This window comes from Asterias rubens, chromosome 8 (genome assembly GCF_902459465.1).
Source record: "Asterias rubens chromosome 8, eAstRub1.3, whole genome shotgun sequence".
NCBI lineage: Eukaryota > Metazoa > Echinodermata > Asteroidea > Forcipulatida > Asteriidae > Asterias > Asterias rubens.
The window spans coordinates 13944628-14067935 of NC_047069.1; the positions used below are offsets into that span (position 1 = coordinate 13944628).

The 123308-nt window shown below is 38.6% G+C and overlaps 1 protein-coding gene and 1 long non-coding RNA gene across 2 annotated transcripts; both read left to right on the forward strand.

The window, feature by feature from the left end:
- Positions 1 to 9578: 9578 nt before the first annotated feature.
- LOC117293293 (gamma-aminobutyric acid type B receptor subunit 2-like) lies at positions 9579 to 96099 on the forward strand. Its single transcript, XM_033775537.1, has 16 exons — positions 9579 to 10512; positions 30244 to 30396; positions 40139 to 40303; positions 45648 to 45749; positions 46005 to 46070; positions 46543 to 46731; positions 51154 to 51384; positions 52508 to 52571; positions 56226 to 56303; positions 65872 to 66037; positions 79842 to 79974; positions 84607 to 84714; positions 85663 to 85785; positions 87313 to 87458; positions 88324 to 88516; positions 91318 to 96099. The coding sequence occupies exons 1-16, from the start codon at positions 10243 to 10245 to the stop codon at positions 91501 to 91503; spliced, it is 2373 nt and encodes a 790-aa protein (XP_033631428.1). The 5' UTR covers positions 9579 to 10242; the 3' UTR covers positions 91504 to 96099.
- On the forward strand, positions 33518 to 35199 carry LOC117293294. The gene is made up of 3 exons (XR_004519417.1): positions 33518 to 33556; positions 34088 to 34287; positions 34894 to 35199. It is a non-coding gene; the product is annotated as an uncharacterized LOC117293294 (long non-coding RNA).
- Positions 96100 to 123308: the final 27209 nt, after the last annotated feature.

The window sequence follows — 123308 nt, forward strand, 5'->3', positions numbered from 1 at the left end:
CTGGTTGATCAAATTCCTAACTACTTTACATTGGTTGCGATATTCTTGTCGTTGTGTTGTCAATTTGCCATTTTTCCGCCACTTCCGCTCCAGTTGACGACAGATCTTTCTCGCTGTATTGAGGCCGACCACGAAGAGATGGAGAAATCTATCACATTTACCAACCAATCGGTTGAAGATCTGCACGCAGAAAACAAATTACTGGCTGATGGGGCATCCCAGATGGCGAAGCAGTTAAACGAGGCCACGACGAACATCCGTAAGCTTCAGGAAACCAGTCTCCAGCAAGAACGCTATTCCCGAAGCTTTAACATCAGAATAGGCGGCATACCAGAAGCTCTCAACGAGAACCATATAGTCCCTTTTGAAAAGGCTATGCAGACCTTCGCAACAAAATTTAGCATGCCCGACGTGACTATCGAGAACGCCCACCGGACCGGCCGCTCACCGAAATACGCCTCAGACCTGACAGATAAACCTCGCCATATCCTGGTCAAATTCCTGTATCGGCCGGAACGACAGAAGATCCTGAAGCATGCCAAGCGAGCCCTTGCAAACTCCCCCGTGTTCATTTTGGAGGATCTCCCTGCCGCCGACATTGCAAAGAAGAGAGAGAGCTTCGCGACATAATGAAGAAAGCGTATCAGTCCGGCGGTCGACCCGTCTTCCGCAACGGTGAACTATACATAAACGGCTCCAAATACATCAAGACCGACCCGTCTTCTTCTTCTTCTCCTTGAACTTCAGGGCTTCCTGGTATCAAGTTTGTTTTCTTAATGGTTACATTTAACTTTACTATGATTCCCATGGAGCAAGTACTGCTCAATGTTTAATTCATATTTATCCATGTTTTGTGTCTATTCATGTACTTGTTTTCCGTTTGAGTTTACTATTAGTCTCGTATGTTATTACACGGCTACTACCAAAAGCTTACATATAATAATATAACGGCTGAGGAATGTTGCTTTATCTGTGTTGGGGCAATTGTATATAGTATAATGCTATACTACGCTTTTCAATGACTACTTATTGTGAGTTATGCAATAGTCAACTTACATGCCATCAGCACGCTAGGCCCTTTAATCACCTAGAAGATGACATTGATTTCCATGTAGCTCTTGTAGAGCTCCGAACCAATCAAAGATTTAACACTGATAGGCTTTCAAATCTCATACTTAATCCTTTAATATTTAACAATCAGTTTCCTGGGGATGTCGATCCTGATAGTAACTTTTATTTTAAAACACATCAAAACTCTGATTATTTATTCTGTGATCAATTTCAAGAAAGATTCAAGCACAAACCTGTCAAAGATACCTTCTCTACCTTTTGTTTAAATGCAAGAAGTTTTCATAAAAATTTTGACAGTATTTGCGACTATCTTGATCTTTTGAATTTTCAGTTCTCTATCCTTGGTTTTACCGAAACCTGGCTCCATGAAAATAGCCCTCCATTTAAAATTGATGGGTACAATTTAATTTCTAATAATAGAAAAGACAAGGCTGGTGGTTGCGTTGCTTTGTACATACATGTTTCTCTTATATTTAATTTGAGAAACGATATATTCCCAAACAATAACATATGTGAATCACTGTTTATTGAAATCCCTCGCTCGGGACAAAATAACATTATTGTTGGTGTATAATATAAGCCACCCAAGGTTAATCCTGCTACTTTTGTTGACTCATTTGATCTTGTTCTCCAACAAATTAACAAAGAAAACAAAAAGAATTTTATTATGGGCGACTTCAACGTAGATCTCTTGCAATGTGATTCCCATCGACCTACCAAGAATCTTGTTAATTGTCTTTTTAGTAATTATCATCGGCCGTTAATAAATAGACCAACCCGTATTACTGACACTACTGCCACCATCATTGACAACATCATTTCCAACAATCTCGATGATGACATGTCTTGTGGTATTCTATTTACTGAAATTACAGATCATTTTCCGATCTTCCAAGTCTCATCATTAAAGGACACTCACCAGTCCCAACATTGTGCTAATCAATCTAGAAGGATAATCAATGCCGGTGGAATTGCCAGATTTTCATATGATCTTGTTGAAACTGACTGGAGTGACGTTTTGTCTAATGAGGATCCTAACCAAGCTTTCAATTTGTTTCACTCTAAGTATACCTCAATGTATGATGCTAATTTTCCTGTTCAACAAGTCAAATCCAAAACGACTCGTAAACTTAAAAGCTGGATGACCACTGGTTTGATTAAATCTATCAAGTATAAACATAGACTGTATAAAAAATATATTAACAAACCAACTGAGCAGAATAAGCATAAGTATACAACTTACCGTAATAAACTAACCACCCTGTTAAAAGAAGCTAAGTCTAAATACTATAAAGATAAATTTGACCATGCAAAACATGATGTAAAGAAGACATGGAAGAAAAGCTCATTCTGAATAATAATACCGGTAGTCGTAAGTCAGACACAAAGCTTAATCACGAGGGTAGACAAGTTAATGATCCCCATGAGGTCGCTGATATATTCAATAATTACTTCACTAAAACATTGGCCCATCACTGAATAGTAAAATTCCACAAACAGATGTGTCATTTAGAGATTTTTAAAAATGTAATCACCCTGAATCAATGTTTTTCTACCCTACCGATCAGAAGGAGGTTTGTGATATTGCCAAATCATTTAAGAACGGTAAAAGTGCTGGGTACGATGACCTGAGCCCTGATGTTTTTAAGTCCGTTATTTCCAAAATTAGTCTGCCATTATGCCATGTTTGTAATTTGTCCATTTCTAAGGGTGTTTTTTTTCCGATAAACTGAAAACGGCCAAAGTGACGCCCATATTCAAAGCTGGAGACCAGTGTGAAACCGTTAACTACCGACCAATATCTGTGTTATCATATTTTTCTAAATTTCTCGAAAAAATAGTCTACATGAGAACTTCTTCTTTTTTATCTAAATTTAATATTTTGTACAATGGTCAATACGGGTTTAGAAGTCATCATTCTACTGACATGGCTGTAATAGACCTGGTCCATAAAATTACTAAAGGTTTTGAGAATAACTGCATATCGCTCGGTGTCTTTCTAGACTTGTCTAAGGCCTTCGACACCATCAATCACAATATTCTGCTTCAGAAGCTTAATTATTATGGCATAAGAGGTACTACTCTGAATTGGTTTTGTAGTTATCTTACGAACAGAAATCAATATACTAAAATTGGCTGCTGCTCCTCTTCATTGAATAATATTACTTGTGGAGTACCACAAGGTTCCCTTCTTGTGCCATTGTTATTTTCTTTGTACATAAACGATATTTGTCATGCCTCAACGGTCCTCTCTTTTATCCTTTTCGCAGACGATACTAATATTATCTACTCAAGTGATATCAGACATGTAGAAACTATTATCAACGTACTTAATGTTGAATTAGACAAAGTATCAATTTGGCTCCAGGCAAACAGACTGTCACTCAACTTGAAGAAATGTACATTTATGGCTTTTTCAAAAAGTAAAAAGAAATTGAATTTACGTAATTGTCAAGTTAAAATTAATAATGAGCCCATACAGCGAGTGACTAATACAAAATTTCTTGGGGTTTATATTGACGAATGTCTTTCATGGAACACCCATATCAAAGAATTAGAAAACAAAATATCAACAAATATTGGTATCATGAGTAGATTGAAGTATACACTCCCATCGAGCATTCTGCGTACTTTATATTGTTCACTTATTCTTTCATACCTCTCTTATTGTAACATTATCTGGGCCAATACATACAAGTAAAATCTGGATCAGTTGATTAAACTTTAGAAAAAGGCTATTCACATTGTATGCAAGGCCCCCTTTCTCGAGCACACCACTCCCTTGTTTAAGAAACATAAGCTATTGTCTCTTATGAATATAAATGTATTTCAGCAAGATGTTTTCATGTATAAGTTTGTAAACAACCAACTTCCTAAATCATTACTCAATCTTTTTGTTGTTAACAGCACTGTACATGATTACAATACTAGGTCGTCAGCTAAATTTCATGTTCCCCTATTTAGATCAACTCTTTCCCAACACACAATTTCTTTCACTGGACCAAAAAAACTGGAATAATCTTCTACAACCAATTACTAATTGCCCCTCAATTAGCTCGTTGAAATACCGACTAAAAACGTTTTTTACTAAATTCCCAACATAATTGATCGATTTGCTTTTTTATACTGGTAGTTGGCTTAGCCGTTACTTACTTACCTAACTACTTACTCGTCTATGTTTTCTAATTTGTATTGTTTGTTTAATTGCTGTCCCTTTGTTTACTTCACTTCATGTTCTGCTTCATAGTTATATTTACATTGTTTAACCATGGTTAAACCTTTGTGTAGTTATCTACCGTAGTGGTATGTATTTATTTATTCGTCTATTTAGTGCTGTATTCCTGTTTTGTTCTGTAATCTTGTAACGGGCACATCCGCCACAAGCCTCGGCTTTTAGGATGATGCCTCCATTTGATGTGAATGTGGAAATAAATGTTTTATTGATTGATTGATTGATTGATATCAACTTGATTGTAGCCTTATTTGTATCGTACCTATATAAACATACTTATCTTTACCCCCATACACGTACCTAAATAAAGACCGGGCAGAAAGGAAGCCTCAAAATCTTGCACCTTTTAAAATATTTTAAAAGATATCAGATATAAATGTAGCCTACGTCATGTACCTAAATGACGTTCGTATAATGTAAACATCCGTATCTAAACGTAGCAAGTTATTTTTTGAACATATTTACCACTTTTTTTCTGCTTTTTTTTTTGCATAATGTTAACGACGTCGTTACAATGATTGTAAGGCTTTCGTCTGTGCTGTTACATTTACCATGGATGCAATTAACTGAAAATCAACGTCTGTTCCTCCATTACTCGGCCAATTATTTTTATTTTGGTACGAGCCAATTATTAACCCTGGCTTTTCTAAGATGAGAGGACGCACAATGACAGTAATTTTTGGTGGTGTACTCTGAGATGTAATAGAACTTATGCATTGACGTCACCCAGCGGCCATCTTAGTGGGAAAACGGTGACGAAACAATCGAAACGCACAGATTTATACGCGCGGCGCACAGGATTGGCCAATGAACAACCTCCTTTTGACCTCTAGGTGAGGGCGCCCTACTGAAATGACGTCATGGGCATAAGGTCTATTAGAGTCGAGGGCTCGAGTGGACATATAGAACTTATAGGTTCATCTAAGAATGGGTTGGCAATACTGATGTTTATTTGTGTACATTGATACACATGGGTATCGGTTAACCTAGAGAGCGAACGAGCTTTTAGGAGAATTTATTTCAGGCATCTGGAATAGCAGCTATACAGCGCGAGAAGAACTTTCATTCAATGGGTGCGTTCGTTTAGCTCCCCTGGGTCGACCCCGGTGCGTGTCAGTTTTTGGTTTTACCAGGACGAACGTGGGTAATTATCTGCACACACTCGTCCTGTGAAAAAAAAACCGCCACACACCGGGGTCGACCCAGGGAAGCTAAATGAACACACCCACTATGAACATGCAATCAAGAGGCAGTGGTCGTGGTCCATGGCGCCCATGCATGCGTACATGTACGGTACCCTATCTGTCTGCAAATCGGACGTTGTTGTCCCTGCGACTCCATGCGACGTCACGTACATGCGACACAAGGTTTTTAAACCTTGTAAAGTTTCGCGGTAAGTAACGAAGCACTTTTAACGAAGCACTTTTAAAACGGTTGAATATTTTACCAAACGTCAGTTAGTTTAGTGCACTCGTGGTTGTTTCCGTAACAATGTCACTGTAAACTTGCAGGGTGTTTAAGGTCCAGCACTATGCAATTAAAAAGTGAGTTTCAATTCAATAATTGTTAATTAAAACTATGACTGGCAGTTAAAAAACTGAATTGCACTATGTGAACAGGAATAAATCAGTGCTTAAAAGTAATTAAAAAAATATATAAAAACAAAAGTGTGTAGTTATAAATGTAATCGTTCCAGGGACGGAGCTCGAGAAGTAACGATTCTACACAAATTACACCCAGTCCACGTACATCTCCCATAGATGATGGCTCCGAGGTAAACAGAAGGTCAATGGTGACCTTGTCATTGCGAGACTTAAGCCCGGTTCATACTTCCTGCGAATGCGAATCGAATCTTGACGTCACAAATTCTCAACGAACAATTCGCAGCAGTTGAACTCTGCTCTACTCCCTATGCGAATAATCGCTGCGAAAGGAGGGTGTGACGTCAAATTCACGTCAAATTCTCTTCGCATTCGCGTTCGCATGAAGTATGAACCGGGCTTTGTACAGTCAATTGTGACACCACACGTTGCTTAGTAATTCAGAGTGGCATCACCTTAAGATCAGCCGAGCTCCTCATCCAGAATTCAAGTCTCATCTTATTCCATCACGTGACTGTGATTATCAACCACCTGACTCTCTTCAATAATTAATATAAAGCAAGGCGCGTAATCTTCACGCTATATACACGCGGTTCCATATCAACATTTGATTGTCAGTGGTGGAATAAAATAGGTGTCAGGCGTTCCCACGCAAGGTATGCCAATTTTATGCGAAAGACGACCTCTGTCCAAGCACAGTGTCTTGTTTTATTTTTGCATGTCAGCTGTGGTTTATAGAAAGAAAGGATGATTTGATACGATGGTGGTGAAAACTGGTTTTTCAAATTAAAATATTAATGTGCTTCTACATTATTGGGTAAAAAGAATGGATGAATCTGTTTTTGCATTATTGAGTGAAAAGTGTCTTGTTTTATTTTTGCATGTATACGATGGTGGTGAAAACTGGTTTTTCAAATTAAAATATTAATGTGCTTCTACATTATTGGGTAAAAAGAATGGATGAATCTGTTTTTGCATTATTGAGTGAAAAGTGTCTTGTTTTATTTTTGCATGTCAGCTGTGGTTTATAGAAAGAAAGGATGATTTGATACGATGGTGGTGAAAACTGGTTTTTCAAATTAAAATATTAATGTGCTTCTACATTATTGGGTAAAAAGAATGGATGAATCTGTTTTTGCATTATTGAGTGAAAAGAACATGAACATTCATTGCAACAACAACAACAAGATTTCAAAAGAGAGACATCAGGGTGGTTGTGAAATAATGTAAGGTTTTCTAATATTTTTATTTTATTGTTTTGACAATATCTCTACTGTGTAACCTTTCTCTTCCTATCATAATGGTTTATATTGGTAATGCAACGAGCTCATCGTGTCTTGTTTTTATATTATTTATAGAGCATCGAGTTACACTTTTAATAAAAGAGGCAAGAAATAAAACGTCTGTTGGTCTGTAGAAGTGGAATAAATAGATGTGTCTAAATAAATGTATCAAATATTAGATATAGAATTTGTTATCGAACTGGATTTTGTTTTTAACGCGCTGTGTTTGGTCGGTGGTGTGTGCGTCTTATGATTATTCATAACGATGGTACCGTTGCTACAAACACAACCCTAAACACTACTTATTAATTATGCATAGCTCTGTCTTGGGATGGCTCTGTGCTTCCAAATCTCATTTTTATCCCAATATGAATGAATGTAACAAATGCATCTTTTCACCGATAGGTATAAAGATGATGACATAACCAGAGAGTTTTTTATTATCATAAAACCTTTCTTGATTACGAGTAATGGGCATAGGTTGATAGTATAAAACATTGTGAGAAACAGCTTCCTCTGAAGTGACGTAGTTTTCGAGAAAGAAGTAATTTTCAATGAATTTGATTTCGAGACCTCAGATTATGAATTTGAGGTCTCGAAATCAAGCATCTGAAAGCACACAACTTCGTGTGACCATGGTGCGCCAAGGGTGTTTTTTTTTCTTTCATTAATATCTCGCAACTTCGACCGATTGAGCTCAAATTTTTACTGGTTTGTTATTTTATGCATATGTTGAGATGCACCAACTATGAAGACTAGTCTTTGACAATTACCAATAGTGTACAGTGTCTTTAAATATGATGAAGGGGGTATCCTGCACAAGTTTGCAATAATGTATCAAAGGATTTATAGACCATGTAAACTTTGTTTTCAAAAACTTGAGTGACGTTGTACATTCCAGTGTCCTTTTCGGCAGGCAACATACTACGCTGGTCAGTGAATTTTTTTACATTTTGCGTAATATAGAACACATAAATTCAAGAGCTTTGAAAGTAACAGCTGAACAACTTTGCGATGTGCCCTTTGCTTCAAGTCAAAAGTTTATAAAAAATCAGATGGGGCCATCACATTAAATTAGAATCGGACAACGGAGAAGTGGTCCTCTCAAGATCTTTAGTGAAATCTTCAATGATCATGCTAGTCTTACATTATGATTTCTCCTTTCCGGTTTGGAAGAGCTTTCTTTTTTCGAAAAATAAAAATGGCCGAGGGCAAATATTTTCATTTCCGTCAACACAAGGGCACAGTAGTGATTTATGAGGACACGGCTTGACAGCTCTACTTCAGGCCTAAAGCCCGGACTGTCAACTGACTAACGGACTCCATAACGAGATTTAGATTGCGTAAAAGAAAATGCAACATCATCATCACCGGTGATTATCAGGTACCATCAGAAGGGTTGAACGAGAACTGTACAACAAGGTCAAACTCCTCTGCACTTTCGTTGGCCATTTTAAGCCACAGTCACGCTCGTTTAAATTATTCAAATAAACTCAAGGTAAATCGTTACGTGCCAGTCTTCCTGTCGCGTCGTTAAAAAAAAATATTACCGCCGATAAAAAAATTCAATTATATTGTTCTTGTTTTTAATATCGTTGCTGGTCTGATGGTTTTCACGCCCGGGTTCGTGTCGTGGTATATTTTTTGAACTTTGGATGGTCCGGGTAGTATACCATTAGTGACTTCAATTTACTCTGTACACACCTAAGCTTCTTGCATTGTTAGCCACAGATAAACTACAAAGAAAATGTACACCATGTTGTCACAATAGATACACACACAAAATAAAAAATATATCAATGTTTACAACATTGGGTGTTACTAACCAACGTGATTGTGTAAATTTTCACTCCCCCCCCGGCATCTATATGACAACAAAACACATGATGGCAATTTTAACACCCGAGATTTTGCAGTCTTAATTGAAAAACTGTAACGTTTAAATCGAGTTCATCCCCACAACAAATTCAGCTCACAAATATGTTGTTAATTATAAAAACAGTCCAGTAGTTTTCAGGAGTTTCACTGCTCAGGTTTTTTTTCCCTGAAAAATATACACATCTTTTCCTGTAACTATACGTCTCCAACGTGTAGTATTTTATTTGATACAGACAGATGTATTTTTTGGCAAAGTGCATGTCTGCCTCCGCATCAAAATATTGTTTAGCTGTGGGGAAGAAATTGCCCTTATACGAAAGAGAAATCTTTTCCCAATTGTCACGAGAATTACGCTGCCTGCAAATAGGCAGAGAGCAACACCAACACGCAGGTCGTGAACATAATCACACGAGTGGCCAACCAATAACCGATGCCTTAGTGGGTGGGCGTGCCTTATACTTCGACAGCGTCACTGATGCAAAGCTAACTCCGTTTCTCATACGGTGTTTTCTCTTTCAGATACACAAGAGCTAGTGCTCGGGGACCACAGTTACTACGCAGGCAGTCAGAGTGAACACACTGCGAACTGCGAGCTGCCGACGTTGAGCCAGATTCAACGCTTCATGGGATTTTCTTTTTACGAAGAGTGGATTTTGTTTCATCGGGAGACGTTTCTTATACGGTGTTTTCTCTTTCAGATACACAAGAGCTAGTGCTCGGGGACCACAGTTACTACGCAGGCAGTCAGAGTGAACACACTGCGAACTGCGAGCTGCCGACGTTGAGCCAGATTCAACGCTTCATGGGATTTTCTTTTTACGAAGAGTGGATTTTGTTTCATCGGGAGACGTTCGGAGATTTCGCCTTTTCGGGTTGGCGTTTGACATTATTATCCAACTCAGTTGTCGGTAGGAATTAAGGATATTATAGACTTTCTGCAGGACCTGATGTATTTTTAGTACATTGGAGATCTCGCTGGAGTGTTGTGCGTGCAGAGCAGAGACAAATCGCCGAGAATTTTCGCTCAATGCACCCGTCAGATATCGGGGAGAGATTTAAACAACTCGGTGGGAGAGGACACACCACCTGTATTTTGTAGGACCTGAATTGATCAATTCGGCACCGCCAATTTCCTTCGGGTTCACAGCCTCCGAGGAGGAGGATTCGGAAAGGAACCATGATTTCCTTCGCGAGGGGTAGCTGGTTGAATTTGGAAATGTTGGTGAGGCTCCTGCTGGCCCTGGTGGTCTTCCAGGAAGGTGTGGCATCCAGGAAGGATAAAGAGCCGCTGTATCTCTTGGGAATGTTTCCGACGTATTTGAATCAGTCGATGCACGTTATCGGGAAGGACTGCCTTTTATCGGCAAGGCTCGCCCTGAAACATGTCAACGAGAATCCGGACATTCTGCGTGACTTTAGTCTGGAGATGGTCGAAATCGACACAGTGGTAAGTCATTATCATTAAAACTAAAACATGTTTTCACTTAAAGGTACTCGACACGTCTGATTACATTGTCAAAAACAATTTCACTTGGTGTAAAATTTGAACTCAATTGGTTATCGAAGTTGACACAAACTTGTGTGCTTTCATGCCGGAAGTCTTTGATTACAAAAGTATTTGAGTGAGAAATAAATAACCCAGTCTTTCTCAAAACTACGTTACATCAGAGGGAGCCGTTTCTCACAATAGTGATTCTACCAACAGCTCTCCATTGCTCGTAATCAAGGAAGTTTTATGCTAACAGTTATTTTGGCTAAGTTCAAGTCGTGTCCAGTGCCTTTAAACAGAGTTACTGCTTGCTTCAAATAGCAGGTGATGGCCAAACTGGGTATCACTGCCTTACGTCTTCGTTTGCCTGCGTTAACTTGAGTGGGGACATTTCTGTCCAAATCGTATAGGGCACAATGCCGTGGATTGGCTTACGGCAGAAATAATATGCGCTTACGACCAAATGACGTGTTCTACGGTGTGCTGTAAGCGATAAGTCCGCGGTAAGCAGAGCCCCTGTAAACGGACCTTGGTCTTTTTGACACACAAGTGATTTCATATTTACTCAATGTGGTTGTATGTTTCACTTAAAGGCAGTGGACACTATTGGTAATTAGTCAAAACAATTATTAGCATAAAACCTTACTTGGTAACGAGTAATGGGGAGAGGTTGAGCGTATAAAATATTGTAAGAAATAGCTCCCTCTGAAGTGCCAGTGTGTTGGATAAAGAAGTAACTTTCCACGAATTTGATTTCGAGACCTCAAGTTTAGAACTTGAGGTCTCGAAATCAACCATCTAAACACACACAACTTCGTGTGACAAGGGTGTTTTTTCTTTCATTATTATCTCGCAACTTCGACGACCGATTGAGCTCAAATTTTCACAGGTTTGTTATTTTATTCATATGTTGATTTACGCCAAGTGAGAAGACTGGTCTTTGACAATTACCAATAGTGTCCAGTGTCTTTAATAGCCGCGGCAATGTCTTCTTAAGTTACAAAATTGCAAACTCCAAGTCAAGCACCGTCGACGCGTTGCTGACACGAAGAGGACATTAAAGCCCATTACTGTTCTTGAAATCATTAGACTCTGATGGTTTACCAACCGCAAAAGTGGAATTTTAAAGCATGCCCATTATGAGTAATTAACGGTTTATCGCCTTTGCCTCTTCGTGAAAAACTATGCGGACGAGATGTGCACAGCGCGTCGTGTACAAACCAACGTGTAAACAAAATTGCTTGTTTTCAAACTAAAAATTTTCTATGAAATTTGGTTATCTATAACGCAGACAATACACCGTAATCTCTTCTTTAAATCTTGTTGATTGTTTTTTTTTCGTGTTATATAATATTAACGGTCCGATCAAACAGTTTACATTTCCTATTCTTTTAGTTGGTTAAAATTTGAGATTATTTCAAAAAATTGTTTGCTCTCAAACTCATACTAATTTTATATATGACATTTGGTCCAGATGGAAACATATAAATAGCAAAGATAGTTATAACGCAGAGAATACTAATATTTATTCTTTTTTTAAGGGTAATTTCTTTTTATTTATTTATATATTTTATATAAATATTAACGGTCAGATCAAACAATTTCAGTTTCTTATTCCGGGCCGCATTCTGGTAGTTTATTAAATTTGATATATTTAATATCTAGAGCATGCCGTGTATGATAACCGCGCCTTGCTATTCATAAAACCCCATTCCCACACGAAAACAAAAGTGCATTGACTACCTGTAATTACCACAGACCAGCCAGATGGAGCCTTTACAGACAAATAATGTGCGCTCTGATTATTGCTGTTCGATTTCTCAGGGGATTCCCCTGATCTTACGTTTATGAAACGATCGCAAATTGAATTCCCGGGGACCATAGCCCGGAACAATAGCTTTGGCAACATTCTGCTGCTGAGGGCGCTGGGGACATTTTTTAGGGGAAAGTGATCAAGTAGTCGTTTATAAGGACTGTGTTTGTCATGGTGATTGTAAAAAACAACATTGCTAGACCCTTAAAGGTAGTGGACACTATTGGTAGTTACTCCAAATAATTATTAGCATAAAACAAGTAATGGTGAGCTGTTATATAAAACAATGCGAGAAACTGCTCCCTATGTAGTTTTCGAGAAAGAAGTAGATTTTTACGAATTTGATTTCGAAACCTCAGATTCAGAATTTGAGGTCTCGAAATCATGCATCTGAAAGCACACAACCTCGTGTGACAAGGCCGTTTTTTCTTTCATTATTATATCGCAACTTGGACCACCAATTGAGCTCAAACTTTCAATTTTACAATTACCAATAGTGTCCAGTGTCTTTAAAGAGTAAGAGATACGTTGGTAATCACTCTTAAAATTAATGGCAAAACAAACTTTTGGTTACAAGCAACTTTCGAAAGTATAAAGCATTTTCAAAAACACAATGTACTTCGAAGTTATTGACAGTTGGACTTTATTTGTAGGTTTTGGTGAACAATGTTATATATAAAAACCATTGCTGGACACTTTAAGGAAAGGTTAACGTTTGGCAATCAGTCTAAAAATTATTGACAAAACCTTTGGTAGAAGCTACAACAGTTTTCGGTATAGGACAAGGCAATTTGAAGAAAAAAACTCACTTTGAAGTAATGTACAAACATTATCAGTAATTGTATGCCCACAAACTTGAAACTTGAACCTGAGATGCGTTACCGCTGCAACGGTTTTCAGATTATATATTATATTCAGGAACATTTTTTCCTGCATGAACATATTGTTCCGGATTATCTCAAAAACGCGAGCAGGGAAATTTAAATGAATTATCACATTAATAACCTTTACTTTGTATATATTCATTTTTATTGTGTAAAACTGTCGAACGGTTTCAAAAAACAAAATGTATCTTTGCCTTTTAAGCTGCACTATTGTGGGGTTACCGATCCGCTCATCTGATCTTGACTGTTTTCTACTTTGCGTTTTATTTGCCTGCGAATGTGGCTTGCTGGCTTGCCATGCATGATGATCAGTGTTCTTCCCCTGTCGTTGAAGTCTGTAGATATTTCTTGGTTCACTAATAAAAGTAACCACACCCACTCTTTACGTCATCAAAGACATGGCCCATCGTGATAACGCCTTGACCATGACACTCACAATCAGTTAACAGTTTCTTCACTTTTGCCTGATGAGTTCTGCCCTCAACTTTTACCTTTGATTCCTCGTGAAGGAAAAGCTCAGATAAGAACACAAAGATAACGATAACTTATAGCCTGAACATCTGACGTCACACTATGAGTCTCCTGAATAAAATGGCCTCTAGCTCGCTTAGGTCATTCCCCGTCCATTTGCACCTTTCACCTAGATTCGTATGCAGACGACCGCAAGTGCAGCTGCCAAACGTCACCATGGACCAATCAAAACACAGATAGGCATACAGAAAGCTTACGTCACTGCACGTTTATCCAATGAAATGATTGTATAAAATTAAATCGCTGGTTCTGTTAAGCAAGTACCTGTCTTTATCCTAGGGGACCAGTCTACCGATAACCCTCCTCCTCAAATATCGAAGCCCTCATCTGTGCACCATGTGGCAGAGTAATGCAAACAGAATGTACACTCTTTCAATTCTGTCACGGTCATTGGACCATATTTCTCTAGACTAAACTGCATCCCGATGTCATCACTAAAGATCACAATGTTCTGCACCAAAGAATCGATCTCCGCCTCATTCTCTGCAAACAACCTCAAATCATCCATAAAAAGCAGATGGCATGATCTATCAACATTCACTCCCCCTTGTTTAGAATAATTGACATGCATCAATAGCAGAACAAGGAACAGTTGAGGCAGATAGTCAACTTTGGAAAATACCTCTTCTAAACATGCATAGCCTTCACTGCAGAAACTTGGGTGTCACAATTGACACCGTATACCGAAGAGAGAATCACAAGTAACGTCATGGGGTTCTGAAACAACATAAACGTAATTTTTTTTTTTGGGGGGGGGGGGGGGTGGGGGTATTTTTATATGACGCCACCCAAGGTACCAATTCAAGACGCCAGTTTTTGCACTTTACCTTAGCTGTTAAAGTGTTCACCATACAGGCCTCACTGACACTTCACGGAGGCAACGAAGGCCATTGCCTCCACGCCCCCTGGTCATTGCCTTCTTGCCCTTAAAATGCTCTATAGGGTGCCGTTTACCAAGGAGAAAATGCTCTGGTGCCCTTGCCCTTTTTCAACAACGAAGCAAACATGTCTGACCATGTCACCAAGCTCTCACCTGATCTACCATACGCCTTTATATCGACTCACACAAATGTGAAGTAATTTGTTGCTCCTGCAGTCTTTCAGCCCTATCGATGATAAGTTTATAGTTCATACCTGTGGACAGCCTCTTGCAGCCTTGTTGCTAGGCGTTCATGGTGATAGAGGTACTCTGCAACCAAACTGTTCAATAGTTCACACATCGCAATGTAAACACGGGATTTGTCTATAATACAAATTACCAATGCTACCTTTCTTGACATCTTTCATGTACATCAGAACCGTTCTTGTCTCAGTCAGCCAAGGAGAGAAACCTTTATCCTGCTTAATGGTTGGTGCCAACACCTCAGAAAGATCTCGTCTTTGCTGGCCTCGGGTCTGCTTACGTCCAATCCCTTAAACAGCTCACGTCTCTTGGTGTGACACGGCCTGTTCTGGTGCCTCACTGACCATGTCATCATACCTCTTTGCTTTTGCAGCCTTGGTCTTCGCCCTTTGCTTGATCGCCTTTATGAAAAAACTCACCCCTTACCTTGTACTTTGTCACGAATGACCTCATCTCTTTTACATTTTACCTTATATTCCTGGAGATCTCTTTGTAATTCTTTAAAGACACTGGACGCTATTGCTAATTGTCAAAGACCAGTCTTCTCACTTGGTGTATCTCAACATATGCATAAAATAACAAACCTGTGAACATTAATTGAGCTTAATTGGTCGTCAAAGTTGCGAGATAACTATGGAAAAAAAACGAAAAAAACACCCTTGTCACACGAAGTTGCGTGCTTTCGGATGCTTGATTTCGAGACCTCGAATTCTAATCTTGAGGTCTCGAAATCAAATTCGTGGAAAATTACTTCTTTCTCGAAAACTACGTCACTTCAGAGGGAGCAGTTTCTCACAATGTTTTATACCACCAACCTCTCCCCATTAATTGTTAACAAGTGAGGTTTTATGCTGATAATTATTTTGAGTAATTACCAATATAGTGTACACTGACTTTAATTTGATCTTTCCGGCATTTCCACCACGGTGTGCACCGTGAACACTGAGGTGTAATGACATTGACTGCGGTGTAAATTTCGAGGCTACTAATGGTGTAAATTTCAACACTTCATAGTTTTTGCAGCGTATAATTTTCCAGTACTGATTGTGACGCCTTCACACCTAAACGTCTCCCTAACAGCTGCCTAACAGCCCCTGCATAAGATTCTACTTGTCGATAGATCAGTTGTACTTCATCACAACGGCTGACAATTTTATCACCTCTTCAGGCCTTGTCTTAATTCGTACCTCAGCAGCCGTTAACACCCTCCCTCTGCGTCCGTGCTCCCGTCCGTGCTTTCATCATCCCGAGTTATCTTGCAATCTTACTGATCAACATCCTGTGAGCTAGCTGCCAGTAACTTCCTCCGATACATGGTGGTGAACAAGCTCCGTTCTATCACTTTCAGCTTCGCTTGTACTATCCTCTACTCAATTCCCATGTTTGTTAACCACTGGTCCCGTTTATAAGATACTTATCTTATTTGCTGCAAGATGTTGCTCACTTCAATCTCAAACATCCCTTTTATCTTGCCACAAGCTGATTAATCTTCCTCTATATCCATCCTCCTTTGTGTACGGCTCACTCTATTTTGGCAAGTCTCCTGGTCGCAACACGAATTCTGATGTGAGCAGTTTGGATACCCTCTCTGGCGGTACCTGTTCCAACCAGATTGATTGAAGACTTCCCCTCTGGGGGGTTGGTTCTCTCTCACTGTTGCTTTACAGTACTCATTGACAATAGTGTTGTTTTAGGGGAAAGTGCGTTCAACCTATTGATACCGCTCAGCACTTGGCCCAATTTCATAAAGCCTGTAAGCACAAAAAATTTGCTTAGCATGAAATTTCTTCTATACTTATAACAGGATTACCAACCAGATTTCCACGTCACTTTCAGGATTTAGCAAACAACAGCTGAATACCAGTATCAATCAATATGCAACAAATGAAAATTTGGTTGGTAATCCTGTTTTTTACCTAGGAAGAAATGTCATGCTAAGCAAATTGTCGTGCTAACAGGCTTTATAAAATTGGGCCCTGCAATGGAGATGTTCCATTGGACGCGGCTGCCGCCTGCGTTCGTTCACTATTGCGGTATCCAGTGTGCTGTCTACTTTAAAAAAGATTCTAATTGGAAAAGTCTTCCATCGAGAATAGCAACAACGTCTTTAAAACATTTTATTTTGAAACTTAATCTGCGTTGTTGACAACGAGGAGTTGACTTTTGACGTAAAATAAGCAATAGTATATTCAAAAGAACGGGTTGCTATATTATGTTATGTCGACGATATACTTTTAAATACTATAATATAGCAGTAATATTGTACTACTATTTTGAGAACAGGCTGTGATTAAGGAGGAAACACTTTATGTAAATTATCAAGACATTTGTAAATTTGCCTCTGAAATTGAGATTGTCGTTGACGTATGTTAAAGTTTGCATTCTGGATTGGTCCATTTGGTTAAAATATTATCAGCCGTCATGCCTTTTCTTTAATCTTCCTGTCCCTGTGAATGTTATTATAATTCTAAATGTTTTTTGTCTGTTTTCTGTTGATTGCTGCAGTCTTTTATATTATATTGACAAAGTGACGCAGCAACGTGTTTATTTTGTACAGGAAGCTGCACCATCGAAGAATATTTTCAAAGCTGCATTTATAATTCTGAGAAATTGTGGCACCGGTCCCAGTGCTTGATGAGATTACAACCTTGCGAAAATATAGCCTGTTTATACCCTGGTTGCCTGGCTTTTCATCCCGGCCGCAAATTCATAATAACCCTGTGATTGCATTTACCATCACCCCATTGTATGCCCTGAAATAACTTAATTATACCCACTTATAGAAATCGTGTTGCCTGGCGTGCAGATTAAAAAACAAGAAGGCGCTGAAATTTATTCGGATCCCAGAATTTTCCAGAAGTGCGAAGAAAATAATTTCATACAGAAAACACGTCTAGGTGTGATTTGATATATACTTCTGCGATCGATGTATTGTTACATCGGGTGGAGGGTGATGAAATCTAGAGCAATCGATTCTAAAGCGGTATGTATTTCTTGCGACCTTGATTTCTTGACATGAAAGTGATATATATGTCAGGATTGAAACATTAGCCGGTTTTCATTTTGATGTGTGGAATTGTTTATCTTTGGAAATATCTAGAACATGGAGCAATCGAGATCTGTCGTTGGGTTTAATGTCAGGGGCACGTCACACCAGGCAATTTACAGGCAATTGTTCCCGGCAACCTCAAAGGAGAATGTTCCCATATTTGTCTTGGGGATCCTTTGACACTCTTTAAAAATAACTTATGTGCTACCAAAGTTGTCCTGTGGTTGCCGTTTAGACGGGGAAAAAACAATCTCTTTGAGGTTTTGAGCGGGCTGTCAAATCAAAGGTTGACCTGTCTTGTTTGTATAACAAATATTTAAAACTTACTGTTATTGCAGTAATGTTTGTAGAGCTATTTGGTGTAATTTATTGATTGCCATCAAATAAGCCATTGGAAACTTGGTCTCATGTTTGCCCGAGTCTTATGAAAATAATATAGGCCCCTTTGTATATCTGTGCATGTAGATGTGGTGTGTCGAGAGAGGACGAAGGGTCAGTTTGCGTGGAGCATGCCCGTTGGTGGGAGTAGACACATACCGGCTGTAATTTACTTCAAAATCATTTGTTTTCTTGATGTGAAGTTACAATGTATACTACTCCGCTTAATCACCAACTACATCAGCAACAACATACATCTATAAAACAAGCTCCAATAAATACTGCTATTTTATAACAGATACAATGAGCTACGGGAGGTATTACAAATAGATTAAATGTATAACATACATTCAAACAAAAACAAAAAAACATAAATATTTATATTATTTTAGCGTGGCATACGGTCTTCGAGAAAAACAATGGGTTGACATTGCTTCAGACAATAAAAGTTAATAAAAACAAACTATTAAAAACAATATTGATAAATAACAAATCATAACAAAAGAATGTGGTGACGGCCTTTAGTGGAGAAGGCAATTAGTAATTCATCCTTTCATCATCATTAATGGTGAAGCACATTGCATTATTTCTAGTGTAAATAGTTTCGAAAGAGTCTAGGCTTAACTGGTCTTTTCCATACGAAGAAAGTATTTCAATGATCTTTTTTTACTTCCAAAACAACTTTAGTATACATAGCAAAATGCAGAGAGACTATTTGAGCAGTATTATTAGTTTGCTCTCTTATCAAATTTATTCAATCTTCCGCTCCCTTTGGGACTCCTCTGGGAATACAGGGCATCTTACTCCAGCCGAGGTATAAATAGTTAGGCTTTACATTACACGGGATCGTAGTAGAACCAAAGGACGGTATAAGAACGAATCAATACTCACAATGTTATACAGAGCTCTGATCCCAACCCGGATGTAGCGACATACAGTCCTGGAGATCTTGTCTATATGATATTTTAAATGTTGCATTTGGGTCATTCCATGTCAGACCAACACACTTTTTTACCTCATGTCTTCCGATTTTGATAAAAATTGCACACCAATTTTTAGCCCGATCCGACTTACCATGTGGTCAGGGCAGAAACCACTAAAATCTGACATTTTTAGGGTAAAATACCACCTTTTTGGTAAAAATATGTCATAACCATGTCAATTTTTATCACATATATGCAAATTTGGTATCAAAATGATGAGAATTGCATGCTCGAATCAATTCTTTTGTTAAAAATAAATTTTCAGAAATGTAGGTTACTGTAATCTTTAATATGTTATCGTGACCTTTGACCCAGTTTTTGAAATAATGTATCATTCCAAAAATCAACGAAATAAAAATCACTTGATAGAGCATGTCTTCTTCTATCAGAATCCACTAAGAAACAGTTGGGCTCTTCAAAATTTACAACTTTATGACTATTTTTGTACGAGTCACTGTGATCTTTAATATGTTATCGTGACCTTTGACCCAATTTTTGAAATAACGCGTCATTCCCAAAATCAACGAAATGAAAATCGCGTTTCAGATAATGATATGGAACTTGGTATTCTTCATTTAAAATTTGATATTTGCAATATTTGACAAATGATATTTGAAGATTATTAGCAATAAATTATTTACATAAATTAGGTAGACAGCAATCGTACCGACGATATCCCAAAATGCTGTACCACATTTTTAAATTAAATGTCAAAGGCTAGTTTTTAGTTTGTACGCATATATCTTTACATCTTCGGGATTAAAGCGATCGAACGGTTCCTATAACCAAATGTTTGCCTTTAAAAAATAACACTTAAAGGGTTTGGTACTTTTTTTTTTACAAAATGTCCACATGTTTACATTGAACCTACATGAATTGAAGATGGTGGTAGAAAGCTTCCCTTTAATTGCTTATGTGCTGTAGTTGTTGAGAAATGAGTAAAAACAATGTAACGAAACTATTATTTTAGCATGTAAAACGTATTTACCAGTTCTAGTATTTCCATACCAATACAAACTATACCAAAATGCTTTCTCTGGGTTCTTCTGTTTGGTAGTTAATCGCACTTCTGGATTAGAGCACCCCACTTTGTTTAACCATTCAATAGTTTGCTAATTTATATATGCGAGCTGATATTACCTTTAGAGAGACCAAACCAGTCAAGGTTGGTCATATCACAAAGAATGGAATAAATTTACTTAATTGACCTCAATTAAGTAAAGACCAAATTACGCTGAACCCAGTTTCGCTACAATGGTCAATTCCCCCGTATTACTGAACAAAGGCAAATCGTGTTAAAGGAAGAATGGGTAAACCCTTCAAAGTACCATGTAGATTGCGTTGATTAAAACTGGTTCCCTGTAATTGTGCTACTGAGCAATTAAATTTGTTAAGCAGCATTGTGCTGCTTTTAAGAGAGTATGGAAATAAATGTATTCTTGAATCGAAAAATTGAATAGAAATATCTTTTAGGCAATATTTTCTGCCCAATGTCTTGCCGAAGTAGCGGCCCTGCTGGTGGCCAATGTGTTGTCGAAGTAGCGGCCCTGCTGGTGGCACAGTCTGCTGCACAATACACCAATTCATCTTTAGCTTGCGTACTTGAAATAAAGTTATAAAGGCACTGGGAACTATTGGTAATTACTCAAAATAATTATTAGCATTAAAAAGATTCATGGAAACGCGCTATGGAGAGCTGATGATACAACTTTGTGAGAAATGGCTCCCTATAATTTTGAGAAAGTACCTCAAATATTAGGTGTCTACAAAAATCTTCGGTGTCTACAAGTGGCAACTACCATGGTGTCAATTTTTAGCACGCGGTTTTTGCAGTGTGCGATTATTATGAGAGAGGTGCATAGTCATGCGTTCATATAGACAGAAGGCTCCATCAGTCAGTTTACTCCCATTTGAACAATCATGAAATAGATCACCACTAGGATACAGAGCGACATTGATCGTGAATGTTTAGCCCTCATCTACCCGAATCTCTTCCCTCGTCTTGCACGCTGTGGAGGCATTTGATACCACTCCGAGAGAATGAACAGTTGAATACACATACTAAGGCCCATATTGTTTGTTCCAGCTCTGGGCTGAGTACACTCGACAATCACTAGAAGAGAGAACTAAGTAAACCTCAGCCAGTTGCAGAAACCAGGCCTACCCTTACGGTTTAGAAACAAATTGTCTGCACCATCAAAATTGCCACTGTAGCAGTGCTTTTCAATGGGGAATTTGTTTTCAAAAATGGATTCAAAACAAAATGTTTAGCCTTTCTAAACTACAGAAACAAAAATTGCTTACGGTTGGACGCAAACCCGAAGTGGGCTTTCTCTATATCCCCCTGAAATTGGAACCTTTAACTCTCATACGGAATCTGAGGCATGGGACGGACGTAAAGCCGTTGGTCCCATCTGTTGTGTAATGCATATAAAAGAACCCAGTGCACTTATCGAAAACAAAAGGGGTTCGCCCCGGTGTTCCTGGCTGTGGCTGTTGTATGCGCTGTAGCACCTTGTGAACCCTTTGGTGCTAAATAATTGGGTCTCAGAATTCATCACTGCAATAACCTATCTTTTTGAAAGTTTGTATACACTCAGCGCCTTGAATACCTCGTTTGGTTTCTATATTGTTATTGCACGGTGTGAAGTATCAATATGCTTTTGGTTTGCCATAAAACCGTATCTACTTGCTTGGGAGATTATGTTCTTTTTAGAACTATAGTCTACCAATGTGTATTTGGTTTGGGCTAACACCATGTTTGTATCTACTTGCTGGGTATGGTTATGTTCTTTTGAGAACTATTCTTGCTTTTTATTCTACTACCGCGGAGTGGATTTTCAGAATTCAGGAGACTCTTGTTACAAAAGCCCCCTCCCCAACTGACCTGATTTCTGGCCCAGCATTAGGTCTAGTAATAGCATAATCGCATTTGCCGGAAATCAGGCGAGCTTGCCTGACCCGTGATGTGTGTGCTAAAGTGGCGCAGAGCGAGTCACAGGTCTTTCGCCATCGATAAAATAAAGATTGGAGGAAGAAAGATTTGCTCATCTTGTACCGTAGATAGGTCAGAATACACACTAAACAACAAGAACAGAATCGGCTACGGGATATATTGTCTCTTTCATCCTTTCTGTAAGAAGATTATAAAATGCAAGAGGGATTTTAGTGCTCAAATCGCTTTGAAATCAGTTGAATATTGTGCAGTCTGCTGCATCAGATGAAAGAAGAAAAAAAATTCTGTAAAAAGCTACCGCACACGTTTTACAATTTAGTTTAAAAAAAAATTAAGCACCTTCAAAAAAGGCTGAATATTTGTTTGTGTTTTGTAATTTTTATGGAAAGTTATAACACTGTCCATTATACGCCGATCAACAGCAATATCATTCAGTTTTCTATCACTTTTCTTTTTTACAGAATGGTAGTCCCGTCTAGTTCAACATGAGTGGGGTTTCAGCTTTACATTTGACTCACGATACGGCTGTGAAATAATGAAAGGGCGTCCTCGTTAGTAAAATGCAATCTATTCTAGAAAATAAAATAAAATAAAAACTGTTAAAACGCACCACCCGTGGTTGAAGCTCTTTTCATATTGGACGAATGTTTTTCAGAAATGACCATGGACGTAATTGTTTGAAAGATAAAGAACAATTTATTACAACTTTCAAGCATAGCACACAATCTAAATTGCGTATCGTCATGATAGTTATCTACCCCAAAACCATCTAATCGCGTTTGATCAAAACGTCAAATTCCATCTTCTCTGGCTCAACCCACTGTTAGATCTCCGGTTATACGTGCAACACATGAGACGTCCTCTTCGTCAACAACATCGCATAACCTTTCATATTTCATCGTGATTAATAACTCTGTAATCGAAGTGTTAGCCTGCAGGCTTTCCTGCGTGGTTGACGACAATCCAGGGGAAAATAGATTTGAATTGAAGTAATTAAATCATGTGGATTTTTGTTTTTCTTTTTTTTTCTGGAAAAAATATCAAATTAAGTTTGTGACACGATGTCAAGTAATAAAAGGACGCCCTTTTGATTCCGTATTTTAAAACTACAAAGTTCGAAGAAAAACATCAGTATTATCAAAAGGAGAATGACATAGAAAATAGTATGTCACAATTCTGTACGAGGTCCGTTAGCTTTCACAAACGCTAGTGAAGTTTGAAGCGTTGCATGGTGTGAAGGATAGGACTAAACTACAAATAATAGTAACAATGCGGGTACAACCATGTAGTAATTCTCGTTTGATAGAGTGTTGGCTCTGAAAAGAGCCGTTTTGTTCCCGAGACGTGGCGAGCAGTTTTCTCTGCACGTCTCCACCATTGACGTTTTGAGAGACAGTAAACAAAGTTGTTGTAACTTGACTGGGCATGTTACAGTGCATTCAGTGGTTTCTCTCCCTGCCTTTCGCCTCTGTGATCCCCGGTTCGATACCCGGACTGGAGCTATGCAATGTTGGGTTTTCAGACCATCGTTTCAAACTGAATTTCGTCATTGTCTTCTCTACAAAAAAAGTTGGTGGATATTTCCTGCTGGATGCTTTGCCGATATATCAATCAGTCTCAGACTGCAACAATGGTAGACTTTGGAACGCTGGGTGGCAGCAGACTTACCAGGTACATATACAAAATTTACGTCTATAGTCTGCTGCCACCAAGCGTCCCAAAAGTCTCCCATTGTCCACAATCCTCGGAGGGACTGGGTGTATATAGCTCCATTTCAAATCGCGTTTGTACTCTTCGTCCTCTTCTTTAGAGAAGCCAAACATTCATTGACTACGTCCTTTTGACCCCAGGCCATCCACGTTGCTGCAAAGTATCGGTCAGTTTGGGTGAAGTGCTTACAGAGTGATCTTGAACGATTGTGTGCCGTCCACTGCAGAAAGTTTCGACATTTACATGTTATACTCAAATAGGAATTCACGTTGGGTGTATTTGTTTAACTTTAAGAGGCACTTGTACTTTTCTTGGCCTCAATTTTCTAGGATACGATAGAAAACCATACGATAGAAAACCATACGATAAAAAACCATACGAAAGAAAACCATTTATAAAAACCTTAAGAGCAAGATACAATGTGTCTAGCCTACGCTTTTAATACATATCGTGCCGTAAATGGTTCAGGGATGGATTTCACAAAGAGTTAAGACTAGTCTTATCTCGTCCTAACTTTGGACCAGCCTTATGTTTTGTTGATAATCTTAAAGAGTTCTAGGACTAGTCAATAATGGACTAACTTTGTGAACTCGACCTCATGGTGGGGAAGAACTTTCTTTGAACCTCTGCCTAATGAGAGTTTTATACAGCTTTGCTATCTCAATCTGTTTCCGTCTGAGCATGAAGAAGGTCAATATAGCGATCACCTGCGAACGACTTTGGTCACCAGCCAAGTATATGATCCCCCTATGGACTATGGAGAGGCTGAAATGTCCGAGATCATTGAACCGCATCTCCGGCCGCATATGGCTGGAAAGTCCGGAGTTAATTTGGTAATTGTCTGAAACCATTATTCTCACTTGGCGTATCCCAACATATGCATTAAATTACAAACCTGTGAAAATTTTGGGTCAATTGGTCAACCAATTTGCAAGAGAATAAATAATGAAAGGAAACACACCCTTGTTGAATTACTTGGTGTGCTCTCAGATGCATCCCATCTGAAGTATTATTATATTATTTGAGTGAGAAAGTACCTCTTCTGTACTGATGAAACATGTATCAGTGCGTCTCGCTCACTAATTGCAGAACTTTATGTGCATTTTCTTTAGTTGACCGTTAATATATTTAGATAAGTGGATCTTGTAGGGCAAGAGGGTCAGTAGAGCAACAAATTAACCTGTCTGCTCGTCGAGGCTGAATGGGGAGCAAGTTCTGCCTCGATTAGCTTCTTCGAGTCAGTCTGTATATCAACCATGGCATCATCAATTCCAAGCATCATCTATCAACTAACAATATACATCATCCGGACACCTTTGGTAATTGCCAAGACCAGTGTTCTACTGTGGTGTATCCCAAAATATGTTGACTCAAAAAGTCATCGAAGTTGCAAGAGAATAATTAAGGAAACGACACCATTATTGCACAATTTGTTGTTTTCAGAGGCAAAGTTTTTTTTTCTGTTTTGTTGTTTGTTGTTGTTGGGTTATACAACTCATTTTATTCAAACTTCATCAAGTTCACCACAAAAACCCACAGTAAGTGGAACAATCAATCAATAAACAATGAGGTGGCACAAACATTAGCATAATTTAGACAAAGACTATGTATTTACAAATAATTGGCTGAAAAGTAAACGTATACAAGTGGAGCATGAACAGAGAATGCGAACAGTAATTGAATTCAATTTGGTTTTCTTGAATTATATTGCACAACAAAACGGAGCGTTGTTTCTAGAATGGACAGATACAAATTTTAATATTTGAGTGAGAAATTACTTTTTTTCTCTCAAAAGCTATGTTCCTTCAGAGGGAGCCGTATCTCACAATATGCTGTACCATCAACATGTATCCATTACTCGTTACCAAACAATGTTTGTGATGCTAACAATTATTTCTGGTAACTACCAATAGTTTCCATGGTGCCTTTATGCTATAGCATCATCTAATGAACTTGGACGCTCACTCGGAATGCCGGTGTCGCATGCAATTGTGTCCTCTTGCAATAATATTCGCCGAACGGTTTTGCATATGCAATCGTGTCCACCTGGACGCTGCTGCATAATGCAATTGTGTCTGCCCGGACATATTTGCATATGCAGTTGTGTCCGCCCCGTGCAAAACCGTCCTTGCAGTAAATTATACGCCATTGGTTGACGGAACATGTTCGCCATATTTTACAAGCTAAGTGCATTTGATGAATGACATGGAAAATGTTCGGCCGTTGGGCTGCAATCATTCCCTGCATCAGTGCATGCGTTGAGCACCTACGCGCGCACATACATGTACAGTCATGTACATGTCCATCGGACGGTTTACGCATAGCCCCGGACACTATTGCACATGCAAAAGTGTCCGGAGCGGACAGTATTGCATGGCGGACACAATTGCATCTGACACCGGCTACACATCGAGAAGAGCGTCGCATGTAGCAAGCAGGACTTTACCTTTTACTCGATCGTGCCTATATCCAAGCTTTATACACGTGGATTGAACTGTCACCCTGATATGCAGTAATTTGAGTTAGTACACAAGAGCAAAATTAATAGCGTTAACGCTTCGTCGGTTGCTACCAATTTGTTGATTTGATTGTGACTCTACCTTGACCTTAACGAAACGCAAAATTACGAGCCGTGAGTTTGATCAAACCTCGATTGTGACCAAATAAATGGAAAAGTCAAAATAAAAACATGTTTGTTTAGCATCCCCGTCCGCTTCCTTTTTAAGAGGCCGTCTCCTTCCCCTTTATTATTTAATTTTTAAACGATCTCAGCAAAATAATGTTTGTTTAGAAAAAAATAGCTGAGCCGTTTGTCTTAAAAAAAGGTGTCGGGTAGCCATTTTAGAAAAAAAAAAATATTTCCTTTTTTCAAAAAGGGTGTTCGATTTTTTTTTTCGTTGGCTTAAATAAGGCGGGATAACACCACACTCTACTTAGCAAAGCACTCTCGACTAGGCACACTTCATCAAGTCAAAAAGGAAGACGTGGGGTTGAAACAAGGGTGAAGAGAGTAATTTTGACTATTTTACCCTGTTATGAACTTGGTTTGTTTTTAGTGGAATGATTGGTGCCTTCAAAATATAGCGTGTTCTCGCTCAGAGCATGCATGTGTTAACAAAACAAACGAATTACCTATTAATATTTACTTGTCAAATTTGAAAAGCATTGGACAGATCTGTTAAATTATTGAAGAAAGATTCCCCATTGTAACAATCTTGCTTTGGTGGGAAAGGCAATCTATTAATATTTCATTCGTCAATTAACCTGATTATAACATTCGGCAGATCTTTAAAATTATTGACGAAGGAGTCCTCATTAGAAACAGATATTGCTTTTGTGGGAGGGCAATGCGTTGGGGTGTTAGAGGGATAGGGGTAGAAGGTTTGCGGAATGGATCAGGAGGTTGGGATATGGGAGCAGATGAAAGAGGGCCTATCGGTTGCTGTTGGTAGATAGGCTTGATTGTGAAAGATATTCACACTATTGGTAAAATATTACTTAAAATAACTGTTAGCATACAAACTTGCTTGTTAACGAGCAATGGAGAGCTGTTGATAGTATAAAACATTGTGAGAAACGACTCCCTCTGAACGTATAGTTTTTGAGAAAGAGGTAATTTCTCACTAAAATACTTCAGTCCTGAGGCCCTTTATTATAGGCATCTGAAAGCACATTAGTGTGCAAAGGCAAGCGTGTGTTTCGTTCATCCACTCTCATGCATCTTCGATGACCAATCGAGTCAAAATGTTTTGCGCGTTAGTTGGGATACACCAAGTGAGAATTCCAGTCTTTGACAATTACTAAAGGTGTCCAGTGCCCTTTTTTGCATGCTTCGTGTATAATTGATCTTGGTTGAGGCCCTTGCAAAAGTCCATTTTGACCACTCCAACCACTGCCTTGTGACACACCCTGATTAGCATCTGAATCAGATGAAAGGAAATTCAGGCATTAATCGTCCATCCATCAGTAAAAAAATATATATTAGTTTCTCAAATGAATTTTTGGGGTTGTACGGGATTTTGTTACTTGGTTATTAAGTCAATTTCATTTTCGTCATCAGTAACAAGTAAATCGACTTTCGTTGTTTCTCCCTTCTTGTTTTGTTTTCACCGTATTGGATTTCAGACGTTAAAAGTTAATAACCAAAATCGACAACTTCGTAGGCCATCGTGTGTTGAGCTAGCGTTTGGCTGTTGAACTAGTCATGGTTTGGCGCACATCGTGCTTGTAATTGCTTTTATCGTTAGAAATTGCTCATACAAACTGGAATGCCAGCCGTAGGTGATTCATTGCTATTTTATTTTGTAAGTAAGTCCTAGGCATTGGAAACATTTGGTTATTGTCAAAAACCACTTAAGACTCACTTGGTGTATCCAAACGAAATGCATAAAATAACAAACCTTGTACAAAATGGTAATACAATTAGTTGCACGAGAGTAGTGAAGTTAAAACACACTTGTTTCGTTACTTGATGTGCTTTCAGATGCAAAATAAAAGACTCCAGGTGAAGTGTCATATTTGAGTGAGACATTACCTCTTTCACAAAAACTATCTTTTCACACGGAGCCGTTTCTCACAATGTTTTATACTACCAAGCTCTCTATTGCTCGTTACCAACTAAATTTGTATGCGACCAGTTACTTTGAATAATTAACAATTAAGTGTCCAATACATTAGGTAAATTAGAGCGTCCGTAATCTTAAAGCCATTGAACACTTTCAGTAAACAGTATTGTCCAAGGCCACACTTCGTGTATCACAACTTATATATAAAATTTTTTAAAAAAAATGTGAAAATTTAGGGTCAATCGGTCATCGGAGTCGGGAGAAAATAACCGGAAAACCCACCCTTGTTTCCGCACGTTTCGCCAAGTCATAACATGTGTTTAAATCAAATTCGTAAATCTCGATATCGAGAATTGATATTATTTTAATATTTTCTAAACAAAGTAAAGCATTTCATGGAATAATATTTGAATAGAAGTCTTTCACCATTACCTTCTGTACACCGTGTAAATTATTTGTAAATCTGTGAACTTTAAATAATTTTCCTGTTCCGAAAGTGTCCAACGGCTTTAAATCGAGCTGTGACTGGAAACTACACCGGACAGTGGAAGAGAGTGTAAATTGAAGAGTAAACCATTCGAATAGCCGCGGTACTTAATTGAGCTTGCAGTGGAACCAACGCTGTCAATTTCAATTTACGGCTTGACACGCAAAATAAATTAAAGGCCAGATTGTCACTGTGTCCGTATGGGTTAAAAGCTTCTCTGGATTCAAGAAAAGAACAATCATAAACAGTGACCCATCAACAAGTCTAATTAATGTACTCGAAAGTCTGAGGAACAATGCGGTCGAAATATGTTTCTCGGATTGGGTATTTCAATTACGAATAAATTTTTATGTGTGGACTAATCCTGTCCAGGTTTTCGGCGATATATTACGAACAAATTTTCACGAACAAATTTTCATGTGTGGACTAACCCTGTCCAGGTTTTCGGCGATATATTAAAGATACTTGTTAAATTTATCTATTAGCATTAAAACAACCGAAAGGTTGCAAAAACCAAAAAAGACTTCGTTCCCTTTAAAGGCAGTGGACACTATTGGTAATTACTCAAAATAATTATTAGCATAAAACCTTGCTTGGTGACAAATAATGGGGAGAGGTTGGTGGTATAAAACATTGTGAGAAACAGCTCCCTCTGAAGTGCCATAGTTTTGGAGAAAGAAGTAATTTTCCACGAATTTGATTTCGAGACCTCAAGTTTAGAACTTGAGGTCTCGAAATCAACCATCTAAACGCACACAACTTCGTGTGACAAGGGTGTTTTCTTCTTTCATTATTATCTCGCAACTTTGATGACCGATTGAGCTCAAATTTTCACAGGTTTGTTATTTTATGCATATGTTGAGATACACCAACTGTGAAGGCTAGTCTTTGACAATTACCAATAGTGTCCACTGCCTTTAATTTAACGATTCCATAAAAGGTTTTTATGATCATTGATGGCATGATACATCAAACCCCCTTAGAGCTAAATAAATATATATTGCTGCTCAACGGTTTTGTGCCAAGCAGAACTGAGCAGGATACCAGTCGCAACTTGAACAAGTGGCAAGGTAGTTTGGCTGGTAAACCTTACTTTGGTAAGCAAGCACCTCCATGAAATTGGGGCGTGGCTCTTTAACCCCCCCCCCTACACCATCCTCCCAATATGCAATACATAGATGTTACAGTTTGAAATGTTTTTTCTCTACAGAATCAAGAGGGCTGGACCGTGAACGAGTTATTGCAGGAGTTGTTCATGAACTACTCCGAGAGGAAAAACAACGTGATCATGATGATCGGCCCACTTCGGAATGAAATCACCCAGATAGTGGCTCGTTCTACAAAGTATTGGAACCTATTGCAGGTGAGGATCGGGAACTGGTTTCATTGCTCTGCTTACCACAAACATTCTGCGCTTACGGTCATCATTGTCTTGGTTGGTTTGTACGTAAAGCGCTCGCCTCTCACCAAGGTGTTCCTGGTTCGATACCCGGCCAGGGCCATAATTGTTTTAGAGGGTGCCAAGAGGGTTTTCCCAGACCATCCGGTTTTCCTCCCTCAGGAAAAATCAAACGCTTTTGATATCTGGCTGTGCTCAGTGGTCATAATGGGTTGATGTGGCTGGCAGCCAGAGGCGCCCTTGCATGCCTGCTTCTCGTACACGTTGTAGCCGCATCCTTCGCAATTCAGCTCTTAAAGGCACCTGGAAAGTTTTTTTTTCCTTCAAACATTAGAGTATATGTTCATGAACAATAAAATAGTTTTTTGAGTAATTGTTTTTGACGATTTATATGTTTAACAAATTAAATAAAGTTGTGTGGGGGTTGACTCCGCCTACCCCTTTTGTGACGTCAATATCGAACACACGTACGTGCAAGTACATTCAAGTCCTGGACGTGAGTTTGTACGTGAGAAAACGTTTTTTTCTTGCATTTTTTTCCGGCAATGTCAACCAGGTGTATTGCTGCTGGATGCAGCAAAACAACTAAAGATGGTGTCAGTTTGCCAAGTTGTCCGGTCCGACGTCTTTTCCAGCGCTGTGCGGCAAACACTTCAAGCCGTCGTGCTTCGAGAATCCGGAATACACTACACATTTTGACATGAAGAGAAAGTTCTTTTCTAAAACATGACGCCATCCCAATAATTTGTCCAGCTAGTGGGGAAGTCGAAGAAGGTACCTGAAAGACGTAACGAACCTAAAGGAGCATTTGCCTAACGTGACAAAAATCAGGTATTGTTTCAACTTTGAGGGCATGTTTTTAGCTTGCGCCAAGCGTCACTATGCTGTGTTGCGCGGCATGCGATTCATCGCGCCTAGATTGACGTCACGAACAGCGCCCTCTCGGGTCGGGCTTTTTTTCCATTGTAAATAACATGGAAACTAATTTATGTAAACCTTAGTTAGTTGTTTATTCATATTCCACTCATCAAAACACATATTTTAGTGACAAAAGCTTTATTTTGACAAAATACCACTTCCAGGTGACTTTAACTGTGAGTAAGGATGATAAGCCTCCTAAATTGTTATAAAAAAAAATACTCTTCTTGTATATCAGGGCTAAATTGCATAGTCTGCTTATCACAGAACTCTGTGCTTCGGTTACCATTCTTTGCTTTCAGGGTATCTGATTTGTCCATTGTTGATAAACAGACCGTGCTGCATAGTTGGCATGATCGGCCGCATGTTATTTAAGCTTTCGATCGTGTTAACGTAAAGTTTTATCAAAATTCAACATTTTCTGCAAACTTTCAAACAAATCGAATGACTCGCAAGGTTGGTTGTTTTGTTTCCAACAAACTCAACACTAATTCTGAGTATGTGTTTGTTATTGTTACGAACTGTAGCTATCCTTGTCGTTTTTTTTTTTCTTGTTTTTTTTTCTTCAAACCTCGGTTAGCAAAAACCAAAGCTGTGACGTTGCAATAGAAGAGTTTATAGCTGCGCTAGTGTGCAAGCGAAGTATGAATTACAACGTTGAGTAGGATACGCACGCCGTGTACAAGCAAAGTTCCCTGCTATTACCTGAAAAATATGTTAGACATAATGCAGAGTTCCCTTCTCCAGTAAGCGTCTATTCTTTGCTAACGGTAAACAGAGCCATACATTTTGACCCTGCACTACACAACGATAATTGGTAGCAATCGATCACACTGTGCAGCATTATTATTGATAACCACGTGTTACATACATCACTTACAAAAACGCGCGATCCATTGCCCGTATCTCTTGGGAGCAAACGGCTCAAATACAAGATTCAAGAGCCAAGATTCATCTATTGACCAATTTACCAATGAATCAATCTTGATTGTCAAGGGAACCAGACACAACCAAATCCCGTCCCACGATGAGGGTTACTTAATGTATGATTTCCTGCTTATTTTTAAAGACACTGGAGACTTTTGGTTATTGTCAAAGACCAGTTTTCTCACTTGGTGCATCCCAACATATTATGCATAAAATAACAGGCCTGTGAAAATTTGAACGCCATTGGTCGTCGAAGTTGCAAGAGAATAATGTAAGAAAAAACACCCAATTGTCACACGATATTGTGTGCTTGATTTCGAGACCTCAAAATCAAATTCTGTGGTCTCGAAATCAAGTTCAAATATTTAAGTGGAACATTTACTTCTTTCTCGAAAACTACGTTACTTCAGAGGGAGCCAATCCTCACAAATGTTTTATACTATCAACAGCTCTCCAATGCTCGATACCAAGTAAGGTTTTGTATGCTAACAGTTATTACCAGTAGTGTACTGTGCATTTTAGAGAGTGCACTGATAGAGTACACCTAGAGTTGAATTAAAATGTCTCTAGGTGAGGTTTGCGGTATCACAATGTGAAACTCTCATTTGAGTAGTATTGGCTCTGTAAAAAAAAATCCGGAACAACAAAACAATAACAATAACAACAACAACAAACAAAAACGGGAAACTGGAACATGTTTTGCCTTAATCTTATTGCCAGTTCCCAAAAGGTTATTCGTTCAAAACGCATTAACTTTATTGTATTGTGTGAGCCTTTGTCATGTATCTGGTTACCAATTTCAACTGTAAGCTTATAGATTTTTGTTTTACTTAGTAACGAGTTAAAGGAACACGTTGCCTTCAGATTTCACGAAATTTCACGTTTGAGGGTGTTCCTTATACTTATTAAGAGTTGTTCTTGCAATAAAACACATTTAATGTGTTGTAATTAGTGAATGGTAATTAAACAAAAAAACACTGACCTCTGACCCTGAAACATGTCCCGCGAAATATATACGTTTTTCAAGCCGTCAAAAGGATCGTCCGTTTATGCGCGATGAACAGCAGTTAGGCTGGCGCCGTAGCCAATGGCCTGGTAAACCTACCAGAAGAACACGAGGTAACATACCGTTCTCTACCTCGCGACGTTGTGTGAAATGTAAACACACCATTTTGCTGTCAAAATGGATCGCCGAAAAACACAGATTCAGCTCATTGCTCTACGCAGAGATGATTGAAGACACGTCCAAAAAGAAGGAACGGACACCTCGCCAATCAGGGTAAGAATAATGTAGTGGGACATGGACTAGCCGACGAGAGAGAGAGAACGGACCGTGATTGCTTATACCCAAATGCAATGTTAGTTATTATTAATTGTGGCTAGACACGTAAATTCACAGCCATGACAGCCGCAGCACTGAGTTGTGAGAGTACGTACATCATGTACTTTGACTAGTGTACGTGTAATTTTGTAGATCTAGTCACTCGGTGCATAGATGGGGGTGGGGATTTGAATCGAGTTGGCATAATTTACCCTAATTTACTTTGATGCTACAATTAAAAGAGTCGTTTATCTGGCTGGGAAGGGGAGGGCTTTTGTTAAAATTGTAGAAGTACATTTTAAAAATAGTACAGATTTATTAAATGTTTTTTGTATGTTTTTAACAGTTTATCCAAAATATTGTACCCAAGTCAACTCGTACCCAAGTCAACCCGAATTCTTTCAAAGAAGTGTGACCTTTCAAACAATAAAAAATAAAATTGTCGAGAACTAATAAGTTATATCAATGGTTATCAATTTCTTGTTGAAGGTACTATGTGAGCAGATGCCAGGACTTGACGTAAACATCTTGGAGACCTCATCAAACCCGGCACCTCCGAGTCCACATCATCCACCTCCGCAAAGCACTTGCCAAGCTGGTGTGTTTGTACCAACTGTAGGGAGATGCCAACACAACAGAAGAGGTCATGCTGCAAACAAAGGCCGGATGAATGCTTCTCAAACTTGGCAGTAAGAGACTGATTATTTCATAATGTCAATGGCATGTGCATGTATAACAATTATACACATGTACTGTCAAAGCAGTCCAGTTTTGTTACATGATATTTTGATCTTCCCCCCCCCCCCAAAAAAAAAGGAAACAAAGTAAATGTGTTAACAAACATTTAATAAGGAAACACAAATTTAATCTTTCATTCATTGTAGTTACTTCCTTCTTCGCCAACGTTGCATTACCAAAAAACTTCACACTGAACAGCCACATCCCAAACTTTAATAACATCATGTCTTTGACCAGCAGCCGATTTCACAAAACTTTACGCAACTGCGTAATAATAATAATAATAATAAGACTTGTAATGCGCACATATCCACCCTGCTGGGTAAGTCCAGTTGTGCAACGTTTATGGAGCAACTTGCGCCATTAACATTGCGCAAGTGGACTCACGCAGTTCAAAAAGTTTCGTGAAATCGGCTGCAGGGAGGTAGTATTTGCAAAAATGTCACTTTAATGAATCAACATCAAGTGCATGGGTTTTATATTCCATATACATGTACAAATAACCAATTTGTATTTTGTTAATTGTTTCAAAAATGTTTGTGTTTATATTTGAAAAGATCTTGAGGCACCTTGTTGTGGACCACCACTAGAGTTGGCACGACATCATCGGAATGACATGTACACCAGGGGAGCATGATGTGCACAACAAATGACTTTGCCACCCAGCCAGCCTTCACAAACAACATGTGTTGTGTCAGAATGGTACTGGAAATAGAGTAACACTACCTGGTTACTGTGTTTGTTAAATCAGGGATATATTTCCAGATAGTTTCAACTTTCATGTACACATGATTTATGCAAAACAGGTTTAACAAATGGCAATATTTCCTGTTGTCAACAAGTAGATTCTTATTCCTAAATTAACACATTTTTTTTTTGCACATTACTTACGTCAACAAATCATTGAATGTGATGTGAGCAGAGTTTGTTTTCATCACAACGACATATGATTAAGTTTAATTTGAAGTACATGGCCAATTGTTTATACAAACATCATATTTATTGTATTATTTATTTGAGATTTCGATATTTTGTAACAAAAAACACACTAGAACAACAAAATGCAAAAACATAAACAATCTGTATTCAAATAAATTTATCTGAAATATCTTTATTCTATATTCATAAAGAGACATAGATCATAGATGCAACAAGTTTGATAAACACGGTGCCATTTAAATTTTTTAACCTTAACCCTTGCAAGTATATTTTGAATTTCAAACCACATGCCTGTTATGAAATGCATGGTCAGAATGATGTTTTAGAACTAGTCATATTGTTGACTAGCAGACCATGTTAGTTCGAATAAGTAAAAGTTTTAAAGGAAAACCACCCAATTTCAAGTCATACTTGTGTTGATCATTCTATTCTACTTTTAAAACATCCTTTCTAACCATATGCATTTTACAACCAAATCACTCGATCTAAGGCATTGGTCTCTCTAAAGGGACTTTATACCTTAGATATTGGTCATTACTAATTTGTGATCATAAAACTCACTTGATAAAGTCTACATGATGAGAGGCATGTCAAAGGACTTGTTTCTATACTGCAATGGTGTTTGTCTTTCACTGTTTCTTGCAGCTTTTATTGCCAAATTTAGCCCAAATTGTCACAGGTTTATTATTTTATGCATAAATATTGAGGAGATACACCAACTTATTACTAAGGATACTGCATGGGACTATAGTGTTCTTTGACAAAGGACAAATTTAATTAATGTTTGCAAATACATTGTGTACTGCTGTGAATTGTAAAAACATGTCTCAATAAATTGTCCATATTGTTTTATAAAGTTCCTATAAATTTGTGACAAAGATGCTCTTTGATTACATACAAACTCTAGAACTTGCCAATAATGCTAATAGTGCACTGACCTTATGTCTTATGCACACCTGTACAGACAATTTTGTAGCCAAAATGTGGAAAGTTACATGGAAATTAAATTTAAGAAGTGGAAAATCTGGATTTGTGTTTTGCTACAAGTTCTTCTGTTGGTAGTAGTGGTGGTGGTATTGGGGGGGGGGGGGGGATGGCGGCTGTGGGTAGAAGCCAACCTTGCACCATTAGTGGTAAGCCTGGGCGACTAGTGTCGGACTCCAACTATTGAATCCTTAGTCGAGTCGCGACTATTGTTTTCAACTATTTGGTTAAACGTGCTACAAAAATAGTCAAGACTATTTCAAAAATAGTTGTGTCTACCTGTTTGGTGAACCAATTTAGTCGCTCATGACTATTCATGACAACATAATTTACTTACAGAACACAGTCGGACATCAGTGACACAAATCTTCAATCTTTTCCGCTTGCGGCACACATTGCCACAGTGCATCTTGATAATTAAGAATTTGTCGCGACTAGTGTTGTAGTCGCAACTATTGGATGGAGGTGCGACTAGTCGATTAGTAATTTTCACTGGTCGCCCAGGCCTAATTGGCAGGTATTGGAGATTTCCTGTCCTGCGAAGAAGCTGGTTGTCATCTAAACGTGCTTGGCTAACTTCTTTGATGTACGTGTACTCTTTCTTGTCCATACCGGCTTCAATAATCACATCACCACCCAACTTTCACTGTGACCTGGGAATCAAGTGATACAAAAATGTTACAAAATAATAAAACTTTTCCCCGTTTCTGATTTTGTTTTGTAATTTTTGAAAAGAGTTCTTCTAGACTATGGCCCTTTTCGAAACCACGGCTTTGGCTTTGGATTCAGCTCGGGCTAGCTTGGCCCCGCAGATGTTTGGACAATACTGAGCGTGCTTTGCGTAGGGATTCAGACAAGAGGACGGAGTCTGAAGCCGAATCCAAAGCCGAAGCCGTGGTTTTGAAAAGGGCCTATGGAAGCTTCATTTTTGTGGACAAGAAGTATTACTTTATTTTAGCTTTCCTTGCCAACTACCATTTGCAGTATGTGCTCCCTGTTCAGATGTATCGCACAGTAAATGTGCTGTCAAATGATTCTGAGCAATGAAACAGGAGCTACCTCAAGTAGTACCGTCCAAGACCAAGGTCAAGGAATTACATCCCCATAATAGAAATAAACATTATTTTATAAAATAATGAATGTAATAGGCCTACCCCGAAAGGATCATGTTGGCAAATAAGACAAGTGACATCTAGACAAGTGACATCTATCCTATGGCAATGGACTAGTATTAGTAATAGACACCACTGTTCTGTTGCCCTGTGACTCTACGTGTACATGCAAACAGCATAGAGAAAGGACAGAGAAGTAAAAGTCCCTATAATTTAAAAACGAACTGTGGGGTATATATGACTCGCAATTGCATACTTACGGTAAACACGGTAAACGCCTCTGACATGTCTGAGCAGATGTTTTATTGAGAGGATGAATTCTCTAGCTGTAGTTTTGGTGTGGGAGGTCATGACACGTCCATTTTCAACTCCACTCGCTAGTTAGTATTAAATAATCTCGTCTTTTTGCTGCAAAGGCCCGAGGCAAAAAGAGACACACGACTACAGAATCACATGCACTATTAGTATTAGTAATACGGGTACCAGACATTCTTTCGTGTACAAAGTGTTTGCATTAATACTAGACTGGCCCCGCTAAAATCCTACATCGTACGAGCAAGAACGGGGAGTTCACTGCGTCTGGGGAGGTCTGGCCGCGGGGGATGATGGCCCGCTGGACGGCAGCCGCTCGGCCCCGGGACGTGGGCTGAACTTGCTGCTTAGATAGTTTAATAAAAAGTTAATTCAACGTAGGCCCTTTTATTTTTGTTCATGAACTGTTTTTTGTTGTTGGAGTAACCATGGAGGAAGAGATAGAAACAAATGGGGTTCGTTAAATTGTTAATAATTGCTCAGTCGTATAGTTCAACGGCTGCGACTGGAAATAAGACTAGTGAATTTGGCGGCCATCCAATATGGGAGTCAAAATCTTGACTCCCATAAATGGCGGAGCGTTTTGTTTCGAGAAAGTTAGCAAAAGCGAAGCATTTCTAAGGCATGTTTGTGTAGATCATTATATTCTACATTCTTGGAAAGGAACGTTTCTTCGGGCTCACCCCTCCAAAATTAAACTCAGGAAAAAGAGAGAAAACGGAATGAACAAAATGTATAACAAAACAGATAGGCCACGGGGCACCTTTTAAAATTTGAATGTCAATGAAACAAGACCTTGCCCCCCTAAGGAAGTATAAAACATAACATTTCATAAAGAAACTCGTACTAAACAGAAGGAGAAATAGACGCCAGTGTGACGTGTGGGATGATGTAAACCTGTTGATGTGAACGTTGCAAGATTTCATGAAATTGTATCCAAAATGACTGTTTTTCGCTGTCTTTCGTTTTCTCCCAAGTGTAAAACCCTGGGGAGTCAAAGTCCCTGATACCCTAGAATGGACCGTACCAAATATCTAAGAGGGGAGTCAGATCCCAGCGCTGTGTATTACTATTGTTTTCGAGCGGTTGAAACACATTTTCACTCGAGCCTTGTGCACAAAATGGTAAAGACATACAGCACATTGTACAGATTTACACAATAATTAAATGATGAACTGGAGCCATGTGCTCTTTTTCAGACTTCCAGGTGTTTTATCTAGCTAGCGAAATTTCGGTTGAGAATAAACAAAACTCTGTTAATTATCTGGTTTTTCCTCAGGCAAAACAGAAGTTTTTATAGATTGTTTTGGAAACGAATTGCAAAACTTCCACAGCTGTTCCAGTTTTAAAAATGATATATTACTGTAAATAAAACTTACTTCTCGGGCACTTGTTGCATTGTATTTGTTGAGGTCAAATAAATATTATAATAATAATACACAATCGCTTTATCGTGGTTTATGCAGCATCTGGCGCGAAAACATGGCCCAATGCCATGGCTCTGTCAACCAAAAGCAAAGAATCGGCGCTTACAGATGAAGTGAATTCATCGCTAATGACAAGCGACAATTTTCGCCAGACAACTGGGCCAAAATGTTATGCATGTCAGCTGTGTATTGTTCGTGACACATTCATGCGATATTCACATACATCGTTTTTATGGTTATTTGTTAATATAGGGCAAAACTGTTTCAAAGGCTTGGTGGTCTATAGTGGTAAGACGTTAGCTCTAGAATGTCAAGGGTTAGGGGTTCGTATCCAAGACGAGTAATATACATTTGTTTCTTTGAGACAATGCTTGCCACACATCAATTTGACTGACTGTTTATTCCAAATTCGTTAACGTACGCCAATAAACCCGAAGAAGCGTACATGTAACAACGGTGATGTATATTAAATTTTGTTAAACCTTAAATCATTTAAAATTAACACTTACAAGCCGACGTGTTTGCATGGTAGTCGCGTGGAAACATTGGCTAATAAGTACTCATTAACTTTTAAAAAATGTTTACTTACTTTCAGCTCATTGAACTATGATATTTTGAAAATAATTAAATGAATTATCTTAAGCAAAACAAAGAACTAAAGGGTTCTAGAGAAAAATCGTTTAGAATCTATACATTAATTCAGTAAGCATATGTTATTGATATGTACACAAAACTACACAAAAAATACAAACAACCTAAAACACATAAAGCAGTTTAAATAACAATTGTTTAGTAATTGCGGTGTCTCGTGGCTATTTGTCTTTTTCTCTCAATACTTAAACCCTGTTGAACAAGCGGAAGAGTCTACACATTGAAGTGTCGTTTAAAGCTATTATTAGTAATGTCTAACAATGAGTTGTTATAACGGTCAGTGTCTTCAGACTATAGAAATGTTGTTATATTAGTGGCTGCACACTATAACACTATATTAATGTTTATCTTCTCGCTTCATGTACCTGTCGCTACAGATTTCCTACGGTTCCCATTCCCCTGAGCTTGCTGATAGACAAACGTATCCATTACTCTACCGGACCATCATGTCATCCACGGGTTACAACGATCCAAGACTTCTCATGATACGCCAGTGGGGCTGGAAACGCGTGGCTACCCTTGGCCGAACCGATCTAACCATGGTGAGAGTTACCCTCATAGATTAAACATAATACAAAGTTATACGCTGCAAAAACTGAAGTTTCAAAATTGACATTGTCACATTTTTATAGATACCCGAGAGGGAATCAAAATTACATCGTGTTAAAATAACACGAATTCTGTTGGCAGAACATGTTGGTGTTATTTTAACACCTTTTTAGTAAATCGTGATTTTTACTGGTTTCGATATCTATTTTTTGTTTAGTGTGAAAACCGCCTGTGGTGTCAATTTTAACCCCAGTTTTTGCATTGTCTAAGATACATTTTGAGAGAAATGATGACGTCCCATTATCTGTCTATGGTGTCTGCATTTTCAATGCAGTGTTACGTTGGTACCAAGTGTGAGAGTGGTTGACAAATAATATGTGAACACGTGTATTCGCATCACGTAGAAAAATCAGGCAATTTGTGCATAATAAGGTACATTCGGGGTTCTTGCATATAACTATAGCATTAATGCTGTTGGGATGGAATAAAATAACTGATTATTTATTAATATATTTATTAAAACATTTGTATACAGCCTATAGAACTGCTTTTAAGTAGAAAACTGTGTTTAAGTTGTTTTTACCCGTTTATTTGTCTTTTACAAACCAAATTTCCATTTGTTGCATGTTACTGGTATTCAGCTGTTGTTTGCTTACTTGCATATCCTAAAAATCTCGTGGAAATGAGGTTGGTATTCCAGTTTTTATCAAGGCAAAAATGTCATGCTAAGCAAACTTTTGTGCTGAACAGCTCTACGATTGGGCCAAGGCAACCAAGAAGCCCAATCTGACACGGTATTTTAGCTGGTGACCATGAAGCACATCGTGTTTAATGCAGCAATGCCCATTGTTCCGATAGCATAAGCGTTCGAGGTTTTTTTTCTGATGCTGTTGGGACGGAATAAAATTACAGATTATTTATTTACATATTTATTAAAACATTTTTATATAGGATAATAGCTCAGAGGCTGTTTAACAGATGGTCCAGTTAGAAATAGATAATAAAAAACTGTTCAAACAATTACAGGCAAATAAAACAGCAAATTATACAGGGAATCGTTAGCCAGTTAACAAAAAAACTAAACAACAACTCGACAACAACAACAACAACAACAACAACAACAACAACAACAACAACAACAACAACAGTAACAACAACAACAACAACAACAACAACAACAACAACAACAACCAGTAATAGAGAGATTGGATTGATGAGAAAAACCTTCTTAAAATACACCTATAGTTTTTATTTAACACTTCTAAAAGCACAGACTTTGCTTAGTCTCTCTTTGAGACCTTGTATAGTTTTGCGTGGGTGTCTATGAGTCCAAACAAATTATTGAAACTAAAATTCAAGTGACTGCAATTGAAACAGAAGAGCCTGAATTCATCAGAGGTAATCCCAAAATCCTTACATGAATATTCTGTCCCAAACACAAAATGACCGTTTTCTGATGTACAACAAAAATAAAGAAAAGACATGAAAAAAATCATATTATTATCTACCTTTCTGCAAATATTACCGAGAAACGAAAGATCATCAATTATTCATGTAAATTATTGAAAACTAAAATTCACCCGACTGCATTTGAAACCAAAGAGCCTAAATTTGTCAGAGGTAATCCCAAAATCTCCACATGAATATTCTGTTCCAAACACAAAATAACCGTCTCCTGATGTACAAAAAAAATAAAGGAAAGACAAGTCATCATATTATTATACAAGAATCCGCAATCTGCCTTCTACAAATATTATCTAGAAACTGAAGGGTCATCAATTATTTATGTAATGCATAAATCCAATTTAATAACAGGAAAGACAAGTCATCATATTATTATACAAGAATCCGCAATCTGCCTTCTACAAATATTATCTAGAAACTGAAGGGTCATCAATTATTCATGTTATGCATAAATCCAATCAATAACACTAAGAATATTCGGAACAATTGATAAATTTGATTTTATGTTAAACCCTAACTGAATCAACGCGGCTTGCGGCTGTTAAGACGTTTGAACCCTTGAAAGTGAGGTTTTCACTTACATTTAGCGCCAAGAAAGACTTGAGATTGTTATGATTTCATAACTTGGAACTTTCCATATAGCTTTCCGCTCCACCTGTTCTAGTTTGAACAGTTTGATAAATCTGATTGTAAGTTGAGCCCTATAACTCAATCTACTTAAAGTCCGTGGTTGATACGACAAGATACACTTCAGATTGTTATTGTTGCATAAATTCGAACTTCCATCCCCACTGACAAGGTGCATTGCCAAACAGATTTCAAAGAGGCGGGAGTGGATATTTTGTTTTCCAAAAAGGATAAAGAAAAAAAACTCCCTGAAAGCTGAGAAGTTGCACCTCGACACAGCTTCTCCCCGCGCACACCTTCTCACTTCATTATATCTTACATACGGTAGGTTTGGTCAAATGAAGTCAAACGCGGCAGCCATATGGGGATAGACACCACGGGATTCACCCCGAAGACGCTACGCCATTTGCCACTCGGAAGGTTTTCGTAGTTTCTTTTTAGTCCTGCATGTTTTGCTACTTGGTGAAGTTAAGCGACAACTTTGACGGCATTAGTAGCCAACTGACACGGTGGTCGTGATCCACTTGTGAATTTAATCGCTGTTGGCTACACTTAGATGAACCCACGAGAACCGAGGAGAGGAATTTGATACAAAACATCTCTCTTCTAAAAAAGACATTCGCGAGGAGTTCGGAGATTCACCCGTAGAGAGATTTTTACTCTGTGAGAGAGTTAATCCGTTTATTGGTTTCCTGGGGTTAATGTGGTCTTTGGAATAGGGTTTGCGTCCAGCAATCCCCTGAAGAGAGAGCACATAATGGACCGTTCAATTCGATGTTTTCACCGGTTAGAGCAAAATCGTCAACATTCTCTGATAATGTTGTAAAAAGCGCATCCCTGTTAAAGGCAGTGGACACTATTGGTAATTGTCTAAGACTAGCCTTCACAGTTGGTGTATCTCAACATATGCATAAAATAACTAACCTGTGAAAATTTGAGCTCAATCGGTTATCGAACTTGCAAGATAATAATGAAAGAAAAAATACCCTTGTCACACGAAGTTGTGTGCGTTTAGATATTTGATTTCGAGACCTCAAGTTCTAAACTTGAGGTCTCGAAATCAAATTTGTGGAAAATTACTTCTTTCTCGGAAACTATGTCACTTCAGAGGGAGCTGTTTCGCACAATGTTTTATACTATCGACCTCTCCCAATTACTCGTAATCAAGAAAGGTTTTATAATAATAATTATTTTGAGTAATTACCAATAGTGTCCACTGCCTTTAAAAGTTGTTTGAAATTTTTTCACGCACAAGGAGCTCCTTGACGTTTGAATGAAGGATTGTATGTCACGCGGCGTTCATAAATCTAAAACCGCTCCGTTGGCTACGTCATACATCGTTCATCAGCACATTTTCTCGGTATGTGTTGTCCCATCTTCTCAAAAATATTAGTATACGCCTTTCTTAATATTTATGCATGAGGTACGTAACAATGCTAATCAAAAACGAGGCGAGGGGCACAGCCACTGCAAGTGATGGGGGACGTGCGCTCATAGCCTCATTTTTGGTAAGAATTATGACGTCATGCATAAATATTAAGAGAGGCGTATTTAGAAACTAATGCAAAGCGCCCTCTATATGGATGCCAGAGTATAATATTGTACATTGTTTATTCTTTTAGTTTATCCTGTAAACACAAAACACTTAATGCTAATCTTTGTTGTCAAACTCACTGAAAGTTTCCCACTAAATTACAAACAAAATAAAACAAAATGAAATACATGCTGCTTAAACCTGATCGGGTACCGCGACCGTGGGCATTTTCGAAACCTCGACTTACACTCCGGCTTCTATTCAGGCTCCGTCATCTATTTTGGAGTAGTGTACATTTTACACGGTGTCCCATCATGAAACGTAGCCCGTAGCCGAGGTTTTGGAAAATGCCCCTAATGCAAATAACCATTACGCCTTAGCGCCAATGAACCAGTCTGACATCCAGACGTATACTATTGAAGATTAACCAAGGAAACGCTGATCTCCCGTCTGTGTTGTCTCCGCGTTGTACTTAGGCCGTGTCCGAAACGGCGACTTCGGCTACAGCTACGGCTAGATCGCGCACGTCTGCCTATTCTTCAACACTGGTAGACGCGCTGATCTAGACGTAGCTGCAGCCGAAGTCGTCGTTTCGGACACGGCCTTACGCTTGATATCCTCACTGTTTGACAACCGTCCATAACTCTCGAGATCGCGTGCTTAGAACTCCAACACGGATGTACGCGGCTTCTTGATAAAGCAGCCAGGCATGAGGAAAGTGCAATACCCGAGAGGAAATCTGCATGTTTAAATAAAGACACGTGCTTTGCATGGTTGTTACACAGTCACAGTGCGTGCATGCACGGTTTGACTTCCTTTAAAGGAATAAAATGCTTCGTCAGTAGTGCACGCTAATTCCATAACCATTCTTATATAACAAGGCATTTATAATATGGCGTTATACCAAAAAAACAGTGCCTCACAATCAACAGAAATTCAAAACACACACACACACGAAAAATTGTATTAAAAGCATATTCTATCGGTTTGTTTTGGGCTTGGTGTCACTCGTTTAAAATCATAATCATCATCGTCTTTCATTTTAATCATAACCCGTAACCACAGGGTCTTTTTGGGGCCACCATTGATGAGTTCCAACCAATCTTTCTCCATATCTCTTGGTTTCTTTAATGCCCCTTTGTGAGTAGGTATACACATTCAAACCGGGGACTTATAACAAGGACAATATAGGGTCCACGGAGTAGGAAAAGGTATTCAATACATATGAGAGCTGTTGCCAAACAGTTTGAGTATAAACAAAAGAGCGACAGCGGTCCATGGTTGCAGCATATACAAGCTTGTGTGAGTTGGCAAACTCTACTCCCTTCCACTCTTTTCGTGTTGTCTCCACATATCTTCCTCTGTCTTTTCGCCTCCCTTTCACTGCGCTTTACAATGTGGGTACGAGCCCAAATGAGCCGGAACATAACCATATTTTACTACTTCAGTTTGTGCTCTTCGTGTATAATTGTGGTTTTTTTTTATGCAGTACGTGTGATTTTATATCCACTACCTTGTGGAGAAAATAGAAAAGGTTACACAAAGGGTCTCCATAGGGGAATTTTAATGACTGAGTGCCCCACAAGGAAACCTGTAACAATATGTACAAAGGAAATAACGAAAATGTACCCACAAGGGTACAAAGAATAGGTGTCCTAGCTGTGTTGTGAATGGTATCAAGCTAAGTGTTTGTCTACATTTGTCTTTACCAGGCTATGGAGGACATGCAAACAAAGCTCATCAATAACAGCATTGAGATAATCGCTAAGGAGACGTACGATGATGACTTGGTGCAGCCTTTCAAGTTTTTCAAGGTAAGCTTTAAAGACACTGGACACCTCCGGTAATGTCAAAGACCAGCCTTCATACTTGGTGTATCTCAAGATATGTATACAACAAAATGTGAACATTTGCTTTCGAAACTGCACGAAAAATGGGGAAGACCCCTGCCGCCCCTCTCTACTACGTGGACATTTTCAATTTTACTTGTCCCATATTTTTACTGTTTTTAATGGTTTCTTGGGGTTTTCCCCTTTGTATTTACCAAGGAATTTTTGATTTCTGTACAGGAAAAAGAAGTCAGAATCATCGTTGGGAACTTTTACGAAAATCACGCTAAGTTTGTGTTCTGTGAGGTGAGTTATTGAAGATCCCGTTTCTACCATCTTCCTCCACTTAGTCGCAAACCAGCCTGCTTAAATTAAAATGTTTGTCATGTTGTTTACTTCATTGCAGCGTGGGGAACCTAGTTCATTTTAAATCTATGCCACATATCTATCTTTTCTTGGACCCGTTAAAATGTCTTGGTACTTTTTAAAGGGAAACAAAACACAAGCAGGCAATATTTTTAAGGAAAGCCTTTTATAGCATCACTATCTTCAAACTGTGTATACTGTTAATCTGTGGACATTTTGTTGGTGTTAAAAAAAGTACATCAATCCTTTAAAGTTTGCCACCTTTTCAAGCAGCCTTGAGTTACCAATATGAGATTCCATTACTAAACATGATGCTCGCCTCATTAATGTGTATTAGCTCCAGTCGATCGACATTGGGCAAAGATAATGTACTGTATTCGGATAAAAAAATATTCTTTGATTTTTGCTGTAGGCATACCGTGCAGGATTATACGGCCCAAAATATGTGTGGATGATATTTGGACATTACCATGCCAATTGGTGGCTGTCCGGGGATCTAAACGGATGCACCCCCGAGGAGATGTCGGCTGCCGTGGAAGGCGCTGTCTCGGTCGGCTTCCAGACGCTCAGTAAGAAGAACGTCGAAACCGTCGGCAAAATTGTAAGTTATATATTTTCTTATTTGTTTCAAAAACCCCTTATTAAGACCAGAAGGGAACACCAGGGTGTGCCTGCTCGATGGTGAGAATTGGACCGGAGCCATCACATTGGGCAAAACGGTGATGAGGTCAATTGAAATGCGTAGGACCGTTTATATAGTAATTAGTCAATCATGTACACTGGGCCATTAACGATTACATTTGGTTGTGTGACGTCAGGCTTGTGCCAGAGCCCAAGATTGTGCAAGATTCCACATAAACTGGTGTATAATGCCTTCCGAAACTAACAACAAAGTTAATGCGAAGTCAGATAGAATACAAACACATGAAAAGTTTCCATAACGCACTTCATAACAGCTGAATAATGAGATATATCAGTGTTAAGTCTGGTAGACAAAAAAGGGAAGGTAGTGGTAGCACTTATAGACACTGGACACCTTTGGTAATTGTCTAAGACCAGTCTTCTCACATAGTGTATTTTAACAAATGCACAAAATAACAAACCTGTAAAAGTTTGAGCTCACTTGGTCGTCGAAGTTGCGAGATAAGAATGAAAGAAAAAACACCCTTGTCTCACGAGGTTGTGTGCTTTCAGATGCTTGATTTCGAGACCTCAAATTCTAAATCTGAGGTCTCGAAATCATAATAGTGGAAAATTACTTCTTTCTCGAAAACTACGAAAACTTGTTCTATACAATCAACAGCTCCTCATTGCTTGTTACCAAGTTAGTGTTTATGCTGATAATTATTTTGAGTAATTATCAAAAGTATCCACTGCCTTTCAGGACTAACTTACAATAGCACAAAAATGCATCAGTTTTCGTAGCAACACCTGTTTCATCAGTGCTACGACGGCTTATGTAGTTTTAATGGAATTAGTTAGTATTTGAGTGTTAATACAAACCTCCCTGTAACAGGTGAAGTAAAGTAAGATTTGCGACTCCAATCTTAGTGGTTGGCAAAGACACCAAGTACATCAATCTTTCTACATGAGTTTGTGACCATTCTAAAAATTAAACACGTGGTTTAACAACTCAATATGTGGATTAGTACGCTCTGACTGTCTCCAAGGAAAATGCGCAGTCGAGTCAAACACAAAATAACAGAACTCTTCTTAAAACAGCCTACTTATCGTGATTTCGAGAGTCCAATTTCCGAAGCGTGTTCATAAGAATTTCCAGCTGACTCATCTGTGCTTTTGCGAAACAACCAATAACCATTCCGTATTAACTTATCCCCCCATAAGGAAAGCATCTGATGGAACAAAGTCAACCTGATTTGCGACATGTGTTTACCCAGCAGTGTTTCTTTTAGGTCACCACCAAAGGTATCAAATGTAGTTACCTCATATGCACTAAAATGAACAAGGAGGTTAAAGAGTGTTGACAAACTATAATAGTTGTTGTACATGTGCGTTTTAACTAAAGTGTTTGTTTACAAGAATAGGTGAACCTTTTTTTTAGTGGTGTATACTATAGTTATGAACAACTGATTCAAAACCAATAATAAAATGATAATAAAATACAATATAAACCATCGGCTATAGCAAAGGAATATAACAAATATTTTTTGTGAAATGAATGATTTAGTGAATTATATCTCGCGTGACTTGGTGACTTTTACATCATTTACAAAACAACCTCTGTGAAATAAAAGAAACTTCACGACTCGACTCCTCGTCTTTTCCCTACCCACGTGAGGCAAATTCGATTTGGAATGTCTGCAAGAAGCGCTAATTGGCCTCGAAAACATGTTCTGGCTTGTGGACTCAGCGGCCTCTAAGAAAAGTCTCTATGCGCCGCAAGAGTTTGTCTTTTCTTTTTCGTTTGATTTAATAAACAAAATGACTTTTTAGTCCTAGGGGAAGTGGCAAATCTGCACAATGACTTTTAATCTTGAATGTATCTTCGTCTTTTTCTTACTCTTGTGCGGTCTGCACGTTAAGACCTTGGCCTATCCCACAAATCCAGAGCCAAACCGAATTAGCGAAAATATCCCTTGAATTGTTAATGTAATTGGTGTCTGCCGTGTTTAGTATGGATGAGGCAAATCGTAAAGTTAGTCTTTTGTAGAGCTTAAGTGAAGGTTTGATAACCTTGGTGGCTAAGGAAATCGAGCTCACTGCGGCTATATTATGTTGTTCGGATAAAATGATAGAGAGTGTGGTAAATATGCACTAGATACTTAACTTACTATACTTCACTGTTCTAATGATTCTGATTTTATCCACCACTCACAGGAACTTAACAAACACCTTGTTTCCAGGGGTCATAGCTCTCTAGCAGTCCATCGAGCTATCCAGAAAGTCAAGGCTCGTTCTAGGGAGTCAGTACTTTCCAAAGGACCCAAGAAACAACAGAGTCCTACGGGGAAAGTTCCCTTTGTCACTTTCCACCCCTCACTTCCTCCCATTCGTAAAATAACCAGTTTTATATAACACCCAAGCAGATCCTTGCCATTTGATTGGAAGATTGTCCGTCACGTGATAGCAAACAAAAGTACCATTGCACGCTGAGTCACTCGCCGTGCTTTTTCGTTCCATCCGAAAAGTACCATTGCACGCTGGCACGCTGCCAGCGTGCAATGGTACTTTTCGGATGGAACAAAAAAGCTGAGTAAAAACATCACTGCGTGCGCGTGTCTTTGGTAACGCAGCAGGTGTTACTGCAAGAAGGCATAGTAAAATTACTAGCATTCGGCTTCTACAGTTGAAATTGTTTGTTTTGAAAGTTGTTTCTTTCAATCAAAATGACAAAGTTCTACTTGGATGTTATATAAAACTTGGATGTTATATAAAACAAATATATAAAACAAATAATGATTCGTTGAAAGCTGGAATGTTCCATTCAACTCGGCTCCGCCTCGTTGAATAGAACATTCCATCTTTCAACTCATGAACATATTCGCACCATTGCACTCATAAACATTCATTATGTGTATACTAACCATCATATTCTTCACACATCCGATCGACTTAAACGTGCTGTGCAGGAAGAACCCATTTATAGTTGCCTACAGACGCCCACCAAGTCTCAGGGATCTCATTGTCAGAGCAGAAGTCCCTCCCATTAATGATGACGTTAATCCCCTTCTACCGCAGGGAACTTTTAGGTGTTCCAACATCTCCAAATGCATCGTCTGTAGACAACACGATCAGAGTTGTCCTAGATAAAGACTGACCAACCTAAATTGTTCGTAACAGCGAAATAAGCCCGCGAAACAGATATAATATGTCCCAGTTACTCCAGTGTCCGAGCTAAACACCGATCCGTCATAACTATTCATTTGGCAAATAAGGCCGCAAAACAGAGAGTTGTCCTGGCTACTTCATGTCCAAGTTACACCTATCCTGCCAAATTGTTACAAATGGGAAACGACCACGGCCGCAAAACAGAGAGTTGTCCCAGTTACTACAGTGTCTGAGCTAAACACCGATCCGTCATAACCGTTCATTAGGAAAATAAGGCCGCAAAACAGAGAGTTGTCAAAGCTATACCTATTCTGCCAAATAATTGTTACAAATGGGAAACGACCACGGCCGAAACAGAGTGATGTCCAAGTTACTCCAGTGTCCGAGTGACGCTGTTTTTCCTAAATTGAAATGTAATACTGGAAAAAAGACCGCGACACGGCGTTGTCATGTTCACTTTATCTGAACCATACACTGATACGTCCAAATTGTTACAAGTTGGAATCTAACACGACAAGGAGAGTGGTCCAAGGTACTCCAATGTCCAAGTTACACTTATCTACCTAAATTGCTCGAAACAGCCAAATAAGGCTGCAAAAAAGCAACAGCAAAACAACACCGACAAACATAGAGTTGTCCTGTTCTCCAATTTCGGAGCTAAACAATAATTTACCTAAATTGTTCGTAACAGCCAAATAAGACCTCGAGCCGAACATAGTTGTCAAAATCACCCAAATGTCCAAGCTTAACCGATCTACGTACCTATACTGATCGAACCTTACTTGGCCCAATATCATGGATCTGCTTACTGTAAGCACAGAATCAGCGCTTACGGAAGCGGTGAATGCTGTGCTTACGGCAAGCGTATTTCATGGGTTAGCGGCGAATTTTGGCTTCTGCGCGTGCGTATACTCCACGTTACTAAGCACTCTACGCTTTTACAAGGCTATCGCAGAAATTCGGCGCTTGCACGAAAGCGGGGAATCGTGATCGTAAGCGCAGAATTCGGCGGTAAGCAGAGCCATGAAATTGGGCCCTATTGTCATGTTTACTCCAATGTCGGAGCAAAAAATTATTAATAAATTGCTCGTAGCGGGAAAGTAAGACATCCAAATATAGTTGTCCAATAATAACCCCCAATGTCCAAGCTACACCGATCTATACTGATCGAACCTTACTGATCTGAACAGGATGGAAACTTACCATTGGTTCCAACATTTCACCCTTTGTACAGACACCATCTGATTACCGTGAGATTATGCTGAACATGACCGGCACGGACTACAACACAGAGATCAACCCAGCCCCCTTCTCGTATGACGCCATCTGGGCAGCAGCTATAGCTCTTAATTCCTCAATAGCACGAATCAAACCACAAACTCTGGATCAGTTTAACTACAATGACACAAACATGAGCATCGCATTTAAGACCAGCCTGGACGAACTGCAGTTTATGGGTGTGTCTGTAAGTACATTTTAATTCATTCATTCATTTGCTTTATATCGATTATTTTAGTGACTTGTTATTGAAAGTACTTAGTACAACTTTGTTGGCAGGGCCGATTTCACAAAGAGCTAAGAAGGATCGTAACTGTAAATCAATCGTAGTTGCCAAGTTAAATGTGATGTCACAATACAAATCACTGTGGTAATACTGACAATTTTGTCTTGCGATGGATTGTATTGCTTTGTGAAATCAGCTCGACTATTGTTAAGTTTACTCGACTCGATTTTTGTGACTTGCAACTTGACTTGACTACGACAAAAATTGTTCTTTCAACAGAACCGTGCACAGTAAATCGTTCAAATGACTTTTTGTGTGACCCAAAAATGGCTGACGAGCGTGGCTCTATTGCAACTGCCAGGCAGAATAAGCAACCTTGTTCCCATAAACATAACCGCGTTAATACGTCCCGTATTGCCCTAAAAAACTTCATGGATTAAGATGGCGGAACGTACGTTGTTTGATTTACGTCGAATGCACTGCTCAGTTCAAAGGCCCCCTTGCTGCTTCCCTCGTTGTAATTCTATCAAGTGATTCATACAGTTTGGGTGGGTTTTTTTTTCTCTAAACATTAATTTTGATAATATGCTTTCAATTTTCTTGTACAAAATTTGGATACCTTTTGCTGTATCCTCATATTCGTGTTTCCTTTTGTTTTGCCGAAAATTGGCACTTCACAAATAACCCATGGGGCTTTATGTTTTCCGAATAGTCACAGCCAATATTCAACGTGGATGATGACGTCATATGACTTGGTTCAATACGTTTGCACTATGTGAAAAGTGGGGCAATCTCTGCACCCTTTCTGCCGCGATTTAGCTCATATTGTTATCCCAATGACACGCGAACAAGATGGCACATCACTTTGGGAGACAAATCTACCCTAGGGCAGAGCAACACCATCCACCATTTAAACTCCCCGCTGACACCTCCCCCTTTAAACCCCCTTCTGATACCGCGTCGTGCCACGCAATTGATTCGTTTTGCGGATCATCCATCGCAACGGATCGACCTCCCCTCATTCCAAAAGGGCATCGGTGACACCCTGATTGGAAGTTAATCCTTCTTGCTGGTTATTTTCCAGGGTTTGGTTTCCTTCGACGCCGCCGGGGATAGGCGAGGGGAATGCCGTATCAAAAGAATTATCAGTAAGTATTTTTGAAGTCAGACGTTAAATTGTTTGGTCTCGCCCCGTCGTCCGTATTGCGGACAACGCAAATTGGACTTGTTGACATAGGCATAGATGGCCTTTGAGACAGTAATACGTGTGGGAGAAAGTCATTTCGCAGTCTCTAGCTTGACCTTCTTATTTGTCAAGCCACATCTTTTCTCTTGAGGATCTTGTTTTGTTTGAGATAAGGTACAGTGGCGTAACCAGACAATGGTCACCTATATGGGGAAATGGGGCAAAGACCAATCTTCTTACCTTATTTTTATTTATTTATTTATTGTTTTGTTCATTTAATTTATTATAGTTTTTCCTTTTTCGGGTATTTACTAATTAGTATGTGGTTATGTGTTTACGCTAGTTTTTGTTTGGTGTGTGCTCGTTTAAGGCGCCAGACAATTAATTCGTACCTTTTGAGGTGCACAAAAGAGAAGAGAACATCTAAACAAGAATTCAAACTTAAGTGCCAAATTTGTCCGGAAATTAAAATATAAATTACTATGTAATATTTGGCAATCAAGAACCATTATCACATAAGTCAAGTTGTTTTCCCCGTAACATCACTATAGATAGAGCCCATGACATTTGGTTCTGATCGTATTAACCCAAATTCAACCCAAGGTATCACTTTGACAACATGCCGAACCGTATACGGTCAGCGTTCAATGCCATAAACAGCGGTTTGGAGATTTGAGCCTATTAGTATTACCTCCACACAGCCATGCACGAATCAATCAGTCTCCCCCCCCCCCCCATCTAGTATTGTTGCTATACATTTCATCTCATTGTTAGATGAAAAATCATTGCCATTCATTATTAAGTTACGGCATCTCCGGATGTTATATGACAAAGACGGCCAGGTTCATAGCGAGACCTTTTAGAGCCGCGTCATACAAGCAGGCAGACTTCAAAATAGAAAATACTGATATGACACAAAACGTTTAACAACAAGACCTTGAGAATTTGTTGTTTTCTTTTGCTTACGTGTGATGCGTGTCAGTTTGCAAGTAGGTTGAAGACACAAACACACATCGGTGCGTGTGGTTGTGCAGAATCATGCCGAACAAATACTGTATTAAATATATTTTGACGAAAGAGGTTATTTATGTAGTTTTATGAAAAAATTAATACCAAACTCTGATTTCGACTTGAGCATGTCACCTACTTTTCTGCTAGAAGAATTTTTAGTCTAGCTTGTAAAAATTGTGTCCTCACGGCAACTCAATTTGTGGTTAAATACTTCAGGCATGCAACTTTTCGTCCGATCAGCTGATTTCCTCTGATTAAATCTCAGTTTTACCATTGAAATGGAAAAAAACTATACAAATCATTTAGATTTTGAAATTTCCACTTTGTTGGTGAGGTCACAGTTGCAGGCCCGATACCTTTATTTGGCGAACCAATTATTGTGGTGCCGGCTAATTTCAAAATTACGTCAAAGGCGGGGGGGGGGGGGCAGTACTCTCGTGGGCTCATTCATTTTCTTGAGAAAAAAAAACATTTTATACTGTGAGAAAAATTATAGGCATATTACTCAGGTGGAATTCGAACCCATGAACTTTCCAACTCTATAGCAGTGTCTTACCAACTAGACCACACGAGATTGTCCGGTAGCTGGAGTCAGTTCGAATCCTACATTTTTAGCAGCGGGTACCGCAACGATTTGATAGACGTTTAAAAATGTTTAACAACATCGCATAAGAAAATAGAAGTCTTGTATAGCGCACGTATCTACCAATAAGGTTATCAAGGTGCAATAGCATATTCATTTTTCCCGAACCCTAAAGATAGGTTATTGAAGTTATGAATTCTGAGACCCAATTATGTAGCACCTTATAGGGGTTTACAAAGTGCTACGGTGCATTTGGAAGCAAAAGCCGATCAACGGAAGAAGATGCAATCTCTATTGATCGTTCATGTATGACGTCACATACAAGCTATTATTCTTAACCTTCACAAAGCCTGATGAAAGAATTTCTTCACCAAATCGTTTAGAGGAATGTAAATAAATTTAAGGCTGTTTTCGTGACTCTTGAGGATCGCTCGTGGCTTCTCCCAATCCGTGTTGTTCCTGAGGTTGTTTCGTGCTGGGTGTAAAGAGCCGCTCATCTTGACTAAAAGCTATTAATAGAGACACGTGCCTTGTGCTGAAAAAGAGTTAACATCTTTGTCTTTAAGTTGTTGTTAAACTTTACGCACATTATGCAAGCATTTGGGCTTTTCCTTTTAATTTGTACATCAACGAACATTGGCCAATATGCAATGGATGTCAAAGTAACTATCAACGAACATTGGCCAATATGCAATGGATGTCAAAGAAACTATCAACGAACATTGGTCAATATGCAATGGATGTCAAAGTAACTATCAACGAACATTGGCCAATATGCAAAGGATGTCAAAGTAACTATCAATGAACATTGGCCAATATGCAATGGATGTCAAAGTAACTATCAACGAACATTGGTCAATATGCAATGGATGTCAAAGTAACTATCAACAAACATTGGCCAATATTCAATGGATGTCAAAGTAACTATCAACGAACATTGACCACTATGCAATGGATGTCAAAGTAACTATCAACGAACATTGGCCAATATGCAATGGATGTCAAAGTAACTATCAATGAACATTGGCCAATATGCAATGGATGTCAAAGTAACTATCAACGAACATTGGCCAATATGCAATGGATGTCAAAGAAACTATCAACGAACATTGGCCAATATGCAATGGATGTCAAAGTAACTATCAACGAACATTGGCCAATATGCAATGGATGTCAAAGTAACAACCAGCGAACATTGGTCAATATGCAATGGATGTCAAAGTAACTCTCAACGAACATTGGCGAATATGCAATGGATGTCAAAGTAACTATCAAAGAACATTGGCGAATATGCAATGGATGTCAAAGTAACTATCAAAGAACATTGGGCAATATGCAATGGATGTCAAAGTAGCTATCAACGAACATTTGCCAATGTACAATGGATGTCAAAGTAACTATCAATGAACATTGGCCAATATGCAATGGATGTCAAAGTAACTATCAACGAACATTGGCCAATATGCAATGGATGTCAAAGTAACTATCAACGAACATTTGCCAATGTACAATGGATGTCAAAGTCACCATGATACAATGCACCATTTTCTTTGGTGTGATTACTATAAATAACAAAAACAGAACCGTAGCCGTATCAATTGCCATTGCCGTAGCCTTGGCCACTTTCGTGGCCGTAGCCGAAACACGCGTCACTACCATCTCGACATATCCCTGAAACTCGATGTAAGTGTTGAGTTTGAATATACAATTTGCAGTGCTGTACTAACATTTAATGAGAAACAAAAAAAAAAACGAATCATCGGTTGATTTATAGCTCGCTGAAATGAGCACCCACGAGCATTGTATCCGTTGCATAACGGCACCGAAGAGTCTACTAACGAAGCTTGAAATCAACTCCATTAAAATGTGGGACTATAGAGCAATGTTTCATTTCACGGTGATTCTATATAGATTGATGTTTGACATGCCTACCCATTAACGTCATCCGGTTTAATGTCAAAGTCCCTGATGTTTCCTCGCTCTCGGATTCATGTTTTTTTTTAATTCTGTATTGAATTCCAGACGGGACTGATCATGATATTGGCTATTACCGTGGAACAGACAGCATCATATGGTACTACACGGTGGAAGAGATTTTCGGTAAGTTATACTTACTATTAATATACAATGATAGCTCATTCCTGAGTCAGAGCTGACCTGAATTCTGGGTCAAATGAGCCCTGAACTGCTTCCGGGTCAACCGATTCTAAAAATGGGTAACATTGGCGACTACAGCAAAGGCTAAGGCTGCGAGTGTTGCTAAGGGTGTTGCTAAGGACGCCCTGAATGCACGATGACGCAGAGATCATGCTGAGCCATAGTCGTAGCCGTCCATTTGGACACGGCTTATGTAAATCCTTCGCCATTTTGAATTTGTCTATCATTTATCTCTTAAAAAAATATCACGAACCACAGCCTTTTGTAGAAACAATCACATCACTCACAAACTCGAGCTCCACAAATCCCCCTAAATCGCATGCTAACACGAATGTATACAAATCAGTCCAACAATATTGTTCTTTTCGAACCCCTAACTAAACTAGATATGCACCATAATTAACAATGTAATTTTCGTTAATATACAGCATTATGATTCTTCAATATTATTGTGCACATCATTTGGAAAATAATACAAATATTTACTGCAAAACACTCTGGTGAATAAGCATTTGCGGTGTCTATTTCAAACGAGTTAATTACCGCAGGCACTTTGGTTGAATTGATTTCAACAGCAAAACTTTAATAAATTTGCCCTTTGTCAATAAAAACAGGTGTTTTAAAATCAAAACAGTGTCAAGTGCCAAAATGTTAACCAGTCTGTAGTATTATGCTAATTGATTTCAACAGGTCGTTGTAACTATAGCATCGTGTTTCGTCACTTACTGGAACGAATCAATGTTTCTAAAGTGTTGCTGAGCTCAAGTACTTTTCAAAATGAAGTGTTGTTGAACTAAATTGTAGATCTCCCCAACAGGAGAACTCGGCAAATTCCCACAAGGGGATATAAACACCAAGCTGGCAGCAGTCAATCTCTTTCATACAAACATTGGTTTAACGTCTATGATTATGAGTTGCACAAATCAAGAAGTTGTGATTCAGTAACTACATGATATTATTTATTCTAGTCATTGTGGTATCAGCGATCTTGGTAAAACTCGAACCCATAACCTTACAAAGAGTTAGGACTCGTCTTTTCTCGAGTTAGGACGAGTAACTCGTCCTAACTTAGGTTTAATCTTAAAGGCATGCGTGCTACAGTGCAGGGTTGGGACTCGTCCTAAAGTCCTAAGATTAGTCTTCAGCTAGGAAGAGTTTTGTGAAATCGTCGGCTGCAGTCCAACCAGATGACCACGGTGAATGATTATTTTTTATTTTGTGTCTACATTATTTATAGCACACTCAGCAATGAAAAAATAACTAGCAATAATTAAAACGTACATTCAGTAAATCAAAATTATGATAGAGAAAATATAAGTGTTTGTAAACTGTATAAAGATAAAAACATAGCATTAAAATCTACCTACAAAGTCATGAAGTATTGCCTTGATGAACGGCTTGGTATAAACTTAAAGCTGCTTTGTCAGATTTTGGGCCCCAAGCTTTAAAAAATTGACTTTTTTAGTGAATGGTATTTCAAAGAGTATCACCAGCTCTACCGAAAAAAGTTTAACTTTTACTTTTAATGGTCAGGAACCATGACAACAATTTAAAACGTTTCTTATAAAACACAACAGAATTGGTCACGTGATATATTGTCGGGATCCCGACCAAAACTAATTTTGAGCACTTTATTTCACTGCGACTAATAATTGGCGGACTTTTTCGAGCAATGGCTCAAATTAAAGCTTGTAACTTTCTCGACCCCCATCAAATACTACTGAATTTAAATCAAAATTTGTGGGTAAAAACGGCCAAAAATCTGACATAGCATCTTTAAGTTAAATACATTCTTATAATGTACTAAAATATTACAGTAGATTTACACTGCAACACCTTTTTAAGCAGAATAGTGTAAAGGTCATCCCAGTCAGGTTTGTAAAATATCAAAAAAAGTGTAATTTACCATCAATACAAAATCAAATTTACATCCAGTTAATATTTAAACATTGACTCTTAAACAAAATCATTATACAAACAATGCAGCGCCAATTTAATGAAGGCTGGTAAACTTTAACCACTTTTCATCACGTAACTACAATACAAACAATATTTTTGTTAATTAATAAGTACATTAAATCGACCGTCTGCGTTTCTCATATAGTACTCCAGACCAACCTAGATATTTCCTTTCAAATATTAGCGACCTCATTCCCGGCGTGGCTGTACTATTCCAAAGTAAATGATTAAAATGGGAATGAGAACGATTTCGTCAAGGCAAAACATGTCTTTCATGAGTACATTCTAAAACGGGTATAGGGTCAAGCGTAAGACAGCCAGAGGCTGGCCACGATCGGAGAAAATGGTTTATTGGAGCACTTGCATGATTGCAAGAACTCCAAGAAATCACAGGAGTACAACATTAGAAGATTGAGGGGCCATTTATAGTCTAGCTGGTAGCAACAAGAATGCGGGGACAGATAAGAAAAACTCGAGTTTTTAATGGTGTATCTTGGAAAGGTGATTTGGGATGCGACCATCATATCAAAAACGAGGGATGTTTGAGTCAACTTAACAAAAAACTTGTTTGGAACTTCGGCATCACCTTCTGCTCCAGTTTAAAATCAGTCAGTTAAAAGACATGCGCTATGGGTACGGGCTTCAAACAGTCGAGCAAAGCCTAAGCCGGAACCTAAGACGGGCCTAAGTCAGAGCTTAAGCCAGAGCCTAAGCGTGATGAGCTTAGTTGGGTTCGAAGCCTAAGTCGTGATTTTACAAAGGGCCTTTTTTTTTCAATTCAATTCAAATATGGTTTATTCAAACACATATCACAATTAAAACCTAATGTATATATTAAAGTCTTTGGCGACTTTAAACACTATCAAGAAGGCCAACCGGTTCATTTTGGCGGAAATAACACCATAAATATTCACAGCGCACCCTGTTCATGCGTTAGGCTTAAGACACATGATCCATCCCCATGAAAAGATGTTCAACTGTAATCAAATTACGCCTTTGGGAAAAAACTTCTACAGCGTATTAAGGCAACCAAGTATACATGAAATGCGATCTTCACCATATTTACATACGGTGAATGTAGTACATTATTACAGCTCTTGGGGCAATTTTAAATGAATAAAAATAACTGTACCTAATGTTCTCGCGTTTCCATCATGGGAACATTTTCATGTTTGTCTCGTGTGGTCTTATGAGCCATAATGGACCGAGCTTGAATGTAAGCGCGAGATCGATTAAACACCGTATTAAAACATTGGGGTGTTCAAGTTGAAGGGTGCTGTCACCCTTTAGATACCAAAGAGGGAAAATTCACACCTTATGGTGTTCAAATAACACCAATGCATATGTTTCTATTAATTGGTTTTACCTCTACACTAATGTGTGTAAGCACACCGATGTGTGTATTGGCCTTGCTCTCATGTTCGGTACATTATGGATATCCAAGGACAAGATAAAAGGGAAAACAAAAGGACTCCATAGGGAAGTGCTAAAGACCGGGGTGCTCCACATGGAATTGTGTGTGAAAATCTTAAGTACAGGGAAAATGAAAAGAAAAAAGATTGTCTCCACAACTCTTCTCATATTTGAGAATGCTTTTGCAGAAATCAGTGCATTTCAAACAATCTGTGGTGAAGATTTTGATTATTCTTTGGTATCTACCAAGCACAAGGTGTCAATTTAACACTCTCGTTTCATAATGACTGCAGTGTTTAAGGGCAAGCTCAAGACGAAGCTAAAAAGTAATTTCCGATAAGTAGTGATAAATAACTGAAGGCGCCAGTATGTGTTACCTTTAGTGTGTGTAAAACCGAAATAAGTGTTATGAATGTTTCCTCCGAGGATACTCAGTGTCGGAAATGGGAGACATTCAGGGTGCAAAGAAAATGCCGAAGATAAATCAACGTCAGCAGAGCTAGACTCTCCTCCGATCGAGAATGTTTCTTTATACATTTGACATTAAAGGCAGTGGACACTATTTATTGGTATAGTTGTCAAAGATCAGTCTTCTCACTTGCTGTATCTTAACATTTGCACAAAATAACCAACCTGTAAAAACTTGAGCTCAATCGGTTATAGAAATTGCGAGATAATAATGAAACAAAAAACAACCTTGTCACACGGACTTGTGTGCTTTAAGATGCTTGATTTCGAGACCTCAAATTCTAAATCTGAGGTCTCGAAATCAAATTCATGGCGAATAACCTCTTTCTCGATAACTATGTTACTTCAGAGGGAGTCTTTTTCACAATGTTTTATATTATCAATCTCTCCCAATTACTCGTTACCAAGTAAGGTTTTATGCTAACAATTATTTGGAGTAATTACCAATAGTGTCCAGTGTCTTTACAGTCACACGGGTGAATTTCACAAAAAGTTAAGACTAGTCTTATCTCGAGTGGGGACGAGTTAGTCGTCCCAACTTATGATTACGCCTTAAGTTTTTAATATCTCCTAGGATCAGGACTAGTCGTAAGTCTTTGTGAAGTATACCGATTTTGGTCGAAAGGAATTTGTGTTAAATTATGTTGTTCTTATTATTATTATTATTATTATTATTATTATTATTATTATTATTATTTTTCTCTGATGATGTTGTTTCAGAACGAAAAGCACACTTTTGGCATGTCACGGACACTGCACAATGTACATGCATTATGCAAAACGCAAAACATGATACATGGCTGACGGACTTAGGATAATGTGGGCAAAACAGTTATTGTTTTTATTTTTAATTAACCAACACTTATCATTTGCAGATTGTGTGTGCAATGTTTTTAATAAACATTGGTAACATTAAATCTAAAATGTGATCTAAACATCTAAACACCTTATCAAATCGGCGAAATTTGGACGTAGCATCTTTAGTAATGGTGGCACTCCATGATTGATTGGTATGCAATCACATATTTCTGTACCATTTTCAGCAAACATAGATTCCCATGGTTCACAAGGGAATATAATAATAAAATGTACGCCTCGGGCCTGCATGTGTAAACAGGGTTTCACCGGGGAAGACTAGACGCATCATTCACTCCTGTTATATTCTAAACACTGATGGTTTGCGTGGTAAAATGTTCTGCTATTTCCATATGGGATAGGGTAAAAGCGAACCTATAACTTTAACCAACAACATTATATCACTAACATCAACAACAACAACAACAACATTAGCAGCAGCAACAAAAAGAACAACAACAGCAGCAACAACAACAGCAACATCAATATCAACAACAACAGTAGCAACAACAACAACCACGATAATAGCAACAGCAACAACAACATTAACAACATCAACAACACTAACAGCAACATCAACAAAAAACAATAACAACATCAACAATAGCAGCAACAACAACAATAACAACATAAGCAGCAACAACACTAACATAAACATCTACAACAACAAGTGCAACAGCAACAACATAAACAACAATAAAATCAACAGGAACGATGACGACAACAGCAACAAGATGAACAACATAATACCAAACTTTAATGCTTTTAGACGATGATATTCGTTCATGTGCATCAGCTTCAAAAATGTACTCAATCATTTTGGCGCCGCTTTTAAAGCGAGGTGTTATTTTGGGGACAAGTATTAATTCCACTTCCCTAATTCAATTTTGTGATAGTCCTGATTTTCCCACTCCTTTCCTATTGATTGGGGAGGGGGGAGCTTGGGGACCATCAATTCATCTGACTTTCGGTCATTGTTAGTGTCATAAATCATTTATATCATTCGATCACGTTTCCAAGACGAGCATGAAAAGGTAATGAAACAGAGTTCTCGATAACCTGTTTAGTTCTTATTGATGGACTTATAAAAAAGACAAGTCCCTGTATCGGTTGCCCCAAGCATGATAGCCTCCCACAGCAAATCTGATTAATGTGCAAAATGTGGAAGGGGTTAGTTAAAAACGCAGTTCGGTTCGATATTGTTGAACTGCACATCTTGATCATCGTTGGGTTGTAAACAACTATTCTTGATCCCTGATTGAATTTAACTTTCATTTAAATGATCTTTCTATGGATATTTTGATTAGTGAATAGTTAATAATCCAATGCTCAAACGTTGATTGTTATGTACCGAAAGACATGGTTTGGGAACGGACCTGATACTGAAGTGGACAAATAGTCACATCATTTTGCTAAAGATGTTATTTGTAACCCACGTTCGCAGCAAGTCATTATTTCCAGCTGGTCATTCTGTAGTTTATTGTGAATTAACTCCTATAGAACTTGTTGATTGACGATTTTTAATACTCGTTAACGGTCGAGTACAGCGCATTAAAATTACCCTGTCTGTCTCACATGTCACTGAGAGACAATTACCAGAATTTAATCTGCGTTTAATCATCGCTCAAATGTCATTTACATCACAACATGTCAACGTTATTCTGAGAAGAAAAACCACTCGTGTATTAATGCTTGCAAAACATCCTAGGCGGTTTGTGACGTTCTGTACGGAAGGGTCATTTTAATATTGTTTAATCGTCGATCGGATAGTAGGGCGGGCTTGTAATTTCCGTTTCATGAAGAGGTCGTTGAGTGGCGAAGATAGCAAAGCGAACTAGATGAAAATTGTATGTGTGCTATTGTTGTATAGTGAAGAAACATTGGTTTGTAAAAGGAAATATTGGTTCGTATTTTAAAGGGAGGATACACGTTCAGTAATTTAAAAAGACCATTTTCTCACTTGGTGTATCCCATCATAACCAAAAAAGACTAGCCTGTGAAAATTTTGGCTCATTTGGTTATCGAAGTTGCGAGAAAATGATGAAAGAAAAAACACTCTTGTTGGACGAATTTGTGCGCTTTCAGATAAGAATAACAGACTTTATTATTTTAGTGAGAAATTACCTCTTTCTTAAAAACTACGTTACTTCAGAGGGAGTCGTTTCCCACAATGTTTTTAAACAGATGTTCGTAAAATATAAAAAACTCTACTGAAAAAAATCATTCAAATAATGTGCACGTTCACGTCCCGAAGCTAGATCCAACATTCATTTGTATTATTGAGTCATCAATGAGACTGCTAAACAAATCAACACATGTTACTAAATTGCCTGCAATCACGCTAGCTGCACATTACACGCTGGATAAAGTCATCAATCTAATTTACATCGACAGTGGTTTAAGTTATTATGTTTCCACTCGATGTATAGGTGAGTCGACCCATAGTGAAACTGTTTAAATATTGAAAATAAAATTAGTGGTGAATTCTCGAAACTGAATCCTTGTTCAAACATAACTGCAAACTGAAGCCTCACATGACATGTTGTTTTGTTTGTCATACAGCCGCAAACACCGAGTCCATACTTAAATAATGTTTTACTGTGGGGGGGGGGGGGGAGGGGGGCGGGTGGATGATACTTTCTTTTTCGTTAAATTCATTCAGTTTGGAGCAAAAAGTAAGGTTCACCCTGTGTCATGATCCCGAAAGTTCGTGACCCCTTTAAAAGCAATGGACACGTTTGGTGAAAAGACCGGTATTCTCATTCCAACATATTATGCATAAAATAAAATCTTTTTGAAAATTTTTACTCAATTATTGGTCATCGAAGTTGCAAGAGAACAATGAAAGAAAAGCACCGTTTTTGCACAACTGTGTTTTCGGATGCGTAATATTGTGTCCCAGGCCTTAAGTCTTTTAATATTTGCATGAGAAATTCGTGACTGGTATCCTTCCTCATTTCTGATTAGCAGACATTATTATTGTTAAGCAATGTTTTCTGCTTGAGCAGCTCGACGAAGTTGTGCCCTGGGCTCAGGCTCGAACTGCTGCTATTAAGTTGGCAACACAGTGCAAATAGAACACTGCATCTAATATGATGTTGGAACACAAGCCAGAGCCGAACACAAGCCGTAGCTGGGGCTCGAGGCATGGTGTTAAAATGACGTCATTTGCCTCACCCCTAACGCCAAAAATGTTGGTCATCCTTGAAACGCCATCAGGAAAGCTTAATCTCCTACTCTCTCTTTCCCCAATAAAAAAGGTTGTAAAACACGTAAAAAATTGACGGCTCTGCTTCTTGAAGACCCAAATGCTGTTATTTATTCCTACCTCGATTCATTGTTTGCATCTTGAGGCAATCTATTATAACCCTAAACCGGTAAAGATTATGCTTGAATCAGTAGGTCGCAAGAGATTCTAACCTATGTGGGGAGACACTCCGGGGTCGGAAGCACGGCGACCCGCCAAACACAGAGCCATTAAAACGGCGCGCGGTCTAGGGTCTGCTTCGAGCACCCCCGTAGCCTTGCAGATGCTCTTCGGTCTTCTTGAGTTTCTGTTTAGTTGACTCTTAAGCACTTAATGGGAGGTTCGTGGAGCAATCTCGGGCTTGATCCTTCAGCTTTTCAGCTGTAAATATTTAGTCGTATTGACAAAACGCTATTTTGTATAATGCTGGACTGCCGTGACCCTGTGTTAAATGTCAACCGCTAGAGACTTTATTGCACGAGAATCAAATCGAATGTTAAAAGAAGAAAATAAAATGAAAACTCAAAATATTCATGCTCTACAAGATTTAACTGAACATTTCAAAAATAAATAAAGTACCGGGTGTTATCAATTACTTATAAATGTTTGTATAAATAAAAGAGACAGTCACAATATACTTTTTAAAGCCACCGTATCCCCAAACTGTAACCTTTGCGCTACTCAGTTCGGTTAGCCCCCCACCCACTCCCCTTTAATGTGTTCGTTAGAATTAATGTGTCCGTGTGTTTTGCTTTAATGTAATCTTGTGATTACATAGTAGCACAGAAAAGTAAGCATGTGTCACTATTATGTGTCATCGGTATCAACTTTCTCTCTCAAGCGTCTCTGGTGGATTGTGCTCTATAAAATATAAAATAATACTCAATGTCCTGTATTTGTTTACTGGATTACGTTCACCGCTGGATTGTTTTTTAAACATTGCTCAAACTTGTTTTAGCAAAAGTCATACCACGCGTTTTTGGCACAGTGCCGGTCAAATGTTAATTTGATAAAGTGTTGAATCTCCACTAAGCAAATTAACAAATCAAACCAAACGTCGGTCCTACTCATTAAGGTAATTACGAAACTATTATATGTTAGATCCCTATAGCCTGCTAAAAAAATTACGGCAATGAGTAATAATAATATATGCGTTTTCTACAAACATCAATTTACACAATTTTGTGATGTTTGAATTATTCGATGGTTCGTGACAACCATGACGGATTATCTGTCAACCAGGGTCAATTATCTTTGCAGGTGAAATTAATGGGAGACTTTGGAATGCTAGGCAGAAGCAGACTTACGAATGAAATGTCCTTTGATTACGTTATTATGAGCATGCGCAAATTACCGAGAACAAAGAAATTGTCTGGTAAGTCTGCTGCCACCTAGCGTTCCAAAAGTTCCCAATCTACACACCATACAGCATTGAATAAAATCTTGCCGCCGTTGAGGCACAATGGAACACAAGGTTCACTTTTCATCGAGAACTGCTACTCAAGTCTCAAATTGTCTTCTTACTGATTTGATGTCTATTTCTACCCCTTACCACCCCACCCCCTTCAGCTTCCAGTGGTGGCAAGCCACCAGATGACCACGATATAACGGTGACGGACTACCAGAAGGACTCCGTGTCATACGAGCTTCTGGTCAGCATGACAGCCTTTGCGTCGGTCGGTATCGCCATGGCATGCGGCTTCCTAGCATTCAACATATTCTACAGGAATGAAAGGTAAGTCTTAAATCTCAAATTGTGGTTATTCTTTTGTGGAACTACTGTATAAAAAAAAATTGTATGTAGACCTTCTGGTCAGAGAGCCGGGGTATTTAAAGCAAATGTATTACAACGGCACCAGAGATCTAACTAATAATTAATTAAATAAACAATTAAGCTTTGTTGATACAATCACGTATTTAGTAAACAACTTTCAAATGACAACTTTTAAAAAGGCATTTATTTGGAATTATTTGTGTGTCCAAACGTATGCAAATGACATTCAAGCGACCCCAACTACGCCATTAGACAGAGGAGGATGGCACAGACATCGATATGCAACACAGCACACACAACCTTTTACACAGAGTGGGTTTTGGTTCTGCACCTGTGGGATCCATTGATCAATTGAGTAAAAGACATATACCCCACAAGGGCACTGACATAAGCTGTCACAATCGTGTTTGTTCGACATGGTATTAAACGAATCTCTGTGTCCTCTCTGTTGTGGAAACTTCATGGTGTAGATATATTTTGAACGTACAGGGCCCAATTTCATAGAGCTGCTAAGCACAACAATTTGCCAATGACATTTTTGCCTCGATAAAAACAGGATTACCAATCAAATTCCAATGTGATGGATAAGCAAACAACAGCTGAATACCAGTAACAAGCAATATGCAACAAATGGAAATTTGGTAGGTAATCCTGTTTTTATCAAGGAAATGATTTCATGCTAAGCAAATTGTTGTGCTAAACAGCTCTATGAAATTGGCCCCTGGTCAGAGAGCCGGGGTATTGAAAGCTTGGTTTTCGTATGACATCGGATGACAGGCTGACCTTGGAGCAATTTATTTGCGTTGGAGGTAACATTCTACCTCCATGGTGATATCTATCCAGTACTACTCATTGTCAATATACTCATCTGTCAATAATATGTGATTGATTGAAAATAAGGATGTGTATATTCATTCGACTTATGTGAGTTCTGAATGTGAATCGGCTTTCCTTTCTCCAGAGTCCATAACTTCGGATACGTTCCCAACATTGGGGAAGTTTTGAACAAAAATTCAGTTCAGCTGATGAATAATCTCACCTGAAAATAACTTAACTAATTTCATGTGGTTTAGGCTCAACTAAACACTTCTATGTATAGTATTCAGACCATTTTCCAATAGATAACTGATAATGAATTAACTGGAAAATCATTCCCTCTAGAACTGCAACATGTTTTTCATCGGTAGTCATTTATACTTTAAGAATCTTGTAGCCAAGCTTCTCATCATCAGCTCCCTGTGGTGCTTTCTTAAGACTGCCTCGTCAAGACATTGATTAAGTGATGAAGAGGAATAAGTTATTTTCAGGAATGTTAAATGTCAGAGGAAACCCCAATCATTGTTAATACGCTACATCGGGAAGTAAGATTGCTCCCGTGGGAAACCCCTGGCATAACGCCAGATACAGTGTTTTTGTTCGCGTCATGCCCACGCGCACACTGATTCTATTTTTTGACATCCCTGTGAAGATATCTTTTGTTTTATTTCCCTTTGTCTTGAAACATCCTCCAAGGTCCTTTGTGAAACGAGAAATCCCCGTTTTATCCTCGGTCTCTATGACGTAGCAAATCTCTAAACGGTCTTTCTCTTTCGCTGTTTCGCTAAATTGTCATCAAAACCTACCAATGTCCCAAATCCAAAAGTCAGAACAATATAGGCCGGTTGATTTGCCTTTAAAATTGTAGTATCAGATCGTATCGGACGTTATACCATCAGGAGAATGCCTGCACATGCATTGTTAGTTACTTCTTAGTGTGCAGTTAAGGAATATAAAATATAAATTCCTTTTTGTGGTAAATCGTAGGATTATGTAATCGCTGTGAAAACTGTAGCTAAACTATTTGATGTCCGCGGCAATTAAAGCCATTATACACTTTCGGTACAGAAAAAATAAGTTCACAGATTTACAAATAATTTACAGGGTTTACAGAAGGTAATGGTGAAATACTTCTCTTGAAATAATGTACCCTGAAATGCTTTACGTTTTGAGAAAACATTAAAACAATATCAATTCTCGATAGCGAGAATTACGGATTTATTCTAAACACATGTCATGACACGGCGAAATGCGCGGAAACAAGAGTGGGTTTTCCCGTAATTTTCTCCCGACTCTGATGACCGATTGAGCCTTAATTTTCACAGGTTTGTTATTTTATATGAGTTGTGATACACATATGAGTTGTGATACACGAAGTGTGGGACTTGGACAATACTGTTTACCGAATGTGTATAATGGCTTTAAGGCAAAACTGTCGGTGTCTGCTTGTGCCGAAAACGTTTTTGTTTTTACGAAAGACACATGTGATTTATGTACTTAGCTTGAGTTTGGACAACACCTTTGTTTCGGCTGAATTAGAGGACCTATCTATCAAAGAGTTGTCCTGACTTTGAAAGCCCACAGACAATCGAAGGCAACGTGGTGAGACTCGCAGTTCTTACTCAAGCAAGAACCATGCGAAAGCAGCAACCGCTACACATGTCGGGTCGATGAGTGCCCTTTTTCCAATGCAGTATCACTCCTTTCAAACTCACCGACACTATCACAAGAAGGGTTATTATTTCACATAAGATTGGCTCAGTCTTAAAGTAATCAATGGTAGATACACACACACGTCCATCTGATTGTTTAGAGGTAGGGATAGGAACCCAGCTTTCCAAAGCAAACGTTGAATGCAATTCATGCCCAATTGATTTGATTATATAACGGCATAGTATCACCGCACCAATCGGTGTAAATGAAATCGATTGGAGAGTCTGCATTTTGTTTCGATTTGAGACACAGTTCTTGTTCTACGTTTTGCTTCACTGTGTTTCACTGTGCTTCGCATGGCGTCGAAAATCCCAACCACATCATGCTGCTGTTCACCCTGTATCTTTGATCTTGCTCTCCAAGGTCAGTATTTCTATTTTTGAGATGCGGCGGAAAGAATGTCAATGTAAAAGGCAAGATCCACAGAATAAATATAATTTAAGTGAACACACATTCTCTGTTGAGCATTCTTTTGTCCCAACACATTCTCTCACAGATTTTGTGCAAAAAAAATTCCTTGTTGAACACTCCATTCTTTAGAATGTTTCTAATTTTATTTTATTTTATGCAAGTTCGCCCAAAACAAGGCTAAAAGCCACTCTTGGTAAAGGGCTACAAGGTAGCAAACATAGAAATGCAGAAACTCAGTGAAGCTGAAGGCCTATTCCTCTTGAAACACGGCAGATCTCAGGATGAAGGGAAACATGCACCAGGCAAGGAGTTCCAAAGAGAGGCAGCACGTAGGAAAAAGCAAGGAGTAGCTCTTTGTTTTACTTTGTTCTGGGAGATCTTATGATTTCCCTGTTTTGTGGTTTGTTTAAAGTTGTCCACGGTCGCCGAAAGGTAAAGCAAATGAGAGCACATTGTTTTTGCGTGGCTGTCCATACGTGATCTGAACCATAATTGACATGGTCTTTGCTTTCCTTCAGATTTCGTGCAGGGGGTTTTCGGAGACATGTATGTTTTACCATTTGTTACGTGACGTTAGAAAGTTCAAAATCGATGGCAACTCGAAATGTAATTGTAATTTTGGGCCGCTGCCTTACGAAACGCAATTTGTTGGTTCGCTGACTGGGTGGTGGTGTGTACAGGAATGTTGTAGGATGTCGGTGCGTCTGGTTGTTGACTGAGGACTGTGCCACGACTCCATCCACTTTGCTTTTACCCTAGTAAGATTGTTCATACCTCTAGCAGGAACCACTTAAAATTATTTTAAACCTCACGTTTTTTTTGTTTTTTTTTCTGCTATTGACTACAGCAGGAAACCAGTCAAAACACAGTGCGTATATTGCTTCAAGACATGCTTTACTCCATAGAAATAAAATATAAAAGTCCAATTATATTTTTTTGAAATCAACTATAAATAAAGAGTAAAATTGCAGCTACAATCATATATTAGATCTCTTTTAATTGAAAGTTGGCTTTTATTAAGGATGAAGAATTATTTAAAGGCACTGGGCATCTTTGGTAATTGTCAAAGACCAGTTTTATCACTTGATGTATCCCATTATTTGCATAAAATAACAAATCTGTGAAAATTTGGACTCAATTGGTCATTGAATTGCAAAAGAATAACTACAGAAAAACAACACCCTTTTTGGTGCACACATTTTTATGGCTAAAAAGGGCTTCATACCTGAGGTATTTTAATATGTTCTAGTGAGAAGTTACATCTTTCTCAAAAGTTACGTTACTTCAGAGGGAGCCGTTTCTCACTCTGTTTTATACTGTCAACAGCTCTTCGGTGCAATTCACCAAGTGTGCACTTTACCAAGTAAGTTTTCATGATAACACTTATTTCGAGTAATTACCAATAACGTCAAGAGCCTTTAAACCTTTGTTGCTTCATTGATATTAATCAAGACCACCCACGGTTTCTAGGTATCGCTGTCTCAATCCGAAAACAAACAAAACACCCATATAGTAATGGTTAATCGATAAACAACAGAGGCTCTGGGTAGCTTTGCCAATTCATCTGGGTATACAAGCACCAACTTTAAAATGTGAAGGTAGCTAAGCAACATGTCAGTAATAAAGAAAAACACTCGCCCATGCTCAGTCGAGCCGAAGCTCTGTCTCTCTCTGGGCCCCCTGGAACATTTCCTGGATCTGAATCTCGTCATGTCATCAAATAATCTTGCTTGGCTCTGAGAAGATTTACGGTGTCGTGTAGGATTTGAGGATCACCTGTTATGAAAATCCAAAATGATAACAATTATGGATCCATAGTGAAATCAAGTGAGAGCGAAAGAGACGGACAATAAAAAGGCAGTTTGCGACTAAAGATAATGTCCAGAGGGTGAAAAAGCAAACTTCCATATTCAAGTATGAAATTAACAAAAGTAGTTTTAAAAGTTTTTTCCCCGTTTTTTCGGGTACGTTGTTTATCTCTTCTGGAGAGAAGTCGGTGGTCTGAAAATGACGTTTGGACTGGATAAATGATTTTTCCTTCTTTTTCTTTTCTCCTTTTTTTTCGGGGGGGGGGGGCGTGGTCATCTGCACTTGGGACAGACGACTAAAGCACACTGTGGCGAATATAACACATAGAGCACCCTGTATGACGACTACAGCACAATTTACTATGAGTAGAATAGAGAACAGACATTAAATTAGTGATGTTAAGAAATTAAATTGTTCTAAATGTATTTCTGAGCCAGTGTTTTAAAACTTCTGTACTGATTGAAATGTCCTGCATTCTATCTGAACATCAAGCAGGGTGCTAAAAGTGGTACACACACTGCTATTCATAAATCTCCGCACAATCTTTAAGAAGCCATCCATTGGTGTATCTATATTGGAAAGGCTTCTAACCTATCAACATTCGAACAGCCTATAGCCAGAAGATAAAAAAGGGGTCACAGTTGCAACCGTAGGCAAGATGGGTTTCTATAGAATATACTCACTCCTTCCTATCTAGATAGATTTGTTGATCACAATCATATCCCGAGGGTGAAGACGGGACTTTTTCTCTAAAATCCCCCCAGTGGCTGCAAACATTACGATCGATATGATCATCGGTCGTGGTAACTAGTTCAGATAATGAACTGCAGCTGCCAATCGAAAAAAAGAAGAAGAAGAAGATATTCAGTTCTCTCGAGAGAAGATAACGCTCTTTGGCCGGTGACTTGCCCTGGGGTTGCCCGCCCAAATAACAAGCTAAACCTTCATTTTTTGTGTAGGACATTTTAAAAACACAACACTCTTTTTGCAATAACAGTGCCATGCTTTCAATTTTGGAACAATATAAAGCAATATTAAAACTTCATGAAACAAACATCTTCAAGGAGTATTAATTTCGGTTTTTACCTATACACCGATGTGTGTTAGCACTGTATACTCAGTACTTTCCCGAGTCCTGTAAAAAAATATCACAGGCATGTTACTCTGGTGGGATTCGAACCCACGACCCTTGCAATTCTAGAGCAGTGTCTTATGTTGCCCGGCAGCTAGAGGCAGTTCGAATCCTATGTTTTGGCAGCGGGTACCGCAACGATATAAGCGTATGGGTAAAAACCAAAATTAATATTCTTTATCCCCGATGCAAATTTCAAGGAAGTCAGTTCGTAAAAAAAATCAAGTGCTCTGCTGGGACTCTTAAGCTAGTGATATGCCTTGGTGTTGCCTTCAAGACAACAAGCTTAACCTTCAATATTGTAGGAATTTTCAGAACACAAAACTCCTTTTTTAACCACAATTATGCCACTCTTTCTGTATTTGTCCGATCTTTAGGAACGTTACTAGGTAATACTTTAACTTCATGTCACAAAATCCTCAAGTCAGTTCGAGAACAAATATTATCCAGTGCTCGCGAGACGCAAGACCTGTTTAGGCAGTGACTTGCCCTGGGGTTGCCCAAAAGACAACAAGTTTAACCTTATTATCATTTGTAGGACCTTTTAAAAACTAATAAAGTTTAATATTAAAATATATTACTTTATATCATAAAGTAATATTTTAACTTCATCAATCAAACATCTTCAAGTCAGTTCGAAAATGAAATACCCAGTGTTCGAGAGACACTGGGACTCTCTTTAGCCACTCACGTTGCCCGCAGACGAAAAGCTTAACCTTTATTTTGTTCAACTACATTCTGTTTATGTCTAAGTTCTAGCAGCGTTACAATTTTAACTTCATGGAACAAACATCGTTAAGTCAGTTAAGAAATAAATATCCAGTGCTCGCGTGAAGCAGGGACTCTTTACCCAGTGTTTTGCCTTTGGGTAGCCGCTAAACGTTCATTATTTGTTAGACTTTAAAAACCACAACACAACACTTTTTTCCAAAATGGGACTCTTTCAGTTTATGTCAACTACTAAGAATATGTCATTCTCAACTTCATGACAAACAAACATCTTCAAGTCAGTTCGTCCATGCGCCACATGGGCGCAAATGCATCAAAGGAATTGCTTTTCGTCTGCATCAAAGGAATTGTTCTTGATAGTTGTCTGTTGCGATAGTCCCTGCAACGCCTCTCAGGTACGGCGATTACGAACTCAGCCCATTCATTAGATTACTCCAGTTTGTCTGTCGTTGGCATCTCTCTTGCCTGCCTGCCCTTAATATATATCCACATGCCTTGTGGCACCTGACCGTGTGTCTTGATTTAATAGATGAAAAACCACCTGTGTATATAACCATGGAAAGGAAACTGAGAGTGCGTCAGAATGGGGAACCACGTTGAAAGTGTTATATGAAGCAAGACTGCGCGCTACCGGTTAGCCTTTTACAAACAAAAGGAATGACCCCTAACTTAATTATTGCCGCTGGTGATGTTATTTTATTTCTTAATTACCCCTTTTTCTTATTTTGAAAAGCCTTGTTTTTGTGTTCACTGCCTAGTTTTTCAAAAGGCAGACGCAAATGTACGAAGACAAGTCTGGACCAACCCATCTATGTTTACACCTTTTAATTAATTATATCAAAATGAGCGACTACGTTTTATACTTTATAAAATATGTAATTATTAGATTGTATTAAAGGCAGTGGACACTGCCGTAGTTACTCAAAAATATTATTAGCATAAAACCTTTCTTAGTGACGAGTAATGGGGAGAGGTTGTTGGTTTAAAACATTGTGAGAAACGGCTCCCTTTGAAGTGCCATAGTTTTCGAGAAAGAAGTCATTTTCTCAACGAATTTGATTTCGAGACCTCAGATTTAGAACTTGGGGTCTCGAAATCAACCATCTAAACGCACACAACTTCGTGCGACTAGGGTGTTTTTTTCTTTCATTATTATCTCGCAACTTTGATGACCGATTGAGCTCAAATTTTCACAGGTTGGTTATTTTATGCATATGTTGAGATACACCAACTATGAAAGCTAGTCTTTGACAATTACCAATAGTTTCCACTGCCTTTACACCACATTAAACTCCTTTTTTCTTTTCTTTTTTCTTGGGATTTTTTTTTTGTTATTTAATAAGATAAAAGCTCTGTAGCAGTTATCGATTTGCATGGTTCAAGGCTGACTGAATGTCCATTAGGAACCAAAACCTCCTAAGCACATAAAACATCCTTTAAAGGGAAAGTACACGTTTGGTAATTACTCAAAAACAAACATTAACTTAAAAACTGACTTGGTAACGAGCCTTGGAGAGCTGATGATAGTAATAAACACTGTGAGAAACGGCTCCCTCTGAAGTAGCATAGATTTGGAGAAAGAGGTAACTTCTCACTTAAATAATAAAAGCCTTCTAGCCAGAAGTCTTTATTCCTATTTGAAAGCACACAAATTCGTCCGACAAGGTTTTTTTGCTTCATCATTTTCTCGCAAATTCGATGACCAATTTAGCTCAAATTTTCACAGGCTTGTTATTCTATGCTTATGCTGGGAAAACACCAAGTGGGAAGACTGTTCTTTGACAATATAATCAAACGTGTACCTCCCCCTTAAGGTTCCTTATCACAATGATACGTATACTATCAATGGTTCCACAAGTGATGTTTGCTCAAAAAGTACATTATAACTGTTAGGGCCTAACTCCAAGGGCCTAATTCCAAGATGGAATTACTCACTCTGTGGTATTCTGCAAACCGAAACCAATATTGATCGTCAACCCTGCCAAGTCTAAAAACAATTCTCTACTAATTGTGTTTTAACAGCTTTTTAAAAGGGGGGAAGAACTGCCGACTATCCAAATAAACGACGATGTGTAGCAGAATTTCCATCTATATTAAAGAAATGTAGCACTAGAAAGAAAACAAAAGCAACGATGTTTAAACATGGATATTGTCGTCTTACACGGAACCGCAGTGTTATTTTCATATGCAATATTGTTTAAAACATGAACTCTGCTATACAGCCCATGTCACCGCAGTGATGGATATATTCAAGGACAGCAGAAAGATTCTTTTGAAATTCAGACATTATTTCTTCAAATATTCATCGAGCTTTGGGCCAGTCAGTGCCAGTGACCGAACACAGTGCGGATGAGTTTTCTCTCAGGTGTTGTTTAAACAAACAGCCTATATCAGGCAAGAGCCATTCGATAATCTTTGTTTCTGTTGAGTTCGTCGCGTCTCTGAGTCCGGTACAAAATTGTTGTTTTTTGTTCTTCTTCTTTTTCTTGAGTGGATATGTAAGTGGCACACTGTAATGTAGACGCGTTGCATCTTAAAGAAGGAAAGCTTTGCAGGGTAGTGGCCCCGAGTCTGTTCACAATTCAACCATGGATTCTCTTCTGTCTTTCTTTTTTTCTGACTCAGTTGGAGACTTAAACTTAAGTCGTAGTTGAGTGGGTATAGTCATAGTAAGAATGTTTTTCAAGTCTGCCGCCTGTACTTTCTTAAATTGTTGTTATTATCAGAATTGATTCAACCAGCTATTTATTTACTATATACACAAATTGTGAATAAAAATATGTTTGTTAGTTTGATGTGATGTTAAGGTCTTGTTTACATTTGGGTTCAGGGGTGTGAGACTACATTTTGGGCAGGGCTACATTGAGTGGATATAGTCGTAGTAAGAATGTTTTTAAAGTCTGCCGCCTATACTTTCTTAAATTATTATTATTATCATAATTGATTCAACCAGCTATTTATTTACTATATTAAAAATTGTGAATACAAATGTGTCTGTTGGTTTGGTGTGATGTTCAGGTCTTGTTTACACTGGGGTTCAAGGGTGGTGAGACTGCATTTTGGGCTGGGCTACATTAATGTACACTGAAGGATATGATTGGTACAACATTAAGGTTCACTTCGGACAGGGTTACCATTAGTATGTCTCAGGCTACATTAAGGGGGTCACACGATACATGTGAACCGAATCACTTTGTCATAATAATTGTATATAAAGTGTTGCATGTATGTAGAAACTACTTTTATCTGGTACAGGAAAAAAACAAAACATTGTGTTCTGTCTGAAAACGTTGTTGATGGAATAACCAAGCAGGATAATAATTGCTCCAATGGGGGACTTATGGACACTAGGTGGCAGCAGACTTACCAGGTAAATTGTCACTGTTTACGTAGTTCTGGGCATGCGCACATTACCGAGAACAATAGATTTTACCTGGTAAGTCTGCTGCCACTAGCGTTCTGCAAGTCCCCTATTTGAAATGTATTTTCATCTGGTTAATAATAGCGGCACTTTTGGGAATAATGCTCAACTCCCGGCTTTACATTTCATGAATGCACTTGATATTAAGATTCCTCGAGGGTGAAAAAAAAAATGCCATAAAAATAGAAGACGAATATCGGTTTCCATTTCTGATGATGATACATCAGCAACGCTATAATGGCTGCAGCACATTTCTACCCGATCAATACCAAATCTACATGAAAGCATGAACAAACCAGACCAAGCCGACCCACAACGCTTCCCTGACAAGAAAACAACTCGGGTATCAAGAACATAAAAGAAATGTTGCAGTGATAATTTGATCTGTTGGCATAAATTGCCAAGCACTGCAGAAGGGCGCTACACTCCGGCAATCTAATAATATACCAAAAAGTCTAGCCATTTGATGTATCGAACATTAGGTTAGTGGCTGATGGAGTGATTGTCTTGCGTGGCGTGCACATAATTAACTAGGACTCATGATTATGGCGCATTGATGCAGACTCTTATCTGTGCTGTTGTTCCAGTGAGGCGTTTATTATCTCATCACATTTCGTCTTGTAGCTTTTTGTGGTTCGTAGTAAGATACTGTGTGTCCCCTTTGTCGGCTACCGATGGGAGCATCACGTCTTCATGCATTAGCCTTTTTGAGACACTAAAGAAGTGCACTATTTCATGTGGGTTTAGGCCTAACCAGAGAAAATTACCCACCAAAAAGTGTCATAGTATTGTGTCATACATACCTCAAGATGGCTTATTGAACTAAAAGTAATCCTTAGCAACACCCATAGAAATGTCTTAGCCGTAGCCGCAGATTTTGATACGGCCATAGTGGACACTACAAATCAATTAGTGCGTCTTCCTTGAATTGTTCGGTTCAGTTTAGGACGATATCAAAATCAAAGACAAAACAACAATGCTCATTAGAATTATCAAAGGCAGATTATTTGACAAACACCTTTATGTGAGGCTGCTTAAATAAAGCTCCATCAACATTATAGAATTAATAAAACTGCGGACCTGAACTTCCCTTGATATAATGAAAACACAAAATGACAAGTGCTTCTGCCGTTTGATGTCTTAACTCACACGACTGTTAATGTTAGTTCTTATAGCATGTCACTTGTCATGTTTTACTAATTCGATCATGCTAAACATGTTTAAGTTTTTATTCCGATCCCATGATATATATAATTAATAACCAACAATCATGGTATCCTTAATAAGTGTGTGATACCGATACGCTGCAACACACTCTATTTAAACACTACGCGTCCACTGGGCATTTCAGCCACTTCCTTTGGGTTCCCGCGTATACCTTATACAAGCGATCCCATTACTTCTCAATATTCAAGTGAACATCAATGTTCCATCGTGTTCAGTCCGTTTGCCGTGTGGTGTTGAACTGTATCACAAACTCTTCCCTCCGGGATAAAAACGTCAAGCCGTGTTATCTCTCCCCACTTTGCGATGTTATACAAGAGTTCGAGTACTTCCATTTTTTTTTTTCAGGTGTATTATTTTCTGACACTTTTACGCGTTTATTGTATATAGTTTTAGCAGGCTATACTAACCGATGCATCAGGCCTGCCGGTATTAGCTATCACGATCCAGGCAATTTCAAAGACCCTTAAAACCTATCGGTGATGTACAGCTGGGCACCGCTGGCTAAACAGATGGAAATGGATCGGCTGTAACTCTCTGGGACCCTCCCCCGGGTTGGAAATGAAAATGACCGATAAAGCCTAGGATCGCTGTCCTAAGTATATGCACGTTCAATATTCGAGAAGCAAACTTCATAATAGGCTCGTACCCGCATGTCCTCTTCGCCGTACTATAGAGGCTTTTACACGGCAGCAAAGCTTGACCTTTAAGCGGTTTCTGCAGATTCCTTTGTTTTGCTTTGCTTTATAGTCTTTCGTTTTTAAGGACTGAGACAAATTCACCAAAGTATAAGACTTCACTGAATTTCAATTGCCACTTCGTTTGAATCGAATTGGTAATTTTTCTCCTGTTTTAATTTGTGGGTTTAGTCCCAGTCCTCCTTGGAGATTTCTCAGCTCCATTTCGTCTGAAAAGGGGATTTCGGGTATCTCTAATCAAGCAAAACAAACACAAAAATGGTGTAAACTTTGTCTTTCCAGCTAAAAACACAAAAACATCGTGACAGCATAAATATTATAAACAGAGAGACAATCTTCAGTAAAGCTTATTTTGAAACGTTCACAGCTACACAAGTGTTTTGTTTTTAAGAAACGCGATATTTAAGAAATAAGATATTCACAGTATCAATGTTTGAAACATCTGATGAAATAAATACTGGTATTAAATCTGATAGATGGCCTATAATGGTTTACTTTGTAATGAAACAAGAAAATGTTGTGAAGCATTATATCCGCGACATCTCTTACTGCCAGTGACAAGGTCTGCTCGAGCAGGAAATTGAACTTGTTGTAAACAAATTGTGGCCTGCCGTTTCTAATGCTATTTTTAAAGCCTTAAAGACATCCTCTGCTATAGGGTTTAAACACCAGGTTATGGGTCATTTTGGTTGGTAAGCAGTTTGCAACAGCTCATTAAACCAAGGTATTCGAGACAAGTTGGTTATTGAGCGTAGCGCATTCAGCATTTCGTTGTCAATTTCACTTTGCATTTAGTATTTTGTCATGTAAAATAAATTGTTACAGACTAAGTGCCAACGAGGTGTTTTCATCATCTCTCCCACCTGTGCGAACCAACACTGTTCGAATAATCAGCTGTCGTAAATTCTAAACCAAATACATTAAAATTTACAGCTTGACGTGATGAAGTCCATCGAGGGGAAATTATACAAAACCCAGACGGGTTTGCTTTATTAGCAACACTTACAAATACACACATCCCTTCATATTATACCACCTTTGTTTGGAGATGTCACTTATCAAAATTCTTGTTGTGACACCTCGAGTGTGATTTCTGGTGTTCTATGCCTAAGTGACACGGCTACAGAACAAACTGACAGAGACAAAATTGGCGCCGAAGTCACGGCGAAGGTGCGAATCAAAATCCCGCTGGCACGCGTTACTTGAGGTGTCATCAAGGTTTGTATGCGTGGATGCCAAGTTAGCAAAACTCAGTTTATAAATATGTATTTATGGTGATGAGATGCCATGTTAACAAAACTTGTGTTTATAAATATGTATTTCTGGTGGGTTTTTTTTTTTTTCGATTGTAAATTTGATGACATTCCCAATGAGTGACAAGTGTAAAATCATATGTTTTATATTTATATTTTTTTATAAGTAGGTCTCCAGCCTAGTGGTTGAAATAAAGAAACTCACCTGCTGCAATCTACCTCCATGCTGCAATTGAATGTAAAAATAGCTTCCGATCAGGTGCAGTCATGATTTATTTTTAAACGTGGGCGATACCTGACCTAAGATTTTTAACAAGAGATGTCAAGGATCTTTGGTAAGGAAACCAGACTATCTTATAAGACCAGGTGCAAGCTCGCGTGTCACGCCCATGTTTCAACACTTTTTACTGGTCATAAACAAAGGTTTATACGCACCCACGTGACGCGCTCTTCACCAATAGGAATAGCGAAACTGTCTAAGGTGTTTATGAATTGTTATTTTTATACAAGTAAAGGTATGTTTAATTAATACTTTTGGTGTATATTTTATTTGTTTTAGGTTGATCAAGATGTCTAGTCCAAACCTCAACGACCTTATCATTGTTGGCTGCATCATGATATACGTGACGGCAATCTTACTGGGTGTGGATGCCAGACTACTGTCGGATAGTCAGCTTAAGATAATGTGCCAGGTAATACACAACTTTGATGACTGTTTAATTGTGATTTCCAAAATGGTGGTGGTACAATCTTCGACAATTCTCCTGGGCTGGATCTTACTAGTCTTATCTCGCGTTACGACGAATTACTCGCCCCTACTTTGACAATCCAAGTTTGTAATATACTAGGAATAGTCCTGAGCTAGGATTATCTTTGTGAAATCGACTCCTTTTCACGTTTTGATATTTTAATATATCTATCTTTATTATTTACCCCTCCCTTGCACTGACGTCACACGTGCAGATACAGGGTGCGTTCGTTTAGCTTCCCTGGGTCGACCCCGGTGTGTGGCGGTTTTTTTTCCCAGGACGAACGTGGGTAATTATCTGCACACGTTCGTCCTGGAAAAAGAAAAAGCCACACACCGGGGTCGACCCGGGGAAGCTAAACGAACGCACTCAATGTCGTAGGACACGCTTGCCATTTTGTTTGTGTGTTAGGTGGTCAGTGACATGTTAACCCTGCGTCGCCTAAAGCGTGCACAATACACTGTATGCCCATGGCCTATGGCAACCAGATACATTGACTCCCAACATGGCGCAAGTAACACTGATGTGATGGTGACGTCATGTAAATGATGCAAATAAGCCATAATGCATTTCTTTCGCCTGTTTTCCGAATACTGAAACGGAAATATTTCCTACATGCATAAAAGACAGTGAGTTCCAAAATTGTACCGTTTAGTGTATGATACCTTGGAGACGCTATATAATCTCGGAGATGTGTTTGAGCTCAGACTGGCTAATCGGTGGAAGTTAACTCTTTATATCTGCTGTCACTTAGCATTTAAAAGTCTCAAATTCAGTTCAGATGACATATCGGTAGCTACTTAGTTCATTGGCATCAATCTGGTAATGGGCCTAATTAAAGAAAATGCCACCGGTATAAGTTAAAATGATTTCGCTTCATGGTCTTTCTCCTCCCATTAGATTTGCGTTCACGCATCCAAAGCTCCCTTATGGAAGAACTGATCAAAACAAGATAATTACATTAAACTTTCATGAACAGTATTTTGCAGAAAAAGATAATGACATTAAATGTTCATGAAAAGTTTAGCAGATAAACGACATTAACGATACCATTAACTTCAAGCATGTTTATCACGTCTAGGGATTGTGCTCCTAGAAAAGAACTATTAGAAAGAGGTTCAAATGAGTACAAATTTCTACCCGTTTTTCTAATACGGATAGTTCACAACTCCCACCTAACTCCCTTCGGGTGTAATATCCCAATAAACGAAAACATGGAAGGTCAAAAAAGGGCATAGCGGAGAATCCGTATCAATAACTGGGCTCTGGGGGTTAATAACTCATAACAAAAAGATGAAGAAGAAAATAGAAAATAAGACACACGCATGCTATAAATTAGCGGCATCATAATGTCTCCTATGGCCCGGGGTAACAAATCACTGTTTAAGTCATTTCTTTGTAGTCGGTAAAACTGATTAGAATTATGCTCAGTTAGCCCCCAATCTCGGACCATGACTACCTTTCATTCCCATTTTTCGAGGATTTCCTCCCACAAACAACCAGTGGCGTCGTTATTAAATTAGTCATCCCTGTTTTCTTCAGCATTTTTTAGGTTGGACCGAGAGTGGGCGTTTTATATTTCATATTTCATCAGTCTTGGTTGATACTTCGGTAAACGCCTGGTTTGTAGACGCTGGATGGAAAAATGAACATTGTGCATTGGCCAGATAATTGCTAATAATTATTAAGTCTCCTGGGGAATCTGTTGCATTTTTAAAGTCTTAAAACAATTACAGTTTACTTGTACCCATGGTATTGGACTTATGGCTGTGTGTTTGCTCTTGACAAGACGATCGACGCGTATTTTTCCCGTGTCTATAGACCAGAACGTTTATGTTTTAAGGCAAACAAATTTATTGTTTCAAAACGAATTCATAGGGTATCATAATATATAATAACAAGGATTTTTTTGTAAATGGCTCAAATGTATTTTATACAATTTTGGTCTCTGATCGTGAACCGTACTCGCGGTCAAAATGTTACTACAGATACACGCGCTCTTAAAAGCCACTTGTTCGTGGATAACTTTCAAAGCATATTTCATGCGGTAAAAAAAAATGTAAAAAACACACACTGGAAACATGTTGGTTTGACTATTAGTGGTGTCAACATCAAAATTATTATTTATTTATTTATTTATATGAACAAAACCTCCAAAAATAAAGAAGATAAAAATACAAAAAAAACACGTACAAAGCTACATATTATACACGTATTTAAGGAGTCAGAATAACTCTGACATAGATGTACGTATTAAACAACGATTTCAGGAAAAGGTATCTTGGATACATTCTGCTGAAGTTGGCTCTTTAGTAACGCGACGACGTCACCTGCAGGTATATGCCTGTAAGCACCAGCAACCATACACCGATTTACTGTTAGTCTGAGCCGGTTCCCTATACACGAACCATACAATCTACGGAGATACCAAACACGTTCTACATCAGACGCACGGCGGCGATGGGGATTTAGTTCGTGTCTTGCCCAACTCACATAATCGCGTCAGCGGTCAACACCAGCGATATCAATAACGATAAGAAGCAAACTGCTAAAGTTTTGTCAGATGTTGAAACATGCCCTGCGTCAGTATCATAATCTGTACATGGTATCATATGACAAATCACTCTAAATAATGCTGTTAGTCATATTTAATTTTGGGCATCAAACTGGATACGATGTGCCATTGATGATTGAATGTAGTAGGGCCATGTGTCGCAGCCAATCTCACATAGGCGACGTCTAGTCGGCATTTCCTCCAGTTATAAAGTGAAGAACTTGTATGTGCTTGACAATTGTGCTTCAAGACTTTATGAAATTGGGCCCAGATGACTTTCCTAAGTAAAATTACTCAACGTAAAACACAAATAAAAAGGGAGGAGGATCATTCAGTGCCAAACACTGGGAACCAATCGGTAAATCCAACGTTGTGTCGAGCGTACATAGACCCCTTGCACATGACGTCACGCTCTTTAAAAGGTGCCTTCAATAGGCCAAAAAGCACCCCACTGACGCCTAATGAGGCAAAGTTTTGAACGGTAGCTGTTTTTTCCATTGGCCTTCCCGGCCCTTTCAACGCTCGCCTGTTAACCCTATGATTCTCAGCACAGGTTACGGTCTTTGCAAAACGGAACAGAATATCAAAGCAGGTGCATTATTCAACAATCTGAAATTAGAAGAAGTTCTAGTCTCATCTCGAGTTATAGGACGATGGGTTACTCGTCCCAACTTAGGACTACAATCCCGGCCATATCTCGTTGAGCCCCCGCCCCCTTTCAATGTTGGTTCTCGTTGTTGCAAGGCCCTCTTCTGCGTTGAGCAGGGGGACGTGGGAGATAATGTTTATGGTCAGGGGAATAGGACAGGGGTGGCCCAAACATTTTGGCCGGGATTGTAGCCTCAAGTTTTTAGTAACTCGTAAAGAGTACTAGAAATAGTTCTAAGTGAGGACTATCTTTCTGAAACCGACACAGGTCCTTCACCTCGCCTGTTAACACGATGATTTTCAGCACCCCATGAAATAATCTTTTCAAAACGGAAAAGAATTACTCAGCAGGTGCATCTTTCAACAAATCTGAAAATAGCAGAAGCTCTCAGTGGCCTTTTGATAATCGTTGGGGCCATCCAGTCTTCGTCCTTTGGATAGGTGTGCTATTTGAGGTAGAATGAAGGGAACAAGGTTTATAGACTGATTTTACAGATCCCACCAGGGAGCGTATTACATCTGTCGTCGGCAACAACTGAAGCATCAATAGCTCACCTTAAATTTCACGGTTTACTCATTTGCAATTTTAACCTGTCAACACTCGACCTAAGAGACATCCCAAGGGTCGGTTGCCGCTTATTTTATCCATTGAAGTTGTTAATTAAATTCGACCTCACTTAAAAAATCACCTTCATATTTTATGGATTTTAATATCACTATGACCCATACAATATTTCTGCATGAGATACGATGATGATGGATCAAGCTTTCATTTTGTATTTCAAGACGGTTAATCCTGCGTGATGAACTCAATAGATAGAGTCCTCTTGAAAGTGGGGAAAGACTACAAGTCTCTCAAATGATGTATAAAATATAACAGACTAAACTTAGTTTGACATTGGACATTTCCACTAGGGTTTGTGCAGCGAGTGTCTGCCTTGCTACTTTAAAATTAGACATTACTGGTAAATGTGAAAGTCTACTTTTCATTTGGAGATTGCATGGGCATTAGTGTACAAACCTATGAGAATGTCCAATGTAAATGTCCAGTTTCGAAGTATACCGAAACAGAATCCGGGTTAAAGTGTAATTTTGATATACCTATAACTTTTCGGATCAACCTGATGGGCCAGGTCCCAGTACCCGAAACCGGGTCTTCTGAACTGGGTTTCTTTATAGTGTAGTTCATCCCAAATAGTAGCCTAACTAATGTACTGTTTGTTTCTCTATTTTGCTTTTAGCATCCAGGTTGGTACCAATGGTTTAAACGGGAGTGTTCACTTTAAAGTCGACACTGCATTTTTTAATTTTTTTTTTTAAGTTCTCATTTGTTATCGCTTAATAAGACTTTTTACCCATTTTTATCTTTGCAGTTCCGGGCGTGGTTGTTTGGCGTGAGTTTCACCCTCTCCTTCGGGGCTATGTTCTCAAAGACGTGGCGAGTCTACAGCATATTCACAAACAAGAAATTACAAAAACGGGTGAGTTTTGAGCTGACATGCGTCTAAATATTTAATTCTTTAGACATTTTATTCCGGTATAAGTACCACTGCAATCCAGACAGAATCCAACGAATTCATCATTTGGACAGCAGCTAAAAAAGCAAGTGACATCTTTGAAATAATAATGAATTATTTATTTATATTTTTAGTGCAATTGAATCTCTCACAAATAGTATGCTTGTGTATCCCCTGGAGTCTTGAACTGCAGCGCTTATCACACATCAGTGCCAGGGTGTAAAAAATGCCTGTAGTAGTCATAGATATACAGCGTTGTTAAACAGCAGTTCAACCTATTATTAAAATAAACACATATAAAATGGTAATAAACTGCAAGCTTCCAACTGGGCCCAATTTCATAGCGGCCGATTTTGTGCTTACTTTGCAATTTCTATTTCATAGCGCTGCTAACCGTAAGCACACGAAAGGGCATGCTAACCTTCCGGTGCTTACCGCACGAAAATAAATGACGTCACAATGCAAATCCACGGTAAACACGCAATATGGCCGCCAATTTTTTCTGCTAACCTGTGAAATACACTAAGGCTTAAGCAAATGTTCCTGCTACAGTAAGCACGCAAATGTGCTTACCGTTAAGCAGCGCTATGAAATTGGACCCAGGTTATATACTCAAAACATTAACGTTCACAGACTTGTATAACTGACGTTGGTGTATGGATGATAATTGTGAAGAGAACTTGTTGAGAACTTCTCTTAGAAAAGTTATGCTTACCAGAATAAGGTTACCAGCCAGAATTTTGTGTAACTAGACCATCTTTAACTGGTATCCTGTTTAGTTTTCGTAAGTAGAAAATTGTTGGGTATTTTGTTTTCTGCTTAAGCAGCTCTATGACATTGAGGAAGAAAGAGAGAGAGACTATGAAGGTATAAAGTTATAGTAAGAGCATTATTTGTTATTCTTTGTATCAGGTAATCAAGGATTACCGTCTCTTCGTTATGGTAGGCATCCTTCTCTTAATAGACATCGCAATATTGACACTATGGCAGATACTAGACAATGTGACTGTGCGAATCAGGGTGCTTAGCAAAAAGGTAAGTCGCTAATGAAAAAAAAGACCTCAAGGGAAGGTACACCTCTGGTAATTGTCAAAGACCAGTCTTCTCACTTGGTGTTTCCCATCATATGCACAAAACAACAAACCTGTGAAAATTTGGGCTCAATCGGTCATCGAAGTTGCGAAAAAATGATGAAAGAAAAAAACACCCGTGTTGGACGAATTTGTGTGCTTTCAGATAGGAATAAAAGACTTCTGGCTAGAAGTCTTTTATTATTTTAGTGAGAAATTATCTCTTTCTCAAAAACTACGTTACTTCAGAGGGAATCGTTCCACACAATGTTGTATACTATCAACAGCTCTCCAATGCTCGTTACCAAGTCAGTTTTTTAGTAAAATTTTGTTTTGAGTAACTACCAAACGTGTACCTTCCCTTTAAAAGGAAATAGCTACAGAGGTGGTAAATCAATCTTTATTGAGCAAATCAATATCATACAAAATATCAATAGGCAGAGGTTAAAGAAAGCACACTTAAGCCCAGGTCATTTATCATGGCCAACCACAAAGTTGGCCATGGTAGAGTGCAGGGCAAAACAAGATAAACGCAAGACATAACACCGAGTGAAAAGCAAATGTGCAACAAAAATAACTTAACTTCTAAGAAACAAAAATCTAAATTTGTTTTTGATTGGAAAAAAACAAAAGGTTAACGAAAACTAAAGTTTACATGGTCCCATTAAACATGGCGTGTGTCAACCAAAACGCTCCACTGTGGATATGAATATATTACGAAGGAAAAATGAATAGAGCGGCAAGAGGGGTGTGACAAAGTAGAAGGTTCAGATACTTTACCTTGCAAAAACATACTGCACAAAAACAACAAAACACCATACGAAAATTGTGTTATACATAAATAAATATATAGTGTAGACTGAGTGAATTGTTATCATGACACCAGAATATTATACACATAATGAATGTTTATGAGTGCAATGGTGCGAATATGTTCATGAGTTGAAAGATGGAATGTTCTATTCAACGAGGCGGAGCCGAGTTGAATGGAACATTCCAGCTTTCAACGAATGAACATATTCGCACCATTGCACGAATGAAAAACATTCATTATTTGTTTTTTATTTTATGACAAAGTGATGTCTTGTATGTTAAGGCCTGCTCACAGGCGTCTAGATTTGCTAAGCATTAATCAGCATGGAACCAGTCTCAAACCCACACATCACTGTGTAATCTCCGTTGGTAACCCACAGTCTAGCACTAACCAAATGTGTACGCGCTTAGCACTCTCCATGCTTGCTTTTATTTTATTGTATACATGTATTTTGTATGCATCCATTTACACTAACACGACTAAGAATTTGAGGCTGTTTTAAACAAAATGTGAACCAAAAATTAATACATGAATAGATGAATGTATCAATGGCCTAGTAGGAAGACCCAACACATTAGTGTGTGATATTTTTTTAAAGATTCCTTTTTACTTTTCACACTACGTGTCTGAGAGATTTCATGTTGTTTAAAACCAGTGTGACCAATAAATACATTACAGGACGAAATACCAGATAGACCTAACACTATAGTGGTTCTACAACAACACAATTGCGGTGGGGAACTCTCCACGTATTTCATCTGGGCGGTCTATATTTACAAAGGATTACTGCTCGTCTTTGGTACGTTCATTGTATGGCAGACCAGGTAAGGTTTCACCCTTTGTTCTATCCTTTCACCTTTTATTCTATCCGTTCTCATATCCAGGATACAGGTTTTTCTGTACATCAAAGTTGCCACTGTTTTCAATGTTTTGATTCCAAAAAGGGAATTCTTTAAAAAATCAGGAGGTTTTTTTAAGGATGGCAATTCTATGGTACGAAAAAAAAAGTTCTCGGGAATGCAGACCTAATGATCACGATCAATAGGTTGCATTGACTCAAAAGTACTCCTCGCTATACGATCGCCAGTGCATAGTTCACCCTTTCAATGAGGCCATTATACCTCATGATGCGAGTAGGTTTGTTTTAAGACGACCAAACACAAAAGAAGAATTCACAATATCATTCCACGCTCTCTCGTGTGGAACTTTATCTATATAACGTGGTTTAAGCCAATTTATCACAAAAGTTCTTTTACGATCCATTTTGTTTCAAAATTTTTAGATGGCGTGCGAACAGCTGTCCTCATTCTTGAACGATAATGATTACAATATCTTAGGTTTTCTCTTCATACATCGCTTTATCTCGGGCGTATTCTAAGACAAATGGGTTTTTGTCTTACTTTTTAGTGAGCTGCGAAGCAGAGTGAGCATATGTAAAGACCGTTTTTGATATTTTTTAATTAAAAATGATACACAGTGATTTATAAATCTAAAAGGCGCATCTTGTTTCCATCTTGTAATTTTTCTCTTTAGAGACTTCATCCGTAAAGCTTTACCGGTATCAAACACCGCCCTCGGACCTAATTTGATGAAACAAACCTATGTCGAGTTTAATCTAACAATCCAACTAACTGTATTTTGCTCTACACCTTCTATTCTCTCATTCACATCCCGCCATCACACGTTCAGAAATGTGAACATTCCAGCTCTGAATGACAGTAAATACATAGGTCTGTCCATCTATAACGTGGTCATATTCAGCGCCTTGGGGGTGCCTCTCTCGTATCTCCTAGCCGATAACAGTGGCTATACATACGCCATCGTTGGCGGTCTTATCATCTTTTGTACGACTCTCACGTTATGTCTACTATTCCTACCGAAGGTGAGGCTTCATATACTTGATGGTTTTGCTGCATGTACACCCCAAAAAATAGTGTAGATACGCTTGAGTAGTTTGTGATTTAGTGTGCAGGGTTTACCGTGGTTTTTTTTTCAGTGACTGGCTAGCGTCCTCAGTTTGTCATTTTAAATATCCCACCATTTTTCACCAGATTTTCCGTCCTCGTTGTCATGTTGTATGTAGTTACTATGTCATCATTGTTGGAACAGCCTTTATATGATTACTTGACCGTAATTCTGGATATCAGTACCTGTGCATATCACGGGCAGAAAGGTGACTTTCTTCTGGCTTTAAGATATCAGTACCTGTGCATATCACGGACAGAAAGGCGACTTTCTTCTGGCTTTAAGATTACAATTTTACAAGAAAGTTGGGCAACCATTGCTCGCATTAGGCATACATCGAAAGGTCTGAAACATGTGAATTAAAAATAATAAAAAAGAATTTGAAACAATTTTCCTCATGGTTTTAATTATTTGTATATCTGTCTGTACTTCGAATGGCAAACAATATTCTCATGAAAGATTCATGGAAATTTTTTGAGGATGTATCTTTTCTCTTTACTGCATAGACATGTATAATTGTCAAACTTATTTTGCCTCCTGCATGCATTGGGGAGTATATGCACGTAACGTTTGTTTTATGTCAGTCGTTCTATATTGTAAATAATGCACGAATGATATGTCATTTGATCTGACATCTTTGTAGATAAAGTGAGACACTCACCATGCTCCACCGCAACCCTCATCATTTGCATGACTTACGTTACCTTCATGGCGTATTTATAGTTTCCAACCGAGGGTTCACTTTAAGTTGACGGGACAGTACAGCAATTTAAGCCTCTTTCAGTCCTTAGAGGTACTGGACACTACTACGTCAAGATAACTGTTGACTTATAAAGATTACTTGGTAACGAGCAATGGAGAGCTGTAGATGTTATACAAAGTTGTGAGAAACGGCTCCCTCTGAAGTTAGGTAGTTTTTTGAGAGGCAATTTCACACTCGAATATTAAAATCGTTCAGGCCCGAACCTTTTATTAGGCATCTGAAAGCACACACATTTTTGCAACAAGAGTGTTTTTTATTTGATCAAACTTCCATCACCAATTGAGTGCAAAGTTCACTCACTAATGTATAATGTTGGGATATACACCAATTGATATACTTGACAATATCACCAAAGGAGTTTGAATACGGTGCCTTTAAGTTTATGGGACAAGAAAGCATTATTAGTTTCTTTTAGTCGTACAGGTTTTTCTCACAAATGGTTCTCGAACTCAAATCTGTGAAAGAAAATGCATTGAAACTGTTGCTCAAGGAGAGATGTGATTTGCTTTATGCGGCTGCGTGGTTATGATATTTGATATTACCGGTGTCAGATGTAGTTTCGTCCGCCATGCAATACTGTCCGCTCCGGACACTTTTGCATATGCAATCGTGTCCGGGGCTATGCAAAAACCGTCCGGTGGACATGTACATGACTGTACATATACATGTATGTGTGCGCGTAAGCGAGCGTGCATGCACTGAACCTATGCATATGCAGCATGAATATTAACGTATTTTATGATTGCAGAGAATACCCAACGGCCGAACATTTCCCATGACATTCATGACATGCAGTTAGTTTGAAAAAAATAATGGCGAACATGTTTCATCGACCAAGGGCGTTTAATTTTCTGCAAGGACGGTTTTACATGGGGGCGGACACAACTGCATATGCAAATGTGTCCGGGCGGACACAATTGCATTATGCAGCAGCGTCCGGGCGGACACGATTGCATATGCAAAACCGTCCGGCGAACATTATTGCATATGCAATAATGTCCTCCTGATAGTATTGCATAGAGGACATAGTTGCATGCGACACCGGCGTTGCTATGTAATAAACATTGATGGTCTCATCAGCTCGTGTCCTTTCTCGTTTAGTGTTTAACGACCTACTGGCTAATTGTCATGTCATGCATGAGTGTACACTTATCTAAAGATGTATTGGTTAATTAATGGCTTGCACGAATGAACAATGTTAAAAAATTGATGTATTTATGAGTCTGTAACTGTTAAAGTCGCATGTGGCTCTTCGTGCTTACTGTCTAGTTTGGAGTCACGCTTGACTGCGTTGATCTTTGCAAGGACATTTTATGGCAAAGCTATCGTACTCTGATGATAGTTAAATTAAAAAACTTTAGTTAATTAAAAACTAGTGCAAATGTCTGCAATGCTCTCAGTTTGTGAAGCAACTGTCTAGTGTACGGACTGTTGTTGTAAGCTCTATCTGTGCTTTCCGTTTTTGCTTAGTTTTTGTAAGCACCAACAAGTTTGATAACTCGTTTTTTTAATGAAATTATTGGTCTTGGTTAAGAAAGGGCCACTGTCGCCGTGATCACAGCGAGTCTTTGGCCAAACATTGAATCTTGAACGTTCACCCAGTTGCTGCACACGCGTAGCGATAACTATGACGGTTAACACACACGCGCGTGTAGTAACTGGGTTAAAGTTCATGTTATGTCCAGCCACAAGCAGACTGACGGTACCCCTTTAAGTCATTGTTTTCCTTCCATTGCATGTTGCATGCTCATGTTTCCACCGTCCACCTCCGACAGCCGCACCCTTTTCTACATGCTGAACAGGCTTTGGCAAGTAGCTGAATAGATGTAGACGTATAGATGTGTGCTGCATGTCCATGTTCTGCTTAGCATATCTCGTAAATGTCTTCATCAAGGTTGCATGCTTCGAGAAGGGTTACATCACACTAACTACCCTAATCTTGATACCCTCTGAAGGTTTTGAGAATCATCTATGGTTACGCGCCTGAAGAGGTCGGGACCCGAGTGATGTCGAACATCAACGGTCGACAGGGCACCAGGAACGGCCCGAGCGAGGAGCGGACAAGAAGCGTCATGATTGGTGGAGAGTACAGCACGGTGGTTCAGGACGAACGGGAACGATCGAGTGAAGCCAAAATATAATTCAAATCAAACAAAACTTTGTAAATATAAAAACCGAAGAGCTGTACAGAATGTATCTATATACTTTTTGCCCCTCCATGTACCTTTGTGGCTGGGGTGCCGTGACGGTTGTTTTTAACCCACACTTGACGTGAAAGAACCACCGATGACAACACACTGTAACTTTGGAACCTATTGGTGAAGACAATGACACTGACCAGTATCTTTTCGCAAAATATGTTTTGTGGCATGGAGTTTACCTTGCACCTAACGTCACACTTCGTGAATTGCACCAGAGATCTGCTTGTGAGATCACTTACAAAATTACCTTTGACCTCACATCACTCCACATGGCGTTGGTGGTTCTGTAGATTCTCGGTTAAACTTGACGTATATACATGTGTATACATATAAAGCCAACACAGTCATGTCCTCCTTGCGTTATAAGGACAGGGGACCAGTCTACATGGATGTCCCTAGTGATTAAGCATGCGTGCGGATTTGGATGTCGTTGGGGCTACCCTATAACGCACTTTGTCATCTTACTACTGTATATGGTTATGATTGATCAGCAAGATAGTCGCCACCATCAGCCAAGAGCTGTAAACATTGGTTACGTATCACTAACTGAGATCGTGACGTTAGGACAAGATATGGTGTTTGGATGTAATCGATCCATCACAGTGCTATAAAACACGGCTTATTTGTGAGTACAGTCTCACGATGACACGTTCTGTCCACTCGCATGAAGTCCACCCGGTCATCGGCGAGGCAGTTTGCGTTAGTGTTTTGGAAATCCCCAGCCAGATCCCAGTGGGACTTTGGGACGCTTCCCTTACGTGTTAAGCCATCCTCTATGTTGTTTTGCCGTATAATACCAAAGATAGCCGTGGCTTTCTGTTGGGTTCTGTTCTGTTTTCACCGACTCTATAAACTCACCGTGTAAAGTTACTTTGCGTAAATGGTGATCCAAACAAGGCCAAAATGCAACTTTTAGTGTGAAAACAAGCTTCGTATGATATAAAATTGGACCTGCAAATCCCGTTATAAACGCAATGCACAAATTGGTAATCAAACACAATTGTTTGCATATATATTGGTAAATTGTAATAATTGTGTTAACATGTGGAGAAATGATCTAAATACAATGGGAATATTGCTTGTCAACATACATCGCATGATAGAGTGAAATAGAAAAACGTGACTGGAGACTTTCTTCCTTTGCGAGTTTGACTCCAATTCGACAACCATAATTTTTGTTCAGCTGTGTTCAAGGGAACTCCATTATGATTGTCTTCTCTCTTGGGTCTACAACACTTCTGCCTTTATATAAACAGAAATTCACACAAGGTGAGCTTGCACGTTGACAACCCAAAACGGAGATACCACGCGTCTTTGTGATACACCCGATGGCAATCAGCCGTAGAGGACGTTGACACGGCAGTGTGACTTGCTCGCACATGCCCAGCGCACGCCATGGAAGATTTGCAACGAGAGATAAGCCGACCACTCACCTTGCCTGTGAGCATTTTTTTCTTCACTATAGAATTGCCATCCTCAAAAAATGTTCCTGAATTTTTGTTTAAGGGTTCCCTTTTTGGAATCGATTTAGAAGAAGACGAAAATGCCACTACAACAGTTGCAATTTTGTAATGCAGAAAAACATTGCGGCCTGGGATATACACACAACAAAAAGAGAGTTCGAAAGGCTAACTCATTAGGAAAACCATAGAGCTAGGACCCCTAGCTCTATAGGAAAACAGACACTTTTGGCGAGGAGTCAAATGCTTGAACATGAACATTTCCCCGGCAATTGGTTTGACAGTTTGTCCGAGCATTCAATGTTCCTTGTGATTGTCTGAATACTTGCGTGCGTTCTCCCATGACAACACAATTGGGACTAACAGAATGATGTACCTTATGTTTGAGTTTGATCTCTCTTGACAAATTGAAATTAGCAGACTGTACGAAAATGTCATTTTCATTACAAACCTTACGGGTAATAAACGTAGGCCTTTTTCACGGAAAACAGTATACTCAAAGGACCTTCTACAGAGATATTACTCAACTATCTGAGAGCAACGAATAATGGTGAAGATTCCCTAACTGCGCAGGAAAAAGTACACCTTTGGCGTTGAGTTCCAATGCTTGGACGGGTAATTAACATTCACTCGGCAGCTACTGGTTTGCCAATTTGTCCAAGCATAATTTGGAATAACAGATTGTTCGAACATGTCATGTTCGTTTCAAATCTTACAGGAAATACATTGGAGTGGTAATAAACGTAAAGCCCTTTTCATTTGGAAAACAAAATTCTCAGAGGACCCAGTAAAAAGATATTATCCATGTGATGCACCTAATAGACGAATGTCTTCGGTCATTCCGTATAATTGAAAGGGAATGTCAATTACAAGAACGTCTGGACTCAGATCGGTTGGTGGATCTTCTGAACAAATTCTGATCAATCCAGTCCATTTTTATTACGGATTCGTTTCTGTTTTCTGAAGTCATTTTTCCCGATATCTCAGTCGTTGACCTGTTTCGCTTCACTCTGTTCTTTCTTGAGAACGAGACAGGTTGTATATGGCTTATTTTGGACAGTTCGAAAGATACCAAAAATGGCTGCGGCATGGTGTGTATTTTTATAGTCGTGCCAAACTGCAGCGTGAAGATTCAAATTCATTCCCGAATCTTCAGGTGGTTTAGAGTAACTCTCCTTCTCTCTCCATTACTGCATGTTCTGTCTTTAAAACTCAACGAGGAGACTAAATTGAGAATGGAGTGGAAATAATCTGGTCCCACTGTTATGGAACTATATAAAGTGTTCGTGACCGCTACTACATGCACAGGAACACGACAATGTGACCTTAAGATGAAAAAGCCCTTTGCATATAGCTTTGATTTACACGCACTTGGATTTCTCACCAAGGGAGACAATTCTTGTCTCCTTCCTTTTGTCATCCTTTTTTTAAACAGAATAGTTTCTTCGTTTTATTTATCCCCCTGTGGATCGTTCTGTCTCACGGCAATCGCTTTGAACTCTCATTTCATGCCAGTAGAGTTCCGGACAACCGTTGGCATTACCAAATGAAACGAAAGCAACACCGGTGAATTTCCCCACGGTCCCCGGTACGGTTACTTGAACATAATGGGTTGATTCACACGGAGTTCGGTCTTTTCATCAAAATACCACGGAGGAGAAAAATGTGCCAATCAGAGACCTTTTTCATTGGTTCTGCTTTTCACGGATTTCTGTCTATATGGGCCTCTATGCAGCCTCTATATAGGCCCCATGTACGACCTTTCAGCAGCCGCTATTATACGCCATCATATAGAGCCATCAGATTCTGGAATTGAGAAAGGATTCATCAATGAATGGTCCACAACCAAATGTCTTTTGTTGGTTGCTCGCTTGTTGTTGTCACGTTCAATTTTTGGTGGCTTTGCTTTGAGTCTTTAATCTTTGTTCACATCTATGACACGGGAGGACATTTTGTATGGGGCGGGTACATTTTAGAGTATTTAAAATAGAAACCCCAAAGCTTTACTAACTTTCTCGTTAAAGCGTTTTCTCTCATGTAACTGCGTTGTATAAAGTATTTAAATATATACAAATGTGTTTTTAACCAGGTAAAAACAAAATAAGTGCTATGTAAAAAATGAAATGAAAATAATATAATTGTCTGTACTTTAAAATAGTAAACAATATATGGATATAAAATAGTAATCAACACATATTTCATTTGAATTGTATATTATAAACTATATTGTTTGGCCCTGGGTCAGTATTACGATAAGGGAGAGTAATGAGTAGAGTAAGGGGCCCTTAAGTTTGATATTTATCAGTTTAAAGACGTCCACATGTTTGCTATTTGGTGAAAGATATCGGCCCTAGAATACAGTCAAATTTGTTTTCCCACATGAGTTTATTTTTTATAATTTCAATTCTGAATCTAAAACATGATTGCTTGTTTGTTTGTTGTTTGTTTGTTTGTTTTTTGTTTTTTTGTTTGGTTATTAATATTGCTTAAGTTGAAAACAAAATGTATTATGCACATGGCAGTCTGTACGCTGTAAGCGTTCCAAGTAAGGAATAAATTATTAATTTTTGTGTGGATAACTGTTTTGCCTGACGTTTCGACCTATATAATAGCAGAATCTTTCTCAAAGGCTAAAAAAGAAAGACTTCGAAAAAGACTCTTCTATAAGGGTCGAAACATAACGCCACTGACTAATTTTGTTGAAGTACGACATAATGTAATGTTTTTGCATATACGCAATCAACAACTAAGTATAATTTAATATAAATAGTATATTACGCATATGTTATGGGATAGGCCTGTCATGATGCATGCATAGATTTTGGCAAAAGTTTGATCAAGTTTTTATCAATTCATTCACATGGTGTAAATTTGAAGTTGATTTGATAACACAAATTTTAATTTCGGCTCGAAGTGGCTGCCATTGTTTGTTATCCTACCTACATGGTTCACAAAGGACAATTTGACCTGATAACCAAATATATTTAACATGACATGCGTTGATTGTGTGCCAGGTTAAATGCTTGTATCATCAAAGGCACATCATTCACCCAAATAGTTCCCCTGTCGGACATACTAATAGTGCACCTGCTTGTTGGACATTTGAAGTGAGAGGTTGATCACACTAAGTGGCACATCATATCCTCATGGTCAAAACCCCCATTTAACTCATTGGTGAGACAGATTTTACGTAAGCTGTATGCGTTTGGTTTGACGAAATAACGTGAACAGATTTGATGACTGGTTTTGGAAAGTAGGGTTGGACATGATTGATCCAGAATGATCGAACTATCAATAATTGAGATACACATTGAGGTCGGCAAAGACGGATGGGAAGGGGTCTTAATGTAATGGTGTTAGATTACCGACTAAATTCGAACCACATACATGATAGTTACGCCAGTAAGGTACGACCGTATCTTGATCCATGCCATTGATAACGCGTTATAATGACTGACGTCATCGACGGACATTTTACACCAATGACAACCGACCATTATAAGACTACAGACGTGACCTATCCACACTTTCATTTGTATGTCAATGTTCAAAGCATAACCCCCTTTCATAAGACCATTGCAGAAGGCAAGCAAGAACATTTCCCTTTCAAGATAACCACATTTATAACCACTTTATCGCTTTGTATACTCGACCATCATAACTTCTTTCTCGATCAAATTAATGATGCAACTTTGTGTTCTCGAGGGCGCGAAGAACAATGTGACTATTTTTTTTTAAAGTGATTGTTATGTTTTGGATTTTGTTGCTGGTGGTAAGGGTTGGCATTTGATATCTTGTAATACCTTCCAATGTGTTTGAATGTACTTCATACCTGATACTCGTCCGTGAACTAGGTTTTGTGCCCTTCCTTTGAGTCGTTTATTGTGAAGGTTTCTGTGCGAATCATTCTTGGGTTAGCCTTTCACATCTCGAATTGATCTGAACACTCAAATATGAAGATGAAGAAACATGCAATTCTTCGGGCGGTTTGGAATTGATTGGTTGTATAACGGAGAAAATAAGTAAAGGGGAGTATAACGATTTTTCTTCTAGATGCAAGATGATTTTATCGGGCTTGTGTAAATATTGGACTATCAAGAACTAAATACTGCAATGTCTGATTGCGCGCTTGGTCTTCGCCAAAATATTCATCAATTTTAAAACATGCTTCGCTTGGTTAGGATCCCAATCTTATTCTGTTTTCTTTCAATCTCACGTTCTATAGGTTATCGAGAAGGGGAAAAGGACACCATATCTCGTTTGTGTACGAAACCTATGAAAGGCTTAATTTTACGGGTAGCAATTTAACAGAAGCTTTTGAAGTCCTTGTTGTCGCTTAGCATTTTAACGTTGTGCTGCTTTCTGAATTAAACACAGTTGTAAACCAATATGGTATTTTAACAGCGTGTATCAAGTTGCATGCAAACGGGGCTGTGTGTGGTTTTGGGAAGCTTGGACAAACTAGCTGCAATTAGTGATACAAAGGAATGTACTACAATTGTTAACAATGGATTGCTGGGTTAGCCAAACAAAGTAACGGACGGACAAATAATGTGACTTGGACGGAAATCAAATTAAGAGTCAAGCTCAGCTTCATTTCTTCTTGACTTTGGGTCTTTGTTATTGGAATCTGGTTGTCATGCTCAATGGGAACTCCTTGGTTATTTCAGAGGAATGGGAACTCCGAGTTTATTTCAGAAGATAGGATTTGCATGCAACGGCTAGAGCTATCCCGTCCCTTTGAAATATCTCTAGTAAATGATTTGAACTAGGTCAAGAGCTGTCATGGGAATGGAAAGAATTGGGACAAAACGAAAAGAACCGGAAATCGAAATCGTGGGGTCTAGTTCCCAGCTCCGTTATCAATCGGACCGTGAACAAATAATTATGCACTCAGGCAATTTTGACTGACTATGGGGAAATGATGGGCAGTCCATGCGCCACAAACGAACCATGTATAACCCATGAAAAATAGACTAAGTACGTTTTTGAGATACATCGGCATCTGAATCGTCGATTCATTGATGATTGAAGGTTTCTGTGACAATTTTTTGTAAAAAAGCCGAGGGCGAATCGATTTTTAACAGTAGTGCTGGAGACACGGCAGACAGGAAGCGAAGTGTGATTTTTAGTCACCCGACCACTCTCAACTCTGTAAAGGTGTAATGTATTTCTTGGCATACATTCCAAACGTTTTGTATATTTTCTTCTGGTGTTTTGGAACGCCTTGTGCATTAGACATAGAACAATTTTCTCAAAATTGGGGAAGGAAAGTGCATTGCAAACACAAATCCTCCAAATAATTCATGCATTATAGACACCATGGGAGTCGTTCATAATTAATTTAATTAATGGTTATTTTTTTCTCTGACCAGACTTGAGACTGTTGACAAAATAAGACAGACCTATACAAACTTCAGTATTACTCTGACCATTGAGCAATGCTCTGACCAAGTTTAACAGTATAGTGGATACCGTGCTGGTGAATGTTACCAGAAAAATGTAAGCCACTATTATGTCTTCAGTGTTGACAAAGACCAGGCGTTTACAAAAATTCCGGTACCCCAAAGAAACCCTTTGGTACCACCCTTCTCTCCAAAAATGGATGTGGTGGAACTGGTACCTTAATTCAGGAATTATTTGGTAAGAAATAACCGTTTCCATTGGGAAAAATTGGTATCTCCCAGCACAGTTTCCACTAAATTAATGTTATGCAGACTGTACCACCCTGAATCAAAGAGACTATGTTTTGGCATTCTCAATTGAAACACAGCTCAAACTGTCAGAACTCAATTCTACATTTTGTTTCTATCACAAACAAGAGAACATGTATTTCAATGCGAGATACTCAAAAACTTTTTGAGGGAAAAAGTTGTCGAAAATGTACACAAATCTTGACTGGTCCTATGTGCTTTCTTTGAAAGAGGTGATGGAACGGTAATAGTTTGATTGAAACATTTTTAAATGTTTCAATTGTTTATGTGGAAAACAACATTGTTTGAGAGAATTGAATATTTTCGGAATCAAAACAGGGTCCTCTAAGCCTATGACTGACACGAGACGACAGTAAATTGATTGAAAAAGTTTAACTAACCCAGCTAAACCATTGTTATACTTTATGTATTTAATGAGATTGAACATGAAATTGGGCCCTGCTTTTCGAAAGAAAGAAAAAGTACTCATTATTTGGACGCAGGTGCGGCTTGTGAAGATAAACCAACCCAACATATTGCTTTGCTCACGTACGCTATACTTCATAATAACGGGGGTTGAAGGTCCGAACTTGTTTCCAGTCATATCATCATCTTCCTCTCAGGCAATTTGACCTGAACCAAATTGGGAATAAAAGACGTCGAAATGGAGAAAGAAAGGAGAACAAAAAGAAGACGCATCTGTAAATCGAAAATCTGATTCGTAAGTGGCGTTAGTCCTTCGGGCTCGGTTGTGATGGGATTGCAATCTCCTTTTTATTTGGAACTGAATCCAAAGGGTATTTTGTCCTTTCAACGAGAAATAATATAAACACTTTGACAATGGTCATCGTCTCTGTGAGTGGCATGCAGTTGCAAGTTATACGACACTTTTTATGTTGAATTGCTAAAGGAAACACAGAAGCATTACACCCTCTTGCAGGTGTTTAAACTCTGCCTATTTTTCGCGAACAATGTCGCTTCCCTGTCTGCTATTCAGTCAGGTGCATGACATTTCTTGTCTAACTCGAATCGATTTGAACCACACAACGTTCCACACTTGCGTATATACAGCACCGCTTCAAGCATTTATAATGTAAACATCCACTTGTATTACAGCAAACACATCAAACCTTTTTTTAGTCGAACACACATCAAGCCCTTTGACTGTGCCATAGGGTCGAAACTTGAGGACCTACCAAAAAACAGTGCATTTATACCGCAGGTTATTTTTGTTGGTTGGCAGTTTGCAACAGCTAGTTCCTTATTCGCAAACAAAAAGCAATGACAATCTGTAGACGTTTTTTATATTACTTCCAAGTGTAAGCAATTCAACAAGCAAAAACAAAGCAAAGCATTTTTCACAGTTCATCACAGCAATCAATATGAATACGGAATGATGATACATTGCCGAATGTAGTTGTTGGCTTCGAAATTAAGAAATATTTGTAATTGTAATGTTTACTGTAATTTGGCCGGTGGCAACGCGTGTAAAAAGAAACAAACATAACTAATTATATATCTGCACCTGGACATCGATCTAGAAAAGTCAAATCTAAGTTGAATCGATCATAACGACCATTAGGCTCAGCTCTGACAAGACGAAGACATTTTATGAAGTAAATAATGTGGTTAACTGTCCATAAAGTTAAACTGCTTCATACAAAAATGACATATACTGACAATTTGACGACAAAATAACATGGTGAAAGAACGGATCTGAACTTGCTTTGATGTGGTTTGTCCGTTATATGAAAGCAAACCGTATTACACGAGAGTGTCATGATAGCAGAACTAGCAAACTTTCCTCATCTTTCCAAAAACATCAGTTAATCTCGCTCCCAATCCCAAACAACCTCGCAAGTCATATTAAAGACACAGTGAGTAAGAATATTGCCAATCTGCTGACAGAACCTTGTGAAAACCAATTCTCGAGATTAAATCTAATATAGCTGGGTAGAATCCTAATCATCTTGGCGAAAATAAAACAGATTCGAGGTTTGTCTCCAATAATCAGTCATGTTTTTGGTTTGGCACCTTTGGTGATATGACAAGGTCTGGGCCCAATTTCATACAGTTGCTAAACATGACATTTTTGCCTTGAGAAAAACAGGATTACCAACCAAATTTCCACGTGATTTTTAAAATAAGCAAACAAAAGCAATATGTAACAAATGGAAATTTGTTACATACAAGATTACCAACCAAATTTCTACGTGTTTTTAAAAAAAATAAGCAAACAAAAGGCAATTTGTAACAAATGAAAATGTTGTTGGTAAACCTGTTTGTTTTGTCATTGCAGAAATTTCATGCTAGGACATTTGTGTGCTTGGCAGCTTTATGAAATTGGGCGCATAGATGCCTTGCAGGTTGACTTACGGTAAACTGTTTTTTATCCATACGTGAATCATGGGGTCATAGATTGGTATCGAAATTAATGATCATGGTTAGATGCACTGCACTTGCAGCTGTTGACAGTATAAATTACTTTGGGAAAGGATTCCCTTCAAAGTAATATAAATGTTTTTATTTGAATCTAAGATAGTATTTTATGCATCAATCGTTTCTCAGATTTCTGAGGGGTTTAATCCTGAGGTATTAAAAAATTCAAATTGTTTCAATGAATGTTTCTGTTGTACACAAACTCCCTCATGAGGGGTATTAAGTCCGAGTATTAAAATGTATGACAATTTTTATTAATTTCTTAGACGAATTGGGAATTGGGCAACGAATTAGGAATTGAACATTGCAATTCACTGTGGCAAAAGTCGTTGGCGCTGCCCAACTCCAAATGACAAAGAATGATCAAAGACAAACTTAATACTCTTACAGTCTAATTATAACGTATTCATATTAGCCATTTATAAATGAATATTCTGTGTGCTAATTAAGTGTTAATTTATTTCCATTTCTCAGAATAAAATATATCAGTGCTAACATTGAAGAAAGTCTCATTTCTTGTAAGGAAAGCGTATATGTATTTTGTTGTTGTCACCCTATAGGTTATCCCGGAAATTTCTTTGCCCTCCATGCAGGCAAAAAAAAATGGTTTTCCCCAAGATATTCTCTTTAGTGTCGATTGATTAATAATACATTTTAATGATCTAGGTATTTTTTGTAGGACACAAAACACAATGAACACAGATTTACAATAAACTCACACAGTTTGAAGATAATGATGGTAGAAAGCTTCCCTTAAATATTACTTGCTGAGGTGCTGTAGCTTTTAAGAACACAGTAGACTATAGTCACAACTTAATAATTTGGGTCTCAGGAGACGGAAATATTTTAAGCATGTAAAATTACTCATTTCTCAAAAACTATAGCAGCTGAAGCAAGTCATATTTTAAGGGCAGCTTTCTACTATCATTATCTTCAAACTGTGTGAGTTAAATGTAGATCGGGGGACATTGTGTTTTGTGTTACAAAACGTATCCAGATCCTTTAAAGGCAGTGGACACTATTGGTAATTACTCGAAATAATTATTAACATAAAACATTACTTGGTGATAAGTAATGGGGAGAGGTTGATAGTATAAAACATTGTGAGAAACGGCTCCCTCTGAAGTGCCTTGGTTTTTGAGAAAGAAGTTATTTTCCATGAATTTGATTTCGAGACCTCAGATTTAGAACTTGAGGTCTCGAAATCAACCATCTAAACGCACACAACTTCGTGTGACAAGCGTGTATTTTTCTTTCATTATTATCTCGCAAGTTCGATGGCCGACTGAGCTCAAATTTTCACAGGTTTGTTATTTTATGCATTATTATGTTGAGATACACCAAATGTGAAGGCTAGTCTTTGACAATTACTAATAGTGTCCACTGTCTTTAAAACCCCGCGGTTCAAAAAGAACTAATCTAAGTCGTATATTAAACAGCACACGCATTGTAACTGTCAAAGTTTGTGAAATCTCATTTCACCCATCCTTGCATCGTCATTATCTAACCTGATACCCATCCGAGTGGCGTGGAGGTATGCTTCTTGCTCTTTCGAAAGAAAAAATGGAATGGCCTTACTCCTTTTTCCTGAAGTTGTTGAGATTGGAGCCTTGGATAAATGGGGCTCGGACAGAGAGTTTGTAATGAGATTTTATTATTATTATTATTAATTCGGCCAAGATACAAGACAATAACGTTCACAAAAATACAGTATTACACTACAAGTAAACAGAATAAGGAATGTACCGGTACATTGCCCCATTTCCATCTGAAAGATGGCTTGTCCCGCAGCGTCGAAACAGAAATACATGCCACCTCATATCGACTTGATACGTTGCCCCCTTGTGGCTCTACCACAGGTAGTTTGTGTGCCATATTTTAACCGTTTTTCCGAAGCCAAAGGGGCCGTGCAGTTGAAACTTGTCACTGCTGGCATTATGCTGCCCAACGTTCACGAGGTACGCACGTAGTGTAAACCGTAATCGGGCTGCTCCTCGCCCTCGTGTTCATGTAGGCTTCGATCCTAGGTTGGTTTGATTTAAAACAGGTTATAACTTCGGATATAACTTCGGTAAATGTCAACGACCCTTACTATTACAACGTAATGCATATTAAGAAACTGGTGAAAAGTTGGGCTCAATTATTGGTCATTGGCGTTGCCCCGCAAGTAAATAACGAATGAAAAAACACACTTGATGAATCTGCTTTCAGATGTCTGAGAATACCTGAAGTCTTTCATGGAAAAATTACATTTTTCTGTAAAACTACATTTCTTCAAGAGTTGTTGTTTATAACAATTTATTTATAGTCTCAACAGCTCTCCTTGCTGGCTTTATGTGACACCTTTGGTAGGTGTCAAAGACCAGTATTCTCACTTGGCGTAGGCCCTATCCTGTAAAAGGCGTCACGCTTGAAGTCTTTAAATACCATATTTGATTGAGAAACTATCGCTTACCAACAAAAAATACGTAACTTCAGAGGGAGCCGTTTTTTACGTTTTATTACTATGAACAGCTCTCCTTTGCTCGTTACCAAGTAGGCCTGAGTTTTTATGCGAAAAATATTGTTTGAGTAATTACAAATAGTGTCAAGTACCAAATATTGTTTGAGTAATTACAAATAGTGTCAAGTATTGTTTGAGTAATTACAAATAGTGTCAAGTATTGTTTGAGTAATTACAAATAGTGTCAAGTACCAAATATTGTTTGAGTAATTACAAATAGTGTCAAGTACCAAATATTGTTTGAGTCATTACAAATAGTGTCAAGTACCAAATATTGTTTGAGTAATTACAAATAGTGTCAAGTATTGTTTGAGTAATTACAAACAGTGTCAAGTATTGTTTGAGTAATTACAAATAGTGGCAAGTACCAAATATTGTTTGAGTAATTACAAATAGTGTCAAGTACCAAATATTGTTTGAGTAATTACAAATAGTGTCAAGTACCAAATATTGTTTGAGTAATTACAAATAGTGTCAAGTACCAAATATTGTTTGAGTAATTACAAATAGTGTCAAGTACCAAATATTGTTTGAGTCATTACAAATAGTGTCAAGTACCTTTAAATCATAATGTGATGCAGCGTCATTGTACAAAATGACTGACAATGGACAATACCATATTTTGTTCATTTCATCAAGTGGATGAGAAATGCAAACTCGTAATGACAAAAAGATGCCGTGGATCTTTAAAATAATTGTTCTATAAGCTTTATGATTGTAATCTTTATGTTTAAGCGTGGTATTACCAGGCTCCCTAGTGGGTTGCAGAGCGTCGGGATCCCCCATGGCTCTGAGCTACAGACTACGGTCAGTACTTTCAGCGAATTCTTCTTAACTTTACTTTTACCGGAGGGGTTTAGTATGAAAATTGATTATTTTTGTCCCCTTACAAAACAAATGCGTATTTTTATAGATCATTTTCTACCCTATGAGTGTGTAAGCATTTTCTGGTCTGAATTGAAAGTAAATCGGATTAGTCGTAAGCACCATGGGAATACATTTGCGATATTTTTAATTACTAGGTTTATCACCACCGGCGGACACACGCAGGAAACATTTCCTCGATCCCTAGAGAGTAAACACATTATAATCGTTCATGATACACCATGGGCCATAATCCTATATATCCACTTGCATTTAAAGTTAACTTTAATACACTCAACAACTTCCCGTTATTTAAGATAACAAGTCGCCCCGCTAAAAACGAGCCCCTTGTATTGGTGCCGCTGCCCAGGTTGTGACGTTTGGACGTGAACCCTACGCGGCAGCTAACGGTTGTAATGCTTCTGACCCCAAACAAAGATAATGCCGAATATTAAGACCATTGGGACTAGATTGACCAGTTGGCTCAAGTTAAACTGGAGTCGATTTTTCTTTTGTTCAACCACAAACTACTTTAACATTTACCGAGTCATTTTCCCTCGTGGTTGATTACTCTTAATAAGTAAACAATTTCATAACAATGTTCGAGGTGTCCCAGAGGGAAACAAAGAATCCTGTTTTCAATTTTCACGAACATTTCTGTTGAATAGATTAACTCGCCCAGAGAATGTTCTTCCACTACGCCTGGGCCCAATGTCATAGAGCTGCTAAGCACAAACATTTGATCAGCATGAAATTGTTGCCTTGATAAAAACAGGATTTTCAGGATAAGCAAACAACAGCTGAATACCAGTAACATGCAATTTGCAACAAATGCAAATTTTGTTTGGTATTAATCCTGGTTTTATCAAGGAAGAAATTTCATGCTAAGCAAATTTTCGTGCTTAGCAGCTCTATGAAATTGGGCACAGGTTAAATTATTCAGGGTTCTCCTTTGGTGATACTTTTTGTGTCCAGGGAGTGAGAGCGGAATTCCAAATTGAATGGTTTACCAAACATTAAATTTCTCTAATATCCCATTGCAAATATTCATGAATATACTTTACAGCTCATGAAAAATGCTCATGTTTAAACCAACTGACATTTTTCTTGAGATGCTGCGACATGTTTTTTTATCCCCTGTGGTTGAAACAGGAACCCCATAATAATACAACAATTGTGCAGAGCTCCTTTTTACCTATTTTTTTAAACATCCCTTGTTTTGGTTTTGTCATTTTTCAAAAAATGTGTAAAAGGATGGATATGTGTTGTGACAAACTCTGGATGGAAACTCATTCATGACTCTGAGCATCACCGTTGCGAGAAACTACATGTACAAATTTACCTCACATGTGCTGTCACAAAATAGTAATCGGAAAAAAAATGCACCTACGTTTGTTTCTGCCAAAACACTTACATTGGTGTTATTTTAACACCTATGGTGTGAATTTTTATTCTTTCGGGTATTAAAATTTGACATTAAAATGTGAAACTAATGTTTCAATTTTAACACTTCAATTTTAGCAGTGTAGTGTCTACCTATGTTTTGTAAGATCAAAGTGGATCTGGATACATGTTTAGTTGCTGCATTTTAAAGTCACCTGGAAGTGTTATTTTGTCAAAATAAAGCTTTTGTCACTAATACATGTGTTTTGATGAGTGGAATGAGAATAAACGGTTAACTAAGGTTCTAAAAAGTTAGTTCTGATATTATTTACAAATTCAAGAGTTGGCCCCGACCCGAGAGGTCGCTGTTCGTGACGTCAATCGAGGCGCGATATTTGAAGAGAAAATGCTGCACAGTGCTGAAAAAGACGTTGGACCGGAACACTAGGCACTATTGCTCTTGTGAGTCTGACCAGCCATGAAGACTGACCCATCTTTACTTGTTCTGCTGCATCAAGCAGCAATACACTTGGTCGGCATTGCCGGACAAATGCTAGAAAACAACTTTTTCGAAACGTACAAACTCAATGACTAGGACTTGCATGCACTTTGCACGTGTGTTTACTCTACGCATCAAGGCAAAGTCTGCCTCGATTGACGTCACAAAAGGGGTAGGCGGAGTCAACCCCCAAACAACTTTAACTATTTTTTAAACATAAATCGTGACAAACAATTACTAAAACAAAATGTTTTATTGTTACTAAACATATACTCTTATAATTGAAAAAAAAATTGTTTTCCAGGTGGCTTTAATGAAAAGTAAAACTACATTTTGATCATCTTTCTTCTTTCGAGCCTTTTATTTACCTTGTCTTGTCATGTTGGTTGCCAAGTGATGCCCATAACCACAAAATAACTCACTTTAAGTGCCGAGGTTTCAAACATATTATTTCAAGAATTTGCTTTTTTTGTATTGCACTTACTGAACGTTAATACGTTGTTATTGCATCTTCGTTCAGACTCGGGGCACACTGACCTTGCGGTACTGCTCAGTGCACGGCATCCGTTTCTTACAAAACAAAAACATTTTTGAAAGCATACTATACTACAACCCCTATATGCTAAATTTTGTTGCTGTGTTTTGTTTTGTCCGGTGTTCGTTCTTTAGCCGAAAACCTATTTGGTTGTTTTGGGGTTTTTTTTTGTGCTTCACCTTACACTGCTGATCAAATCCCAAGAGAAATTTACTAAAGTCAATCTGTTAGAGTGAGATTTGTTTTTCCGCATCTATGCCAAACTTATTGTCTGTTCATTATGTGGCGAATATTATGGGAATACAATGAACATGAGAGGCTGTTCCTATACGGAACCAGCGGAGAGACGAGTTTCAAAATATTTTAGCTAACCTTTCCTGGTACAATTTTTGTTTCGGTCCCGTGAATTATAATTTCGTTCTATCGAAATATCATTTCGTTCCCCCTTAAATTAGAGTGGATTTCCCCTTCCGAAATATATTACATTTTCACACGAAATTATGATAGGGAACGAAACTGATCCTTTAGGGGCGCCATATGTTCTAATGTTGGAGAACCTTTTCTAAATGAAATCACGCACTGAATTCAGTCAACCTATGATTGAATCGCAACCGACTGTTATTTTGTAATTGTTCTTTTTAGATGATTATTTGTGATGGATGTATTTTCAAGTTAGAACAGCCTTCGCCAATGCAAGGCCTTTTCCTGTAATTGCATCAGGTCTAGATAGGTTTATTATTCGGGGGGACCTCGATCAATGAACTTGTTTTTCTTGTTCTCATCTTTTTTAAATTTCCCTTTATTGTTTTTTATCGAATCCCGTTTTGTGGTCGACTTTCATTTCATATTTAATGCATCTGGACGATGGGAGCTGTCTTCAACTCGAGCCATATTGCAAGGAATCGACAAAATACTAAAGGTTGCACTTCAAATACAAAATCATGTAAAAGTTCGGTTTTCCCTTTTTATTCTCCACGCTTTGCGAAACGAAAAAGTGCCCACATGTTGATGTATGCACACATATTGAATTCCCGGTGCCTTCCTTCTTCCATGATGTTACTTTTTGTTCAAACAAACCTTGAAGGAACACGTTGCCTTGGATCGGTCGTGTTGGTCTTTGAAACGGGATGCCGCAGGGGAGAGCTAAAGTGGCTGGGCAGGGTCACAATACAAATCACTGTGGCAAACACCCCATCCTAAGTTAAGACGAATCTTAGTGCTTTGTGAAATCGCACACTTGTCCATCTTTTTTCCGTTTCGGCATTGTCGATCCCATCCATATTTTCCAGTTTCCAGCGGATCCCGATAGTGGTTCTTTCCCAGCGTTTATATCCCGGTTCGTTTATTTTGTTCCCGTTCAGTTGATTATTTTCTGTCCTGTATAGTTTTCAAACCCCTTTGCTTTTCCCCCCTCACCAGCCTCGTTCAGTTTTTTCCCAACTCCCTGTCCCACCGTGTGCCCCTTCCCTATCCCGTCCCATATATAAACCACGCCTCCGTGCCTCTCCCGTCCCCGCGATCCCCTGCATTGTCATTGTTCTTTGCTTGCTACTGTTTGCCCATAACTCATATTTTCCAGTTTCGCGCGGGTCCCGTTTGTGGGGTTTTCCCGTTTTATGGGCTTGATTCCCCCCCCCATTCAGTTTAATCTTTCCCTGTCCCATGTCCAATTTCATGATAGTCCCTTTTAATTTTGTTCAATCCCTAGCTACCCCAACCCTGTTCATTTTCCCCGTTATTTCTATTTTTGCCGTTCCCCCGTCCCCCGTTCCACAGACGTACCACTTTGTGCTCCTACCTCCTACCCCCGTGCAAAATCTAACCCGTGCCTCCTTCCCGTCATCCCGTCCATGAATTGTTCTTTGCACTTTTTGCCGTCCCATAACTTTCCCTGTTCCCCGCGGGTCCTGCCAGTCAGGTGGTTCTCCGTTTCGTGTATTTTTCTCTGTCCAGTTTATTTTTCCCTGTACAATGTAATCATTAGTCCCTCTTTTTTTCTTTTTTCTTTCCGTATTATTTTTTTAGCCCTTTTACTAATGTTCCCTACATTTTTTGCCGTTCCCCCGCCCTCTTCCAACAGACGTACCACACTACATGCCCCTGTCCACACAACGTGCTCTAATAACCGCCACCAGTCTTCATCCTGTCGTCGTGCCCCCCCCCCCCCCCCCCCCCCCCGCCAATGCATTGTTCTGTACTGTATGTACGCGCGAAGTTACTGGACGCTCGCGCCGTGACTGTGACATCACAAAGGACGCCTGCACTCAATCACAAAGTTACTACACGCTCGCGCTTTGACTGTGACGTCACAAACAACACATGCCCCAACCCACGGGTACCCCGAAATTTACCCCAGGACGCATCATTTTAGCAGGATGCGGGCACCACTTGCCAAACAACATTGGTGGTGCCCATGCGATTTAAGCGCTTTTATAGTTTAGATGCATATGGGTAGAAAGATGTTGTAAAAGTAGAATACAATGATCCACACAAAATCACGCATCGAAATTGCACGGTTTTCCTTTTACCTCGTCGACTAACACGGTCGGCCATTTTTTTATGGGATTCAAATTTTTGACTCCCATAAATGGCCGACCGTGTCAGTTCGCAAAGTAAAAGGAAAACCACGCAATTTCGAGGCAAATTTGTGTGGATCATTGTATTCTACTTTTAAAACATCTTTCCAACCATATGCATTTTATAAACGGTTATAAACGCTTTTTATAAACCAACTCGTCCGATCCAAGGCAACGTGTTCCTTTAATGTGTGGGGTCGTTACAGTACAAGTATAACAACAGCCTATAGTGTTTACAAAATAAGATAATTTGCAAAATCAGTTCAACGATTGGACATAAACTCTTAATTAAACTGAAACATTATACTGAAATAAGTTGCAATAAACAGTAATCTTACTAAAAATTATCGAGTTTCAGAATCCGGAAGGCTCTTGCCAACATTTCAAAGACCTTTCTCCACTCAACTAGAGGCCTTTATTAAAGTCAGAATTCAGATAACAACAAGGGAGACTTAAACCATTTATCCCGATTTGGTTACCTACTCCGGGCAATATTAATTTCAACACTGTTTAACATTATAATTGGAAATACTTCAGAACAAGTTGGTCTTGGCGCTATACTGCTGTCTCAGTGTCATGTCGCATGTTTTTCCCGGTCGTGAGAGAGATTGTTCCAAATTGACTTCAAATAGACCGGCTTTAGATTTCGCCGAAGATTTTGGTTTCAAACCGTCTCACAATAAGGCCTATCGACTCCCATTACAGCTCGGTTTGTGTGGACTGTATACAGTTGATTATAAAGAGAGTGTTGTATACATAAGTGTTGTGACGATTCTGTCGGGAAAATAGACGAGAAAGTGTAGATTTGTGGATAAAATGTACTGACCGAAGGCCAGTAATATTGTAGTAACGAATGTACACTTTAGACTCTATTCTCTGACTATTTATGTGACGTCAATCTATCTGTGAAAGTGTAGATAATTTTTTACGCATCTATACTCAACGGTAGATCCATTTAAAGATAATGCCCGTGGTGGCGAGGTTCGTTCTTTATTGTCGAGTGAGTCATTGACTTCCATTTGATAAATGTTATTTCATTTTGGTACAGCTCTTAACTTTACCTTTATTTTAGTTTAAAGAAGACCTGTATGCAGTCGAAACCGTCCTGGTGTAGAGATAACTTTGCTTCTTATTGGAAGTTGATGCAAAAGTAGGAATTGTCGTTTTTGGGTTTTTTTTTTTTGGGGGGGGGGGTTTGTTTGGTTTTGTTTTATATCAGTTGTTTTGCAAAACAACTCCAAAAACACCAGATATGCAAACATGCAAAAAGGACAAACAAAAGGAAAAAACAACTGGAGACTAGAGACTAATGCTATGAAGGCCTACAATTTTGTCTACTCTTGTTAGATGCTGTATAGTCCAGCGTAACAACACATCCAAGGAATATCTCAAAAACTCATACGATTCTTCAAAATATTTTAGCTAACCTTTCCTGGTACAATTTTTGTTTCGGTCCCGTGAATTATAATTTCGTTCTAGCGAAATATCATTTCGTTCCCCCTTAAATAAGAGTGTATTTCCCCTTCCGAAATATATTACATTTTAACACGAAATTATGATTTTGAGGGAACGAAACTGATCCTTTAGGGGCGCCATATGTTTTTATGTTGGAGAACCTTTTCTAAATGAAATCACGCACTGAATTCAGTCAACCTATGATTGAATCGCAACCGATTGTTATTTTGTAATTGTTCTTTTTAGAGGATTGTTTGTTATGGATGTATTTTCAAGTTAGAACAGCCTTCGCCAATGCAAGGCCTTTTCCTGTAATTGCATCAGGTCTAGACAGGTTTATTATTCGGGGGGACCTCTATCAATTAACTTGTCTTTATTGTTCTCATCTTTTTTAAATTTCCCTTTATTGTTTTTTATCGTATCCCGTTTTGTGGTCGACTTTCATTTCATATTTAATGCATCTGGACGATGGGAGCTGTCTTCAACTCGAGCCATATTGCAAGGGAATCGACAAAATACTAAAGGTTGCACTTCAAATACAAAATCATGTAAAAGTTCGGTTTTCCCTTTTTATTCTCCACGCTTTGCGAAACGAAAAAGTGCCCACATGTTGATGTATGCACACATATTGAATTCCCGGTGCCTTCCTTCTTCCATGATGTTACTTTTCGTTCAAACAAACCTTAAAGGAACACGTTGCCTTGGATCGGTCGTGTTGGTCTTTGAAACGTGTTTGTTACCGTTTTTAATAAAACTAGCGGGATGCCGCGCTTCGCGCGGCAGCCCCGCTCGAAAGCTAGACGTAAAAATGCTGCAAGTGTAGCGTTGTGTACAGGGGAGGGCTAAAGTGGCTGGGCAGGGTCACAATACAAATCACTGTGGTAAACAACCCATCCTAAGTTCAGACGAATCTTAGTGCTTTGTGAAATCGCACACTTGTCCATCTTTTTTCCGTTTCGGCGTTGTCGATCCCATCCATATTTTCCAGTTTCCAGCGGATCCCGATCATGGTTCTTTCCCAGCGTTTATATCCCGGTTCGTTTATTTTGTTCCCGTTCAGTTGATTATTTTCTGTCCTGTATAGTTTTCAAACCCTTTTGCTTTTCCCCCTCACCAGCCTCGTTCAGTTTTTGTCCCTTCCCTATCCCGTCCCATATCTAACCCACGCCTCCGTGCCTCTCCCGTCCCCGCGATCCCCTGCATTGTCATTGTTCTTTGCTTGCCACTGTTTGCCCATAACTCATATTTTCCAGTTTCGCGCGGGTCCCGTTTGTGGGGTTTTCCCGTTTTACGGGCTTGATCCCCCCTCCCCATTCAGTTTAATCTTTCCCTGTCCCATGTCCCATATCACGATAGTGCCTTTTAATTTTGTTCAATCCCTACCCCAGCCCTGTTCATTTTCCCCGTAATTTCTATTTTTGCCGTTCCCCCGTCCCCCGTTCCACAGACGTACCACTTTGTGCCCCTACCTCCTACCCCGTCCAAAATCTAACCCGTGCCTCCTTCCCGTCATCCCGTCCGTGAATTGTTCTTTGCACTTTTTGCCGTCCCATAACTTTCCCTGTTCCCCGCGGGTCCCGCCAGTCAGGTGGTTCTCCGTTTCGTGTATTTTTCGCTGTCCAGTTTATTTTTCCCTGTACAATGTAATCATTAGTCCCTCTTTTTTTTGTTTTTCTTTCCGTATTATTTTTTTTTGCCCTTTTACTAATGTTCCCTACATTTTTTGCCGTTCCCCCGCCCTCTTCCAACAGACGTACCACACTACATGCCCCCTCCATCTCCCTTTCCACACAACGTGCTCTAATAACCGCCACCAGTCTTCGTCCTGTCGTCGTGCCTTCCCCCCCCCCAATGCATTGTTCTGTACTGTATGTACGCGCGAAGTTACTGGACGCTCGCGCCGTGACTGTGACATCACAAACAACACATGCCCCAACCCACGGGTACCCCGAAATTTACCCCAGGACGCATCGTTTTAGCAGGATGCGGGCACCACTTGCCAAACAACAATGGCGGCGCCCATGCGATTTAAGCGCTTTGACTGTGACGTCACAAACAACACATGCCCCAACCCACGGGTACCCCGAAATTTACCCCAGGACGCATCATTTTAGCAGGATGCGGGCACCACTTGCCAAACAACATTGGTGGTGCCCATGCGATTTAAGCGCTTTTATAGTTTAGATGCATATGGGTAGAAAGATGTTGTAAAAGTAGAATACAATGATCCACACAAAATCACGCATCGAAATTGCACGGTTTTCCTTTTACCTCGTCGACTAACACGGTCGGCCATTTTTTTATGGGATTCAAATTTTTGACTCCCATAAATGGCCGACCGTGTCAGTTCGCAAAGTAAAAGGAAAACCACGCAATTTCGAGGCAAATTTGTGTGGATCATTGTATTCTACTTTTAAAACATCTTTCCAACCATATGCATTTTATAAACGGTTATAAACGCTTTTTATAAACCAACTCGTCCGATCCAAGGCAACGTGTTCCTTTAATGTGTGGGGTCGTTACAGTACAAGTATAACAACAGCCTATAGTGTTTACAAAATAAGATAATTTGCAAAATCAGTTCAACGATTGGACATAAACTCTTAATTAAACTGAAACATTATACTGAAATAAGTTGCAATAAACAGTAATCTTACTGAAAATTATCGAGTTTCAGAATCCGAAAGGCTCTTGCCAACATTTCAAAGACCTTTCTCCACTCAACTAGAGGCCTTTATTAAAGTCACAATTCAGATAACAACAAGGGAGACTAATTACATTTAGGTCGAGTTACCAACCATTTATCCCGATTTGGTTACCTACTCCGGGCAATTTTAATTTCAACACTGTTCAACATTATAATTGGAAATACTTGTGAACAAGTTGGTCTTGGCGCTATACTGCTGTCTCAGTGTCATGTCGCATGTTTTTCCCGGTCGTGAGAGAGATTGTTCCAAATTGACTTCACTTCTTGAATCAAACAAAATATCACAATAGACCGGCTTTAGATTTCGCCGAAGATTTTGTTTTCAAACCGTCTCACATTAAGGCCTGTTGACTCCCATTACAGCTCGGTTTGTGTGGACTGTATACAGTTGATTATAAAGAGAGTGTTGTATACATAAGTGTTGTGACGATTCTGTCGGGAGAATAGACGAGAAAGTGTAGATTTGTGGATAAAATGTACTGACCGAAGGCCAGTAATATTGTAGTAACGAATGTACACTTTAGACTCTATTCTCTGACTATTTATGTGACGTCAATCTATCTGTGAAAGTGTAGATAATTTTTTACGCATCTATACTCAACGGTAGATCCATTTAAAGATAATGCCCGTGGTGGCGAGGTTCGTTCTGTATTGTCGAGTGAGTCATTGACTTCCATTTGATAAATGTTATTTCATTTTGGTACAGCTCTTAACTTTACCTTTATTTTAGTTTAAAGAAGACCTGTATGCAGTCGAAACCGTCCTGGTGTAGAAATAACTTTGCTTCTTATTGGAAGTTGATGCAAAAGTAGGAATTGTCGTTTTTTTTTTTTTTTTTTTTTTTCTTTTTTTTTTTTTTTTTTGGGGGGGGGGTTGTTTGGTTTTGTTTTATATCAGTTGTTTTGCAAAACAACTCCAAAAACACCAGACATGCAAACATGCAAAATGGACAAACAAAAGCAAAAAACAACTGGAGACTAGAGACTAATGCTATGAAGGCCTACAATTTTGTCTACTCTTGTTAGATGCTATATAGTCCAGCGTAACAACACATCCAAGGAATATCTCAAAAACACATACGATTCTTTATATTTTGCTTTAACTGGTGCCTCCATCTTTCTCAATTATTACCAATGTTTTCTTTCTCATTCATCGATTCGTCACTTAATATGTTAATATGTGTTTTGCTCCCCCCCCCCTCTCCCCACCCCTCCCCTCCACTCTTGCCCATCCCCCTTCCCCCACCCTCCCCTCCCTCAAAGTCAATTCCTCTTCTCCCCTTTCTCTTTTATTACACGCAATTTTTAATTTAAATTTACACATTTTTAACAATTAGTTTGATCGCTGTCATTATACAAACAAACAAAATGGAGAGAGACTTCCGTTGCTGATGGCGATCACCAAGTACACTGACACGAACCACTGTACTTTTTTTTTTAAGCTATCAACTGTCCTGTTGGCGCCTTTTCAAACTTTTCTAATCATTTGTTTCGTAAAGTGCTTTGACGACTTCAATGACGTAAAGGACACTCTGGTTGTTAGCAAAGTGGATGGCACAAAGTTGGAGAGGATAACTCAGGACAAACTCTTTAAAAAAGTAATCTCATTGGTTTGGTTTTGTTTTATTAATATCAGATAATGTATTAAAGACCTGGACACTATTTGTAATTGTCAAAGACTAGCCTTCACACTTGGTGTATCTCAACATATGCATAAAATAACAAACCTGTGAAATCTTGAGCTCAATCGGTCGTCGAAGTTGCGAGATAATAATGAAAGAAAAACACCCTTGTCACACGAAGTTGTGTGCTTTCAGATGCTTGATTTCGAGACCTCAAATTCTAAATCTGAGGTATCGAAATCAAATTTGTCGAAAATTACTTCTTTCTCGAAAACCACGTCACTTCAGAGGGAGCCGTTTTTCACAATGTGTTGTACTATCAACAGCTCCCCATTACTCGTTACCAAGAAAGGTTGTATGCTGATAATTATCTTGTGTAATTACCAATAGTGTCCACTGCCTTTAAGCTCAATTACATGTAAGAACGCATTGGTGTATCGTTAGTTTGAAAGATAATTGTCATTGAGTGTACAAAACAAGGGAGTGTCCACATAGTGACTGCAACACGGATATAAATGTGTGTGTAGGGCTTTTTTAACGCCTATGCGAAATGTTGCCCTGCGAACAAAAAGGTCCACATGGGGACTTGAAACACTTTGTGGACTTACACACGTCCACACTGTGCTAAAGAATACGATATTCCTTAAAGGCAGTGGACACTATTGGTAATTACTCAAAATAATTGTTGGCATAAAACCTTACTTGGTAAAGAGTAATGGGGAGAGGTTGATAGTATAAAACAATGTGAGAAACGGCTCCCTCTGAAGTGACGTAGTTTTGGAGAAAGAAGTAATTTTCCACGAATTTGATTTCGAGACCTCAAGTTTAGAACTTGATGTCTCGAAATCAAGCATCTGAAAGCACACAACTTCATGTGACAAGGGTGTTTTTTCTTTCATAGTTATCTCGCAACTCCGACGACCGATCGCGCTCAAATTTTCACAGGTTTGTTATTTTATGCATATGTTGAGATACACCAAGTGAGAAGACTGGTCTTTGACAATTACCAATAGTGTCCACTGGCTTTAAGAACATGAATGTCCACAAAGTGATCTGACACAAAGCGTTATTTTGTGTTTGCTTGTTTTGCTTTGCTGTGTTGTTCCCCCGGTTCCGCTGTATCCCAACCGCTGCGCCCTCCTAATGCAGTAACTTTAAACACTGTGTGGACTTACATGGGTCCACATTGAAAAGATTATGATTCATTAGTGCAAAGAAATGTCCACAGAGTGACTTCAACACAAAGCTCTGTCTGTGTTTACTTCTTTTGCTTTGCTGTGTTTCCCATCATCCTGTTTCTCCGCTATTACCAAACCCTGTTTTGTGCGAGTTGTTCTTCCCCGTCCGTAGGAAAATGATTACTTCTAAATGTCATCAGCCGAATGAGATAGAGCGCCTGAGGTCCTGTTTGGACAAACACCAATGTCCCCTCAATCCTTAGAGGGAAGAGTGGATATCAATGAACTGTCTACCGATACGGTGTGTGAAGATAGCTCCTGGCTTTATAACATGAGGTTTTAATATTTCTGGTATTAATAACACATTGTTCTCATCAGTGTGACGAGGAACTTATCAAATCATCCGCAAACTGCTGTTGTGTAACGGACATCTCTGGGTTTTTTTTATTGAGACCTATGGACCTTTTTTGGTCAATTAAATCTTTGGCTAATCACAAATTTGTACGTATACACCAGCACACAATGGTAGCAAAAAAGTGGTTGTTAGCAACGTTTTTTTTAATGGAAAGTATTCAATGAAAAGGACTGGGCCCAATTTAATGGCTCTGCTTACCGTAAGCACAGAATCGGCGCTTACGGAACCAGGGAATTCTGTGCTTACGGCAAGCGTGTTTCACGGGTTAGCGGCGATTTTTTTCTTCTGCGCGTGCTTACTCCACGTTACTAGGCATTCTACGCTCACAACGCTAGCGCAGAAATTTGGTGTTTGCACGTAAGCGGGGAATCGTGATAGTAAGCGCATAATTCGGCGGTAAGCAGAGCCATGCAATTGTGTCCTTGTTCTTTTTCTCTTAGAGAATTTTATGATGTGTAGTGGAAAATATTTTAAAAACCATTTTTTAACGGTGGATTTGCAGTGTATGTAGGTGTTAACATTGTTTTAAAGTTAACAATGGTTTGCTGCTGTGACGGCCAATTACCCAAACGAGTGTTATCTTTACGTTTTTCCACAAACAAACACTTAATGCTCAAGCCACAAAGTATGTTGTGAGTTTTCATTAGACATTAGTGTTCATTTTCGGTACCTCAAAGATACCAATGACAAAGCTAAAAAGTGAAAACAGAAAGTCTCCACATGAAATTCTTAAGACCGGGGTGCTCCGCAAGGAAGTTTTCATAACAAAGTCTGGGAAACTGTCGGGTATGACTTTAGAAAGGAAACAATAATTTTCCATACTGAAACATTTTTGAAAATGAGTGCATTTGAATTGAGCACGTAAGGGCATACATTATGTTGTGCATTATACCGAAATTTAATATCATTTTGGTTTGTAATCAGTTTGCATTATGTCAAAAAAAAAGAAGAAGATTATATCAAATGTGCATTATACCGAAATTTAATATCATTTTGGTTTGTAATCAGTTTGCATTATGTCAAAAAAAAGAAGATTATATCAAATGACGGTACAAAACTGCTTCCAAGTACTAAAAGCGGAGACGGCAAACCATACAAATTAAAGTATATTGTCACCAAGATCCCCGTGTTTTCCAATCTTGTTAAGATGTGTTTGGCTGTACTTTATTTGAGTGTGTTAACTGTTATGCCTACGGTGTTTAGCCAACGGCCAGACAACACAGTGTAGACACTTGGCGGGCATAAACCGTCACTAAAGACCGTCAATAACTTCGACCTGTATGGTTCATTGCATTGAGAAGAAGAACTAACAGAACTGTCAAATTGAATGACGATTTCCTTGCTTTGGGGTGGTGATACTTTTGACAGACGTTGTCTGTGTTCCCCGCCATTATCTTTCCTTCAAGACTTTTTTTTAGCGGTGCCTTAAAGGGTCTGTACGTTTGCATAATGGCTAGAAATAAAGGCAATACAAAACTGACTTGGAAAGAAGTACAGCACCTTTGGCTATTGCGTTATGAGAAAATGTTCACTTCGAAAGAGTGCGGTGGTGGACACAAATTACCGCTTTATATGCCCAACAATTTGAATCTGAGAAGCATTACTCTCAGATTGTTTATTACAATGCTAACGTAGTTCTCAGCGTGTAAACGTGACCGAGAACAATTTTTACCTGGTGAGTCTGCTGCCACCAAGCGTCCCAAAAGTCTCTCATTTGAGATTATTTTTTCCTGCGTGGACATAACCGTTCGAGATATTCGGTAGTATCCCGTAAACGCAACCACCTTTTGACATTATAGTTTACACAGGTTAAGCTTTATTGTTTTATATCTTCAAGTTTGTGGGATTAAAACAAACAGTGGGTTCAAATTTTTAATAGTTAACAATCCTTTTTATAATTTAAACGTAGCCGTCTTGATGTTGCTGGAGTGTGTTCCACCAATCACTTGGGACAAATCTGTACAAAATGGTCAGTTTCACAGGTTTTTTGTTAAATGAACTCATTGGGAAATATTGACAAACTAATATAGTATCGAAATTTTCAATTAACGCAATCAAGTTAAAAATGTTGATTATTACCTGTCACATCATGTTTTATCAATAATGATGTGCCTCAAGAACATTTCAGACTTGAATCAATCCCCAAAATCAGACTTGAATTAACTAAGAAATTTGTTCTGCTTTGCAACAAATGTTTGACCAGAAAATTAATGATTAAACCTGAATTAATTTAACCGAAAAATAACTCAGTTATTTTAATTTGTAACAATATTTTTCCTGGTTCTCTTTTAGTAATCTGAGGTTCATACACATCATCTGACCCAAGAGGCTTCATTGGACTACAACCTCAGATTGACATGTAGAGTGACCTCTTGTTATTCACTGAAGGTCATGTACACTATCTGATACAGGAGGCCACATCAGAGACTAACCTCAGCTTCATGTATTATGAATGGGCAGCTTATATGTAGAGTGTGACCTCTTGTTATTCATTGAGGGTCATGTACACTATCTGATACAGGAGGCCACATCAGAGACTAACCTCAGCTTCATGTATTATGAATGGGCAGCTTACATGTAGAGTGTGACCTCTTGTTATTCATTGAGGGTCATGTACACTATCTGATACAGGAGGCCACATCAGAGACTAACCTAAGCTTCATGTATTATGAATGGGCAGCTTACATGTCGAGTGTGACCTCTTGTTATTCATTGAGGGTCATGTACACTATCTGATACAGGAGGCCACATCAGAGACTAACCTCAGCTTCATGTATTATGAATGGGCAGCTTACATGTCGAGTGTAACCTCTTGTTATTCATTTATGGTCATGTACACTATCTGATACAGGAGGCTACATCAGAGAATAACCTCATCTTCATGTACTGTGGATGGACAGCTTACATGTAGAGTGTAACCTCTTGTTATTCATTGAGGGTCATGTACATTATCTGATCCAGGAGGCTTCATCGGAGAATAACCTCAGACTCATTTACTATGGGTGGGCAGCTTATATGTAGAGTGTAACCTCTTGTTATTCATTGAGGGTCATGTACACTATCTGATACGGGAGGCTACAACAAAGACTAACCTCAGCTTCATGTACTATGGATGGACAGCTTACATGTAGAGTGTAACCTCTTGTTATTCATTGAGGGTCATGTACACTATCTGATACAGGAGGCTACATCAGAGACTAACCTCATCTTCATGTACTGTGGATGGACAGCTTACATGTAGAGTGTAACCTCTTGTTATTCATTGAGGGTCATGTACACTATCTGATACAGGAGGCTACAACAAAGACTAACCTCAGCTTCATGTACTATGGATGGGCAGCTTACATGTAGAGTGTTATCTCTTGTTATTCATTGCGGGTCATCTGATACAGGAGGCTACATCAGAGACTAACCTCATCTTCATGTACTATGGGTGTGCAGCTTACATGTAGAGTGTGACCTCTTGTTATCCATCGAGGATCATGTGTAGTTCCCCCAAAATGTGTACAAAGCAATGATTGCCTGAAAATGTGAACAAGACTATATCCTTGCATACTTTTTTGCCTGAAAATGCAATATTTGCCTGAAAATGTGTACTTAGCAAACTGCCTAAAAATGTTAACAAAACTATAGCCTTGTGTACTTAGCAACTGTTTCAGGCAAAATTTCCTAAATACACAAGGCTATAGCCTTGTACCCATTTTAAAGCAAAAATTGTTCAATACACAATGCTTGTACCATTTTTCAGGCAAAAATTGCTAAAAAGTAACAATTTTCAGGCAAAAATTGTTAAATACACAAGGCTATAGTGTTGTACCCATTTTAAGGCAAACATTGCTATATACACAAGGCTTGTACCCATTTTCAGGCAAATGAGCACAAGGCTATAGCCTTGTGTATTTAGGAAATTTTGCCTGAAAATGGGTACAAGACTATAGCCTTGTATATGCAGCAATTTTTGCCTGAAAACGGGTACTATTTAGCAATTTTTGCCTGAAAATGGGTACAAGCCTTGTGTATTTAGAAGTTTTTGCCTGAAAATGGGTACAAGGCTATAGCCTTGTGTATTTAGCAAGTTTTGCCTGAAAATGGGTACAAGGCTATATAAGCCTTGTGTATTTAGCAATTTGTGCATTTAAATGGGTACAAGTCTATAGCCTTGTGTAATTAGCAGTTTTTGTCTGAAAATGGGTAGACTATAGCCTTGTCTTTTTAGCAGTTTTTGCCTGAAAATGGGTATAGCAATTTTTGCCTGAAAATGGGTACAAGGCTATAGCCTTGTGTATTTAGCAGTATTTGCCTGAAAATGGGTACAAGACTTATATTATAGCCATGTCTATTTAGCAGTTTGTGCCTGAAAATGGGTGCAAGACTATAGCCTTGCTTATTTAGCAGTATTTGCCTGAAAATGGGTACAAGACTATAGCCTTGTCTATTTAGCAATTTTTGCCTGAATATGGGTACAGGACTATAGCCCTGTCTATTTAGCCATTTTTGCCTGAAAATGGGTACAAGGCTATAGCCTCGTGTATTTAGCAATTTTTGCCTGAAAATGGGTACAAGACTATAGCCTTGTATATTTAGCAATTTTTGCCTGAAAATGGGTACTATTTAGCAACTTTGCCTGAAAATGGGTACAAGCCTTGTGTATTTAGCAATTTTTGCCTGAAAATGGGTGCAAGTTATAGCCTTGTGTATTTAGCAAGTTTTGCCTGAAAATGGGTACAAGGCTATATAAGCCTTGTGTATTTAGCAATTTGTGCATGTAAATGGGTACAAGTCTATAGCCTTTTGTATTTAGCAGTTTTTGTCTGAAAATGGGTAGACTATAGCCTTGTCTTTTTAGCAGTTTTTGCCTGAAAATGGGTACTATTTAGCAACTTTGCCTGAAAATGGGTACAAGCCTTGTGTATTTAGCAATTTGTGCATGTAAATGGGTACAAGTCTATAGCCTTGTGTATTTAGCAGTTTTTGTCTGAAAATGGGTAGACTATAGCCTTGTCTTTTAAGCAGTTTTTGCCTGAAAATGGGTATAGCAATTTTTGCCTGAAAATGGGTACAAGGCTATAGCCTTGTGTATTTAGCAGTATTTGCCTGAAAATGGGTACAAGACTTATATTATAGCCTTGCTTATTTAGCAGTATTTGCCTGAAAATGGGTACAAGACTATAGCCTTGTCTATTTAGCAATTTTTGCCTGAATATGGGTACAGGACTATAGCCTTGTCTATTTAGCAGTTTTTGCCTGCAAATTGGTACAAGACTATAGCTTTGTGTATTTAGCAATTTTTGCCTGAATATGGGTACAAGACTATTATAAAGCCTTGTGTATTTAGCAAAAATTGTCTGAAAAGGGTATAAGTCTACAGCCTTGTGTACATTTTGCTTGAAAATGTGAACAAGACTACAGCCTTGTGTATTTAGCAATTTGTGCATGAAAATGGGTACAAGACTATAGCCTTGTGTATTTAGCAATTTTTGCCTGAAAATGGGTACAAGACTAGAGCCTTGTGTATTTAGCAAAAATTATCAGAAAATGGGTACAAGGCTATAGCCTTGTGTATTTTGCTAAAATTGCTAAATACACAAGGCTATAGCCTTGTACCCATTTTCATTTGCCTGAAAATGGGTACAAGCCTTGTGTATCTAGCAATGTTTTCCTGAAAATGGGTACAAGACTATAGCCTTTTGTATTTAGCAGTTTTTGTCTGAAAATGGGTAGACTATAGCCTTGTATATTTAGCAATTTTTGCCTGAAAATGGGTACTATTTAGCAACTTTGCCTGAAAATGGGTACAAGCCTTGTGTATTTAGCAATTTTTGCCTGACAATGGGTGCAAGTTATAGCCTTGTGTATTTAGCAAGTTTTGCCTGAAAATGGGTACAAGGCTATATAAGCCTTGTGTATTTAGCAATTTTTGCCTGAAAATGGGTACAAGCCTTGTGTATTTAGCAAAACTTTTCTGAAAATGTGAACAAGACTATAGCCTTGTGTATTTAGCAAAATTGTCTGAAAATTGGTACAAGGCTATAGCCTTGTGTATTCAGCAATTTGTGCATGAAAATGGGTACAGGACTAGAGCCTTGTATATTTAAGCAATTTTTGCCTGAAAATGTGAACAAGACTATAGCCTTGTGTATTTAGCAATTTTTGCCTGAAAATGTGAACAAGACTATAGCCTTGTGTATTTAGCAATTTGTGCATGAAAATGGGTACAAGACTATAGCCTTGTATATTTAGCAAAGATTGTCTGAAAATTGTGTAATTAGCAATTTTTGTCTGAAAATTGGTAAAAGTCTATAGCCTTGTGTATTTAGAAATTTTTGCCTGAAAATGGGTATAGCCTTGTGTACCTTTTGCCTGAAAATGCCTTGTCACTGTTTTGTGTACTAAGCAAAATTTGCCTGGATATGTTAA

Coding starts and splice junctions, on each gene's coding strand:
- LOC117293293 (XM_033775537.1), top strand. CDS start 10,243: ATGATTTCCTTCGCGAGGGGTAGCTGGTTGAATTTGGAAATGTTGGTG. Junction 46,732..51,153: donor TCGAAACCGTCGGCAAAATT/GTAAGTTATATA, acceptor CCCTTTGTACAG/ACACCATCTGATTACCGTGA. Junction 88,517..91,317: donor GTCTACTATTCCTACCGAAG/GTGAGGCTTCAT, acceptor TACCCTCTGAAG/GTTTTGAGAATCATCTATGG.